The sequence below is a fragment of the Tachypleus tridentatus genome, chromosome 10 (assembly GCF_004210375.1).
Source record: "Tachypleus tridentatus isolate NWPU-2018 chromosome 10, ASM421037v1, whole genome shotgun sequence".
Taxonomy (NCBI): domain Eukaryota; kingdom Metazoa; phylum Arthropoda; class Merostomata; order Xiphosura; family Limulidae; genus Tachypleus; species Tachypleus tridentatus.
Window position 1 is genome coordinate 47791875 of NC_134834.1, and position 144179 is coordinate 47936053.

The window sequence follows — 144179 nt, forward strand, 5'->3', positions numbered from 1 at the left end:
ACAATTGGCATTGGAAAAATCTGAGAGGATTGACAATATATGGTCGTACCGTACAATTCAGATAACAAGCCTTGTTGGTGGCAGGTGAACATAGTGATGTAGACATCAAAATTAGTACATAGGTAGGGAGCATTATTCTGTCCTTCTGAATGGAGATATAGTGTAACACAGAAACGTCTTGGCTAGAGAAACCAGCGAGGATCTCCGACTTGGGAATGTTCTTTAAATCGCTCTCAACAATAACTCCTCGTGACAAATTAAAAGTAGCATAGGGAGTAACCTCAGTTGGTATATCCTTAATGGTCTTCAAATACAAGAGGAGTTAACTGTGTTTAATAGGGAATGTTCCACCGAGATGTCTCCAAAACGTAACTTTTTGACTGACTTAGGAGAGCCAGCAAGACCCTCTAGTTCCTTCTGAATAAAAAAGGAAACATCTGTCCTAAAGATTTGTCTGATAAAGGGTGTAATATCAGAAAATGAGGTACAGGAGTTGAAGAAGTTGAAGACTGCAGCTGTTCAGAATCTTCAAGACGTGGTCGTTTACCTGTGATCTGTTTTATTATTTTATTTTTAATTGGATTTGGGGGATCCATAATAAAGAAAGAATATTTCAGTGCCCACTGTTCCAACGCACCATGGAGCCCATGAAGGGATGCACTACAATACCAAACAAGGACATTGCAGCAATGCCTGGGTTTCGTGAGCATTATACCCAAACACCAGCATCATACACAATGTCCACAACACCTGCTGAGAACAACAAACATTAATATTCGGTATCGTAACCCAAGTGGACCAGCTGATTTAACCTAAAAGGCCACCCCAAGACCGCCCATCTATAGGAATTGAGGGCCAAATTTTTCCTCCCCTTCACGTGTCGTCACGCACGGCAAACATGTAGTGGATGTTCAGATTCCAGAAGAGGTAAACTGAAAGTACACAACCTTCTCTGGGAAGTTCTTTCACCATGTACAGGAATCCACCTTAAGGGAAAATGATCGCAAATGCTGAAAAATATGTCACATTAAAATTTTTACTTCTACTGTGATTTTTGCTGCCACACATCTGATAAACATGTGATAAATATGAGTATAAACTCGCTATTAAAGGCTTTTCCGAAATTTCAGATTTAATAGTCTTTAACATTTATTTATTTTGTGATATTACAAAACTATGTTCTGGAGTTCTTCCAAATAAAATTAATTTATAAAAGTACTGAGAATACATGCGTTTATTTATATTTTGACGTACTGCTCAAAGAAAAGACAGGCACTCATCATCTTCACCAAAGACTATCACTCTTTTAATGCATACATAACCTAGAATGCGAGAATTTTTTTTATCTCATGAATTCAGGCATTGCTTTCCAGCTCCATAAAAACAAAGAACTACCATAGGAACAACCTATGGAAAGATCTTAATGGAAAGATTACAGTGAAGACCCTGATGTCACAGTGTCTTTTTCAAAGATAAAGGCGAATAAAATGAACAGAAGATCAGGTGAAAATATACTGTACGAGCTACAACATGAAATTTAGTCCTTTTGAAACAGTTTTTCAAAAATAATTTTAATATCACTAATAAAACCTTAACACCGTAAAAATAGCCTAACTTCAAATAACCCCACAATGACGTATATAAATCAAAATGCTAGCATTGTAACTTACCAGTGTTGTGTGTGTTGTTGTTAAATTGTTTAAAAGTGCTTAGCCAGTTGTTGCTATTGGGTAAACCCTTTAGTTCAATTGCTAGTCTTCAATTATTGTTTGAGATATCCTGCGATAAGTTCCCAGAAAATGCATAAACTTGAAACTAGTATTTCTCTAGCATTTTTGTCAAGAAATACCTTCTTCGAAAAGTGTGGATTTGTTTACTCCTTTCAGAGAAATATCCCCCAGATGCTCAAGGTTATTCTTGCAGTCTTATACTGCTGATGTTTGAAGTTCCATTCCTGTGGTGGACACAATACAACTAGACCATTGTCAAAAAAGTGGTTTTAAATTGTTTTCTGTTTTCTATCCATTCAGTGTACATCCAAGGTTCTTCCTCTTTTCTTTATCTCAGTTATTCGTTTCAGCTTTCTAGTATTTGATCACAAAACAACTAAAAGCCACATATTTTTAATACGTTTTAATGTAGTAATCTACATTACTAAAGTTTATGGCTCACTTTTTGGGAATACGAACACTTTCCGTGTACAATTTTGTCAACCAAATCTACGTATTCTGATTACTTATAATTCTTTATTTGTATAACAACAAAAGAATAGATATACATGTAAAGCTAAGCAAATATTGCTTGCGCTAGCTACCCTTAATATTGATCTTGTAGACTAGATGGAAGATAGTTAGTCAAACACAGCCAACTAATCGAATAGTGGGATTTGATCGTTCCTCTTTCGACGCACTCACGGCCATAAACTGGGAAATGCAATTTGCAGCAAATGCATGTGGACTATGGACCGTCGGATTCTGTCTGGCACATGAAACACTCGACCACGCCCAGACCTTTCTATTTCATCTCTTTATTGAAAATATACATTTCTTTCACATACTGTTTCGCAATGACCATAAAATGTGATGATGTTATGTAATTAGTTTTCTGATATTATTTTAAAATATATTAATTAAAATTTCAAAAAACATTAAGATTACAATAATTTATATTTTTACACATACTAAGATGCGAAGAGAAGTATGGAACACAATTACACATCTTTAGTATAACACTAGACAACAAAAATTTACTACTGAAGAAAACTCGTGTGCTTTGATGGTACTGATTCGAAAAGTGCAGTCAAAATTTGAACTTCAACTCTAGATCTAGTTATTCTGATACCTCTATATTTATCAGCATTATGTGAATTACCATGCAATCAACTTAGTCCAATAGATTCATGCTGTGAAATTAAGTTTACGAGGACAGTTTAATGGGTAAAAGACATACCGTTTGATAAATTTGAACATTGGACAAATTCAGAATATATTATTTATATCTACTATTTGATCTTCATACAGTGGTAGCAAATTGCACCATTTTTGTTTGATTCCCACGCTACCTTCTCCATTCTCACGTGCCCATTGTGCTACATTTAAGAAGTCCTACGACTGAGCATTAAAGGGGTAGAGTCAGACCCCTCTGTCTCAGTTGCCTCTCACTCACTCAGTTGGTCACTTCATCTCAGTCCGTGTACAATCAAAACAAAGTCCGATCTCCTCCTTTCACCATACCAGCAATGTGGTAACGTTCGAGAAAGCTTAGTTTCTAAATATTCTAAAGTTAGTTCTGTAAACATAAATTATCATGCGTGTTGAACAGTTTGCACATCCGGCTTGACACTGCAGGTGAATAAGAAGAGGACATTTGTAGTTCCAAAGATAATCTAACTGTCTGTTATTTGTGCATGATTAATGTTTCTGGACTATTCAGACAAAACTAAACATTAAATATCCAAAACAAAACATTAAACATCCATATATTACATCTGCAATGAAAACAGGATGCTCTCCCAGTGCCACATCATATTTTGAATAAACTCATCATAACTCGAAAAGTAAAGGTGACCAGTAATTTTCAAAGTATTTTTCTTTTTTTTAAAATCATCAAATTACTCAGCAGTTGCATTTTTCCTAATAGAAAATTGTTTTGTGCCTAGTGTAATCAAAATTTCGAGAGCTTTACAACTAAGAACATCAGTCTTAATTTGTGACAAAAAATGTTAAAAATTCAGGAAATAAACTACTATTACATTGCTGTATATTTTTTAATAAATCAATCCACAAAATGACCTAAAATATTGCGCTTAATTAAATAGTTAGAGTGATGATTATATATCTATCCAATATTCCAAAGCCTATGCTCCATCTTCTATCCCTTCATTAACTACAGGTGACGCATCTAAAACTTGATTAACCTTCAAATTATTAGCTTACTTCTATATCTTTCTCTTCCGGTCCACATATTGCATCATGTTGAGTAATTATATGTTTTCGCTCTTTTTTCACATTCGTTAGTGCATGTTTTCTTGCAATGCTATAACAAGTACTATCTACACATTTCCATCCCTGAGGTAATTCTTTTCAGATCAAATAGTAGAATTTGCAGAACGTGTTTTAATGCCCTGGCTAGTCCTTCTAATGCCATAATCAGATTAATCAACACAACATTTGGCTTTTACGCTACTCGCTGATCCTGTATATTAGCGATGTTTATCGGCTGAGCTGAAATAAACCTCTAAAACCTAAGTAAGTTAGCAGAGACGAGATGAATACTAGAGATCAGTAATCGCATACAAATACTAACATTTCATATCTTTGTGAATGTAACTACAACAAAATACTGTGTATTCATGAATACATTCGTGAATATTTTGACAGGTAATATGCAATAATGATAAAACACTAGATGATAGGATGTAAGTACTTTTATTTTATAAAACAAACTTTTTCGAAAGTGAAACAAACAAGATTTGAACAAATAATATCATTTCAATACTTATACTTTTCAAAATGCAATAACAAAGGTTTAGAACAAAAGAATACATTTTTAAAGGAAACTCGTAGATACTATAATTGTCAACTTTTCTTTATGAACATTGTGAGGCACCATTGATCAGGTCTGAGGGTTTTGCCTCCAATATGAAATAATGCTCAACGAGGAAAGAGAGTGCTGGAATACTCAGGTAGCACTTGGCTAGTAGAGATAGGGTAGGAAGTTTTTCCTTACATTTTCCAATAATCGAAAGAGTTGCTTTCTTCAGAAATGCAAGAACCATCGAAGTAGGTATTGGTCTATATATATCATTTGTAGATGAGGTGGCTGGTTTCTTGGAGTCAGCAAAGAAAATAAACAGGGGTATTTACTGTCATATTTTGGTTTCGTATTTGTGGAGTTACTTGTTGAGGAAAATTTCTTGACTTCTTGCTGCAGGAACATTCTATTGCACATGTCTAGAGAAACACCAGTCAAGTTTAAATCTGGGATCCAATGCCACAACCAATCATATTAAGTCCAAAAGGGCGTGAACACTTTCTTCAGAGAAGATTAAAATTATATCTACACTGAATGCTGTCAATTTCAATTTCATAAGCCCATAAACACGTCATTACATAACTTGATGTAACAATGTTGTGACCGTGGGTGAATTCTGTTGTTTCTTCAAAACGTGTCAATTGTGTCACCAAATCTCTAAGCATAGTTCAATCATGAAAATTAAGTTGCGATGTACCAGTATTTCGACAGTCCTATTTTTCCTACACAATCTTCAGTAGATTGAATTATATTAATTTCTAAGTTTTATCGGGTTACTCTTACCAACTAAACTCTGGCCTCTCCTTTAAGTAGATCACTTGCTTGTATTAATTTTCGAATATGGGACATGAAGCTGATGCTTTGGAAATTACTCTAAGCAGTGGTTTAGTTTTTCATTCCAACTCTAACTACAAGTTTTACCACGTGGGCATACTAAGGATGATGTTCATGAGAGAAATTCGGATAAATTGTCTGGTGATTTAGATTCATCCAAAAGTCCATATTCTGAATCACTATCTATAGATGAGTTACCGTCATCTCTCACACTAGGTATTGTTTGCAGTCTAAATTCAGGCAAGCAGAAAGCCTTACTCATGTTGGATGCATTACGAATTATCACTTATGGCACCTTGTTGTTGATGTTAAAGAGATTTATGATTTTATCATATTAGGCTGTAATATTATCAACTATGTGACGGTCCTTAAAACACGTCAGCATGACTGTTTGCATTTTCCAGCCAAGTATAAAATGTCCAATGACTCAAAAAATTTTAGTTTACTACTCCATATATGCACAGTGACATGATATTGGGTATAAAAAGCATTAGAGAGATGCCCTATTGTTGGATTTCATCAAAACTACTCTTGATCAACATTGTGGACAAATGTTTGTGACAGTAAATAATATACTGTGAATCCATGGTTGCCATTAAATTTTGAAAATTATTTAACTCCACCAATGAGAAGGATTGCAGTGTACCAGCAATAAAATAGACGAGTTTCGTAGGGATGTGCTTCTTTAAAGGGTGTGTAGAATTATATTTAGTTGATTCTGTATAGTACGCTGTTATTGTAGGCTGGTGAACCTTGGTGAAGGTACTAGAGCCAGATGTAGACTGCTGTAGCCTTGCCTCATGATTACACTAGAAATACAAAAGCGTATCTCAGTCATATAATATAAAATATAGTTTATAATAAGAACACATAATAGTAAATAAATATATGAATATAGTTCAAAACACGAGAATTTAGTTTAACTATATAAAATAGTTTATTTTAATAAAAATTATATGATAATAAATAAATATCTGTTATATAATACGAAATAAAGTTTATAATAAAAAATTAAAATATATAGTATCAAATAAATGAAAATAGCAAAAAATTCAATTTATCATGCATGAAAAATTTAGTTTACCTATGTTATAGTGTATAATTTAATTAAAATATAGTTTATGTGAACAAAAATAATTAAAAGGTTTACCTTCAGATATGTCAGTATGTTAGAAGTGATTTTTCCTGAAATAGAAATACTTCACTCACTATATTTGCACTTTACCTTGATGCGACCACATTTAGAAGTAAGAAGTATGAAGCATTCATGTACCACTGAATGCAGTTTGATAGCCATCTTACATTCTCTCAAATGACTTAATTGGATTAATACCTTTTAACTGGAGAGCTTCAACTTGATTTAACTCTTTCGCCATAGGCATCCTTTACTGCACAGGTCACAATGATTTTCAATAAGTTACATTTAAAAGTTAAGTAAACTACATTTAATTCATGTTATACCAATTAGTACAGCATAATATCGTAGCTAATAATCAATTTTAATAGTATATAAGTATTGTGTTCTTATTTTGATAAGTCAGTATTATCAAAATCCCAAATTCCCCCTGGTCTAAGAAATGTAACTTTTTCTTCAGGCACCCCACCAAGTACAACATTTAACGTAAATTATTCATTATAATGTTGTTACTACTCAGGCAAAGCATAATATTTATAGCCTTCGACTGTGTTTGGTTACATAGCCATCAAACAGAAAATAATACCCTTTTTGACACATCCACCTGTCTCATCCTCTTTTTCAGGATTTATCAAGTTTTCTCTGGCGTTCAATACTATATCGGTCGTAGCCAATAGAAAGCCACGGTTTTCGTCTATGAGATGACGTATTATATTATATTGTTTATTACTGAAAAAGAAATTAACATGCTACAGATGTAATAATGACAATATAGAAATTTGACGAGTACAAAACTTGACATTTATTTTTACAAAATTAAGTAATAACTAAATAATTCAATATATGTGAATACTGTGTCATCGAATTCAAAAACGAATTCTTTAATTTTCTGTATCCAAGTATGCGAATGTAAGTACAAATACTCCTAAAGCCGTATTAAATATGAATATCTTGTGTCTGTAAATTAAGTGTTTATAAAAGTCTCTTAGATTATTATAAAAGATATTTTCCGGCTCATCCCTAAATACTGAGTAGGGCCACTTTTAGTTTATTTTGGACAGCATTTTGTCACAAGAACCTAATACCATTTTTCTTGAAAAATAGTTGCCAGTCCTAAAAAGAGATACAAACAATAGGCCTAAAATGTGATAAAAATTGTGTAAAATACAAAATTCGACATATGTAAGTTACTTATTTTTAATCGCAAATTTTAGGCATACTGATTTCTAATGCTTCTCCAACTTTCACAATTCACAAACTGTAAATTGGCGAGGTGTTAGTTTCTCATATATTAACTAGTTACTATTTTATAACAACGTGTATGACCAATGTGTTATTTTTTTTTCAGTCACAAGTGTTAAACAGTTAGTGAGGAAAACTGAATTTATCTTAATATTTGTAAATTGTCTGGAATTATTTCAGATCTTAAGACAAGAAAAAATGAATTCACAAAACAATTTAAAAAATGACTGAAGGAGTTTGGTAAGACTAATCTCTTAAAATAGAAACTGATATAACTGTGAAAATCACCCTCTTTTAAATAAATACTGTTGAGAAAATCAACTTTTTAAAACAAATACCCCAAAACCGTATTACTGCAGCAAATTAGTATTTTATAGTTTACAGCAGTGTGTAAGCACACGAAGTAAACAGTTTGGCCATCAACTTTTAGAGTTCAAACCAGCACAACAACATTCATCATCGCTGGGCTTTGTCCATCTCTTTGAACTGAACGAGATAAGTGATTGTTATTTTTATAATGCACCATAACTGAAAATGCAGAGCATGTTCAGTAGCATAATGACTCGGTACTCGAGAAGACAAGGGGGAAGTTCACAACTGAGGATAATGAGTCCAAAGAAAGGTTCCACTGAACTCACAAAGTCCAGTGGAGAAGGCAAATACGTGCATCCCAAAGAAATGAATGGCTTTAGAAAAGACAGAGTTCTCAAAATTAGAAGAATCTCTTACATAGGACGAGAAGAAATACAGATCTTGATGACCAGATACTCCATATCTTGTAGGCCAGGGGGAGAATTTTGAGCTTGGTCCAGATGAGAGTTGAAAAAAACGCCTAGGTGTACCAAACATTGAACAGATGTGACAAAGGATATGAATACTTTAACAATGCATCATAACTGAGCAACCTCCTGTACAAATATAGAGGGGAAGAAAAAAACTAATTTAAGACAACTGTTCACGTAGAAGTGCTATATCAGATCCAGACCATGAATGTGGTAAACTAATGTCCTAATAACATGGTTGAACATGTAATGCTAAATGATAAAGATGCGATTCTGATAAAAAAAAAAAAACAACGCAGAAAACATCTGGAAGATGTGGCAATCGTGATTTAGACGAAGGTAACTGAAACGTTGAATTTGGTTATCTACAGCCCAGGTAAAAAGGAATTTTCCATCTGGAATTGGGAAATGACTAGAAAGCAAATAAGTGACGAAAGGTAAATTACTGGATGCCAAGCCCCAGTCTTTTGGAGGGTTACAATTAGACCAGAGTAAAAACGCAGAGAAGAAGCATATATCTTTTTATACCATGTTTGATCAAAAGATTTAATACTCATCCTCGAGATGCTAATGGTCAAAACGATCAGAATGGAAAGAAAGGAAACAGAAAAGAAAAAAGGCATGGAAGTGTAGAGACAGACCATGGATGACGACTTGAAGAACCCACCTTTAGGTAGAAAGCTCTGATACAATGTTTCTGAAATGAGATAGATAGGCACCCGTAGGGCCCAAACTAACATGATTCTCACTGATGAAACATGTGATAGACTTGATAGTGGGCAGTGAGGGAGGAAGGAGTGTCTGGAAGTTGGAATGGGAAGGTAAGAAATAGACTGAACCAGTCAAGGAACAGAATTTGAAGAAACCAAAGGAAATAATAAAACTGGTATCAGTCCACTTTAGCTCCAGTCTGGACAAATAAACTGAGCCTGAATAAAATCATGAAGATAGGAAGTAGACAGTTGTACATTAGCAAGTAATGTATTCCTACCTAACAAAGTATCACCTGTAGAGGAACCAAGCAAGCAGAGATAAGGTTAAAGCAGTACAGGCCATAATGGTAAAAAGAAGGAAAAATGTCCTTTGAAAATTCATCTACAGTATAGTAAAATAAAGCACATCAGACATAAGATGGAGGAAGGAGATGTTATAAAGAAGGGTGACGAGGAAAACGTGAAAATTGAGAACTGGGAAATCAAACAGAAGACATTAGATTCACTCCCCAAACAGGCAAGAAATATTCCAAAATACTGGAAAACAAGAAAGGAAAAATAATAATAAAGTAGATGGTTAATGGTAGTAAGTGTTCAAGAAAAAGCTTACTATGAATTGAAATGTCAGGTAAGAGAGGAAAGAGACTAAATATGCACAAGAAGCAAAGAACATGTAAATTCGTGAGACATGGGTGAAAATCTAGTTTGGTTTAATTGCAGTTTGGCACAAAGCTACCTGAGTGCTATGCGTTCTATTTGTACATAATTTAACAGTAATAAACAAGAGAAAAGACATCTAATCGACACCACCCACTGCCATCTCTTGGGCTACTCTTTTACCAATGAATAGTGAGATTGGTCATCACATTATAAAGACCCTATGGCTTAAAGGGTATATTTGGAGGGACCTCAATGTACAGATTGAGAGCCCTAACAACCAGGCAATGCAAAGCTGCACATGTGAAAAAGAAAGAATATACTTCAGAAATAAAACACTGAAACTTTCCTCAGTCAGAAAAGAAGTACTCAAAGTAAATCCATGAGAAACAAGCAGTCATCAAATTAATCTCTTCTGTTCAAGCTCAGAATGAAGGGCTATCGTAAACAAGAACAGAAGGCAAAACTTGCATCATGGACCCTACAATATGCTGTACAATTAACTTAGTGTCTTCCTCAGTGAACACACACCCCCGCTCAAAAGCCAGATAGGGCATGTGCGTGTAAGTTCTTCACTAGTACAGGACAAAGTTTACGTCTACATCATCTCAGAATTAATTATAATGAAATAGAACTGTTAAGACAAAAATCAAAGTTTCATTAACCATTTTACAATGGGCTAGAATAAAATCCATCAGTCCATTTAAACAATGATATGCGTGAAACTATACATACTATAATTTTGAACTATAATCATGAAAGTTTGTATAATTTTATTAAATATTAAAATTATTTTGTACAAAAAATACATTATTTTTCTAAATACTTGTTTTTTTAAATTTACTTCAATCGCTAGTCCTAGTACCCTGAATAGTATGAGCACAAGGTGATTTTATGTTAAGATTTCAATTATCCTTCCAGATTTTATCTTCATAAACTCTAGAACCTCCCACATGAATATCAAATATTTCAAAATAAATGTTAATTTTCTCGACTTTTTACTAATTGTTGTCACCATCAACAATTATACCTTTTTAAAACTAAGAACTACATGAATACCTTTTAATTATTCCTCAAATAAACTTCAAATATTTTCTTATGATTATATTCATAACTTCCACTCTACATTTTTATATATTGTAATTTTAACATTTCTTTCAACACTGAAAAATGTATTTCTGATAGTGTATATATGCAAAAACGACTCGTTTGGGTTGAGAAAATATTTTACATAGAAGAGCGAAGAACGTTTCGACCTTCTTCGCTCTTCTATGTAAAATATTTTCTCAACCCAAACGAGCCGTTTTTGCATATATATTTCTCTACCAGTGGGTTTTCTCGACATCACTGATTATTATTTCTGATAGTACGTACCTTCTCTCACATATTATCTCCTCTCTATATTGTGCTGCCCTCTATAAGAGCAATGTTTCTTTTGCGACTAGCCTAGAGGTTTTTAATGTGTTGTAGCATGCGCAACCACCCACCAATAACGCAGGTGACAACTTCTGTACTTGTTGTTCAATCATCACTTCTCGGTTTGGCAAAGCCTGATGAAATTTGATAACATCTGTATTGTTCCTCGTCGACGAAAAGTATGAAGTTATCACGAGCGCAAATACATTGGGATACAGCACGTGGAGGTTATGAAGCACTTGTAACGGATGACGTCATCAAGCACAGCCAAGCTCATGTAAAACACGTGAAGTTTGGAGGATTGTTTGTTTGTTTTGGAATTTCGCACAAAGCTACTCGAGGGCTATCTGTGCTAGCCGTCCCTAATTTAGCAGTGTAAGACTAGAGGGAAGGCAGCTAGTCATCACCACTCACCGCCAACTCTTGGGCTACTCTTTTATCAACGAATAGTGGGATTGACCGTCACATTATAACGCCCCCACGGCTGGGAGGGCGAGCATGTTTGGCGCGACTCGGGCGCGAACCCGCGACCCTCAGATTATGAAGTGCACGCCTTAACGCGCTAGGCCTTGCCGGGCCCTAAGTTTGGAGGATGTTAGTTAAAGAATAGTGTCATGCAAATATCTAAGGCAGAATCGCAAGGAAGGGAGCATTTCTGCGTAAGAAGGCGAGTTATCGTTTCAGGAATTACATTTAATTATATTTATATGAGAGTTGAGCAGCTAACGTAACTTGATAAATCGATTATCTGGCTCGTAATTATATTCAGTTAATTGAGACTTGGATAGTTGTAATAAAAAAATTAGTAGTAACTGAAAACACATGTTTTCGCAAAGTCAATAAATTTAATCACAATTTTGATTAACTGGTTACTTTACACAACACTAATCGATGTTCCTTAGTCAAATTATATTGATTAATCTCCTGGCACTTACAAATTTTCCACCGCATCAACCTAACAGTTTCTGACAATACACAGTTTGTTACGCAATCATGGGTGTTTAGAGTGCAACAGCTATTAGTTCATAACGAAACTAATAACAGTATTTAATATCGTAATATATAATTATATATATATATATACATTTAGCCTCAAAACCGTATAATTCTGCTCATATTCAAGTTGAAATGGATTTACCACAAAACATACAGCTGGTTGAAATTAACATTCAACGTAAAAATATGTACAAAGAGCTAGCTGTACACAACTTTAATTTCAGTTCAGTCACAATACGAAATAAAACCAATGTGTTTTGTTTTTTTCGGCACTGTAGAAATTAGCTCTGATTATGGTTACTCTTATCGAAACTAGTCGGCTGTAAGTAATAACAAATAGTTTACCTTTCATTGTGCCAAAACAAGTTTTTTAATCTTAAAAATAACCCTGAAAAGCACTGATTTAACATCTTGACATGTAGAATGGTGTTGCACGTTTTTCAGGCTCATTTAAAGAACTATTAATATGAGCAATATCAGGATGCATAATACACGAGCAATACAAAAACAATGTTTTCAAAACGTATTATCAAAATGATACTTTAGAATACTCAGATGATTAGAATTAACATAACACATGCTGTCATAATAGTTTTATTACACAACATATACCGTGTATGTGTGTCTTCACGACTTTCCAAATTAACACAGTTATAAGCACATCCAACAAAAGACATTTAAAATATTAACAAGCACCTGAAATAACTAGTTAGCGCATTGCCGTTCATGATACTAGTTACTATTAAATGTACAAAACCAAAACTACATTACGCTATCTGTAGTTTCCATCACAAGGGATCGAGCCCTGAATTTTAGTGATTTAGGCCTTTAAAATCGGCATTGTCCCACCAGGGTCCATTTTTGATCAGAGTAGAGGGTATTTTTGCGAGGAACGTGGGAACTAAAAACAAACCTTTAGCACACAAAATGAGAAAAATATATATATGTGTAAATAAAAAGGTTGTAATACTGTTTAGCTCTCTTGCTATCAGTATGTCAAGTGTGCGCAACATTTTTGAGCAAAATTCAAAATTATACTATTTTATAATCATTGTATACAAATAAACTTTACATCAAAATGTAGTCATTAAATCATATTTTTTATGTTATTTATATAAGCTTTAACTGCTTCATTTGATAATGAAATATTAAAACTATTACACAATCTCTTCTAGTATGAAAACATTTGATCTCTTTTCTAACTTATTTACCAACCTTCTGAAAAGTACAGATTTTAATGTACATTACTCATAATAATATTGATATTACTAGTGTAAAGTAATTTTATAATCATTAATCTTTATTGTTTACTATCATAAACTAGAAAATAAAAACCGCTTGTTACTTCCACCTGTTATATCCTCTCTTCATAAATTGTCAATAGCTTTTACATTTCATACTGGATACTACTATATTATATTATAACCAATACAAAACCAAAGTTCTAATACATCAGATGACATATTATATTAGATAAATTTCATTAAAAAGTAGTACCTATTTCATCTTCAGTTTGAAAATTTCTCCTGATGTGCCCACAAAAACAGGCGTAAGAAAATATTTAGAGGCTCTTAATGACATATTTAGAAAGCCAGAAAAGTTCATGTTATAGAACATTACCTGCTTTGTACGTGTTATTCTATGTTATGAGATGCATTATTTAAGTAATGAAAAATAATTAATCAAGAGCGTATGTCCTTGAACAACTCGTACATTACTTCATTCAATAAGGTAACATGAATTACAACTTGTGTGGCAAAATTATTAATTAGACTTAGTTCAAAGAGCAAAAACCAAAACTTAGATACAAGTGCATACTGTTACAAGCTTTAAGCCACTTAAGATAAACACTAGTAGTTTCTTCTTACACTCTACAGTCAAGAAAAAGAAAGACAATTTAGATTTATTTCATATTTTTATAGTGGTTACAAGGTTGGTTAAACTGCTCGAATGCTTAAAGTTATGGTAGAAAAAATAGCATAAAATATAGTCTTAGTTTCATCAAAATAGTATCATATTTACTTTGAATTCTTTTTAGAGAATACATAAGTGAAATTCGAAAATTTTCAGATTAACATACAAAATACTTTTCTTTAAATTATTTTGCAATGTTCAATAATCTCAACTGAAAGTTGTTACATTGCCTGAAGAAACACAAAACATTAAAAGTTACAGTATGAAATTTTGAATAGTTAAAAGGTTGATCACATTTATCAAGACCATATAAAGTGCTAATATAATAAAAGGTTTATCTAACTTTTTGAGTTACTTATTCATAATATTTTATCACAAAAACAATAATCTGCATAATCAACAAAATTTAGGCACTGTTACAGTTTTTCAGAGATTTTGTATAAATGTTATTTTATAAAAAGATCAAAAAAAGCTTTTTATCTATGTCTGTCTATAATAATGCACTTTTGGAAATAATTCACATTCCTGATATTAATATCACATCCTGCTACCATACATATTTCTTCCAACTTCTTTACAGCAGCAGCCAATAAATCTTTGTTACAAAATTTAAAAAGAATAGAAAAATAATTCTCTTACAATTACATTTAATACATGATGCAATATATGCTGAAAACTCTGACAAAGATTTGAAACTTACAAATGCCTTTCTAAAAGCTTTAGAATTATACCATTAACAAATGTATGTAAATCTTTTTTTTGTCAAATTTTATTTGACATTTATTAACTTTTGCTGAAGTTAGTGTCAAGACATATAAAATGAAGTTTATGTTACAGACTATTTTAATTCAAATATGCAGAAGACATAATCACAATAAAATAATTCAAGCATTAAAACTTTATATAATAGTATTTTTAATTTTTTTTATAAAATATTGAAAAAGTATAATGAGCTTCAGGTACAAAAACACACAAAAATGATATACCTTATTCATGAGTACAACTCTCGACAAAAAGGCGTTGAAATGTCTTAACCTTTAGTACCATAAAGATATTATCCACAATTAATTACACCTGTATTAACCTGAGAGAACCAAAATTCTTCCATAAAATTAACTTACCTTACTAAAGCTGGTGAAGTCATAACATTGAAGAGAACAAGGGATGACTTGGTTACTCATAGCTGTCCCTATATACTCACTTGTTAGAAAAAGTAAACATTCAAATTCACCCTTTATCTTTTACCTATATCCTTCTTAAACCTTTATAAGATGTTACCCTCTACAACTTCTAATAGTAACTCATTCCATAAGCTATTCACTCTGCAAGAAAAAATAAATGTATCTTAACTGAAAACTAACTTGTCTTTTCCAAATCTTAAACTTGCATCCTTTCATCCTATTATCTTAAGAATTCAGTACACAGAAATCACAAGCCTTCATACTACTGATCCACCAGACAATCTTGCAAACTAAGGCTTATGTCTTACACTATTTTTCTCAAATGAAAAAAAAAGAACCTATCCCTGTAAGTCAACCCTTCCATTCCAAGAATCATCCTAACAGCCCTCCTCTGAACCTTCTTCACTGAGGCAAAATTATTTTATAGATAAGAAATTCAAAACCAAAGCTGCATACTTTATTCAAAGTGAGACCTAACTAGTGATGAGGAGAGAAATTACTGTCTTATTTAATTTGTAGGCAATGTTTTTGAATACGTACTAAAATTATATTCATTTTTTTATTACCAATAGTGCACTGCTTCTATGACTTTAATGAAATACCTACAATTATGCCACAATCCTTCACTTCAGTGTTTTCCCATCTATATTAAATTGTGGCACAAATTATTAAGATGGGTCATTCCATGTCAAATCATCCAGGGGGCTGCAGGTGACCCCCACAGAATGCCTTGAAAAAATTCACGTGCTCATCTACCCATATAATGAAAATTTGCCAAATATTAGATCAATATCTAATAGTTTCTGATATACAGCCCTGTAAAATTTAGTTAATTTTTTTTTTTATTTTTGGCAAATTCATTTCCAGGCAATGTTGGCTGCTTAAAGCTGCAAGAGTAGTGGTGGTAGAAGGCTGAAATTTACTACACTGACTGAATTAATCTTGCAGAATTCAAACATGATCTCAAACCAAGTTTATCTCTCATAGGGTTTGCATAGTGAGGCTGTAAAATCACTTGAAAACCCAAAATCGTAAAAAACATTGGTTTATTTAATAAGCCATAGCTCTAAGACTTAATTTGATACAAAGCTAAAGTTTGTTTTCAAATTTCCTATAACATATCAGTTGATAAATCAGCAGTTGTTGTAAGTAAAAGTCTGTTAGATCTCCTGTAAAAAAATTTAGTTGCATGCACCTTTTTATGACACAGCTAAAAATAGCCTTACTTCAGGCCACAGTTTGACCATGTCACCAGTTATTCAGCCTTTTCAGATTTTTACCATATATTCTTACATCTCTGAATATGATCTACAAAAAAAATTAGGATAGTGTTCAAACTACTTTTTGAGTTATAATTTTTTAAAGTATCCTCTGATCATACGTTTTTATTTAAAAACAAATTCAGTTCAGGTGTGTTACTGTGTGCAAATATATTCATACAATTTTTAAAAATACCTGTCAGAATTTTATGAATCCCACTGAAATATTCTAACCAGCTTTTCACAATGTTAAATAATGACGTTGTAAGAAACAAGAAAGAATTAATTTATTTCTGAACAAGAGTACTGGCATAACTAGTTAATTCACATGGCAATGCAAATATATTGTATATGCATTACAGTTACACAGATATGGCTGAGTTTAAGATTCATAATATAATAAATACAAAGGTAAATCAGACACAAAGAGCACAGTGCTACAACAGGGGATAACTGAGAAAGATTATAGTCACACCAAACTGCAATAATTGTGACAATGAAATGTTTCAAAAACTGTTTTGGTAACAAATTAGCTTCAACAACATCAAATAAACATTGCTTTGTTCAGACAGCTTGAATAAATTTCTGAAATTCGAGTTCAATTATGTTGAGATCACTTTGACTTAGAACATAGTGGCGAGCGCTACTGCCTTGCATAGTAGGTGCACTTATCAGACAAAGAATATGTTGGAAAGGAATCCAGCTTTCATCTTTACATGACCTTGCAGGCCATGAGAACAGTTCATTTCTTGATTTCTTCATAAATGACACCAACACATCAGAATGTTCATCTGATGTATCTTTTACGTTTCCCACATACAATTCATGATCGTATAACTTCTTTAAATGATGAAGCTCACACCATTAATCCATTCCACAGAGTTTCAATGTATCTAACAGTAAGTTAAAGGGGAGAAATCTAAGTAATATAAGAATAGTTACAGCACCTGATACACAATACACAAAATAAATAAATATTCTTATCTTTTACCAGACAGAAGAGTATTAAATAAGAACAAAGAAAACTAATGAAATATTTTAACCTGAACCAATAAATAACCATGTTTGTAACAGAACATCAACAAATTCAATCATAAAAAAACCAGAAGTTTGGTTTTTCAATGTTTATTTGAAAGAGAGTAGTAACATTTCAAGATTGTACGAGATGCAAGTACCAATAAAACTACAAATAATACATAACAAATACAAATGTTCTTTTATCAAAGAAAAATTTAATTTTTTCCACATAAAATCCAAAGCAATGTTGAATAAGTTTCTTGTATTGTTTGTTATTTATAAACTAACTTCAGTGTTGTACATTTTGAGAGAAATATTTTGTAAAATCTAAGTTCTGATTAACAAAAGTAAATAAATAAAGTTTGCTGTGTAGCTTGAGAACACAAGTCACAGTATTCCAAAAGATTATCACTATACAAAGATAAGTAAATAGAGAAATTTGCTAATTAATGAATTGTGACACTAAGTTCAAAGCTGAGCAGTTGTGGATAATAGCCAATTAATTGATCAACAGCTCCATAAACTGATTACATTTCATTAAACTAATTCTGTTCATGAGCTATGATACTGCAAGCCAAAAATGATGGTTTTGTCATCCATCTACCTTCCCTCTAGTCTGTAGTTCAAGAAAGGTAAAAAAACAAATCACCTATTCAAAAACCAGCAACAGTAGCAAATAGCATTAGTAGCTTCACAGAAAAAAAAAACAGGACAAGGAAGTTCTTACTATTTTTCAAACATATTAATAAAACCTTACATATCAATTGCAAAGGTTTGACTGATAATTTTTATTTTTGTTTAATATAGTTCAGATTTTTGTTCCCAACAATGAAAACTATATATTTACTCAAGTGAAATATAAAAGCTTACAGGTGAAAATACTCATTTTGTAAAGGATATAATTTTGAGATTTTTATAGGGTGGTAGAGTTTATTCACTTTGTATAAAAACTGCTCCTCACTGACACAATGGTATGTCTTCAGACTTAAAATGTTAAAAATCAGGTTTTGATACCTCAGGCAGGCACAGCACAGATAGCCAATTGTGTTGCTTTGTGCTTGATCAAAAAACATTATATAAAACATTTTAAATGTCAAGTATCCTTATGAGAACACTACATTGTTCAAATAATATTGTACTTATCATACATATTATAAAAAACAGAAATATAGCATAGTTAGGTTACTATTAGGTAAAGGAGAGCACAGGTTACATGTATTAAAAGGTTAAAACTGAAAAAAATTTGTGTATGTATTTAAAATATTAAAATTCACAAACAAGCAAGATTACATAAAACCACGTTGAAATACACAGTGACTTTCACAGCCATCGATCAGTTTAAATAAAGATTTTAATTGTGTATTATGAAAACTTATCAGTTAGTAGATTTTAATATTTTAAGTTATATGTACTTTGTTTTTGGATTGGCATTTACAACTGTATACAAGAATAATTTAGGTGAATCTTTATTGTACAAGTGTTAATAAACTAAACAGCTACTCATATGTAGAGACAGAGGAGAATAGAATTACAGAGGGCTGCAATGGTTTTATTGTCTTAACATTTTACATGTTTTATGTTAATTCCTCTATGCTGAATCTGTAAATGATATCCATTTTTCTCCATTATGTACAGATTTTTCACAAATCATATGTACTTCTACACAAGTAAATCATTTTTATTGAAACTGGGTCAAATTTTCTGTGATGACGAGAAAACCTATTGTAGAGAAAATTCTATATTAAAAATGGTTGGTATGGGTAGAGGAGGCACTAGTAGAGGAGCGAACAACGTTTTGACCTTCTTCAATCATTGTTAGGTTCACAGAGAAATGGTTGCTGACCAGTAACTGACCACATGTTTGAAGGTGGTTGTGTAGTTGAGTGAAGGAATGTAGGGAGCATGCTTAGATATTGGATACGTTTATTAATATAGGTATAAAGGTGTTCCTTTGCATTGGTTTATTTTGAGCTTGAGTTGTTGTATAAGTAAGGCTTCTTTAATTTTGCATTTGTTTATGTTTGTTTCTTTATTTAGTATTCGGGTGTTTTCTATGGTTATGTTGTGTTTATTTAATTTGCAGTGTTCGAAAACGTGTGAAGATGACTTTTTGTGTTTTTTTAATCTGGTTTCCATTTTTCTACTTGTTTCTCTAATATGGAAGTTGTGGCAGTTATCACATTGTATTTTATAAATAATGTTAGTATTGTGTTTGTCAGTGTAGTTTTTACATAGTATAGACCTCAGTTTTGTGCCTGGTTTTTGAATAAATTTGGTATTAACTGGAATATCATATTTTGTTGCTAGTTTTTGCCAAATGTTGGTTATTTTTCTGCTGATGTTGGGAATATTTGGTATGCAGCCGTGTATGGTTTCGTGATTTTTTTAAATCGTGGGGTATATTTACTTTTGTCAGTCAATATTGCTTTTTGTCTAGGTGTGTGCGTATGTTTTCTATGGTTTGTGGAGAAAATTTGTTGATGTTGATGAAGTATTGTTTTATTTTGTCTAATTCATCATTAATTTTATCTGGTGAGCATAGTTTTATGGCTGTGTTTATTTGGTTTCTTATTATGTTGAGGTTTTGTTTTGTTTCATGTGCTGAGTCCCATGAAAGGTATAGTTCAGTACGAGTGATTTATTGGTAGATTCCTGTTTTAAATTGTGTATCGGTTCTTGTAATTTTGAGGTTAAGAAAGGATATTTGATTGCTTTCTTCCTGTTCACATGTGAAGTTAATGTTGGGATGTATAACGTTAATGTGATTGAAATAATTAAGTGTATGTTCTGTAGATGTGAATCGCGCAATCGTGTCGTCTACCAATCTGTACCAATATAGTAGTGGCTAAGAGAAGAAGGAAGCAAGACTTATGTGATAAGTATAAAACAAAGGACAAGGGCAGCAAGTCAAATGGAGGCAAAGTAAGGCAGTGAAAAACTACATTAACATATTAATCTCGAAGAACAGCACTCTGAGATGGATGACTAATCTGAAAGGAACACAACAAAAAGGAAAAAGTAGGAAAAGTAAAAACTTTACAGTACTGGAAGAAATATCAAATATGGGAAAAGACAGTTCAATAACAGGATTGAGGAGACAGCAGACCCTGATAAAAGACCCAAGAGAAAACATTCATAATACAAGGAACTGTGGGCTTAGCAGCAAAAAAAAACCCGACTTAAAGACCAAAAGCAAAAAATGCTCCACTTGTGTTGATAATCTTCCCTAGAGGATGTGCAGATGGAACAAGCTAAAAAATAAGCTATCCTTCAAAATAAACCTGATCTCCTTACCACAGGCTGGATAAAACCAAGCAAGAACACAAAAGATAAGAAGGTCTATAATAAAACACCAGTGACTGAGGTTGACAAAGAAGGGATGGTGCAAGAGGAAGAGATAATGGAGGGCACATTGGAGCTGGAGCTGGAGCAGCTGCAGGAACCATTGTTGTGCTAGTCAGTAAGGAGCAGTCAGTGTCATGGATGGGAGGATAAACAAACAGCCATTTGTTGCTCCAATATTGCCTGAAAGCAACAACACCCAGAGAAAAAGAATGAGAAACAGGAGACCACAACAGAGGTATTTTGGTATTTAGAAGGTAAGGAGTACCCAAATGAAGACATATCCACTGGAAAAACAAGACAATCAAGAGACTACTTCATTAGATGAAGTTTTTTTGGATGGGAAAGTCAATTTGCAAAAGGATTGAATGCACCCAGAATTTCACATGCATTGATATAAGTACCAAGCTTGTGAGCCCTAAAAAGATAATCAAGGTCTGACCACAAAAGGAATGATAATGGATGCCACCTTGGTGATTGAGATAAGCTTATACCATAGAATGTTTCAGAGTGGACCAGCACCTGATGGTTCCTTTAAAATGAAGAAAAGGATCCAAGGCACAACGTACAGTCAGAAGCTCCAGAATGTTGATATGGCAAAATCTTTCAGTCTGAGACCACTCACCTAAAGCTTCCTGCTGACTGACTCATGCCACCCAGCCTTGAAGGGAAACATTTGTGAAGGTATTTAAATCCAGACAGGTGACCCTTGTCCAACCACCAATGCAGATCATCTACAATGGAAGGAGGAAGAGAAATAGGAATCTTCAATGGATCCCATGCAAGATTCCATTGGTCATGCAGAGGCCACTAAGAAAGCCACACATGTGCTTGACCCAAGGAGATTAGGTCTTCCATGGAAGACCATATCTCCAAAAGTTATGGAAATTTTCAAGCTGTAAAAGAGTGAGCAGTAAGGATGTGGAGAACTAAGAGGTCCATCAAACAAAGTCAAAGAACAGAAGATTGGGACTCACTAAGATAAGTACTGAAATGAACACCCAAATGGTCAAGCTACTGGATAGGGTATAAGGAATGACTTCTTCAATTTGATTAACCAGGCTACATAAGCTTCCTACAGGAGCAGCAAATGATTGTGATGGGCAGGTTCTTGTCCAAAACAAATTAACAGAAACTAGTAACAGAAAAATTATGTAACCACAGCCCTTGATCATGTAAATGTCAGCAAAATGCCTTGACCACCTGACAAAAGACATGAGGCTGAAGTAAGACCAAAGGATAGGGCATGAAATTGATATATTACCCTGTGATAAACAAACTAAAGACAGTATCTCAACCAATGAGATATTAGGATATGAGTTTGGTTGGTTTGGTGTCTTATGGCACAAAGCAACTACGCTATCTGTGCCAAACATCCAGTAAAAAGTTAAAATTAAAGTAAATTTAGTAAAATTCAAAAAAGAAAATTAAGGCAAAACAAAACAAAGTTTAAAAAACATAAATAGCATTAAAACCAATGTTTACATCCAGTCTACAGTGGTAAGAGAAAAACTACAGTAATACAAGTTGTAAAGGACTCTCTGCAACATAATTGTAATTATCATAACTCACCAGGAAGACTAATGGGTAAGTTCAAAAACCCCCGTTAGTCACCTGAAGTTGGCTTTTCCAGTTCTGGTTCCAAGTGTTTTGATGTTATGGCCATTTTCAGAAAGTAAACTAATAAAAGTTTTAAAAGCCTTAAAAATTTTAATTATAACTTGCCAGGATTACTAAGGGATAATTCAAACAGCAGCATTAGTTACCTAAAGTTGGCCTTTCCAATCCTGGTTTCAAGTTATTTAACATTATGGCCATTTTCTAATTTCAAATTGAACTAGATGGACTTTGATTCTTAAAAGTGAATCACATTAAAAAAGTCCTAATGTATAAATTAAAAACTTAAATAGCATTAAAAATATTAGAGGCCTTTAAAAAACTAAAAACATTTCCAAGGTGGACAGGTGTACAGTGTCACCATCACCAGTAACACTGTTTAAGGTTATCAATAAACTGTGGGACAGAACATGTTTAAAATCATGCCATCGTTGAGAATCAAAATGATGGCAAAACAGTATAATGTGACTTATTGTGACCTGAGTGTTACACAAGCAACATGTTGGTGCATCAATCCCAGATAAAAGAAAATGATGAGTTAAAAAATTGTAACCATTGCATAGGCTAGTTAGAACAACTTCCTCTTTCCAATCCTTAAGCAAGCAAGAAGTCCAATGTAGGGTTATATTTGGAAAAGCTTGTTTTCATGTTGCTCACTCCAAGTCGACAGCCAACTGGCACAGAGCCAAGCCTTGAATATAGAACCATAGCCCATGTATGAAACAGGCACAGCAGTGATAGTGCCAGAGAGGATAGATTTAGCTGCGATGTTCGTAAGCTCGTTCCTGCAAATACAAACATGTCCCAGAATCCAGAAAAACTGGAGAGAAGTAGATGTTAAAGACAAATGAGCCAGTTGGTTTTGAATATCGGCGAGAACAGGGTGAGAACTAACGTGAAGCAATTCCAGGGCCAGTAGAGAACTAAGTGAGTCAGTATAAATAGTGCAGTTTGAGTACTGCTTAGCTTCTATGTGATCCAGGGCAAGAGAAATGGTGTATAGTTCAGAAGTGAACACAGAAGCTGTAGAGGGGATTCTGCACACAACCACTGAACCACAACAAACTATGGCAGAACCCACACACTCACATCATTTCGAACCATCTGTATAAATAGGAATGGAAGGATGGTTCGAAAGATGTTCAGCAAATAACAGACAGTATTTCCAATCAGGAGTGTCTGCTTTTCTCAGGTGACTTAAAGATAGGTCACATTTGGGGACTGTAATAAGCCATGTTATCCAAGGACAGACCCAATACATCAAACTGCACCTGGATATGAAGGCCAAAAGAAGCAATGTCAGATCATTTGTTCAGAAAAAATATGGCCCACTGAGGAAGGAAAATACAACCCTAGGTGGGATGCTTTGGTGAGGAATGAAGTTTTGAAGCACAAAGTAAAGATAGTTGCAAATGCAAAGGTGCAAAGAAGGTTCATGAAGCTTCATGTATAAGCTCTGAACACGGGAAGTGCAGAAAGCCCCATTGCAGAGCCGAAGTCCTTGATGATGAATGAGGTCCTGGCAAGGCTATAGACCAGTGATTCATAGCCCAGTTTTGATCAAATAAGAGCACAGTATATTTTAGCATAGAACATCAATCTGCTCACCAAATGGTGGAAGACAGGACACGAAGAATGTTCAGTGCTATTGTACATTTGACCCATAGCTGCTTGATGTGTAGTATAAAGATCAGCTTATGGTCAAAGATAAGTCTCAAGAATTTATTCTCAGGGACCACAGGCAGCACAACTTCACCAATACTGAGTTAAGGATCATGGTGAATACCCTGTTGGAGGCAAAAGTGCATGCGAATGGTTTTAAAGAGAGAGAAGTTAAAGCCATTTTCTGTGGTTCACTTTAGTAAACGATTGAGGGCAGTCTGTAGCTGCTGCTCAATATACCTCATGTTTGACAAATGACATGAGATATGAAAGTCATCAACATAGAGCCCATTTGCTACAGTAAGAGAGAGTTGTTCAGTGATGGCATTAATATTACACTGAAAAGTGTGACACTCAAAACACAGCCATGAGGGGCTCAAAGTTCCTGTGGAAAAGAATGTGAGAGTGTCAATCCCCATATACAAAAACTTTGAATATCCTGTCCATTAAAAAAATTTTAATATAAATGGGCAAATGGCCACATAACCCACAAATATGAAGGTCTTGCAAAATTCCATACCTCCATGTTGTATCATAAGCCTTCTCAGTGTCAAAGAATATTGATACAAGATGTTGTCATTTGAGAAAGGCTTCCTGAGTGACATTTCAAGTTGAATCAGACGGTCCAAGGTGGAGCACTGTCATCGGAACCCACACTGGGTGGGCGAGAGGAGGTTGTTTGATTCGAGAAACCAAACAAGGCAAGCATGTGCACGGGCCTACTGGAAAGCAATGCAGTGCGAGAGTGTAGGATACCTACGAAAAAGTATCCCAGGCCCGTTTTTTAGCCTTCTGTGCTATGTGGCAAACAGGATACCACCACAAACAAGGATATTGTGGAAAATGTGTTGAGGTTTTAGGAACACATTCAGTATCTGTTTGTATAATACAGTCACCTATTGAAGGCTTACAAATGATGGCAGGATCAAGTTCTGCGAGAGCAGTGAAAGAGGGCCAGTTTGCTCGATCCAGCTTCCACCTGGGCATGTGGGTCAGGTGGCATCGACCACAGCCAGTCTCTCTGAAAATTATAAAAAAATTATCACTACCTAATGGATTATTGTCAACCCTCCATGAAAAATGGGAGAATTGTGAAGTGAAGCATATTGAGAGATCAATAGCAGTAAAGGACTGACTAGGTACATGAAAATAAGTAGAAGAACCTGTACTGAAAAGAGAAAGGTTGTGATCAGAGTGCACATGCTCCATGGAGCAACCTTTTCTATCAATATCAGCACTTCCCCAGAAGGGATGATGTCCATTAAAGTCCTCCAGGATTAGAACTCAGATGGCAACTGTTCAATGAGAGCATCAAGGTCTGATTATAGGTCTCTCCAAGTGATATGTAGAGAGAACAAACAGTGATGGTACAACCCAAAGAAACACAGATGGCTACAGCCTTCAAGGGTGTGTCAAGTGGTAAAGACAGGGTGGGCACATGCTGATCAACGAATAGTGCCACCTCTCCATGCACTCATCCATCACACAGCCTGTCATTTCTGTATAAAGAAAATTGCCAAAAGGTGACTGTATTAGTAGGTTTCAGAAATGTTTCCTGTAAGGAAAGACATACAGGATGGTAGGAAGCAATCAATGTTTTGATGTCATCCAGCTTACAACGTAAACCTTGACAGTTCCATTGTATTTTTTCTTTACTATTTTTATTTGAGGAAGGTATATCGACCACCATGGATCCTGCCCTGAGTGGTTTGGGCAGATTTCTGCTGTTGGAAGAGGATTCCAATGACTGAGGACATGAATGAATGATCGTTTTGCATCTTAGAGTGGGAGAAGATGTACACAAGGAAATGCCAGTATTAGGAACCAAAGGAAGTGGATCATGAGATTTGCTGGAATGTATATATGGACAAAGATTGGTGTTGAAGTTGATTCATCAACTTTTTTAACCATGGAGGTTAAAAGACTTTTCATTTCAATTGAGAACAATTCTTTTGGAGGCACATAGAGATTTGTCTGTACTCCCACTGCAGTAGTGGAACAAAGTGCAGCGATATATGTCCAAGATGAAGTGGTGGATAGTAACTTTCGAGCCTCAGGGCAAGCAATGTTATGAATCGTTTTCAAATACTGCACCTCTTTTTCTTCCAACCATTTAGGGCAAGAACGAAAGTAGGATGGGTGAGAGCCATTGCAATTGATGCAATGCGGGTCCATTTCACACTCATAAGCATTGTGGTCCTTGTCACTGCAATTAGCACATGCCAAGAAACCACGACATGACGTCTTTGAGTGACCAAACCTCTGACACTGGAAACATCTGAGAGGGTTTAGAATGTGTGGCAATACCCTGCAATTAAGTTAACTTGCCTTGATGGTGGCAGGTGAACAAGATGATGTAAATGTCAGAATGAGAACACTGGTTGGCATCGTAATTCCATCTTTGCAAGTGGAGATACGCCTCACTGCAGAAACTCCTTGGGTGGAGAAACCAGTGAGAATCTGCGATTCTGGGATGTTCTTCAAAGCCCTCTTAACAATAACTCCTTGTGATGAATTCAAAGTAGTATGAGGTGTAGTAACCTCAATAGGTATATCCCCAATTGCTCTGAATGCAAGAGGAGTTCACTGTGTTGAGATGTGGATGTTTCCACCATTGTCACCAGATCAAAGCTTCTTTACTGACTTTAGAGAGCCAGCAAGTCCTCCTAGTCCCTTCTGAATAAAAATGGGAGACATTTGCCCTAAAGGTTTGTCTGAAAGAGAATGCAGTGTAAGAAAATGAGGTAAACAGATGTTGAAGGTTGCTGCTCAGAATCTTTAAGATGTGGTCATTTACCTATGGACTGTTTTTCACTAATTTATTTAAGTTTTTTATTTGGAGAATCCAATAATAAAAAAGGAATATTTCAGTGCCCACTGACCTCACCAACCATGGAGCCCTTCAAGGGGACACACTATAATGCCAAACAAGGACACTGCAGCAATGCCAGGGTTTCATAAGCACTATACCCAAACACAAGCATCAGATACAAAGTCCACAACACCTGTTGAGAACATCCAACACTGGTACTTGGTTGACCCCAGTTCAAGTGGACCAACCGACTGACCAAAGAAAGGCCACCCCAAGGCTCCCGTCTACAAGAATTCAAGGTCAAAGTGGTATGTTAGCATTGGTCTCTTAACCACAAGGATCCTCTCCTCCTCTTCACAGGTCACCAGGCACGGCAAACACATGGGTGGACATTTAGATCCCAGAGGAGGTAAACTGAAAGAACAGAACTTACCCTTAGAGGTCTCCTCACCATGTACAGGAATCCACACCAAGGGATATGAGGTAAGCATTGATGGCATCCACCTTGGTTATCCACAAACTAGGAAGAAAGCCAACCTGAGAGTAAAAAACAAAAGACTACAGAGAATCAGAATAGAACTCTAAATGAATAAAGTGGGAAAAATTTATCACAGGCTGCTAGTCTTCATCTTCTAGGGTATCACAATCAATCTTTAATATAAAACTTGAAGAAGGATGATTTGACAGTTTCAATGGCCTGCTAATAGAAAATATCTTGTGCCATCTTGGACAGATGATGACTGGTGGTGGGATCACAAAACAATGGAAAGAAAATAGGTACCTGAAATAATAAATGAGGGGAAAGGAATTATATGACAAGTCCCTCAGATAAAACCTTAATAACTCACAGATTTGTGATGAATGGTCACCAAAGTGGAACAAAATCAGATATATGAACCCCTTCTGGATCATAACTCACCATGAAAATGACATGTCCATCTGCATCACTTAAAATGAGATGATGAATCTCTGAATGGAGGAACAGGCAAAAGCTGAGAAGGATGAAAAACAGTAATATGGACATTTCTCGGCTCAGAATGTCATAAATGATCTATCAAAGAAGAAAATGTTGTGTGCTGTCCCAACAACCCCACATGGAATCTCAAAGTATCAAAAATATTGCTAAAACACGTGTAAGGCTAGAGCTGAAGAAGACAAATATTCCAAAGTAGAGGTAATGCCTTGCAAACCCTTAGGATCTCTGTGGATTGCCTTGGAAAGAAGGGGGATTGTAAACCAGTACCAAAGAAGTGTTGATAGGGTAAGATGAAGGTGGAAAATTGGCTATGAAATAAAGGAACAGGATGATCAGGGTCCATCCCCAAATGAGCAAAAATCAATTCTAACTGATGAAAGCCAGGAAATGGACATTCAGTCTGATGGCAAGCCAAGACAAACTAACCTGAAGCCCATGGAGGGTGAGACATGCTGAAAAACAAAATGCTTGGGGGGGGGGAATACTGTGAGGAAGAAATACTATGCAACAAAGAAAGATGAGACTTGTACAAAATAGGGGAAATTAATAAAATACAACAGAATGACTGAAATAGACATATCAGACCTAGCTAACTCTACAGCTGTGGCAGAGGAAGACATGACAAAAGTAGATGCTGGAAAAAGGCTGTCAAAATCCTCATTGACCTGAACAAGTTCACCATGTTCAGAAGAGACAGGAAGAGATCAAAAGCAAGTTGACTCATATAATGATCAGTCTCATGATGAATGATAGCCAATAAATCCAAAGACAAGTCACCACTACCACCATCCTGTGTGAATGTGCTAGTAGAAGGTATGATATATGAAGTTGTAACTTGAACTTCAGAATTCATTGTGTAAAACTGAAAATGAAACACAAGTGTTTAATGAATAAAAAATATTGGTTAAATAATTTGTCAGAATAATAAGTAAAAAGAAAACACTAAGTTGATTAAACTCAGAGAGCACATGCAAAAAAACCATCTTAACAACAAGTACTAACAAATGAGAAATGATCATCTCACAAAATACGTACATAAGAGAAGAAAGCATAAGTAAGTAAATAGTTTCAAAATAATGGAGCAGTGGATGGGACTACCTTCATTGGGTTGGAAAATATTTTAATATCTCAGCAAATAAAAAGGTTGTGCATTTAATCCATTTACCTATTAAAATAAAAAAGGTTCAGAAACAAATAGCATACAAACAGCAAAAAGAAGCAAAATGATCCAAAAACCAATAATTTTTAACTAAGAAATAATGCTGATAACAAAAACAAATTCAATTATGGTCATCCTAGGCTTATGACTTTTTATTACATTTCAAACCCTTTCAATCTAACATTCAAACCTACCACCCATATCCAGATTATTAAAACCCAAATAAGCTTTAAACATCTAAATCAAGTTAATTTTTCCTATATTCCACTGAAAGAAATTTTTATTGACTCATTTTCTCAGCTATAATGATTTAAACCACTAATTTAAATATATTTAAACTACATAATACTTCACCCTTAAATGTTGGCCACTATCAATTGATGCTGCTATCTACAATATTCCCACTGTTTAAGGGTTAATTGAAATATGCTCAAACTTCCAATCAATTTTGAGTAACAGCCAAAATCAATTCAGTGTTTTTTCAAATAATATCTTCCACAAACTAAGTTGAACCATTTCATTTGGTTTTTAGAAAAAAATACTTATCAGACTTTTTGAGGACTTCTGAGTAGATCCTGAAATTTTCTAAAACCAGGTGAAAGAAGAAGTCCCCCTTAAAAAAATGCAGTCCATAGGTTAAACATGCTATCTATACCTACTTCCAAAGAATAACTCAGTGTTTTTTAGATTTAAACATATTCTTTTTTCACTTTAATATGGCTCAAACAAAACAATTCTAAAAGCTGTAAATTAAGTACTTCTTTACAAGATTATTTACCACTACTTTGGTTAAAAAGTAGCTTTCTTTTGTTTTAAATTTGTAGATGCATGGTAAATGAAACTTGTAACAGCATAAATTCAATCTCAAAATTTATATTTGTGTATCGTTTCTTTTGCTCCTAGTATCAAAAAAATTATCTTCATGCTGGTCCCAAGTGCAAAGTGAGAAAAACAGCTCAAACAAACATGAGACACAGATGTCAATGTTTGGTTTTCATCCATCAAATACCAATAAAGACTGAAGCCAGTCATTGTTAAAGCAGGTTCAATAACAAAGATAAAATTCAATCTAAAATACCACATTTTCCCATAATGTTAATGCAAGAAACACACTACCAAATCATTACTAATGTCAAACAAATATGTTCCTAGACAACATAAAAAAAATACACAGTCAAACATTGTAAATCTGGGGTTGCCATCCAATGATGTAGTACCAGGTGTTTCTGATGAAATAGGATTACTTTGTGTACAAGAAACTCCACTACCCCCATTAAGGTCATTTCAGCACTTTCCATTTTAAGGTCATTTTCAACACAATCTTGACAACTCTGGAGATGAGTAATCTTTACTCAGCTAATATTTTAAATTAAAACCTTTAACAAGAAACTGATGCTACATGCAAATAAAACAGATAGTAGTTTAACTTTTTTTTTGTTTACCAAAAGCACAAATTTTACAATCCATTGACCAAGTATGAAGTTATAAAAGGCTCTTGGTGATGTTTTTTAGTTTCTTTTGTGAACACCAACTGCATAAAAAGCCTATAAAATAAAATTAAATACAAGTTTTACTATATATCACTCAATTCACTGCATGAACAAATGAAGTAGTAAATATCAAAGAGAAAACTTGATTTAGATATGAAATGACGAAATTACATTTTATAGTAGGAGTTTCATTAACTGTATACAATAAATAATTTATAACTGTAGCCTAAAAGCTGTTTATAAAAACTTTATAAAATTTTAAAGAGACAAAAAGGAACTTATTAGCCTATCAGCGATGTTCCCACCAGCTCCCGGCTATAACCACTCCATATTAATGTATTCTTGAACTTAATTAACTTTTCTGCTTTAATCACCCTTGATGGTAGCTCATTCCAAAAGCCAACCACCCTGTTCAAAAAACATTACTGTCTAAACTACAGAAAACTCCTATGTTGCCAAAATTTAAACTTATGACCTATTGTCCTATTGTTTTCACTGCTAAACAAAAAAAAAGTTGATGGATCTATATTATCAATAATCTTGAATATCTCAATCAAATCCCTTATTTTTTCAGAGAAAACAGATTTAGAGACTTGTCTCTTGTCACAGAAGAATCTCACCTTACCAAGTTATCATTCAAGTGGCTCTTCTTTGAACGTTCCCTAGAGAAAGTGGCCCCAAAACTACAGAGTACTCTAAGTGAGGCCTTACATTTATTAAACAGTGAAACAACAATATTCGTTATCTTGTGTTCAATATTTCCACAGATGCAATCCAAAATCCTATTAATCCTATTGCTAGCTACAATACACTGTTTAGATTACTAAAGTGATTTTTCAATCACAACATCAAGATCCTTTTCTTCAACCACAGTATTTAATGTATTCCCATTATTTTGTTACAGTAATCTGAATTGCAAAACCCTTCGTGCATCACCTTACATCTGCCATGTATGGCTCAATACATCAAATAATCTAAATCTCATTGTAAGTCTGCAACATCACTGATACAGTTAGCCACTCGAAAATTCTTTTTGTCTCCAAACTTCAAAATTTTGTGAGTCATTCCACAGTCAATATTATTAATATAAATCACAAACAGCAGAGGATTCAGCATAGAACACTGAGGCACATTGCTTGTAACTGTGATCCAGTCAGATATAATTCTATTCATTACTATTCTTCAGCCAGTTTTCTATCCAATTTAATAACATTTAACTCAATCCACAGATTTAATATCTGTAATAAGTCCTTTCTAAGTCATCACATACTTCTGAAAATCAAGGTAAATCAAATCCACAGTATATCCATCAACTCTTGCAGCAAAATCCTCAAACAATTTCAAAAGATTTTTAACAAGACTTTCCCCTTGTGAAACTATGCTGTCTTTTTGACATAATATCAAATTGCTTTAAGTGATTGTGCAATGCATATTTAATCACATTCTGCAAAATCTTTCCAACTACTGATGTAAGACTAACTGGCCTTAAACTGCCTGGATAATGTTTATCACCTTCTTTAAATATAAGACTAACATTACCCAACTTTCAATCTTCTAATACTCTTCCATTACTCAATGACTATCAAAAATATTAGCTAGCAGTTCACAAAAATAATCTTTAAAATTCCTTTACAAATGTAAGATAAATTGTATAGTATAAGGTATTTATCAATTTACAGGCTTCTCAACTTTTCTCTTACAATTTCATAACTTATAATGATATCTTTTACATCAATATTTTCCAACGTATTAAATGCTCTGTTTGAAGTATAACATTTGTATCTTCCTTTGCAAAACTATAAAAAACTTATGATTTAATAGGTTTACCATATCATAATATTCCATGATCAGCACATCACTATCATTTTCAAGAGGCTCAATTCTCAACTTAAATTCTGCATAACCATCATATATCTATATAATTCCTTATTTTTTGATTTAATAACACTCTTTAGCAAACCCTCTTTCATACGAGGGCTGTTCCACTGTGTCGGTATTTGGGTATTGATGTTAAATACCCAGGAGGGTCAGGTACATTTGACCTCTTCCTCCCTCCCGAACGATTATAGCGTCTGTCTTTAGGGTTTTTTTTTTTAAAGCTACGGGCCAGAGTAAAAGTATAACATCATACTCATGCCCATTTCTGGGCACAGTCCATGCATGGACGAACAAGTTTTTGTTTTTGTTTTTCCCTTTTATTATTTCTCTAGTGTTTTTTTTTTCTTCATTTTTTTTTTTTTTTTGTATTTTCATATATATATATTTTTTTTTGTATTTTTCTCCTTTTTCTTCATAGAGAGAATGCTACTACTACTTGCAGTAACACACACACAAAAAAAGAAAGTAATAATAATAATTATTATTCAATACTTGAATAATAATTCAATAAGAGAGAGAAAAAAATACGAGGACTGTTCAAAAAATACGCGGACTGTTTGAATTGCGCGGCTCCAGTTGGTTCCAGGGGAATCCGCTTGGTGTCGCTAGGATCGCACAGATCAGCTGATTACGACGCCATTTCCCGATTGCAGATATCTTCATTTGTGTATCAGCTACGCGGTTTTAAGTGAAGTGCGATTTTTTTCGTTTGGCGGATTTCAGAATGAATGACCTGAAGGAGCAACGAATTGCTGTGACATTTTGTGTTAAACTTGGGAAATCTGCGACTGAAACATTTGCTATGCTTAACACGGCTTACGGTGATGTTGCTATGAATCGTACGGCATGTTTCAAGTGGCATGAACGTTTTAAGGATGGTTGACAGTCCATTGAAGATGATGAGCGTCTTGGATGTCCTTCCACGTCACCTGACGACCCACACGTCGACAAAATCAACACCCTGGTGCAAGCAAATCGACGTCTGACTGTCAGGGAGCTTGCTGAAGAGTGTGGGATATCAGTTGGATCTTGTTACAAGATTTTGACCGAAAAATTGAAGATGCACCGCGTTGCTGCGAAATTCGGCCCTCAGAACTCGTGAGTTTTTGGCCAAACACTCGATCACTGTTCTTCCCCACCCCCTACTCACCTGACCTTGCTCCTTGCGACCTTTCCTTGTTCCCCAAACTCAAAAGACCCTTGAAAGGAAGAAGATTTCAGACGATTCCCGAGATTAAGGCAAATGCGACGAAGGAGCTGGAGGACATTACAAAAGAAGCATACCAGGACTGTTTCAACAAGTGGAAACGCCGTTGGGATACGTGTGTGCGTTGGGGAGGAGAGTACTTTGAAGGGGTCCCAGACCTGTAACTTCTAAATAAAGTACATTTTGTTTTATGACGTCAGTCCGCGTATTTTTTGAACAGACCTCGTATATCCTCTTTTAACTTCCTTTTTAACCACCTCTCTTGATTTCCTACAGTACTCCAAGCCCTTACTATTTCCACTAAGTTTAAATTTATTGAGTTTATTATGTTTATCCTTAATATCTATTAAACATTTACTAAACCAAACTAGCTTATTCTGTTCTATTACCTCTTTTTTTCCTATGGGGAATATATGTTCTGTATGTACATAAGTTTTTCCCTAAATGCTTCCCTCATCTGTTCAAGATTCCCTCCCAACTCTTCAATCCAATCTACAGAAGCTAGCTCATGTCTCATTCTGACAAAAATGGCTTTCTTGAAATTTTGAATCAGAATATTCTTATTCTTCAGTTCTACATGCAGTAAAATCCCACACCTAATAATAGTGCAATGGTCGCCTGTATGATACATGATTACTAACCACTTGTAGGTTCCATCACCAGTTGGTGGATAAAAGTATCCTAAACAATTTCTAAAAACATTCCTTTCACTATCAGACTCAAAATTTTTCCCAATCAGTATCTCTGATTTTAACCTCTAATAATAACTTTTTTTTCACTATCATTCTTATCTCATTATACAGTTTCTCATTAACTTTTTTTATTTTCACCCAGTGGGCTATAACAAACCCAATTAAAAGACTTTTCCTTTTATATTCATTGATTCAACTTCAGTGCTATTTTCTTTAATATGCTCGACCTCAACTGAATGCAATTCACTCCTCAACTTTTCTTTCCAACACTGTCTCTATTGAATGATCTGTAGCGTGGTATTTAAATATATATTTCTTTCATCAAAACTGTTCAAATCCAACCAAACTCAGTGACAGCCATAATATCAAAATACTCAGTTTTAATAACCGTCTTGAACTCATTAATTTTAATTCTAGTAGTAACAATAATACTCTTAACATTACAACAGCAACAATTAATCATATACAATGGTACCTCGGTTCTCTAACGACTCCCTTCTCGAACAATTCGGTTTCCGAACATATGGTTTGAGAAAAAAAGGTCTCGGTTATTGAACATAAACTTGGTTCCCGAACCAAGCTGTCGTGGCTGGAACCCCCGAAATAACCCGACTGATGACCCGAACGACCCTTCGACCATTTTCAGCCCATGTCAAACTTGCCCAAAACATTTTACCCACACCTGTCGCTCAGTCCACACCCCCGCTAAAATCTGCTATGAACGTTTTCGTTTTCCTTCTTGTTTTTTTCTTGCTGTTTTTCTAAATATTTTGTTTAAATAAGCCACCATGGGGTCAAAGAAGAATAATGAAAGCAGCAAACCAAAAAGGAAAGTTGTTAGAGCCACAATAGAGGTGAAAAAAAATCTCATAGCGAAGTATGAGAATGATGTTTGCGTGTCTGACTTTGCTACACAGTTTGGTATGGCAAAGTCTACAGTCTGCACCATACTGAAAAATAAAGAAGTCATCAAAGGAGCTAATGTTGCAAAAGAAGTGACAGTGCTTACGAAACAAAGATCACAAACAATGGAAGAGGTAGAAAAACTGTTGTTGATTTGGGTAAACAAAATTCAGTAAACTGGTGATAGCATTACTGAGACCATCATTTGTGAGAAAGCAAAGCAGTTGCATGCTGACCTCTTGAAAAACACCCCTGGAACGAGTGCTGATACAAGTGATGCCTTTAAGGCTAGTAGGGGTGGTTTGAAAAATTTAGGAAGAGAAGTGGCATACATAGTGTGGTGAGACATGGGGAGGGTGCCAGGCAGAAACAAATCTCATTAGACAAGTATTTAGTGAGAAATAGGTCCAGTGAGTCTCAAGCAAGTTGTCGCGGTGCAAAGAGACAGAAAAGAGAAAGAACCCCAGAAAGAGAGTTACCTGACGTTTTTATGGAAGGTAACTCCCCTTCCAAACAGTAATAACCCTCTTACTCTCCACATTCCTCACCACCTTTCACTTACGCCATCAGCTTTCCTCAGCACAGGTAAAGTGCAGTTAAATTTTCATTTATTGTGTTTATAGTTTTTGTGGTTGACTTTATGTATGTAAGTGTTATTATACAGATATAAATAAGCAATATTTTTACTTAAAATGCTTCATAATGCGTAATTTTTGGAGGTCTGTAATGGATTAATTTAATCTACAGTATTTCTTATGGGAAAAATTGATTCGGTTTTCGAACAGCCTTCTGGAACGGATTAAGGTCGATAACCGAGGTACCGCTGTATTTTAATTAAAATATGTTTGTTTCATGCCTGTTGTAGATGTTTTCCTGTTACTGTATTAAGTGTATTTCCTATACTTGGAGAGAGGAACCGAAGAAGGAGAATGTTAAAAAGATAACCTGTTCAGATTTCTGAAAGTTATTTAATATATATATTATAATTTGTAGTAATGTGGATTAATAACACAATAATAACTACATATGAGTAGCTTTGCACGAAATTCAAAACAAACAAGCGGCCAAAGATATCATTAAAAATGTCTTAAAACAAAGGAAATGCCTTTAAATATAAATATTTTTCAGGTGAATATTTTTTAAAATTTTCCAATAGATTACATCATAGAAATCTTAAGTAGCTTAAATAAACTGACACTAGAATTACAAAATATATATAACTATTAAATTTGTTTTTGAATTTCGCGCAAACCTACACGAGGACTATCTGCGCTAGTCGTCCCTAATTTAACAGTTTAAGACCAGAGGGAGTGTGTGTTTTTCTTATAGCAAAGCCACAAAGCGCTATCTGCTCAGCCGACCGAGGGGAATCGAACCCCTGATTTTAGCGTTGTAATTCCGGAGACATACCGCTGTACTAGCGGGAGGCGACCAAAAGGAAGGCAGCTGGCTTGTCATCACCACCCACCACCAACTCTTAGGCTACTGTAATTCGAACCTGCGACCCTCAAATTACAAGTGGATTGCCTTTACCAAACCGGCATGGCCAAGTGTGTTAAGGCATTCGATTCGTAGTCCGAGAGTCGTGGGTCCGAATCCCGGTCGCACCAAACATGCTCGCCCTCCCAGCCGTGGGGGCGTTATAATGTTCGGTCAATCCCACTATTCGTTGGTAAAAGAGTAGCCCAAGAGTTAACGTTAGGTAGTGATGACTAGCTGCCTTCCTTCTAGTCTTACACTGCTAAACTAGGGACGGCTAGCGCAGATAGCCCTCGAGTAGCTTTGCACGAAATTAAAAAAAAACAACAACAAAAAACAAGCCTTAACCACTTGGCCATGCCCGGTCGTCAAATCCCTCTACGCTAAATTTCTTCCATGTGTTAACTAATGAAAATTAATAAAGGTTTATCATGTTGATATAATCATCCTTATAACAAACATTCCAAAAACTAAAATTTACTACTCCTTAAGTTTAAGAGACTATTTGGCATAACTGATGAAGAATAATGTAGATTCGATAAAGCTGTATCATTTATAATCTGTATATGAGAATTAGAAGTATTTTGAATCGGTGATTCTCAACCGCTGGTCCTCTGAATGTTTTATGTTCGCATGTCATTTTTTCAGGGGTCTGCGAGGTGTAACTAGCATTATATTAGATATATATTTATATACATATACATATATCAAATGATTCAACATCCTGTAAAATCTATCACACATTTTTAGGGGATCTGTGAAGATTTAAAAACTAAGCTTTAGACTGTGTCGATGAAAATGACTAAACTCAGCTTCACGTGCAGACCATTGTTTAATATATTTATGACAGTATTAATTGTTAAAGTACACCATACTAAAGATTACAGAGCTCGGTAAGTCTAAATGTGTGTAATGATAAAAAACAAGAGTCGGGTTTCGATATCAGGAGTGGGCATAGGAAATTGTGCAGCTTTGTGCTTAATAACTAACAACTTATGGTGGAGCTCTAAACTTCATACTTGGAGAAGGTTCGAATCCATGCAATACCTTTAATCTGTGGCATGGATGGTTGGCGGTAAGGCACTTATGACTGGTTGCCTTTCTCTACTCGAATGATTACATAATAGCCTTGATATTTCTGACACAAATACTACCACTTACTAGCACCGTAAACATTTTATATCATTTTGTAGACCACTCATCTAGTGTACAAGCAGTGCAGGATTTATCCCAGTCGAGAGATGTAGAAAACTGTATTATTACACTTTTAAAATGGAATTAGTTATGCAAACGTTTTACTAAAATAAGGAAACCAGTTTTCACAAGTTCGACACCAAACAACCAGTTTTTATAAGGTTGGGTTTGTTTTGAATTTCACGCAAAGCTATACGAGGGCTATATGCACTAGCCCTCTGTAATTTAGCTGTATAAGACTAGAGGGAAGGCAGCTAGTCATGATCACCCACCGCCAACTCTTGGGCTACTCTTTTACCAACGAATAGTGGGATTGACTGATACATTATAACGTCCTCACGGCTGAAAGGGCGACCATGTTTGTTGTGACGGGGATTCGAACCCGCGATCCTCGGATTACGAGTCGAGTACCTCAACCAACTGGTCATGCGGGGCCAATTAGGGACTACTAGCGCAGATAGCCCTAGAATAGCTTTGCGTGAAATTCCAAACAAACCAAATCGAAAAATCCTTAAAACATTTCCGAACGACGAGGTAAATATGTACGCACTTTTTGGTCATCAGTATTTAGTTTGAAGCCAGTGAAAAGTCTTAGAATACTTTCTACAATTTTTAAACGTTGGTGATGCTGCAGAACAACTCGTTCTAAATGTTATAGCTGAGATCTGGGAATTTTAGCAAAAGTTTGTTTGCTTTTTGAATTTAGTAAAGGAAGCCATCTATGAGCAGAAACCTCAACAAGTTTTTACTGACATTAAATACAATATCTAAGATATAGCTATTAGGAAAATATCAGTATTTACTAGCTTCTTCAATACTTATTCTTGACCAAAACATACATACACATATATAAAAGTCAGTGTATTTTGTGGTAAGGCTACTGTTGTTGCTAGGCGACAACATAACGCAAAACCCGTTGTTAGAATGCAGCGACAAGGTTCGTTTCATTTTGCAAGCTTTGTTTGTTTGTTTTGAATTTCGCGCAAAGCTACTCGAGGGCTATCTGCGCTAGCCGCCCCTAATTTAGCAGTGTAAGACTAGAGGGAAGGCAGCTAGTCATCACCATCCACCACCAACTTTTGTGTCTACTCTTTTCCAACGAATAGTGGGATTGACCGTGACATTATAACGCACCCACGGCTGTTTGGTGCGACCGAGATTCGAACCCGCGACCCTCAGATTACGAGTCGAACATTTTGCAAGCAGCCAAATACTAGGGCTCGCTTTATTAATGGTCTATGTCTAAGCAATAACAGTATATTAATTTCACTCAACATAATATATAAATTTAAATAAACTGGTAAGGATTACGTTTCCATGAAGATTATACAGCTTGAGTATGGAATACCCTAGAATTGAAAATAAATCACCTGTGATTATGTAGCCATGAGTGGAGAGTAAATACAGTTATGATTTTTCGAGTACAATTAATCAAAACGTTAATCAGTTGTACACAACATAAAGTTATACATGATATGAAATCTATAATTGCTATGAATAGCATCTACGATTTGCAAACAAAATTATTATGTGAAAAATAAACACAGCAATTACTTCAGAAATTAACTTTTTAAATCTATATTTAGTTTATCACAGACAATAAATAATAAATTAACGAGTAATAAATTCTATAATGCAACTCATCTGAATTACAAGTACAAAACTTTTTGGTAATACTATTTCTATGCTTATTATTACATATAATTTCATGAATATGAAAAACAAATACATTTGTTACTTTTTGCAAACCGTTTGTAAACATTCAGTATTTTAGTTTAGTCTATGTTTACATAAATTTCAAAACCTATTTTCTACGTTTCACACTAATATGAGACGTAATCAAAGCTTCATCATCTACATATCGTTGTTGTACTATTTAGAAGTATACTTCACAAATAATTAATATACACGTTTCAAATGAAACCCTGTAAGACCTCAAATCTTATATCTATCTGACCTCTGTTTATATTTCTACATCTCGTTATTACAAACCTTTTAATAAAGTAACCAATAACTTTTTATAATTCATCTATTATATCATCAAGTATAACGGCAAATTGGTATTATATGATTATTACGATTTAAATGTTTATAATTTTGCGCAACCAAAATTATGATATTATTATTCTTAACACAAGTATCATGTTATTACAGAATTATCACTGGCAAGCACTGAAATACAAAATTGTTAGTGACAATATCAAACCTCAATGAATAGTTCTGTTTGTCTATTAATGCCAGTTAGTAACAAGTCTTAATTTTTTTTTAACTCTGAAATTTTATTAATATTTAATAAATTCCTGGAGATTTGGTTCATTATATATATATATATAAATTTAGTCTTTTCTATCGTTATATCTTGTAATTTCATAATATTTTCTACCTACATTATACTTATGATTTTTCAATACCTTACTATTTCCACTGTAATTGGAAATTTTAAATGTATAAAGAAATCACACAACAAACAACCGATTTTTTTTTTATAAGTCATCATGCTTTATGCTAGTAGAAGCAACACTGTGTATAATGACTTTAATAACACCATATTAATTTTCACCATCACAACCATCTGTATGTGACATATACATATATAAAAGCCAAGTTTTACAAAACTATTTTTTTGGCACACCTGGTAAAGCTAGTATATACATTTATATGTATTTAAAATAATGTAGGGCACAACAGACATTTGTACCAGCTGTTTCTTTTTTCTAATGATCAAGTAATAGTTATTCACAAGATATTTTTTAAAATAGAAAAAAACATTTCTATTATAATTGTGTTTAGTTCATGAATTAATATATGCTAAAAGCTTTAAGAATTTTAGCTTTACTATCATATGTGAATTGTTTTTTCTGTTTATATTAGACCTGAGTTTCTTTGTGAGTGTCTTGTTCTAAAATTCATCTTGTCTCAGTCTGCAGAGGATTATTTTGAGAAGACAATTCTTGGATGACGACCTCATTTTCTTCCAAGAGCACATTCAAGTTTTTGTTCTCAGGAATAAACTGTTCATCAGTGGCATTCTTTTTCTTATGGTATTCTAAAACTTCTGACATTTGATGAGAAGGATTAAGATCTTCCTGTTTTTCCATAGAATATAGACTTTCTGAGTTTTGTTAAAGTGGATAATATCTGAAGTAGTATATTACCTGCAACATGAAGAAATACATGAATTTAAAAATGTACTTATACTAAAGCATCTTATAATGTAACAGTTACAAACTATTACAGTGTAACAATTACAAACTGTACATAACTGATTTAAGTTTAATAAAACAACAGAAAACATGCACAATACTTTACTGAGTTTATGGTGAAAAAACAAACTTGAAGTTAATATTTTTTTTACACTGAAATTTGTTTTCAATAAGTACTTATCTCCTCTCACCCACTCTCTACCCTTCCTCTCCACTGATATGCCAGTATTTGTGGTTTCTACCTGCTATTGTGTTAATATTTTCTTTCACTGAAACTGTATTTCTGAGAGGTACATACTTCCTCTCACCCAAAGCTTCTTCAATTGTGGAATGTCCACAAAGATGGCTTAAACATCTTGCTAATAACATGCTATTCTGTTATACCTCATCAGTTTTCTGCCATCTCAAAACGTGCTGATCATGGGACTACTAATCAATCTGTGCCCTTTATGTTAGTGCAGCTAACTCCTTCTACTATGTTGGAGTAATTCTCACGTTGAGAATTGGGAGGTACAAACCACAAACACTGGCATATCAGTTGGGAGGAAGGGTGGAAAATAGGTGAGAAAAGATAAGCACTTATCAAAAATACATTTTCAATATATAAAAATATGTTAACTTCCAAAACGTTCTTACTTCCTTTTACCCCAAGCTAGAATCCCACATTCCAAAGGTAGAGATATCAAATAAGGTGGAAAGTAACCACACTAAAAGAAGAAATGTGCAAGTATATGAATGAAAAGCACACTAGTGGAGTATAAAGCTAGTTCTGGAACAGATATGTTCTTTACTTAGTAATTAACACAGGAACAAAAGGAGGATGGAACTAAATTGGCAGGCATCAAAGCATTCAGAAAAAAAAGAAGTACAGCCTTGAATCAGTGAAGAAATGCTGTAGAACCATGATTTGAAACAAGACAGAGTGAATAAATGTGGAACGCCTGGTGTGGAAATGACAAAGGGCTTCTATAAGCAAATGCCTTAGGTTACAGAGTTATCAAGTGCAATCCAATTGGGCAATACATTTTATGGAAATGTCTTATATAAGATATTGAGAACAACAAGGTCACTGTCCCCCTCAGGTAAAAAAGATCCAGGGAGAGCACCTTTGATACATAAAATGAAAAAACAAAATTACATATTTGAGTGTAGTCTTCAAGGTTTTGATAACTGGCTCATTGTTAACAGATATGTCATTCTTCATGCACATATGTAGCAGGCTGTAGTACCAATTGTAGTGATAGAAAGCCATGGTGTAGTGCCAGAGAAAATGAAATAACTAAATGTGGTGAAGGGCTGCAGGACCATGAAATATATATGAATAGGACAAGTGCAGTCTACCTGGGGAGAAAAAACTTCCAAAGGAAGTACTTTGGTATGTATCACATTATGCTAAGTGAGATTCATCTGTTCAAAAACATCCAGTGGAAGCACTTTGCATACATTTGTGAGATCAACAAGTGTAGAGTGCATGGATAGAAAACATCTACCTGGGTAAGCACCTTGGGATATGTGGATTATACCAAGTACTGTCTCCCAGGCAAAAACATTTAGTGGAAGCGTATTTTATAAGATGTAGCAGTCTACCCAGGTAACATGCTGGTGGAAGCACCTTGGATATGTATGATAAAACTAAGTACAGTCTTCTTGTGCAAAAAAAATGTCCAGGGGAAGTGCCTTTGGATCTTGAATATTGTGTTATTGTACAATCATTGTTCTGTAATAAATAGAATGATGAAAGCCCTCTTCTTACTGAGTGAGTGCATGTGATATATAAAGTCCTACTTTGTCTGGTACACAAAACCCACTCAGAAGGAAACCAGAAGAAGCAAGGACTCCTGTGCTCCACTAGAAGAGAAGGGGGACAATATGTGTTGAGGAATCCACACGAATGACATTCTAGAGACAGTGAAATGAGTGTCTGCAATTTCTTATTTCGAAAAAACAGAAAGATCCCAACTGGAAGAATTACAGGTTGGTAGGGATGGCTAGAAATCTCCATCTGGTTTACTCATGAAGTCCAAGAGTGACAGTTCTTTGTATATTAAACAGTGATATATATATATATATATATACATACATACATACTTACATACACACCACCAGATAACTGGTTTGTGGTCTTACAAAACCACCTAATCAGAACAGTGCATTTGGGATCCTGAAAATATTATGTAGATCAACTAAATGAGATGTAAATATGTCAGCTTACCCCTGTTAAAGGTGAACAGATGTGTGTGTAATCACCACAAGAATAAGGCTATACTTGCTTGATGAAGAAGACACATTTAGATCATACAGAGAATACACAACAAAGATACTGGAAATTGCTCACATATCAGCCTGAATGATCTCCTCCAAAGGACAGCAAATTCAAGCATTAAAGCCATAATCAGAAGACAAATGTGGTGTGAAGAAACATTATTTAAACAATGACCTTACCTAGACAAGTCAGAATATACCAGTCATATGAGTTGACAAATCCAACCAGTAAATGCAATAAGTGACAGATCACTAGAAATAGAGGAATTTCATGGAATAGACAGGAATATGATCTGTGAAAGGAGGTAGAATGAGCTACATAGCATAGCAAGAAACAAGTTGGACAAATTATCCAATCTGGATTTGAAAGGGAGTACAGATGAGAAATGAAAGATAAGAAAAGGCTAAACAACCTTCCCAAGCAACCAATGTCATGGGAAGGAAGCCCCAATCTAGATAGAGAAAACACAGGAAGAATGGTAAAGGATGCAGAAAATATTAATGGCATAAATAACCCATGCTAGGAGGAGGAGGAAATACAACCAAAGGTAAAGATGGTACAAGTAACATGCTGCAATGGATTCAGAGAAAAACTGAACAGGATATAAGGACAATACTGAGATCGAAATCAGATGAAAGGAATGGAAAAGGAGAGAAGTAACCAATGAAGATAAGGTATTCCAGAAGTTGGAGAATGGAAGTTGTTTGACATAGTAGTCTTATAACTAGCAGCAGTTGACACAGACAAATCCTGATCAAACAACCAAGTGAAAAACTGGGATTAATGACGAATAGAAAGATAGGATGGGTGGAAGATACAGAGAATGGACCAAAGACTGAAAAAAAGACCACTGTTATTGGTACACATACAAGGAGAAAGGTACAAGCAAGGAAAGATGTTACACTAGGGGTGAGTACTTAAGCTAAGAAAAAGGACTAATCTAAAGCCACATGTGCAAATTGAAAGTTGATAACATCAGACTGCAGTTGTTGAAGGAGAGACTGGGACAGATGTGAGGGCAATGGCTGTTGCTTCACCAGGGGATCTACATCTATTTAGGCCAATATGAAACAACTAGTAGTATACAACAAAGAATGGTCTGGAAAAGGGAAAACCTCTGGAGAGGAGTCTGATTGAAAGGTAGATATATAAGTGAAGACTGCTCCAAACCTGAATGAATTTATTTGTTTCAAGAGCTGAAGTGTGTAGAATCACAGACCAAAAGAAATGAATTTTGATATTCCAGTGAGTGGCAAATACATTTATATATGTGGTGTTTCTAGTTAAGAAACCCACAAAAATATTCATGAAAGAAGGCACACTCTGTGGGGAGCACCTGATTGGGTTATCTTAAGTAGTCAGCCACCATATTTATGACACCAGGAATGTGACACACCAAAATCACTATATTGTAGTCATGGCCCCAGTAAAGAAGTTCCAACAACTGAAATAACAGAGATCTGGATTTGATTTCTCCTTGCATTGTGATATAGCCAACAACTGTAGAATAGTGAGAATGAACCATTACCACCCACCATCTCAGAAGTGGAAGGAAACGATACAAAGTCTGAGAAAATGCCAAAATGTCTAGGATGTTGAAATGGAGAGTGAAACTGCATATCTTTGACTGTATATATCTTAGGAGTTAATAAAATTCCCTCAAACTACCAAGAAAGCATTGGGAAACACATGAAACTCCAGAAAAAGTGAAAAATGGGAAACTCTACTATGCTCAGTTTCTTGTTAAGCCACCAAGCAAGGTTGGCTTTGATTCCAAGAAGAAGAAGGACACTGAGATGGTCCAAATAATTGTGGGGAAAGTTCTATTGGTTGTGAAGCATCCACTGAAAGGAACACATGAGCTCAATGCGAAGAAATGAGAGCTTCAAAGGAAGCCCACATCCCCTCAGAAAGGAAAAGAATCCCTCTCACAGTAAGAAAAGTGAAGGTAGGTAATCAAAATTGTAAACAACATATCCTTAAGCCAACCAACAGCCTCTTTGTGTAGAAGATCTTGAACAGACTAGGGAAGATGACTAGAAGGAGTATGGATTGGGGAAGAGCAAAACTTAAGGCAGAAACCTTCAGCTAGAACCCATATGACCCACAGAAATGTTGTGATGTCAAAATGACATATAAATTAAACATAAACAGATAAAGTACTCATGACTAATGAAGAAACTAAACCTATAAATTTGTAGATTCAGCAAAATACATAAAAATAATGAACTAACAAAACTGTGAAATTTGTCCTAAAACATAAATCAATAAGCAACACCTAAGTAGAAAACCACTAGGGGAATTTAGAAGATAAAAGACATAAATATAAAACTGCTTTGTAAGTCCACTAAAAAAATCAATAAAATGAAAAACCATAAAGAATTATAAAAATCAAATTCATCAAATACTGAGCATGAAAGACCAAATTTATAGTGTGTGGGAATTAGTGCCATTGAAAGAAATTTCCATTCAGTAGTTATATCCAACCTCAGAAAAAATTGTAACAGGAAATGAAAAAAAATTGTTGGTCAAATGTAAGAGAAGAACTCAAAAACCAAAGTCTGTGCTTCCATAGCAGACATTGTTAACCCCGAGATGTGGGAACTAGTGCCAAAACCACTGTCTACAGTCACAGAAAGTACATCATTCACCATGTTACATCTTCAATTCATAGGAACACATTAGAATATGGAAAACAGAAATACTTCTAAAACAAACAAAGAGGAACAATGGAAATCAAACACAAGACCTCAAATTTCTTGATATTAATATAAAGTTGTGATCAATCACAATCAAAATTTTGTTGCCAACTAAAGAAGGAGTTAAAACACATGTCTACACACTATAATACCAATTGATAAAGTGAAGATTATTACAAAATAGTAGAGGGAGCTAGCTGCACTAGTATCAAGAGTGAAATATGTTTGCTAGAGCATACTCACATGATGAGCACATATTTTGAAACTGATAGATTATAAAAGTCAAGTCCCTTAATTCCACAAAATAAAAAGATGTATTGATGTTGGTAATTTTTGAAATAAATATCAGCGTTGCTCATTTCTTAAATATTGGCCAATACTGAAACAATAACATAATATCATATTTATTTGTGATATCAGCAGAAGTGTAATAAAACAAAACTTTCCTTGTGTGACAACAAAAATATAGTTTTCACTGAAACAACAGAGCTTTGAAAGCATTCTAAAAATTGAGTTTAAGACAAAAAAAAAAACAGAAAACTCTCATTAAAAGTTCAATGCATAATCTTTTCCAAGAACATGAAGCTAAAGTTTCTTTGGGCAAAGTTGAAAGAAATTTAATTTTGACAGATAAAATAAAACAGTTGGAAGTTATCATGGATGAACAGGAGCTGCTCAGTGTGTTATGAGGTAACTTTGTTACTGCTTGCTACAATGACATACCTCCTGAAATAAAGAGATGCTCACTTAATGGTGAGTTCAGGTATTTACAAGCACATTTCACCACCTGCTGGCATTAAACCGTGCAAATGAATATTCATTCTTTTCTATTTTTTCAAGGTTGAGACAGTTAACAACCAGCTAAATTCTGAGGAAAAAGAAAGATAAGGTCACTGAATTTCACTGGCCTTTTCTGCATAAAGGTTATAAATCATAGCATACTGTGTTTTTTACAGTTTGAAAAAAATGTCATCATAGGGTATTCTACTAAAATTCATCTCATTTTTTCTTCTGCCTTCTTCAGCATGAAGATTTTTTTGGAGCAGTAGGGCTCAATCCTTTCACTTCAGACTCATGTAACTTGATAGAAATTTGTCGTGATTTCCACTTGTGCTACAATTTATACACTAACTCTACAGTTTCTTAATGTATTCTCTCAAAAACTGGTAGATTTTGTTAGAGATAATAAATATCTTCTATACAAAGAATAGCATTTCTTCAATCAAGTTGATTTACTAAAAATGTTATTTATCTACTGTAGTTACTTGTACTCACACTCTTATCAAATCGAATGCAAGGTGATTTTCATTTTAAGTGAAAAATACTATTCTATATCTTACAGTTTTCACATTTCATTTGCATAATTTCTAAAGGATTATCAAAAGTTCTTTAAGGTAAATGTTTATATGATATTTTTCATATTTTATACAATATCACTCACTGTAGTTATTACCATAAATATACACTGCAATGAAATAGTTAAAACCACGAAATAGAATAAAAATATATACTTTTATTTTTTTGTATAATATTGTTAAAGATTTTTCTTTTGTTAAGTTTGTAATTTCAGGTCTTTTCCTTTTCACATACAGTTAATTTTGAATGCTTTACTTTCATTTCTTGTTCTTTCGTTATCACTTATTATTGATCGTGACACAAGTCAATGGTGTCTTCAAGGTTTACTACAGCTTTTTTTTTAGACATGCATAACGCTTTAGCCAAACTTTCATTCTGTGCATAATATTGTAAGCTTTGAGAATGTACACAAAGTATGGTGTATTTTTAAAATATTTAAACCTTTTAATTCTAGACTTTAAAACATAACTAATACATAATTAACTAAACTATAACAGTAAGAGATAAATACAATTTAAATTGTATTTCTAACTATAACATATTCAGGTGAGAAACAGTTGCAAGTGCTATCATCAATCAAGCAGCCAAAAATACTATAGTCAGTTACATATGATGACTACTGCATGCCAGTTTCAAAATAACTATTGTTAGGTTTTGGTGTAAATTGATATTTTTTCTAATTACTATACACATGTGTATGTAACATCTAGGTACAGGCTATAAAGTTCAAACAAATCTGTTCAAGATGGGTATGGCACCTGTTAGGGGGTGAAACCATTCATTACTTGTTTCAACTGTATTCATTCACAACTCTGTGAAATGTATGAATCAAAAGTTAACTTAGTATCTTATAGTATATCTGTGCAACTGCCATTTTATTATTAAAGATACAGAGTATCAAAGGAGAGAATTTTTATAGCTTATCAGTCAGCTGGCAATACATTTGAAATTTTAAGTAGCTTTTTAAAGATTTCTTTTGAAATAAAGGACTTAACACTAATGTAACATAAAACTTTGAACCACAACATATGATATTAATTTTATTCAGAAATATTGTGACCAAAGATGTTCAATTAAATTTCAAAAGTAGCATGGTGACTTGCACAAAAAACTGGTTAAAGCATTAAGTTGTTGAAAATTGTATGTGAAAGTAACCACACATGTATGCAACACAGTTATACAATGACACACATAATGACTAATTTGTATTCAGTTTTGTTTCTGACTAGAATTGTTCTGGAAACATGTGGCGAAAAACAACATATACCTTACATCACTTAAAAACAAAGCATTTTTATGAACTTTTATAAATTCTATATCCACAAATAAAAAGTATTAATATAACTTTGTTGCATAAACATGATAAATTTATAGTGTTTGCTCTTGTGAGGTTCCATTAAAACTTAATTCAGGAATTTATATAAATTTTTGTTCCAAGCAATCAAAACTAGTTTGTAATAAACTAGTTCTCTGATTTTAACCTTTATATGCAAAAACGGCCCGTCTGGGTTGAGAAAATATTTTACATATTTACATATATTAAATATTTTTAAATATTTTTACATATTTTCTCGACATCACTGATTTTAACCTTGATGACTCAATGAAAGTATAATTCAGAATCTCAAAACTGAGTCATCAGCTTTGTCCAAAGTTCAGATATAACTTACATGTAACAAGCCAGGAATAAATGTATACTAAACTAAGGGGAAAAATTAACATTTTTTAACACTCAAGTATCTTTGTAATCAAGTCATGTTAAAGGAATTATCATTATACTTCCTTTATTTCAAAGAAAACCTTAAAATAGAAATCTTAAACTTAAGTCATGTTGTCATGTGATGCACGAACTTCAGAATCTTAACTTTTAATCCCTATAATATGAATGCTTCCTCCTATACACCATACTTCTAAGTATAGACAGAAACTAGATTACCTGCTATATGTACATATACTTTTTCATACTACTTAAGGCCAATTCTTCCTTACTATAAGAAATAATTTTTCCTAACTCCTGACAGATGCTACACTTAACTTCCACATTTAAAGCATGAATTTTGAAGCAATATCACATTTATTTGACAAACTTGTTTATACAGTGCTCATTTTGAACTATATAATACTGTCAACTTTCCTAAATTAGTGGTACAAGGAAAGCCATTAAACAATTAGAATTTGAAGTGTTATGATCATAGGCCAAACAGAAACAAACTCTTTTGAACCTTCACACAGTTTAGTTGGAAAGCTAGATAAATTAATGCTTTTTGTGGTATTAATCTAGTAACTTATATTTTTCTAGTATTTCAAAATGAATACATGTAATTTACAAAATTTAATTTGTCTACCCTTTTCATGTACAAAATTCAACAAGTGTTAGCAAGTATAATATACAGATGACAAGACTACTATTAACACAACCAATTATTAAAATAAAATATAGATTCTTATCAGATGTGCACAGGTATCAAAATCATCCCTATGACAACAAAAACAACAGCAAATGAGGATTTACACAAAATTCCTATCTCTACATTTAATAGACTGTAATAAATATTTTTATTCAGAATACTATTAAATTACCTATGTCAGAAGACAGAGAACACAATATTATTTCAGTAACAGTGGCACTATGACACTTTGCAGAGCATAAACAATCAATAGTCAAAACTTGCTATGAAGTTTCCTTTACATGTAGTTCGAATCAGTGTACTGAAGAGAATTAATAGCAAAAGAGGCCTAATGTATGTTCTCTGAAAGTAAATGTTTTGACATTAGTTACAGATAACATTTACATCATCAGGTATCAGCTGTAATAAGATTTTGAATAATTCATCTGAAAATGAAAGTATTATTAGTTTATGCATTTTCACTTTCTTTTGTAATCCTTGGTTTCTTCCTTCAAAAAAGCATTAATATCCCCATATTTTAACTTTTTAAGTAAATTTAAATTCTTATGGAAAATTCTTTTCCATACTAAATGTTTTTTTTAACAATGCATAACACACAGCTCACATAAGAATACTAAATTAACTATTAATCTTACCATAAACATTATTCCAATTGGATTTGTTTGTTTGTTTTTTAATTTCGCACAAAGCTACTCGAGGGCTATCTGTGCTAGCCATCCCTAATTTAGCAGCGTAAGACTAAAGGGAAGGCAGCTAGTCATCACCACCCACCACCAACTCTTGGGCTACTCTTTTACCAACGAATAGTGGAATTGACCGTAACATTATAATGCCCCCACTGCTGAAAGGGCGAGCATGTTTGGCGAGATGGGGATGCAAACCCACGACCCTCAGATTACGAGTCGCACGTCTTAATACACTTGGCCATTCCGGGCCCTCCAATTGGAAAACTGGTGAAATGGAAACATATAGTAAGCATATGATACCAAACTTCAGGATCTGAGTTTGCATATCAAATGAACATGAAGGTGGTGTTTTCCACAAATATTGCAATGTAATATATTGTTTACTTGTATTGAGTAGGTCTCTTCTCTGGGTTGAAATAGCAAAATATAAACTGAGCTCCACGTACAGCATCATACATCCACTGTTCACACATAAAACATACAGAAAATGGTACAATTTTTGAATGGCATTCATGAAATTATTCACTTTTTTTTAGAAAATAGTGAATATTAGTCATGATGGTTTGAAAATATCTCAACCTTAAATCTTATGTTTTATGTTTAAATTGTGTCAGACGTATTGACCATCAATCAAAAATAATCTAATAATTTTATGCTCATAGAAAATACCAATACATCTACATCTCAAAGAAAAAGTAATCTTGTCCTTGTTTTCAACTTGAAGAACCTTATTTGATTTCAAGCAAAATTAACAAATGGGGTTTAAATTAGATTCTTTTTTCATACCAAAATACTGTGAAACCTTCCTCGTGGTACAATAAACACATACTCAGTCACTAAAACATAAATAAATGCCACTACAAAGGAATGTAGTATGAACAGCTTTCCTTAATGCTTTGTAAAAATGACCACTAATTTCTTTTTTTCTTGAGAAAAGCTAGAATTTACTACGTTTTTTTGCCATTACCAAATCACCAAATAAATTAAAAAATAGTAATCAATATTTTATAAACTTTTTGGTGAATTAATAAATACAGGACCATATATGTGGAATCATTCTCAATAATTATTACACTTGTCATTACACTTTTAATAAAACTGTGTGAAGTAGTGGTTTTACATTTTTTTTGCATTTTGAATTCTTTGAACTCAAACAAAAAATAAATACATACTCACTTATTATTATTTACATGGTCTGTCTCCATTGAAATTATCCACAAGGTCACAGTAAACCAGTGTATTACACAGAAAATAAAAAAAGCTGTTGGACTGTAAGAAGCAAAAAGAGATAGAGCAATTGCACATGAAGTAATAAAAAAAATCTCCAGAAAAACATTGTTACTTTTCCTATCCATGATAAAGCATCTCGACAAAAAATGTCAGATAATTAGAGAAGTTGCTAATGAAATCAGAATGGAAACCCAAGAAAGAATTGCTATACAAAAAAGGAAAAAGGCATGATTAGAGCTATGGTCAAACAATAAAACCATAAAAAATCAGATAGAAAATGAAAGAACAAAAAAAAGGCTGTAATGTTTAACTTAAACTTCAAACAAAATATATATACATCACAATGTTTAAATGCAAATTATGTAGAAAACACAGAATAAAAGGACAACTTAAACACTGACAATTTAAACAACAATATTTTCTTTTAAACTTTCAAATATTCAAACACATAAAATGTGACTGATAATGTGTCTAGATTATCACCTCTTTTCACCTGTAGTTTAATACTTTTAAATAAATTTTAAGATATTAGTTTTTGTATCAACAATACAGCACTGTTTCTATGGCTTGTGTAACTTATCATTGTACCTATATTCCTTTTTAATAAGTTCAGACTTACAACTACAGAAGATCTGGAAAACATTTTATTTGCTAATAATGAGAACTTGGAAATCATTGTCTCTTTGTGATCGAATGGAAACTAACAATGATATAATTTTGTGTACCAATAATTTGAACATGTTATTAATTATGTTTCAAAAACTGCTTGAAGTCATTTTGTAGTATCTGAACATCTTCAATACAATTACAAATACAAGAGATTTTACTGTCATCAGCAAATTTTACTAATTGGGCCCTATCAATATAATCAACGTAAATAACACTAATAACAAAGGTCTCTTTGAGTTTTATTCCTCTAATGACGTTTGTTCCCTCTCTGTCAGCCTACCTACAATCCAAATAACTTTTTTAAATTCCCCTTAACATGAATTTCTTAGCTAAATAGTTCTTTGAAAGCTCATCTATCTCGTACAATGGCATCGCTGGAACTGTAAAAGTGAACCTATATCGTACATTTAATAACTAGCTTGCAAAATATACATATATTTTGTGAATAAATTAAACATTTATTATGATAAGGAATAACAAAATCTAGAATATAAGCTTACCTCTCCAATCTCCATTAAGAGGGTATGGACTCTTAGCCTGAATGTACAACTGTAGCAATAGTTGTGGAGCAGATTCCATAAAGCTCTCAAACACTCGTAACCTGTATGCTTTTGAATCTTCAGAAAGCATTTTAAGGAAGAAATAATTTGCCATTGCAACTGGAGCTCCTTTTTTGTGTAAAGCTCGCAACTTGAATCCAATTGACATAGTTTCAATATATCTACAGTAGGTTAATAGGAATAATTATAATTCATATATACACAATTACAGCATCTAATGAACTCTACATACCATATACTTTAATTTTTTACCTCACAGAAGAGTATTTAAAAAGCTTGCAAAATAGTTTCAAATCTGAACTAATAAACAGACATATTTGTACTAAAACAAATCAATCTTAAGATAACCTGGGGGGGGGGGTGCTGGAAGATGTTGTAGCATTTGTCGTCTCTCAATCCACCAATTCAAAAGTAGAGAATGGCATGTAGCATTAGTAACTTTGACAAGATAACCAAGTTCTAAGCACATTAACAAAAATATTAACATATATTAATTGTAATAAATATTTGACCATTAATCAATTCTTTGGGTTAACTTAAAGAATATTTTCTTTCCAATAATGAAAAATGTATTCATTTAACAACACCTGATGTAGACCTATACCTAAAATTAGTTGTTGCATTGTAGCATACTGTTAAAAAGAATGTTTTCTGTGCATCCTATCAAACCAACAATTAAGTTTCATTCAGTTTTTTAAGTATATGTCTCTTCTTTTAGCAACTATGCATTGTTTATCTTCATATGACATATTTACTTCCCATAAGGCCTATGGGTTATAGACCAAGATCCTTTTTTTCAATACACAATTGATCAAATATACTTTCAATTAAAATACACTAGGGAAAAAGTAATTATAGCCATGATGTATGTACCACATCAAATCGTCTTTTGAATAATGTGTAATAGCTCTTTAGAGAAATATCATTAAAATTGTAATAAAAAACTACATTATTATATCATATAGTTGTTTATGTAATTACTTGCCCCCCAGTGGCACAGTGGTATGTCTGCGGACTTACGTACTAAAATCCGGGTTTTGATACCTGTGGTAGGCAGAGCACTGATAGCCCATTGTGTAGCTTTGTGCTTAATTCTAAACAAACAAACAAACAATATAATTACTTTGGATACGTTAATATTAATACGATTAGTATGAGTTTGAAACATGCCATTGCCTGTACGAATATATAAACACAAATTCAAAGAAATAAGGCATGGTGTTATAAATATAACATAAGCATAATGTACTTAAAAGTAGGTTTGTAGTTTGGTACTAAAAATACATTTACACGTGTTATATATTCAACGTAAAACTATGTAAACATTTTCATTATTACACCTTATTCAAGAACAAACGCCATGCAATTATAAAGTTTACACTCATAGCATAATGCATAAAAAACAAAGTTATGGTACATAACAATAAAGTAGCCTTAGAATTCGCAGTGGATGCTGCTGGCTAGTGCCTTCCATCTGGTCATTTATTCAAAATCAGAGATGACAGCAAAAAACTGAGAAACTTTGCCATTACAAAAAAAAACAAATGAAAAAATACAATATTCCATTGCCAAAACAACAATCATCCTCAGTGGTAATTGGAATATACTAAAGGCTGACCCCAATAATCAGCAAGCCATGACATTCAAAAACTTATAAACTTGAATTAATCAAGATAGTAAAATAATTTGATAAATCACAATGATAATATTTCAATTATTTGGATTATTTGAGTATTTTAAAACAGTTACAACTTGGAACCCCAAAATTTTCATTCTGTTAACTGTGTTTAAAAAAATGTGTAACAATAAAGAAAAAGTAAAAAAAAAAGTAGTTGAACATTTACTTCAGCTTGAAGCAAACGTATTTGGATGTCATGTTTCAATAACTTTACAAATTTCTATGTCCAAAAAACAATTCACACAGCTTTGAAATGTGTATTTTAAATACAATGAAATATATCAGGCACTAGGATTTCCTGAAACTACAATTTATCTGGCTTTGTAACTAAGTTATAAAAGGGTTAATATTCTACTACTGCTTGAAGCAGCAGTTTTCTCTAATATATGTCAAGCTTTTCTAGTGAACTATCTTAGACAACCAAAACTAAACAAGTTAAATAAAAATTCCAGTACATTAAAATATGCTATTTCTATTATATATAAATATATATACAGACTAGTGGGCAGGAGAAAATAACTGGCTTGAAATTCATGTAAACATGGGCAGACCTTTCCTGATGAGTTTTACAAAGTCACTGATACTTCAGAAAAATAAGAATGTTAGAGATTCAAATTTCATAACATTCTCTCTGAATATGTGTAGTTTGAGTTAAACTGATTAAGAAATATAGCAGCTGTATTATTAAAGTTATACAGGAGAGAATGTAGCTATGTCATATGACAAAAGTCATAACTAAATATATAGATACTTCCTATTAAAATTGAAATTTAGATAATATTAGAGCTTGAATTACAAACCACACTATGATGCCAAGTTTAGTGATAGTCTTTTAAATGCATTTTAAATGTTACTCTTTAAAAATATTGTGATGTGCACTTTGGCTCATCCCTCTGCATTGAATGAAATTGTTTAAATATTTTATGGCAATATTCTTTTCAGTTTTTATCACTGTACTCTGTATCACTAAACAACAAGTCTCTATTCAAAGTAATAAAGCACAGAAAGATATAATTACCAACTTCCCATGGAGCTGACATAAATAACACAAATTGTATCATATTTCACACTTAGGTTCAAATTTTAGACATTTTATATTATTAAAGTTTCTGGTGGGATTAGCTGAAGATCTGTAATTTTTATGTCAGTTACTATTTTAAAAAAAGCCTAACAATACATTAAAAACATACATAAACGTATTTTTTTAGTATTCACTGCCTTATTGAGTTTTATGCATTCCATAAAAATTCAGACATTCTGCTAAACCTTCCAGAAACTCACAAATTTAGTTATCTTTACACAATTTTTAAAAAATTGTGGCTCTCAAATATGCATTTTGGAACATGAAATCCAGCAATGGAACAGAATTTCACAAAAATATTATAATGTATCCAGCTCTCTAAGTAAACTATACGTAGGTTTAAAAAATCTGTTCAGAACACTTTAAAGAAATGAAGAAACCCTTCCTGACTAAAGGAAAATAGCAGGAACAATGAATGCTAATTGTAAAACTTGCATAAAGAAACTGCTCTTATGACTGATTGTAAAAATGACCACAAACTATGTAAGTTCATTAGTACAGGGTGGCCTGTAAGTCCCTACCCATCCATATATCTTATGTATCCAGTGTATTTGTGTGCTGTCCCTCATTCTTGCTGCAAAATATTATGTAACAATATGCTCTTCAAGTGTAAATGGGTTTATATGGGCCATATTTCTCTGAAAATAAGAAACAAATGTATAATGCATGCATAATTGAATATAACATAATAATATATGGATGGGTAGGGACTTATAGACCACCCTGTATATAATTTCAAAAATTGGAGAGAGAAAAATGGAAACCTTCTCTGGTAATTTTGAAAATTTTATTGATATCTCAGCAAAGAAGTTATAGAGTTCAAATTTCAGATTTAGCCTGTGCATGTGTAGATTCTGGTGCATCTGCTTCTTTTAGAAGGCAGGAAATTTTAAACAACTGCAACTAGAACTCAAAGGCAAAATTTGACAAAAAAAAAGCTTAAATATGCTACATAGTTCTATTTGCAATTAAGAAGTTAAAAACCTAGATAACATAAAAATGTGAATTATCAGCTATGTTTTCCTGCCAAATAAGTAAGTGTACATTAATGCTAAAGTTATTTATTTGAATTTCAAATGTAGATCTTTGACCCAGTAATATGGAAAGAACTAAGCATAACAACTTGAATTAAAAATAATAATGTGAAATCATGATAACAATATTTTGATCATTTGGATACAAAATATTTGAAAAGTAAGAGAGATTAACTTTGCTTAGCTGATTTTTTGTTAGTTATGTCACTGAGTAGCTGAATAAACTTGACTTAATCAAAAATGAATATGAGAAATAATAATGGCAATAGTTCTATTACTTAGACAATATTAAACCAAAAATAGGAGTAAATAGAAACACAAATTTTGAATAGTTGATATTCATGATATTAAGTGATTTAATTAAATTATTACTTTATTTGACACTAATCAATGTTATACTCACTCTTAAGTAATTGTCTATACTGATTAAATGAGCTAATTGTCCAACTCTACATACACCTCAGTCAGTCACATAATAAAGTTTAAATGTGGACTTTCAAAACTAGTTATCTTTAAGTTTCTCCCTAAAATGTTGTTGTTCTAAAACACACACAAATCTTCCAAAAATATGTTCTTTTTAGCTTTTAACGATTTTAAACATTTTAAACAAATCAACTCTAGTTAATAATATTAAATGACAAAAAGTCAGCTGGTTTATTGAGGTCATCTACCAATCAGAAATGCAAACTTAAAACAACTATAATCTACTTACCTATAAAAAGAGAAAAAGGTTCAAAAACAAACTGATAGTATACCTACAGCCGTAAAAGACAGAACATTCCATAAGATTCTATAACTTTAACAAAGAAACGATGTTTATATAGAACAAATTATGGGCTTCCAAACCTTAAACTTTTACTCTTATTATTGAAGTTTACATTTCTAACCCTTTCAATATAGCATTCAAACATATCTTACATATGCATATTATTCAAGCTCCTATGAATTTTAAACATCTGAATCGAGTTAATTTACCTTACATTTCATAAGAAAAAAATGTTTGCTTATTTTCTCAACTCAAATGATTTAAACCAAGAAATTAAATTTAGTTTCAAGGTGTATGATAATTAATAGTAAAATATGCTAAAGTTTACAACCAATTTTGAGTAATAGCCTATTCAGTTCAGTGCTAGTCAAGTCTTCTCCACAGACTAGGTTCCTTTATTCGATTTGATGTTATGAAAAGATATTTATCACACCTTCTGAAAGAATAAAAATGGATCCTAAAATGTCTCAATACCAGAATAAAAGGAAAAACGTTCACAGAAATAAAAAGTTTTTCCACTTACTAAACGTACTGCCTAAGTCTACTTTCAAAGAATAATTCAATGTCAAAATCATTTTTCAATTGCTTAAAAAAAATTTGTAAAGCCTATATATTAAATGCCTTTTTTTTTAAACTTGCAGTTACTTAGTTTAAACATTAGGTTTCTTACTATTCTATAATTGTACATCCAAGTTTAACTAAACTTACAAAAACATACAACTTCATTCAAAATTTACTTTTGCATCACTTCTTTTTTCTTATAGTATCAAAAATTACCTTAATGCTGGTCCCAACTGCAGAATGAGTAAAATTACTCGAACAGCCCATTGGACATGAGACTCAGGTGCCAAATATTTGTCATAATCCACATAATGAAAAGGACTTGAGAAGCCTTCATCATCATTAAACACATAGCAATGAATGCTGAAATTGTCATTATTAGTGCAGGTAAATTAACAAATAAGAGTTAATCCAAAGTACTACAGATTTCCATTATAGTAATGCCAATAACACATTGCCCAATCACTACCTGTGTCAAACAAGAATAGTCCAAGACGAAATAAGAGACACATAAAGTTGTTTGCTGTAAACAAGAGGTCATCCTCACTTGGTGTACAATAAATTCCATAGCCCTTATTGGTCATTTCAGTACTTTCCAGTTTCTTATTACTTTCAACACTATCTTAACAATCATGAGTACGCTGGATATACATCACCTTTACTCAGCCAAAACATTGCATTAAAATCTTGGGAAATAAATATTAAATCTACGTGAAAGTAAACTATGTAGCAGCTTTTTTTTTTCCAAAATCACAACTTGTTACGATTCGTTGACCAACTACAAAGTTATAAAAGTTTCTCAGTGGTGTCTTCTAGTATCTACTTTGAACCCCAACTACAGAAATACTTGTAAAATAAATAAAAGCTTACTGATTAATCGAAATTATGATTAAACTAATAAATCTCAAGAAAACAATAAATTAATAAAATCAGTTTCAGTTTATTATTGTTTCCAATTATTACATTTAGCCAAGAAATCAAAATAATGCCATTATTTTCAGTTGATTTAATGCTGTTTAATTTAAATCTTCTGCTGGTGTAATTTCTATAAGCAAACTTGTAGTGAACCATATTTGCATTTGGCAGGGGAAGATGGATTTCACAAAGTCTATACTCTCTTGCTTCATATGGTTTTTTGGTAAGTATTCCCTATAATGCAACAATGGATTCTAAGCAGGTTCCAATAACTTCAAACACAATAAAGGTAGTGAGTGTGTATTGTCTCTTCCTGGTTGTTGTTTTTTTAACATACAATAAAGTTATGTACACACAATGTGTGAGACACCTGGAGATCAACCTAGATTAGTAAAGAAGTTGGAAGAGGAAATTAACAGGTAAAACTCACCACACTAGAGCTTCTATGTAGGTTACAATGGTAACTTGAGGGAGGTCAATGCCAGAGATAAATGAAATTGCCCAATGAAATATATAAAATTGAAGTAAAATGTTGTTGATGTTTTTCTGCCAGTCTGTAAGATATGCAAAGGTCAACATTAAAAGGAGGTAAGAGAGGTTGTATTAAGCCTAATTAGACAGTATGTGACATTAGAAAGTTGTCAATGTGACTCACTCAAAAAGGAATGCACCAGACAGATAAGCTGACTAATACAACCGGTTAAAGGGGATAAGTACCAAGAACAGGAAGTAAGCTATGGGGAAAATAATCAATGATCATGCCCATGAAAGGGGGTGGTTTTAGAAGGATAATAACAGACAATCTTAACTAGACATAAAATACTATAAGAAATAGAAATATTGCAAAAAGCAAAAGTATAAGAAAGAGAAATGAGATAAAAACAACTGATCACTTTCCCAAGCAGTCAAAGTCTTTGGGTGAAATGAATGGTTAGGAAAAAAGCAACAGGCAAGAAAAGAATGTCTGAACAAAACAATCACAAGCAAGTAGAAGGAGCAAACAGTCAAAAGAAAAATTGTGCTGGACAAGAGTCAAAAGCTTTGGATAACACTGCTTGAGAATTCACAGGTGGGGCTAGGACAATAGAAAATGGGTAAAACATGGGTACTGAAAGTTGATGTAATGTAAGATGTGACCACAGAAGTTTCAAAATGAAATAGTAAGAGATGACCCAAAAACAACAAACAATAATTCTGACAAGCCAAAATGACAGGTAACTCTAGTATTTTTATATGCTTCACTTGATACTTGAAACCAGAGAGTGAGAATGCATTGAGAATTACTTTCCTAGGAAAGGATGCTATCAATGTAATGATGCAAAATGGAGGGAAGAAGGTAGGATGGAATACTCCAGACAACATTGAAATAATCAAGCACTCATAATAGGTAGGGAGAAGAAAATAAATGGAAAGGCAGAAGAGCATAAGAGGTACTGGAGGATAATGTGCTCCAGATCTTACAGAGTTCTTTGTGTGCAGGAAGAAATGGCAAATTAAAAATCTATACACCATGAATTCCATGGTGTGAAGACTCAAAAGGGGTCGTTGAGCTCACCTAGTATAAGATGGAAGAAAAACCTCAGGAAGATTTCAAAGATACACAAATCACAGAGAAGAGAATAGTAATAGGATGAGAAGAAAGAGCAGCTGGAATATCAAAAGTAACACAAGGGTTTTCAGTGAGGTGAAATAATAAGAGTGCAAAACAAAGACAAAGGAATCAGTGTCAAGAATGGACTCTGAGGAGAATTTACCACTAAATGTTCTGATGGCTTGAGTAGTGGAAAGGAGAATTGCAAGTAGAAATGATGAAGAACATGAAAAGGTAAGCCCCGCAGAACTCTTTAGATCAAGTAGGCAATGAATATATATATATATTTGTGATCTAGTGGGTCTGAGAAATTGTAAAAATCTGCAAACAGTAGTGCAGTGAGAAAAAAATGAGGCAAGACTTAGGTCAAGGAGAAAAAAAGGAAGGGACCTGACATCTGAAAGAAAATCATCATGAATGAGGAAACTTCATGAAACAAAAATACAAGACAAACAGTGATAGTAAATAAAGAAATAAAAGCCAAAGGGTTAAACAAAACTGATTAGGTAAAAAGATTAAAAAAAAATTGGCATAATAATGAAAAGCCACAGTAACAATGGAGAGATAGAGAAGGAGTAAAGATAAGGCAAAGAAAATCAGATCATAAGAAAGAAAGAAGGAAAAATAGAACTACCTAAAGCAGAAATAATAAACACATAAGAGTGGAGTACAATAATATGGAAAAGTTGTAACCTTAAGCTATAGCAAACAAGTCATGAAGATGTAATCAAGGACGATTCTAATCAAAACCAGATTTTCTGGAAACCAATATACAAGCAGCAGTAAGATGATGGGTCCCATTCAGAGGGATAAACTACCATTATTGGTGGATCATCTCCAATACATGATCAGGCAGCAATGGGAAAAAATAATTCATTCTGTGGTAGGAGGAGGGTTCTATACCATCAACATCTGCAGAACGACAACACCCTACTCTCAACCAAGTGGAAGAGAATGAACTCAGGAAAAAACCTCCATGGTTCACCAATCCAGCTGCTAGAATATGGGAAGTGGTAATGATTTCTATTCTCCACTAGAAGAGGGGGGTGTATTGGACAGGCTTACCCACTCATAAAGTTTACTCTCAATATACATTCATCTATCAGCTCATCAATTTTCTGCAGTGAAAACCTCTGCTCACTCTTGCTGCATAAATCATTTGGCCACACCTCTTAAAGTATTAAACTTATGTTAGTAAATATATTCCAGTTGTTGAATGTAAATGTAGTATATTTGAAGTACTATACTTTATAATGTAAATTAATACAAGAACAAGACTAGATAAAAACTAAATGGCTACTAGTGCATAGCATTGCACTGGCAATAAACATCAATATTATTTTACATAAAAATTTATATATTTTACTATAATACTGTAAAATTGTTCTAAACATGCACTGTAAGAAACAAAGTTCTGACAAAGTCTCAATATAATCATGAACCACTGAGCCTTAACAGTTCATAAATGGTCATGACCAGTCTTTTTTTTCTGCATGACTGGATAATTATCATTATTGTTCTCTTCTGGGACTGGCAAGAAAAAAACAACAACATTGGTTTGCTTTCTTAAGACCTTGCTTTTTTTTTAAACCTGGATTTACCCTACTTAGATTTCTCTAATTGGATAAATTATCTCTTTAGTGTCTCAAAAAAAAAGTTTCCACATAAAATATAAATAACTTTGGCACATGCGGGATGCCGATTTTACATCAACAATTTAGTATGAACATATAACAAAGACAAACAGGAAAATAAACCATAGAAATATTAAAAATGTGGTGACAATTCATCGGCTAGCTTTAGTAATACATATTTGTTTACGTGGGTGAATTTGTATTCTCAATGAAGACAACAAACACCCTTCTGATAAAAGTTAATTGATTCAACCCAGCATTTCGGCTTACACCTTTATCAAGGGCCAACGAATATCACAGATAACAAATGGAGTAGAATGGAATAGAATACAGTGAAGCGTGCTGTAAAATATTGTTAAATGGGTTAGAGTCGCTGATCATAATGGTAGCCCGACATGTCCAGATGGTTAAGGTACTCAATTCGTAATCCGAGAGTCACGGGTTCGAATTCCCGTCGCGCCAAACATGCTCTCCCTTTCAGCCGTGGCGGCGTTATAATGTTACGGTCAATCCCACTATTCGTTTGTAAAATAGTAGCCCAAGAGTTGGTGGTGGGTGATGATGATTAGCTGCCTTCTCTCTAGTAGCTTTGTGCGAAATTCAAATCAAATCATAAAGGTAAAAAAAATAAAATTAGAAAAAAGTATAAAAGAGGCCAGGCATTGTACCTATGGAAGGGCTCCCGTACTGAATCAAAAGAGATATCTTAAATTTGTTTCGCAGAAAAGATTCACAAGTTTAAAATTTTCATTCGATAAAGTTTCTCATTGGATGCACCATGTATTTCGATGCAATTTTCAGTGGTGATTTCTTTATTGTCAAGATTGCTTTAAACGTTAATAATAAATTTATATTCAATTTTGTACAAATTAAAGGTGATATAGGCTTCCCAGTGGCACAGAAATATGTCTGCAGAATCGCACTACTAGAGTTTTGTTTGGGAATTTCGCACAAAGCTACTCGAGGGCTATCTGTGCTAGCCGTCCCTAATTTAGCAGTGTAAGACTAGAGGGAAGGCAGCTAGTCATCACCACCCACCGCCAACTCTTGGGCTACTCTTTTACCAACGAATAGTGGGATTGACCGTCACATTATACACCCCCACGGCTGGGAGGGCGAGCATGTTTAGCGCGACGCGGGCGCGAACCGCACTACTAGAAAGTGAGTTTCAATAGCTGTGGTTAGGAGAGATTTTAATTATTTATTTATTTTTTTTGCTGTTTACTGTTGACGACACTTAACCCCTGCTATATTGTTTAGGCAGAGTATTCATAATGAAACTTTGTAGAATGGACGGCAACTGCCTATTGTGGAGGCACAAGTATAGGGGTCAACGTTTCGAAAGTCTTCCGCCTTTCGTTTTCAGAAGGCAGAAGACTTTCGAAACGTTGTCCTCTACACTTGTGTCTCCACAACAGGCAGTTGCCGACACTTAACCCTACCTTTTTTATACTAATGGTAGTATTGTACTAAATAATTTTTAGTTAATTAAATAATTAACCAAAGAACACAGAAAATTATAGGCAAAAACATACAATTGTTCTGGCTTTCTAATTATTAAATAAAGTAATCACAGGTTCATTTAAGCTAGTCGATATGTTTCCTGTGGTAATGGAGCTTGAACTGAAAGTGAAATATGAAATTGACAATTTTCCGTGCAAAAAGCAATGTAATACAATACATAAATTGATGTATGAAAACCTTGGCATTCTATTTATTTTAAATAATGTATTATTAAGTGTCAGAGAGAACTATCGGCGATATTTATGAAGAAGAATATGCGACAGGTGAGCGTGGCATCCATCTTATTTTACATTTAATGAGTCTGTAACCAAATTAGACTGAAAGCTACAAAATTCACGCTTCACTTGAGGTACTATGACATTATAATAAGTAATTTATATCCAGTTTTGTACTCCTTGGACTTATGGTAAGTTAGAGAAGAGAAGATGCCTAGAGAGAAAATTTTACTATTCACACTCTAGGAGATATTCAGGATTTTTTAAATGTTACCTTATAAAATTGAGAACTTGAAAATGAGGCAGATCTGATTTTGAAGTCTTTATGAATGCAGCACCAGAAACATTGCACTAGATGATCACAAACCCTATTTTGAATAACAGACTGATCCTTATTTCTTAAGTCTAAGGATCAGTAAAAATGGGAAACGATCCTTTTATTGCTTTGTGCCTGCTAGGCCGTGACTGTGTAATCTAGAACAAAACATCTATGTGATGTAAAACACCATGCTATAAACTTTAAAAGGCCATTCTGTGAAGATATGAGACTAAGTATACCTGGAGAGACAACACTTGCCACTGAGTGGGATCAAGTAGGAAGCAAATAAAAAGGACCTTAAAAAGAAGGTAAAGTATATAAATAAAAGTAACTTCCCCATTCATAGTTGTACTGTGCGTTGTGCAAGATAGCATCAAGAGACAGATGAAAACTAATGGAGGAAGAAATTATTAAATGATAGAGATAGTGTGCCACAAACTTGTGTAGAAGGGCCAACATGTCAGCCTGGATGATCACCTCTAAAGGATGATGAAAATGATCAGCCAGAGACATGGTGAGAGGAAATATCAAAGAAGTGATGATAACTAATTATTTAACAAAACAAATCTTTAAAGTAATAGAGAAAAAGTATCTGGAAATGGGAGAATTTCAGTGGATAAAGAATGAGTAACAGGAACCATGAAAGGAAGTCTTGTGTACCGCTTAACATTGCAAAGTATAGACTAGACACAGTGGGCAATTTTAATTGGAACAGGTATACAAGTGTAAAATGGAGGGCAGGGAAATGTGAGTGAAAGCGAAATTACCCCCAAAAACACCAAAAATCTTAGGAAGGAAAGCTCTATCCAAGTGAAGAATGACACAAATGCTGTGTCCAAGAATACATAAGACATCAATGGTGAACACATCTTACTCTTGACGTCCTGGAGCTAAAAGGAGAAGAAAATAGGTTTTAAGGTAAAGTAGTACAAAGAACAAGATGCAAAATGTTCAAAAGGGAACGAAGGACAACAATAACATTCCAAACTGGAAAGAGAAAGGATTGAAGGGAACAAAGGATCCCATAATAATATAAACAAAAGGATATAACTGGAAAGGAGAATATATGGTGCAACTTAGAAAAACAGAAGGTAAAAGATAAAGCAGTCTGATAATCTGCAATGGTCAACACAGAGAAATTGTTGTTAAACAACTAAAAAAAAAAGTCTGAAAATGAGGGACAGTAGGGCGATAAGAAAAGAGGTCACAACATACTGACAAATGCCAAAAACACATTCCATTTATTCGTTATAACTTTTATTAAAATAAAGTAAAGAACAACATTTCAGCTTTCTTTTGTCATCTTCAGGTTAACAAAGAGTTTTAATACCCATACCAGCCGTCTTGAGAATTTTCTTAACTCAAACAAAAAATAGTATGTTCATATTTATGTTATCTAGTTAATAAAAACCAAACTTAGTTTAATGGTTAGTGTACTCGTTTATAAATCCAAGAGCTCATAATTTACGTTCCATTATAGTAAAATCGCATTTAACACTGAAGTTTTGTTTTTGTTATAAAAGCGATGGCCAAACTCTACCATTTATTTAAAGTGGCCCTAGGATTAATAGTGAGTGGTGACTTTGAAAAAATGCTATTAGCCAGCACCACCTTCCGACCGTACAAATTGTGGCCTGTTTCGGTATACGATCGTCAGATTGACCGTGTCTTATTGTTTATTACGTATGTGAGTAATACGCCTGTATAAGACCTGCATTATGGTTACGCGTCACAATTTGCGGACGATGTAGCGGTCTGGAAAACTGCCCCGACCCAATCAACAGCAGTGACTAATCTTTAACCAGTACTAAATAACCTGGAATAATACTGCTAAAAATATAGAAAAAACATAAATGCACCCAAAAACCAAATAATGAGTTGGCGGTAGGTGGTGATGATTAGCTGCCTTCCCCTGCTAAATTAGGGACGGCTAGCGCAGATAGCCCTCGTGCAGCTTTGCACGAAAGTTCAAAACAACCGACCACACAGTTCTACGTCAGTATTGCCTAACGAATACAATGAGATACCTTATATTATTTTGGTATGTTTTCTTATAGCAGAGCCACATTGGGCTATCTGCTGAGTCCTTCGAGGGGAACACAATCCCTGATTTTAGAATTGTAAATCCGTAGACCTACCTCTGTACCAGCGTGGGACATTATTTTAGTAGCTAACCACTGGTACTTATTATAATCCGCAGAAAATGTGCAACATTTATTTTAAAAAAATAGTTCTTTTCCTATAAGTTTCTACCCACAAATAAAATAAAATTTGAAATATTAAGAATTAAGTATTTTTTGATGTAAGTATTGTTAACATTCGGTTTAGATTAAATAAATAGAGAGTATTTAACCTAATTGTATATTTTTAACGACTTTTTGAAATTATAGATGATATGATTATAGACTTTCCCCCCTCTAGAAGAAAATGTGTCAATAATATAGACCAATGAAACTTTGAACTATTTGACCAATGAACTATTTTCTTTCGCGTAATTTATTTCCGTTGTTCTAGAGTTATTTTACCGTTTTTTAAAGCTGAGTTGAAAAATTTTGGAGGGAATTTTTCGATAATACTAATGAAATTGGCCCGGCATGGCCAAGCGTGTTAAGGCGTGCGACTCGTAATTTGAGGGTCGCGGGTTCGCATTCCCGTCGCGCCAAACATGCTCGCCCTTTCAGCCGTGGGACGTTATAATGTGCGGTCAATCCCACTATTCGTTGGTAAAAGAGTAGCCCAAGAGTTGGCGGTGGGCGGTGATGACTAGCTGCCTTTCCTCTAGTCTTACACTGCTAAATTAGGGGCAGTTAGCACAGATCGCCCTCGAGTAGCTTTGTGCGAAATTCAAAAACAAACACACTAATGAAATTAGGTAAGTTATGATTTTTTACTGTAATAATGTTCTGTTGTTTTTAATATACGAAAAATTAGTGAATTAACTTACTATATTTTTGCATCTTTATCTTATTGAAATTTTTTCTTCAAATTAATTATTTATATTCTATTTCTTTAGTTTCGTAATTCGATCGTTAGGTAAAAACAACAATGAACTCCGAGTTTGATTGATCGTCATACTTTGCTTGTTTGTTTTGTTTTTTGGAATTTCGCACAAAATTTACATTGAAAACAACAGGGAAGATAAAAATTGTTTTTAACCCACCTGAATAGAATACAATGATGTTATAAAACTAAAAGTGATAAGATATTTTGTTGGGTATGGGTATAATGTGGAGGGACAGTGGATTCGCGGAATACTCGAGAATGATCATGTACACAAAAAAAACTTTAAGCAATTATATTCGCTTTGTACTGAGATATTTGTTCCGCAAAAATAAGTAAAAAAATCACAGTATCTTATGGTATTGCATGTAAAACGAAATGTACATTGAAATTATAGACTACCGGTATTACAAATAAATAAATTTTCATTAACTGCGCTGAAACTAGAAATACAAAAATCAGCGTGAAGCATAAAAAATACAGGTCTGTCCTACACACACACACATATAAAATGACTGATGCAAGGAAACGTTATGGCGAGCTCTTAAAATTTCTTTGCTCCTCAGAAGAACGTGTATTAAAGATGCAAAACAGGTAAATTCAAAGACACCAATATTAGTATGCAGCAAAGAAAATAAAAGGATAAAATATACACGTATATCCAAAACAACTGAAATACTTGAAACGCTTTGGGAGCTCTGAAAAATTATTTGCCATTAAAGAATTATGTCAGGCAAATTCAACATTAAAGTTTGTAGAGAAAAGAAGATAAGGAACTATAATATACTAATATAAATGCAGTTACACTGCATACGTGTAATAATATACAAACAATGTCTAAGCTACGGAAAATGTCCGGAAACTCTGAGAATTTCTTTGCTCCATAACAGAACTTAATACGATTGAGGAAGAAAATCCAATGAGAAAAAAAAAAAAAAGTTTTGTGAGGAACAAAGAGAGCAATAGGCTATAATACACGAATATATATGAAGTTATATTACATACATTTAGTATAACCTAAACGATTAAAGTTCAGAAAACGCCATAGACTAATAATTTCATTGTTCCTTGAGAAAACTTAAATATTTCACTGGACAACAAAACAAATTTGCCAATAGAAACAACTTAAGCAGTCAGGGATACTTCGATGATGCTAATTTCAAAAATGTATTCAGAATGTATCCCTCACCTCTAGATCTTAAGTTATTGTAATATTTCAATATTTTATCATCACTATGTAAGCTGCTATGCGATTAACTGAATACATTAATTTTTTTATGCTAGAAAATTAAATTTAATCGACATTATAATAGGTTTGGTTTGCTTGGAATTTCGCGCAAAACTACACGAGGGCTATCTGTGCTAACCGTCCCTAATTTTGCAGTGTAACACTAGAAGAAAGACAGCGGGTTCGAATCCCGGTCGCACCAAACATGCTCGATGTTTCAGTCGTGGGGACGTTATAATGTGACGGCCAATCCCACTGTTCGTTGATAAAAGAGTAACCCACAAGTTGGCGGTGAATGGTGATGACTAGCTGCCTTCCCTCTAGTCTTACACTGCTAAATTAGGGACGGCTAGCGCAGATAGCCCTCGAGTAGCTTTGCGCGAAATTCAAAAACAAACAAACAATACCCATTGCCATGCGTTAACTATCGAAAATTTAGTTACACAGAATCAATAAATGGCCACTATATTCTTAAACAAAACTCCATGCTAGTCTTCAGCTCAGCTTAATATTTTACAAATCAAACTAATGTTATCAAATAGTTAATAGCTATAGTAAATCATCATGTACAGTATCAGCTGACTACTGTGTTTATTATCATTGCGATGTGTAAAGTTAACTACCATATCAAGTAATTCTTAGTACATAATTGAGCATTAAAAGCCAGCAAACAAAATAAGAAAAATTGGATATTTAAAATTATGTAAATACAGATCGTAAAAAGGTAATGAAACAAGGATGGAGATACTGTAGACTTCATAATATTACCTGTAATTATTTTTGATGGAATCAAAATAGGGGTTGATAATAGTGAGTAAGTAATACTTACAATATCACCAGCTTCTTTTTTCTTACTGTTTTCGATCCCTATTTGCAAGTTTTCAAATTCTTAACTTTTTAATTATCATGTCAGTATATGACTGGAAAGGCGTAATGTACGAAGTTGAAGGATACACGCAACAAAGTGACAATAGTTTAAATTCTCAGTGTGTAGCACCTATTAAAAACAGATCCTGTTGTTCTTAGTTGTAAAGCTTTTTTAATAAAATTTTAGGACACAAAGAAATAATAATTATGTTCCTTACTTCTCATATTAATATGTGTGAAAGATATAAATTATTTATTTGTGCCCATAGGTACGTTGTAAAAGAAATGGTCAAAATCACAGTATTTGATTACAATAGACGTTGATTAGCTGCATTCTTTTTAGTTTATCAATCCAAAATTAGAGGTAACACGCACAAATTGTCTTTTTGTAGCTTTCAGTGAATATCCAACATTTATTGTAGTCCAGTTAAATAATACAAATAACAAAAATTAGTAGATAACTAAGACCTATGGATTTGCCTGGAAATATTATATATGGAAAGCGTTCGTGTATCCAGAAAGAGACATATAAAGTTTACTAATACCGATAATTGTATTAAAAAACATGGTTTGTAATTTCTGTGAAATCAAATACAGTAAAACTGAAATGAAGAGAGTTTATAGTGTTGTAAAGAAAAAAGAGAAAACTTACGTACGCGGTGGTTGAAGAGAAAGAAAAGCTCTCACTATAAAACCACGGCCTGGCATGGCCTAGCGCGTTAAGGCGTGCGCTTCGTAATCTTAGGGTCGCGGGTTCGCATCCCCATCGCACCAAACATGCTCGCCCTCCCAGCCGTGGGGGCGTTATAATGTGACGGTCAATCCTACTATTCGTTGGTAAAAGAGTAGCCCAAGAGTTGGCGGTGGGTGGTGACGACTAGCTGCCTTCCCTCTAGTCTTACACTGCTAAATTAGGGACGGCTAGCACAGATAGCCCTCGAGTAGCTTTGTGCGAAATTCCAAAACAAACACTATAAAACCACTTTTCTTGCTAGTTATTTCCACTGTAGGAATAAAACCTCGTATGTCAATGTTATACTGCCAAAAGTATTGGAAACACAGATTTTTTTTAAACAAAATGATTATTCGTGTAACTTTTTCACCTTTTCTTGCACTTTCTGGTCTCGGAATCGAATCCAGATATTTTACACAACAGATGAGTACTAACAATTAAACTAAACTGATAAAGATCTATCATTTTACAATTTCTAATTAAATGCTTTTTAACAATGTAATAACATACAAGACGTAGTTTTTCACAGGTCTTGCATGATACAATATAAACATTCTGCTTTCTATGTTTGTTGAAAGAACAGAGTATGTAACGGTGATTCGAATCCGCAGCTCTTAGAGATGAGCATTTTAGCCACCAGGAAGTTTTATGTTTTAAATCATTGATAAATATTTACTACTTTCTGGGGTGTGTTATGTGCTTTGTACTCAGCAAAGTAAACTATCAAAATAAATACATTAGTAAACTTTATAAGGTTGAAACTGCTCCGATATTTAAAACTAAACTTGGTAACTAATATTAACAAATTTAAATCCTAAAATGAAAGGAGAAATTTTAATATTTTTCAAAACTAAATTTTGAAAATTTTAAAGCATAAACGTTTTCAGAAAACTAAATCAAATTATTCGAATTTTTTAAGAAGGCGAAACTGAATACTACTTAATGAGTTTGTTCTAAGCTTCATTCATGTTGTAAATATATATGTTGTGAACTTGTGGGTATACTACACTTTACCGCTTGTTAAATATTTGTCCCTATGAGAAAAAAAAATCAAAGAATATCAGTGTTCCGAAAGTTTATATTTCCTCATGCATGTCTTAAAACTTAATCAATAATTCCAAATATTTTATTCAAAAGCAAATAATATCAATTTGTTGTCATAAGCCTTTTCATCGATATGCAAATAAATGTCAAAATTTGAAACAAATATACTAATTTAAAGGTAATGGAATACTATTACTTGTAGAATAAAAGTCAAAATAATAGATTTGTTACTTCATATTACTGCACTTGTGCACAAAGGGTTAACAAATGTAATAAAAATATCTAGTAGTATGTATTTCTGCAACGCCCCCCCGCTAGTACAGCGGTATGTCTCCGGATTTACAACGCTAAAATCAGGGGTTCGATTCCCCTCCGTGGGCTGAGCAGATAGCCTTTGTGCCTTTGCTAAAAGAAAACACACACACATTTCTGCAACATGTATTAAAAAAAACAAACTATGATGGGTTGATTTAAATGCTTTATGACATTAATTGCAAATACATCTATTGAAGATCTGAATTTGATATGAATAGTGTTGAAATCCTCAGTAAGTGGGTGGTATGTTTTCAGACGTATAATGCTAAAATTACAAGGTTAATTACCGTGCGATGGACATAGTACCGATTCCCTATGTGTATTGTTTGATTGTTGTTAAATTTTTGCGCGAAGTTACTCGAGGGCTATCTGTGCTTGCTATCCCTAATTTAGCAGTCTAAGACTAGAGGGAAGACAGCTTGTCACCACCAAATCTTAGGCTACTCTTACCAACGAATAGTGTGATTGACCGTCACATTATAACGCCTCAAGGCTGAAAGGACAAGCATGTGTGGTGTGACGAGGATGCGAACCACCGACCCTCAGATTACGGGTCAAGTGCCCAAACCACCTGGCCATGCCAAGCCCCCTTCTTGTAGCTTTGCACTAAAATAACAACTACAACCTAATATTGAAACTAATTATTTCAAATTATTCACTATAATCTTCAAATACCTGTAGAAAGTTGTCTTAAATTCTGAAATCATATGCTATTCAGTTGTACAATTCTTCACGTAAAATAATTCTTGACACGCATGTCAACGATTATTAGAAGAACACATCTGAGCATTTAGCTAAAAGCTTCACACGTTTTAAAGTTGCAAAGTTATATCCTTTTAATTCAAACTGGAATTAAAACTGGAACTGGGCTACTATTTTACCAAAAGTTTTTTTATTTTCCCTTTTCTTATTTTCATCTTTCGAAGCTCCACTCAAATAAGTGGTTGAGACTAACAACGCAAAATGCATATTTTTTTCTTAATTTTCATTGGCCTTAAGATTTTGGTCAGCAGTATGTACACTACATGGTCCAAAGTATGTGGATATCCCTTCTAATTAGTGGGTTCGACTATTTTAGCCACACCCATTGCATTAAATCAAGCGTACAGCCGTGCAATCTCCACAGACAAACACTGGCAGTTGAATAGGTCGTACTGAAGAGCCCAGTGACTTTCAACGTGGCACAGTCATAGGATGCCACCTTTCGAACAAGTCAGTTTGTCAAATTTCTGTCCTGCTGGAGCTGCTCAAGTCAACTGTATGTGCTGTTATTGTAAAGTGGAAACATCTAGGAGGAACAACAGCTCAGCGACGAAGCAGTTGGCCACACAAGCTCACAGAATGGGACTGTTGAGTGCTGAAGCGCGTAAAAATCGTCTGTCCACAGCTGCAACACTCACTATCGAGTTTCAAACTGTTTCTGGAAGTAACGTCAGTACAAGAACTGTTCGTCGGGAGTTTCATAAAATGGGTTTCCATGGCTGAGCAGCCGCACACAAGTCTAAGATCACATGCACAATGTCAAGCATTGGCTGGAGTGGTGAACAGTATACCGCCATATTGGACTCTGAAGCAGTGGAAACGCGTTCACTGGAGTGATGAATCACGTTTTACTATATGGCAATCTTACGAAAGAATATGGGTTTGGCGGATGCCAGGAGAATGCTGCCTGCCTGAATGCATAGTGCCAGCTGTAAATTTTATGGAGGAGGAATAATGGTCTGGGGCTGTTTTTTTCATTGTTTGGAATAAGCTCTTTAGTTCCAGTGAAGGGAAATATTAAAGTTACAGCATACAATGAATAGAATTGTGTGATTCCAACTTTGTGGCAACAATTTGGGAAAGCCCTCTTTTGATTCAGCATGATAATGCCCTCGTACACAAAGCGAGGTCCATAAAGTCATGGTTTGCCGAGGTTGGTGTGAAAGAACTTAGACTGGTCTGCACGGAGCTCTGAACCTCAACTCCATCGAACACTTTTGAGATGAATTGGAACATCAACTGCGAGCCAGGCCTTTTTGCCAGATCCCACTAATGCTCTTGTGGCTGAATAGGAGCGAATTCATGCAGCCAAGTTCCAAAATCTAGTGAAAAGCCTTATAGCAGCAAAGGGGGTCCAACTTCATATTAATGTCCATGGTTTTGGAATGAGATGTTCAACTAGCACATATGGGTGTGATGGTCGAGTGTCCACATACTTTTGGCCATATATGCCTATACTAAAACACAACCGCCATTAAGCGCATATAAAATGTTACCAGCTTTTATAAATAATATGTTTTTGGTTTTAATTTTGCTCAAAGCTACTCGAGGGCTATCTGCGCTAGCCGTTCCTAATTTCGCAGTGTAAGACTAGAGGAAAGGCAGCTAGTTATCACTACCCACCGTCAACTCTTTTACCAACAAATAGTGGGACTGTCAAATTATAATGCCCTCACGGTTTAAAGGGCGAGCATGTTTGGTGCGACGGGGATTCGAACCCGCGACCATCAGATTACGAGTCGAACGCCTCAACCCATTTGGCCATGGTGGGTTTAATAATACATTTATTTTGTCTAAAACATCACTTCAAATACATTTTCGTGTATATTAATTAGTTCTCGATTTACGCGAATTCGCTGTGTTTTTGGATGACACGATCGACGGAATAACACAATTTCTCGATATACGCACCCACAAATTCGGATTAACGCGTTCTGTGTATTGTAACGTCACATATAGAAGCATTTGCTTACCGTGGGTTTGAGAATTTAACCGATGTAGACGCTTTATTTAGAATTTCTCAAAATTCTGGAAAATCTATAAAACAAATACAGGTTTTTTAAAAATCATGGTAATAAACATATGAACTACAAAACCAGGAAAAACATTTTTCACAAAAGCTATTTAATCAGACATTTACAGGTAAAAAAGTTAACTTTTTAAAATAAACATACCTAATATTTGTACTGAAACACCATAAAAACATTAATAATAATATTATTTATACTGAAAACACTGATAATGTTTCCTGAGAAATACTTTAAGGCCTACACATACGTTGACTTTTGGAAACTCATCGTTCATTCATAAGGCGTGACTGAATAACAAATAAATTGTTTCCTTTACCTTATATGCACACAATCTTGTAAACTGAGTGAAGTCTATTAACTCCTTAAATTTGAAATTTTGAACACATTTTAAAGTTGTTCTAACATCACTTTTAGAACACCTTCAGTGAAACAAGACATCTTATTATAAAAAATCTTCATGTAATCATAAAGATATAATTATTTTCATTATTATGTAATGCATTCATACATAAAGATTTAGTAACACAACACAATTCTTCAGGAAATTTTATTTCCTCAAAACTGTCAGTATGATATAGTTTTACTTTATAACAGATATTATAAGACAAGCGTATCACAGCATTTCAACTAATTCTTAACCTACTGTATGTTATTGCAGCATGCCATTTGGTCCTTTTACTAAATGCTGGAACTCACTGTAACTAATACTTTGTTTTATATGGTACTCGTTATGGAAAGCGATATTAAGCTAATAAAAGAAAAATAGAATATAAATCCAATAACAACATTGTTAGCTCTATTATTAAAGTATTAGTTTCTTTAATATCACATACACAAAAGGACACACTCTCTGGCTCTGTCAGCTTAAGCATTCTACACCAAAGTTATTAGAAAATGTTATTTTTAAATAGCAAAGTATTTCACATGCCCAAAAGGCAATCTTATAAAAATAGTTAAAAATTAATGTCACAGTTAACCCTTTCAACACCGTATTTGTTCAAACTTAGTCTGTAACAGCTTTAAATTAGGTATAGTGAAAAATAAATTTCAATGCAAACTTTAAACATTTAAGAGTGCAATACATAATTAATTAAAATAAAACTTATTAACCAAAAAACATCTTTCAGAAGTACTAACTATCAAGATATTGAAAACTTGTAGCAATATTTGTTCTTTCTTACACCTTGAGGTAATACCTGAAGTGACGATACAGAACTATGCATATTGTTTTGATATCAAAAGGTTCTTTCATTAGAAGATGCAAGCGCAAAAAACTAATATTTGAACACTTATGTCTTATAACTCATGACCTGTTATGTAAGAAAAACAATGCATTACCACTAACCTTTTCATACAAGGACAGGTATACTTGTATACATTTAGCAATGTCTTTATAATGGTTTGGAAGACAAAGTACTTCTGCATTTGTAGAAATGCTTTTTTCAGAAGTTGGTCAACTTAAATGTGATACTTTCAATGTATGACAGGCCTAAGGCTATAGTGTGTATTTTACGAAATTAATTGTAATTTTTTGTTTCATTGAAAGTGCATCATGAGTTCTTTTAATATTTTTAATAATGGAGATAAGAGAATAATAATTTACTAAGTATGTGCCTCACATTGGAATTTTCTTTTTTAATGATCTATGAATTAGATAAAAACTCCCAGCTAAATTGTGAATTTCTTATTGATTAAAATAAACACAAAAGGTTATATATGTTAAATACATGCTACGAAGCAGATATAAGATACAAAAATAATAATATAGAGAGCACATAAAAGCAGAACAGCAAGTAAACCATTTTAACTTGTACCATCTTAACAAACGATTTTTTTTTTTTTAATATTTTTGTTGGATTCTTTGTGCAAAGTTACATTGTGGCTATCTCTATGAACCATCCTTAACTTTGATGTGACTGACTAGAGAGAAAACAGGTAGTCAATGCTAACTTTTGACACACTAAATAATGGGATTTATCATTTATGCATGAACAGCCGCAATGATGAAAGATTGTATTTTGGCAGTAATGGGATTCAAATTACAGAACCACAGCTCTACGGTATGGCATGCTAAACATTGAACCATCCTTGGCTACATGAAAAACTAGCTATGTTATCAATTCCAGCTTCAGAATCAAACAATACACAAGAATTTTCCTCCTTTACTACTTTCATGTACATTATTATGACCAAACTTCTTGTCAGTAGATTTTAGAACTAAAATATCTAATTAATGAATATCACTGAAAATTTTTGCCATTTTAATTCTTTCATTTAAAAAATAATTCTATTTCAAGTTGTTCTTATGGGTTGTGTTTCAAAGTAAATGCTCAAGGTGCTAACTTCCATGTCAATCCAGGATCTTTTGAAATGGTGTATGTTTGTAAAAAACTTCAGAAAAACAAAATGGTAGTCAGCAAAGGTATATAACTTCACTTTATCAACTGTATTTTTAATATCAAAAGATAGATCAGTGACTTTTATTGTGCAGGATTAACTACACTGAAATGGTTGACAACAGACACTGTCCAGAAACTCATTAAATGATGATATTCAATTACTCTACCATGAGATTTGGGTAGTTGGAATAAATAAAAATAGTTAATCAAAAACACCAATTTTGATAATTTAAATTATTTTTCCAAAATTAATTAACTGAATGACAATTTTGATTATCTGATTATTCTAAGTGACACTAAACAATGTTGTTAATACTCATAAGCATTCAGTTATATTGACTATATGGTCAGCTCTTACACACACACACACATATATATATATATATATACCATTGCAATAACCAAGCAGTTTCTAACAATTTACTGTTTGTTTTATGTATTAAGTAAAAATTATACCATAGAGGCTTCAGTTACAGATCTGACATGCAATCAAGATTATCCAGAGTGCTAAAGTTCCTTGTTTGTGACAAAACTTATCATAACATCACTTAATTTCATTATAATAATAATTTTAAAAAAGATAATTAGTTTCAGAATCTTATTTATACCCAAGCTGAAAAGGATTTATCAATCACAGTTCTTATTTGGGTTAAATTGGCATTTAAACCTAAAAGTACTTCTAAACTGAGACTTGTACACATTATATATTAAAAAGAAATGCACTATAACAATGTTTATTATCAACCCCGAAAAGCACAGATTTAACACATTAACATTTACAATATAGTCACAAACTTTTAATTGATTCATTCACAAAATAATAACAATAGAACAGGGTGAACAACACACAAGTAACACATACGAGGGCTGTTCAAAAAATATGCGGACTGACGTCATAAAACAAAATGTACTTTATTTAGAAGTTACAGGTCTCGGACCCCTTCAAAGTACTCTCCTCCCCAATGCACACACTTATCCCAACGGTGTTTCCACTTGTTGAAACAATCCTGGTACTCTTCTTTTGTAATGTCCTCCAGCTCCTTCGTCGCATTTGCCTTAATCTCGGAATCGTCTCAAATCTTCTTCCTTTCAAGGGTCTTTTGAGTTTGGAGAACAAGAAAAAATCGCAAGGAGCAAGGTCAGGTGAGTAGGGGGGGTGGGGAAGAACAGTGATCGAGTGTTTGGCCAAAAACTCACGAGTTCTGAGGCACAAATTTCGCAGCAACGCGGTGCATCTTCAATTTTTCGGTCAAAATCTTGTAACAAAATCCAACTGATATCCCACACTCTTCAGCAAGCTCCCTGACAGTCAGACGTCGATTTTCCCGCACCAGGGTGTTGATTTTGTCGACGTGTGGGTCATCAGTTGACCGGGAAGGATGTCCAGGATGCTCATCATCTTCAATGGACTGTCGACCATCCTTAAAACGTTCATACCACTTGGAACATGCCGTACGCTTCATAGCAACATCACCGTAAGCCGTGTTAAGCATAGCAAAAGTTTCAGTCGCAGATTTTCCAAGTTTAACACAAAATTTCACAGCAAGTCGTTGCTCCTTCAGTTCATTCATTCTGAAATCCGCCAAACAAAAAAATTGCACTTCACTTAAAACTGCGTAGTTAATACACAAATGAAGATATCTGCAATCGAGAAATGGCGTCGTAATTAGCTGATCTGTGCAAACCTAGCGACACCAAGCGGATTCCCCTGGAACCAACTGGAGCTGTGCAATTCAAACAGTCCGCGTATTTTTTGAACAGACCTCGTATAGAACATATTATCAAAGCAATATTAAAAAAAAAAACTAAAATGAATTAACAGAAAGCATCTAGTTACAATACATTTAGTACACAACATATAAACATGCCTGTGTCAAAGTATGAAGAAAATCTAGTAACTATATAAAAATGCTAACAGCACCTGAAATAACTGGCTAGTATAATAATGTTCACAATGCTAATTATTATTTAAATGTACAAAAAGTAATTTGGTTTGCTTTCATCAGAGCAGAGGATTTTGTTTGCAATAAAAACAGGAACTAAAAGCATACTTCTGGCACACACACACAAAATATATATGTTTGAAAAAAAAGTTTAATACTGTTTAACATGAGGAAAATAAAGATTTGTTTAACCTCTAAAGTCACTTATTCCTAAGTTACTGATACAAAGCCTACTTATGGCTTAAAAACCAAAATTCAGGCATTATAAGTATATTAAAAATATTTGTTATCATGTAAGATATAGTACAACTACTACTATTACTAGCCACAGAAATAAATGCATGATGAACATGTTAAACAGGGTTACTAAAAATCTTTTACATGTATAAATAATAATGCATGTCCCATTTCTGAAAATAATTTACATTCTTGTTATTATTATTACATCATGCTATGATAAAAATTTCTTCCAACTACTACTTCTTTCTTGTAGCAATTAGTTAATTTTGTTTTTTATGAAATTTAAAAAGAATATAAAAATAATTTTGTTAGAATTAAATTTAGTCCATGATTAAACATATACTGAAAGTACTGACAAATATAAGTTGAAACCCACAACTTGCTTTCTGAAAACTTTAGAACTAAACCATTACTAAATTAAGGTAAAATGTGAATTTAGTTTTTATGTTTACATCAGACTTGAGTTGTTTTGTGAGTGCCTTGTTCTAAAATAGGTCTTATCTCAGTCTGTGGTAGATTATTTTGAGAAGGCAGTTCCTGGATGACAACATCATTTCCTTTCAAAGGCACATTCAAGTTTTCCTTTTGTGGAACAAACTGTTCTTCAGTGTTATTTTTTTTCTCATAGTCTTCTAAAACTTCTTGATTTTGATTAGAAGGATTAAGGTTTTCCTGCTCTTCCAGAGAATGTGGACTTTGTAATGGATTTGGTTGAAGTGGACACCTTTTTTCCTTTGATCTCCAGACTTCTATTCTTCCAGTGGGATGACACTTGAGGTAGTATATCAACTGCAACATGAAGAAATATATGTAAATGTAAAATGGTACATACATTAAAGGATTTTATAATGCAAGTTATAAACTGAACAAGACTGATTTTAGTTTAGCCAAGCAAAATGCTTAATACAAATTATTTTAATCAGCTGCCCACCCTGTACTTATGTGTACTGATCTTCAAATTAGGCTATAGAACTTTAAAAGAAAGTTAACTAAAGTTTCATAATACATTTTAAATCTGGCCCCAATGAATCAAAAGAGCTGTTACAATCTAAAGTGCTTCAAAAATATTGATATATGGATTATAAAGTCTCTTTTAACTGCTATTATATGATTGACTGCCCTCTATGCTGCCAAATCATTTTCAACACATAACTGTAACATAAGAAGATTAAATTAAACATTTTTGTCTATTACTGATTGAAACTAGAGGATTTTTTCATGATATAAATAAATATTTTAGGCCTGGAAAATCTCATCAACTACAGCTCCTATCTTAGCTGCTAGCAAAACCATTATTTTTAGTATATTCAGCACACACACCTTCAATATTAATTACTCCAATGGACATTAGAAGAGATGACCAGATACACCACTGGTTATGTTGCCTTCTTATATAAAAATAGGACTATCTCAAAAACATCTACAAGTAAATAACAAGTAAAGTGGTTCCAGCAATATTTAAATGGCATCCAATGAAAATGTCTAGATATATTTGCCCCTCTACATACTTTACACTGTTTAGGAACTTCGAGAACATTGACTAATTCACAGAAAATGATAAGAAACTTGATTTTATTATTATTATATACAATTACATAATAACAATGGTAAGTAATTTCCAGAATAGCTTTGAAAACATTGTGAACATTGAATACAAACAATGAATATGTGAAATAACATGCAAATATATAATCATATGTATAATGTTAGAAAAATGTACGTTCAAGAAGTCTTAACAGAAATGAAATAAAAACCTTATAACCTGAGTGCTTTTGAAAGGTGGACTTTTCTTCTTCAGGGACACATAATGTTTGTTTTGTTCTGATATAGGCATCTTTCATTTTCATATATTATCATTTAAATACATAGATACTTATATATCTATTGAAGATGTAGTAACAAGAAATTAGCTTATTGTTTCATAAAACACAGATAAGCATTAGACTTTGACCTCTATACTATGAAATCACTGAAATGTCATATATTAGCATTTAGCATGTTATAATTGTCAGACCAATATGAAATGAGTTTTTATTTTGGAATATGTGCTGAATGTCCATAACATTTTTGACAATTTAATTTTAACTCTGGAACGTCTCGACATTTTGCAGCTTACATCAGTCTATATACAGTTATTACTGTAACATTTCACTTATAGACACATATCATTATATCAAAATCTTTAACAAAACTTCATATGATAATCCTGTTACATAATTTTCATGTATAAGTTAATTATAACTGTGGAAAATATAATTGTTCATTGTATACAACTGATAAAATTATTAATTTTCCTACTGTAGCTTCCAAAAAGATTATCCTCAAATGAGAATTATAATGATTAGATAGTGTGCATTTTTCATGAATGTCATTCTTTCCTATTGCATGTATACAAAACACATTCCAGATTTGTTAAAGAAACCAATAACTGCTGAAAAGTACAATAATAAAACGTTATTCACATACATACACACACAGTGAGCTCTACTGAACAGGTACAACCACAGAATGAAGTCACAGGAGAATTACATATGCTAACTTCAATTTCAATTGACAGTTGCAGGCTGTAGGAGGAGGGCATATTATGGTATTATTTTACTTAAAAATCATTAAATTTATGATCCAGTCATTGAAATATGTCTTCCACAGAAACTCTGCTTCAAGGGGCATGAGTATTTAAGTCAAAGATAGTTGCAAATGACAAAAAAATCTAAAATTTGTGTAGTTCTTAACCTGTATTCCTTAATAATGGAGTTATCTCTACTAACATTACCATTTCATTTGTTAATGTCAGCACAAAATAAAATAACACATCATCAATACTGAAGAACTTATCTTAATTCAAGTTTAAAACTGAACCCTATAATGTCTTCATAAAATTAGTCAAGAACCTCCATGAAGTATTTTTCACGTGCTGAACACAAAGCTGAAACATCATAGTTTCTGCACTTTGAAAGGCACCCAACATAGTTATTTAATTCATCACAGCACAGAAGATTAAATGTAAATGAGATTTTTTTCTCCATATTGAATTTTTGAATCATTCTTGTTTTTCTACTTTTTCTATCTTTTGTCAGTGATTTCTATTTTCACCTAAAGTTTATTACAAGTTATTTGTACTCTCACTTTGGAGTCATGTCTCACCTGTATAATATCTAAATGTTTATTGTGCATTTACTAAAAATAAACATCCATCTTCATAACAAATATTTATCAATAAAGGACAAAACATTGTGGCAAACTGTGAATCAACAACTAATCACAATTCTTTACATTGTCAATAAATGGGGTTCCAACCAAACAGTTAGATAGTTTACAAATAAGGATTTTAGAAATCTTATGAATGAAAAGTGTCCTTATGTATCACATTAGTAATTCAACTATTAACAACCTACGCAAAAACCAAATGATCAACCACAACTTCCTTTAAGCACAATTTAAACAAAACAGTAAAAACATTTTTTTTACCAATTGAACATTTAATGAAACTGGTAGCTGCTTAACAGTAGAACCTTGAAAACTTAAGCTAGCCCTTATATAATTTAATATGATGTAACAGAATGGACAATTAACAAGACTTCTATGGCTTTACTATTTTTGATAGTGATTTAGCCCATTCAAATAAAACAGGTTTGATGTTAAATACCATTTATTTTTCACTTGTTAACACCTAAAGACCACCCCTTCTGTCACACATGATCTGTCTCACTTAAGTGTTGCTCACTTTTGATTTCTATCATTTGAATTAATTTTTAGACTATTGTTTGCAAGTGTTAATACTGAATAATAACACTGATGTATCAATTGATGGAGGTGTATGTTCATTTCCATTTTCACATTTTTTAAAATACTTTTTATTCTTGATATGACCTTTGAGATCTATATTTATATTCACCTTCACAAAAAAATGCCTGTTTATGGCTATGTTTTGTGTTTTCCACCCTGAGTTACCTTCTTATAAGTAATAAAAATTTGAGGAATTTCAGTATAGTAAAAATTTCTTTCCTTATTAGACTAACTATACCTAATCAGAAATTCCATGCAAGAATTTTTAATAAGTAATACTAGTTATTAATTAAATATTAATTTAAAAATAAAGTTAACTGGAGCAAGCATAAAGTGCTGGAGTTAAATCCTAAACAGCCCCTTTACTCATACTGATAACTTATCTGACAAAAATACACATCAAATTCTCAAGAAAGATAAAAATGGAAGTTCTAACAAACAGTGTCATTACCTTTAGCAAAACATTAAGTTTACATGATATGACTTGTCAATACCAAGACATTCAATGAATAATATAAAATCCTTGTAATAAATAAGAAGGCTTGTAATAAAATTAGTCATTAAACTTGAGGTTAATGGGAGGAATGTCTTATTATAAAAGAGCAATGGTGTGGCCATCTATATATCTATGTAAATGACTGAAATAACAAATATAACAGTGCCAGCTCTTGTACTTAAATACAACAAGATTTCAATGCCAGAAGTGATGACTAAGTCTCATGGAATGTAGAGCCATCTATTGAACAGTACCACATGCATAAAGAAAAAGTTTGTGTATAATCACTGAATGGTAATAGCTAATCTTCTGATAGGGAGTAAGTACCTATCAGAAATGCATTTTCAGTATAGGAGGATTATGACATTCATATCTCATTGTTAAAAAAGTAAATATTTTCTAAAAAAAAACATTTTATGGTAAGTACTGCAAGGAAAAATTGGATTGTGCTCTTTTGTCATGTTCAACTCTTTGCATAAAATGATTCAACGTAAGTATGTTCATACATTTTACTGAAAGAAACTAACATTTTTATATATTAAAAGTGCTACCACTTATTTAAAAACTTTTTAAGAACTCCAGTTTTGTAGTATTATGTTCAAACATTACATCAATAATGATATAATAAAATCCTCACTTACAGTCCTAGGAGAGTAATTTTATTTAAAATTGTGTTCTGTTTTAAAGAAATGGGTGTTATACATACCATAGTTATTTTTATAATTGTGTGAATCTTGAATACCCAATGTGTGAAAGTTGTTTATGGACTATATATTCCAACATGACTGTTATGCAAACCATCATGCATCATCTCTTAACCAATAGTAACATGTGATTTCCTCTACTGAACCTTCACTTCAAAACTTGGCAGGTAACAGCACCAGAATAGTATAATTTCTGGTATGATACCTACCTCCTCTCTCAAGATCAGCTACAATTCCACATTGAGAAGGCAGAGGCACCAGAGCAAAAAAGTAAAAGAATTACTCCTGAAAACATCTGAAGGAAAAACCCCAACAATGAGAGGTATAGATCCGAAGATCAGAGGCAGGAATCTGCACCACTCTGAGCTTATGAAGCAAATTATCGCAAGGTAATTATCTATCAAGCAATCTTGTGAAACACCCTGTCTTTATGTTGAGTGTGCAAAACCATGAATGAAAGAGCTTGAGTTAACATGGCTGACAGTGCAGATTTAAAGAAAATCTAGTCAGGCACCACTTGCCATGGAGAGAGATCCATGTGATTAAAAGGGAAAGAAGAGCCCCTGAAAAGGAATGGAAAACTTACCAGTTAAATGTCACACCAAAGTCTAGAGAATGGTCCCAGGTGGCAAAGGAACATACTTGGAAACCCATATGCTAGATCGTAGAATCTCCTCCATCAGGTGAAAAATACAAGAGGCAAGGGAAAAGGTGAGGCGTCAGAGCTAATGAGAGAAAACCAGGTGTGGGAAGAAGAAGGCAGAGAAGAGTAGGCCAAATGAATCAAAAGGCAGACACAATTTGTATGGGTAGAAGGTAAGAAATTGTGAAGTAAGGAGGATTGCCATGGAATAAAAAGTCAGTTGTGTACACCATGAAAATTAGCATGTGCTCTGAAAGGGCACATATCTGGACCAGGTCTAGGGTAAAGATGGGATATAGAAGGAAAGGAAACAGGAGAGAAAGATGAATAATTCTCCAGAACTACAAAGGTATCAGGATGAAGGAATGACTGGAAATACCAGAGAAGATAGGTAGAGTGATAAAGGGTACGGGAAACATCAATGGCAAACAAATCAGACCTTCCATATCCACAGGTCAAAAGAACAAAAAAATACTTTTTAAGGTAGAGTAGAAACAAGAAGTACAAGGAACTGGTTTAAATTGAGATAAGTTAGAACATGAAAGACCACATTAATGTCCCAATCCTCAAGGGCAGGACATTTCTAACAAGGAAGTAGCTTGACATATGAAACCAGATTGTGAAGATGCAGGACGAGGAGATTGAAATGTGGGATCCAAGCTGATGAAGAAAGAAGGGAGAAAGGGGAAGAGGGACAGATTATGATAGGAGCAGATATTGTAATTTGGGAAACAAAGGTTGCTTTGGCTAATAGGGTGCAAGTAGAAGGACTCAACAATAGCGATCACAATAAGAACCAATCAGATGGATGGGTACACATAAAAGTATTTGTGTGACCAATTCTGGCTAAAGACATTTACTTCCAAAGCCTGTGGATGCAGTACAGGTGACCAAATAAGAGGCAAATTGGTACTGAGGACCACGATAAAAGCATTTAATTGGGGAGAACCTGTCAATGGCAAAAGTACCTGAAAACAAGAAGTTCTAATGACCACTCCATTGGATAGAACCTGTCTTGGCATAAAAGGTGATCTACAACTAGACTGAAAGCAATTTATATGTAAAAATGGCTCGTTTGGGTTGAGAAAATATTTTACATAGAAGAGCAAACAACGTTTCGACAATGTAGAAAGGAACAACTAACCCCTAATTTTGTAAAGGTAAAACTTTCAAAAAATTTTAATACATACACAAACATTATCCAAAATTTACAGAAAAAACTACTTAAAGTCATGTTGAACACAAAATACAAAGAACTACATGACTTACAAAAACAAAAAATGAACCTAGACCATCAACTGGCATGCTGCATTAAACCAGAGATTTATGGACTTATACAACGAAACATAAACCAAATCAATACTAAAAACGACAGAGACAAAAAGATTTGCCACAACAAAAAACTATAAAAACTAAGGTGCAAACAACAGAAAAGACACCAAAACGACAAACGGTTGACTAACCTCATAATTAACAGATCCGACCGACAATAAAACACAGACGAGATACATCTACTTAACAAAGGACTCAACTTCGCAATAGGACCTAGGTACATTCTAACCATAGAAATCAAAACATGTTTAGAAGACCTAGCCAGGAGACTTGTGATACTTTCTACAGAGAACAAAAACAAGGAAACAACCAAAAACAACCAACAGAAAGAAGACAACTTAGATAATTTTAGTGACATCCAACAGCCAAACTTCCCAGGTAAAATTACAAATTTATATTTTCCAGAAACACTTAAAAACAACATCTTAAACGATTTTTTCAAAGAATTTTCTCACAAAACCATCAACACAATTTCACAAAACAGAAAACGAAAAAACAATCTTACAAAAAGAAACATTAATTCCATTAAAAACCTAAAACAAGACAAAAATATAAAAATTCTGAAAGCAGATAAAGGTAACGCTATAGTCATAATGAACACGAATGAATACATCCAAAAAATGAAGAACATCCTATCAGACACGAACAAATTTAAACCAATACACACAAATCCAACAAAGACCCACGAGACACAACTGAACAAATTACTACTACAAATGAAAAAGCCAACACAATTTCACAAACACTTTATTCCTACCTACGTAAAACCGACTCCCGCACACCACAAATATACGGCATCCCCAAACCTCATAAACCAGATTGTCCATTACGACCAATAATGTCCACATATGAATCGTTTAATTACAATCTTGGTAAACACATAGCATGGGCATTCTCCAAATATGTAACATCAGCCAGCTCATTCATCAAAGACTCTTTTAATTTCAAGTCTAATCTTAATCAACTTAATCATAAAGCCTTAATGGCCAATTTCGATGTTATATCCCTCTTTACAGAAGTTCCAACCACTGAAGCCTGCAAGATAGCCTTAGAACTCTATATCCGAGACCCTAACCCAACTATAGAAATTCCCAGTAACTAGTTAGCAACCCTCATAGAATTCACCACGATAAAGACAAACTTCATGTTCAACAACCAAAACTATATACAAACAAATGGCCTAAGCATGGGCAACCCAGTATCACCAGTTCTAGCCAATATTTTTATGACGCAAGTTGAAACACAAGCAATTAACACAGCATTACATCCACCACTATACTGGTACAGATCGTAGATGACACGGTTATGGATTCAAATCTACAGAACACATACTTAATTTTTTCAATCACATTAACTCTATACATCCCAACATTAACTTCACATGTGAACAGGAAGAAAGCAATCAAATATCATTTCTGAACCTCAAAATTACAAGAACCGATACACAATTTAAAACAGGAATCTACCAATAAATCACTCGTACTGAATTATACCTTTCATGGGACTCAGCACATGAAACAAAACAAAACCTCAACATACTAAGAAACCAAATAAACACAGCCATAAAACTATGCTCACCAGATAAAATTAACGATGAATTAGACAAAATAAAACAATACTTCATCAACATCAATAAGTTTCCTCCACAAACCGTAGAAAACATTATACGCACACACCTAGACAGAAAGCAAAATCAACCAGCTAAAGTAAATATATCTCACGAATCAAAAAATCACGAAACCATATACTGCTGTATACCATATATTCCTGACATCAGCAAACAAATAACCAACATTTTGCAAAAATTAGTAACAAAATATGACATTCCAGTTAATACCAAATTTATTCAAAAACCAGGCACAAAACTGAGGTCTATACTATGTAAAAACTACACTGACAAACACCACACCAACATTATTTACAAAATACAATGTGATAACTGCCACGACTTCTATATTGGAGAAACAAGTAGAAAAATGGAAGCCAGATTCAAAGAACATAAAAAGTCACCTTCACACGTTTTCGAACGCTGCAAGTCAAATAAACACAACATAACCATAGAAAACGCTCAAATACTAAATAAAGAAACAAACATAAACAAACCCAAAATTAAAGAAGCCTTACTTATACAACAACTTAAACCCAAAATAAACCAATATAAAGGAACACCTTTATACCTATATTAATATAATAAAATAAATAAAATTATATATTCAAATATCTAACACCGCCCTCTACATTCCGACACTCAGTTACACAACCCCTTTCAAACATGTGGTCAGCTTCCGGTCAGTTACCTCTTTTTTTGTGAACCTGACGATGACCGAAGAAGGTCGAAACGTTGTTTGCTCTTCTATGTAAAATATTTTCTCAACCCAAACGAGCCATTTTTACATATAAATTTCTCAACAAGTGGGTTTCTCTACATCACTGATTATAGACTGAAAGCAGCTGACACCATAGATGCAAAAAGATGAATGTATGTGCATTTTCCCAGTATATTAAATCCAACATTCAAAAACATAGGTCTCAGGATTAGGTGTCATCTTGGTGGTTGATACATGCCACCACCATAGAGCTTTCTGAATGAATCATCACCAGACAAATATGGGTGGAGAAGGAAGTGATGTAGTGCCAAATGTACTATTAAAAGTTCAAGAACACTGAAATGCAAGATGGTTTGATCTGCAGACCAACGGCTGAAAGCTTCTTGGTGGTTAACCCACATTCCCCAACTGTGAAGAGATGAGCCTGTGGGAAGACTGAGATATCTATGGAAGTGGCATGCCTGCCAATGTATGTGATTCGCCCAGCCACAATTGCAGATCATCTTCCAGGGAAGAAAGAAGGGAAATGGTGGTGGAAAGAGAATCCTGAGCAAAGTTCCATCATTCAGGAAGTTCCCACAGCAGAGATATCATAGGGGTATGGCCAAAAGAAACCAGTGCAGTCATGGAGAACAACATCCCCAAAATGACAGAACATTGCGAGCAGTAAGTAAATGGACTGAGAGAATATGGTGAACTGAAATTTACATGGAATGAAGACATAAAGGAAAAGGCAGAGTATCAAACAAGTCCTCCAACTAGACAAAATATTGAGTGGGTCAAAGGAATGACCTTTTCAATTTAATCAACCAGCCTACCATAGATGCTACAGTAAGGAGTTGACGAGTATGAGAAACCAATTCTTGCTTAGCATGAGCCAGTTCCATGTAATAATGAGATTGCATTCCCAGAGCATGAATATGATAACCAAAGATCCAGACTATGAGACAAAACATATAGGGAGCTGAGACAAGTCTAAAGAGGAGGGCTCCAAATTGGTAAACCATCCCGAGATAGACTGATTGAAAATAATGCCGAGACTGGTGGTTTGCTGTCAGAATGTGGAAGTAACCATTGAAGACATTCATTTTTCTTGCTTATAAACTTATAAATCTGGGAAAAACATCCATCTCAAGGTGAGAAAAGACTTCAGGGTAAAGTTGGAAAGAGCGATGAAGCAGAACAAATAATCCACACTATGGCAAGAAATGGCATACTGACCAGAAATCTTCAGGAGAAGTGGCATGTTGATCCCCTCACTTAATTGTGAGACATATTGATCTGCATAGACTTTGATATTAGGGGAGGGAAAAAATGACAAAAATGGCTAAGACATTGGCTCAAGTAATAAGGAAGAATGAGCAGAATAAAAGTAAGGAGAAGGGGATAGAACATCACAAACATGAAAGATAAAACCTGTGAAGATCAAATTATACCTAGGTGATTCCTCTAAAGTTTAATAACTTAAATGTTACTGTATATTATAAACTACTAGTCCACTAAAAAACACAGTCAGGACAGGGTAACTTTGTAAAAACTAAAGGTGTTTTATATTGGATTACATTGTGACATCACAAGCTATGTAATGTTAGCTAGGCATGACTAAAAGGTCAATATAATAGAAAATACTAAATATATAACATTATGAGACTTAAGCTACTTAGACCAAACATTTGCACTTTTGTATTATATATTTAGTCATTGCAGCACAAAGAAAAAAACAACACAATTTATATTTATTTCCTAATTATTTTATTATGGTTAAAAGTTTGGTTAATTAACAGATCCAGCATAGTTAGGACACAAAAAATAACATTAAACATAAAGTCTTACTCAAATCAAATGTTTGAAATGCATTTAAGAGGTTTCAGAGATTACACAGATTATATCCAAGGTTATGGGGATAAAGAATATTTTTCTTAATCATAGCATGAAATTACTTTGCACTTGGACTTGTAATCAACAGATTGAACATTTAAAAACAAATCTTTAGTAAAAATATTTCATAGAAAAATATGATTCGTTTGTGTAAAAACTTGTAATTTTGACTGAAAGTCTGAAAAACATTTTGTGAATACACGTACTGTATCAACAATTAAAGTGTAAATACTTAACAAATATATATGTGAATACAAACTCATGAATATTATACCACAGGTCATTGTGATAGGACTAAACTGAGCTTTAAAGTGCTATAACTTACAAAGATAAATGAACTGGCACATGTGAAAAGAGCAGTGAAGACTGTTTAATGAACTTTAATAGTGATTATAAATCATTAAAAAATGACATTACTCTTTTTCTAGCTTTTACAACATTTAAAGACATTTTGAAAAATAAATTTTAAGTTTTAATTTAAATATTGCATACATGTCACCTTAATAAGTCTAGTTATTTGATCCAACTTGTGTCAGTACACACACACACACACACACAATGAGTACAGCTGTACAGCAACACACACACATGGCAAGCATATTGATTAGTTTACAATGAATTTTGTTTGTGACAAGAGATTGTATACAAACACTTTAGACAAACGTTATATAATTTAAATCTGTCTAAAATGAGATATTTTTGCAAACTTTTCTAAATTCTATATGTGTAAATAAAAAGTTTATTAATTAAATTATATTTGCCATATAAATATTATAAACTTATTTCTTTCTTATGACCTTTTATTGAAATATAAATAACTAATTTATTTATAAGTTCCGAGTTTTTAAAATCAGTTTCAAATAAACAAGTGCTTCAATGATAATATTGAGGCTTTAAAGTATGGGAACTGATCTTCAGAGATAGAATACTGAGGTAACATTAACTTTCCCAATTAAGATTCTAAGAGCCTTGGTGTGCCATCTTACACTCAAAATGAGATTTTTAAAAGTTACTTTTTCATTTTTTTCTAAATTACAACAAACCACCCACGAATATATTGTCAAAAACAGAACTTACGCCATAGAAGCATGTAATTAATAAATAACAGTTACAGCTTCACAACATATGATGAAGTACATTTATTTAATATCTTTATTGGAAATGTTGGTTCTAAAACATGCAGATTACAATCCATGACAATATCAAATTAACAAATAATAGCTATGGTTTCAAGTATATTATGTAGTATATTTAGCTAATACTATTTATAAAAGCTTTTTATAATAAAACATAGATTACAGTTAGAGCCTACTTACATATGTTGAAATAAAAGAGTAATGTTTGTGTGACACTTCTACAAAGCAGTAGAATGTTATAACTCACAAGAATGTATAACACAGAATTTCAAAACTGAATATCAGTTTTGGTCTTTGGCAAAATTTTCAGAAATGAATACAAAGAAATAATGTTGCTCACACATAACAAGTCTGGAATAAACCTACATTAAACTAAGCAAATCAAAGATAAACACAAGGGTGGAACATTTTTGGTGCATGGCTGTTTTCCAATGAAAAAACAAAACAAAACAAAAGGTAACATTAACTTTAGGTTTAAATACATGTTAAAGCCGAGAATATGCTTTGGAGTTATATTGTACATCCTCAAGCATTAGGCAATTTGACTCTGCAAAGGTAGAAATTAAGAGGTACGAGATAGACCAAGTTAGCTTTAAGTGTTTAAACTAACTGGTTTTACAGTATTGAGATACTGTATCATTCTTTACTGGCAACTTTCTATGCATCAAAATCTTAAACAAATGTCAACTCTCAAGTTTTTCATATCTGTGTAACATCAGTTAAATGTTCATTCCTTAATATAAGATGGTGAACAATTTGTGTAGTAGGACATGCAAACTTACAGTTCTTACACTGATTTGAAACTAAAGATTTAAGCTTTAATGTCTCTTTTGGGTAAGTGTAAGAAACTATCGTAGATATAGAAAATAACAACAAGAATTTAGCAGAAGCTTATCAATATCTCATTCAAATAGGAACTAACTATCAAAAGATAGGGTAATTTTTAATTAGTTGTTATAGGTTTTCAGCATCTGTAAGATATGTAATAATAATAATAATAATAAAAAATGACCAATTAATATAAAGCCTTTAGTCTTAGTAACAATATGAGCAACATTTTACAATTCCCAATTACCAAGTGGCAGATAACACAATGGACATCTGTGCTCATCCATTCTTATATTATCTGTATCAAAACCCAAATGTTTAACAACCATCTGATTATGGAAGAAAATGGACATAGCTGTTACAGATAAAATTAGTATTCTAAGCCCGATAAGCTAATGCAACAATTATGTATCTATCAAGCATTGGGAGTAGCCACAATTAATACAGCTGTTATAAATGACATCACAGTTTGTTCTTAACATGCAAATTAAAATTCTTGCTCATTTTAAGCAGATGCACATTTTGTGCTTTTCAAAAATTTATATTTAACTCATGGTTATCACTAATCATGATGTTTACAATGTAGTTGTAACCACTGCTTATCACAAAGTAACTTAATATAATTAGATAACTGCAGCTAGCCTTCTTCTGGCTGGTTATTTCATACTGAGAACTAATATTTGTGTGTGTGTGTGTGTGTGTCAGAAAGAAGAGGCTTAGTGAGACAGTAGATGATGTAAGGTGGATAATTTTTCCTGCAGTAATTGAGTTAGTCTAGTGTTAAATAATTTCCACAAAACCTTACTATTAGTTTTATGCACACAATTTATTTAATCACAAAAATATCTTCATCAGATAGTGCACAGAACTCAAGATTATTATTTCTATGACAACATAAACAGCAGAAAACTTGTGATTTGTAGAAAATTCATATCTATATGTTTGATGGACTGTAATAAAAGTATTTCTATTCAAATTTCATTGTTTCTATTTTAAATTACTAAAATCAGTGGATTGGTGACACTTCATAAGGAATATAACTAATCAGTCAAAATTTACCACGAAAGTTTCCTTCACACATGGTTTGAATTAGTGTACTAAGCAAAATTAATATTTAAGTAGGGGCCTAAGATAGGTTTTCCTTAATGTTTTAGCATTAGTTAGTAATAGAATTATATTATTACATACCAGGTGTGGTAAGATACTGTCTGTACACAAATTTATCTGAAAGTGAGCATAATATTAGTTTAGGCATTTTCACAAACATTTTTTTTAAACAAAATTGAAATTCTCTTCCAAACCAAATTATATTTAACTTTACATGATATTTAACTAATACAAGAATATTAAGCTTACAACCAATCTCACCATAAACATTATTCCAACTGGAAAACTGGTGAATTGCAAATATAGAGCAGCTACACGATACCAAACTTCAGGATCTGAGTGTGCATACCAAATAAACATGAGGGTGGTGTTTTCCACAAATGCTACAAAGTAATATATTGTGTATCTATATCGAGTAGGTCTGTCTACTGGGTTGAAATAGCAAAATATGAACTGAACTCCAAGTACAGCATCATACATCCACTCTTCACACCTAAGACACACAGAAAATGGTACAATGTTTGAATAGTATTCACAAAATTTTTTTAGAAAGTGATGAATATTCTTCATGATGTTTTGCAAATGGACAACTACATTCTCTTTAATCTTTTTTATTCACATTTTACAATATCTAAACTTGAAATCTTATGCTTTTTGTTTAAATTATATCAGACATATTGACTATTACTTGCAAATGATCCAAAGTTTTATTTGAGTCAAAACTGTAAATATTAGATTAAATGTTTAGAAATTTTATGCTATAAAAAAATAAGAAAACACCTTTCAACTTAAGAAAAGGTAATCTTGTGACTGATTTCAACTTTCACAACCCTATTTGATTTCAAGCAAAATTTACAAATGCAAATCAAACTTACATTTTTATCATATTAAAGCCATTGCCAAATATTCCTCATAGTATAATAAGAAATTGTTAGTGACTGAATTTATTCATGTGATATTACTTGTAAATCACACTACTACTAATTGTACTGATATCTCCCAGTTTTTCAACAATTCAGTTTAACTAAATACACACCAATGAAAGTACTGAGCAAATAAAATAAGAAATAATAAGCAATGCTTATTTTTTTTTTTTTTTGGGGGGGGGGTACATATATTACTGCAAAACTATAAATATCTATATATGCACCATAAATTCTAGATTTCAAGTTATGGGAGTCTGTCCTCAATATTAAGTATAAGTTGTAATGGTGTATTTAATACAACTGTATAGTGCAAAGTACATTGCATTTTCAACATTTTGAATTCTTGCAGCTCAGACAAAAAAAATAGTAAATACATTTAAAATATATACTCACTTATTATCATAAAAGTTGGTCTTCATTGAGATTATCCATGCAGTCATAACAAACCAGTGTATAACACAGAAAATAGCTAAGGCCACTGGACTATAGGATGCAAACAGAGACAGAGCAACTACACGTGAAGCAATAACAAAGAATCTCCAAAAGAACATCCCTACTTTTCCAATTCTTGATAAATCACATTTATCAGGAAGAGAACGACGTAGTGCAGACTGGTATGAAACAAGAGAAGTTGCTAATGAAATCAGGGAAAACAGAATGGAAAACCAAGGAACAATAGCTATAAAAGAAAAAAAATTTTGATTAGAGCTAAAGTCAACTAATAAATCCATAAACAAACTGATGGAAAGAGGAGAACACAAATATATATTTTAATGTTTAACATAAGCTTCAAATAAAATATATCCACATGGTAGACTGATTTAATACAAATTATGTAGAAGACACCTTCCTAATTAAAAATAATTAATTCAAACATTAACTTTTTAAATAACAGTATTTTTCAAAGTTTTAATAAAATATTGAAAAAGTAAAATCAATTTCAAAAAATGATATATCTCATTGACAAGTGAAATTTTGAACATAATAACATAGAACATATCTTAACATTTTGTGTACTGGAAAGACATTATACACTGTTTCTATGGCTTAAATTAATTATTTTGCTTTATTTCTGCAAATCTTCCTACAATCTGATTAAATAGTGTTTTTGAAACTCCCACAAACATAACTTTCTTCACTGAGTAGTTCTTTAACAGTCCATACAACTGGCACAATATCACCCACAAACTGTAAGACTGTATCAGAGTCCTAAATGAAGCAACCAGTTTTCAAAACATACACACATTTTTGTGAATATATGAAACATTTATGATGATAAAGGCTAATAAAGGCTTAACACAATACACAGTGAAGCAATACAAGCTTACTCTTCCAATTCAACTGAAGAGGGTATGGACTCTTAGCCTGAATAAACAACTGAAGAACCAGTTGTGGAGCAGATTCCATGTAGCATTCAAACAATCGTAGCATGGCTGCATCTGAATCTTCATAGACCATTTTACAGTAATAATCTCTTACTTCTTTCAAAGCTTCTTTTCTGGATGATGCTCGAACCTTGAATCCATACCATAGAGTATCAACATATCTAAGAGTAGGTTAAAGGAGAGAATTCTAATATAAGCACAACTACAGAATCTAATATACTATACACACACAACAAATATTCTAGTCTATTGCTTGAAAGAAGAGTATTAAACAAGAACAAATAAAACTAACAAATTCAATCTTAGGAAAAACTAAATATGCATTCTTCAACAAAAGGAAAAATAAGTTTCCAAGGTTCATTTGAAAAAGAATAAAGATTTCAAGCTGGAATAAAAGTTTTCAAGAAATGTAGTTTTCATGCTGAGACTTCTTTGATCTTACAGCTGTCTTACTATCCTAATATTAACTGTAATTAAACAATCAATGTAAAGTAAAATGAAAATTTGTTGAAAATATTAAATAAAATCAGTACCTCTTTTAAATAATGATTTCAGATTGTAACACGTAATTATATTTATTTATTTTATCAGCTTTAGCTTCTAACCATTTAACATCTGCATTCTTTTAAGTTTTATGTATTTATTTCTGTAACTGCACTTGCACTCTGCATGAAAAGCAAGAAATCATAGCAAGATGTTTCTGGTACAGGTTCAGATAAATGGTCAATCAGGTCAGAAACACAGGTAGACATCACAAAATGAGACAATGACTGGTCTCAGAAAATTTAAATTTTTCATTCAAGTTTTCTTACCAAAGTAGACCTTAATTAGTACATTCTACTTTTGTTAAAAATATATAATAACAAAGTAAAAATATAAACAAAAAAATAAAATGTAGCACTTCTTTCAGCTTAAAGCATTTGTATTTGAAAACTATGCTCCAGAAACTTTTTTTTAATAAGATAGTTGTTCAAAACATAATCCATATAGCTCTGAAATGTGTGTTTTGGGATACAAATAATTCATCATACACTAATAAAAGAATTCCCTAAACTTACAACAAGTTATTTGTATTTTTAATTAAGTTAGAAATAGGTTAAAAACCTCCATTACTGCTTGGAGCAATGACTTTACCTAACATGCCAAGTTTTTCTTGCAAATTATCATCTTTGATCATAAAACTAAACAAATTAACTTATGACACCTCTACACAAAAATATGTTGTGTCTGTCATATAAGTTAACAAGTGAATAAAAGAAATAAATGAATAGCTCCATTGGATAAACCCAGTCTGGTTAAAACAGACAATCCACCACAAAGTTGAAAGCACCTGGTACACAATACATCATCAAATGAATCTGATGATTATGGACTCAAGCCAGAAGATATAAGACGAGAAAACACAGGGATCTCAACCAGGTCCCTCCTGGTGATCGACATCAGCCAGCAATGTTGAATTGTTAGAGTGGATCATGACCAACCAACCCCTGAAGATAGAACACTGATGTGAAGATAAATTTCCTTTCCAAATTAACCTAAAGCTACTCAGTGGCTGATACATGCAACCCAGTCAGGAAAGGATGCATTCATAAACAGATGTAAATATGGATGTGCAAGATTAAGTGTGATGCCCACCAAAGTATGAACTCTGTCCATCCACTTGTGGCAAGTGTTATAAGAAAGTCTGCATATAGAGGGCAGCAAAAAACAGAACAAGCTAATCTTGTGAGAGGAGGGGAGCACCATATCAGAAATAGAGGTTCAAATTTTATATTATTTCTTATCAATATGTATAGTTTGTGTTCCTGATTCGTTAGGCCCTATAAAAGTTGTGTTATTGAACTTAAATGGGAGAGATGAGAGAGCATATGTATCAAAAACAAATGACTGAAAACTGAGAATTTTTTAAAACATTTTGAAATTAAAATTTGGATAATATTAAAGCTTGAATACTGCTTTGTTTCAACGTCAGTTATAAATATAGTTTTTAAATTAGTTTTAAATTTAACTCTGTAAATAAAATCATGATGTGTACTTTGACCTGCTCCCAAGTACAAGTTGAAACTGATAATGCTTTTCACATCTATTTTCTTTTAATGTTGTGGTTTTATTACTATACTTTATATCATTGAAATAGTAAGCCTCTGTATGTTGCAAAACACTACAGCAATGGTCTATTAGCTGTTTCCTAGAACTAATGTAAACAGCACATGATCTGTATTATATTTTGCAGGGTTTTATTTCACTGAAATTATGGTAGGGTCATTTGAAGATATTTTTTTATTTTACATTTTAGTTACTATTTCTTTAAAAAAATGTGGAAAAATAATCAAAAATATACATAAAAACAAAGATTTCCATAATTTCATTGTATTTATGAGCTGTATGCAACTCCAGTAAAAATATTACACATTCTGACCTGAACATTCCTCACAAATTTAGACATACAAAAAGAAAAATTTTAGTTCTCAAATACACAATTTAGAATACAAAAAGAATAATTTTAATTCTCAAATACACAATTTAGAATACAAAATCACCTGTTGGAATAAAATTTCTGAAAACTATTATATTTTACCCAGCCTTTTAAATAAACTATAAGTGAGTTTACAAAATTCTGTTTCTTTTCAGAACACCATATCTGATCAAAACACAAGGCAATTCTTGGTGACTAGAGGATAATGGAAAGAATATTGAAGGTTCTCTACATGGGTTTTACACTATTTACTATTGGCTATAAGCATGTCCATAAGCTATATACATTAAATAGTAAACAACTGCAAAAGTTACAGAGATAGAGGAATGTGGGTTTAAAGATTTTATTGATACCTTAGCACAAAAGTTATAATTTCAGACTCAGCTTATACTTATGTAGTTTCTAATCCACATGCCTCTTTTATAAGCTAAAGAATTTTGAACAAGTGGTATTGGAGCTCAAATGCATCATTTGACACAAGAAAATGAAGTTTGAGATATGTACTTCTTTTTTTAAACTAAGAAGTTAAAGCTCAGGGGATATAAAAATATGAATTATAAGCTTTTGTTTTCATGACAAGATTACTGACATAAAATTGATACTAAAGTTACATACATAAATTTTGAATATAACACTTTGCTCCAGTTATATGGATAAAATTAAACTGAACAATCAAAAATTTAAAAAAAGTAAACATTTCACTCACTTGAATTCAAAATATTTGGAATAATTGAAAACAAATTTTAACAAGAAGATTATTTTTGTTAGTTATGACATTGATTTAGTTGTACAAACTTCAGGTGATCAAAGATAATAATGAAAAGCTGTAATAATAACATTTTTGTTTACTTGAACAATTGGAAATCAAAAACAGTATTAACTGGAAGTTATAACTTTCCCATACTGAAAATATAGTTCCAATAGGTACTTACTTCCACTAATATAAATAGATATTATTGTTCAATGCTGTACTCTATATGCAAAATTTTTTTTAAAAGCACATGCCACAAGCCTTGAAGCTCCCACTCATCTGGAATCAACTGATTCCAAAGCGTCTTGCATGCTAATCATCATGTGACACATCTGAACCAATAAGAGTGTGACAAGTTCTCTTGACACATGTGACTCCCTCTATTCAATTCTCCCAAGCTATCATTTTGAGTTTTGGCAGAGAAAGGAAGCATCAGTTTTCAAAAGTGTCCAAAGAACACTCCCAAAGAGATTGTTGGAGTAGATGATCATACAATGGAGATTACACCACTTCTGAAACAGGTTTACTCATTGCCAGCTGTGGAAATATGTGCAGTTATGGGTAGAAATATGGAAAAGCATATCCAATAGGGAGAGAACTATGACTGGACAGAGATTTGAACTATATATAAATTTCAATCCCAAAAAAATAAATGTGAGTAAGAGTAAAAGGATGTGTCCCCAGGTGTAGAGTGGCTAAGGTGCAATGGATCATACACAGCAAGTCCACTACATCCAAAAGCAAAGGCCATTGAGAACCAGTATCTGTATGGAGGTCAGAGAAGGGTGACACTGTCAATAAGTCAACTATAATATAAAACTTTGCCACTGGGAATCAACATCCATGTGGGGGGGAGACAGTAAAAAGGATCATACTGTCTTTACCTCATCTCTCCCCTAACCAATAAACAGGACACATGACAACAAACTGAGAAATCAACTGATTAATCTGGAAGCCCAGCATCTCGTACTGAAAAGATGCGTGAACACAGTAAACTGACTCACTTAATCAATATGACAGGAACCATCCCAAATGCAAAAACATCCTTAGGATAATAAGAACATCAAGGGATAGAGAAAGAGGAAGAAATGTATTAAACCTACATCATGACCCACAATACCGATGGAGTAACTATAGCATGATTGAATGAGTGAAAGTGACATTTTTAATACATGTGTGATGACTTATGTTGATTGATTCAATTCTAAATTCTAAATACAGTTTCAAATTCAAATCTGGCATTCACACAGGAAAGTAGGATGAAGGGGTGAACTGCAATTTTGACAGCTCACTCTAATGACATATAAAATGAAGAACAACTTGTTGTCTACACTAATAAAACATCATCACCCTATTTTCAACTAAATGGTTTTGTTTGTGTATATTGTTTCTCATTATTACATTCAGAAGGATGCCTCCATGGTTCACCACCTCAGTGGCTTGGATATGGAAGGTGGTAAGGACTTCCATACACTACTAGAAGCAAAAGGGGGGAGAAAGCACAGTGGAGAATCCAGAGTAGTGACAACACTGAGACTGCAATAGGTGATTATTAAACCCTATTTTGAAAAATCAGACCATATCTGATTTATTCAGTCCAAAGCACAGCAAGAATGGGAAGATATTCCCTTCTGCTTTAGCCATGTGGCTATGGATGATTATGGTTTAAAAAGATATAAAAAAAATATAAAAGATAAATTATCAAATTATAGTATCACTGAGGTCTGAAGAAATGAGTATAGGAAGAAGACAATAACCTAGAGATGAAGATACAGCAACTTGATGCAAATAGTGAGATATGAATGTATGCAGAGTATTCCATACATCTGAGTGAAGAATTTTCTCCAAGGGATGACAAAGACTATATCCCAGGGAAAAAGTAAGGTCTCTCATTTGATAAATGAACATGCAGAACAAAGTACAGGCAGGAAAATATGATGAAGAATATGTCAATCAAATTTATAGCTGAAACAAACTGGTGAGGGTGGAAGGAGAAATATCACAAACAAAGGATACCTCTCAAGTAATAAATGGGAGTGGGAGCACTATAGAAGAAATTCATTTGAGCAACATAACAGCAAAGAGCACGTAACAAGATATAGAAGCCTATCCCAATTTGTCAGAGGATAAAAGTGAGAATTGGAAGGAAGGAAATTGGTGAAAGAGAAAAGTCACCAAAGATTTGGGAAGGAAATGTGTGTGAAATGTTAATGGCACGCAAATCTGACCTCCAGCATCCACAGCCTAAGAGGAGAAGAAAATAAATCTTGAGGGAAAGGATAAACATTCAACATGATGACAGCATTAACATCCTGATCCAAAGGAGAGCCTGCCAATGCAGACAATGAATCCCTCAGGAATGCATTAAGAAGGTAAGAGTAGGAGAGGTAAGCATGCTGCAGTGTCAGAAAAAGGAAAAGTGTGGAAAAGGTAGCATGATAATTGGATCTCCTAGCCAAGGACCAGATAAAAACCAGGTATGATGATGGAAGACAGAAGAGCTGGATGAAACACCAGTGACTAAGGTTGATACAAAAGTGCAAATGTATCCAGATGATGAATACTCTACTAAAGACAAAGCCACCAAAAAACATGAAAATTGACTGACTAATCTATCAGAAAGAGTTTGCCTAGAAGGAAAAGTCTATCTTCAAGAAGACTAAATGCACCCTTAACATGAATATCAAGCAAGTGGGCCCAGAAAGGAAGATCCAAAGTATAAAAATGAAAGGACTGAGAAAACCAACCACTGTAGATTTGTTGAAAGAGATCATTACCAGATTATTTATAGCAAGATGAAGAAAATGAACCAAACTACAATGTACAGTCAGAAGCTGCAGGATGTTGATAAGATAAGATCTTGCAGCCAAAGACCACCATCCTGAAGCTTTCTGTTGATCGACCCACGACCCACAGCCCTGAAAAAAAGCATCCATGAAAATGTGTAAATCCATATGAGGAAAAGGAAACTGGAAGTCTGTTAACATGTGATGTCTTGCCCAACCTCCAATGCATATCACCAACAAAGAAAACGGAAGTTAGAAAGGATCCTGCACAAGATTCTACTGGTCATGTACAGCCCACTAAAGAGATCACACATATGCATGACCCAAGGGGATCAGAGCTTCCATGGAAGACTATATTCCCTAAAGCAATAGTACCTTGCAAGCTATAAGTGAGGAAGCACTAAGGGCATGGAGAACTGAAAGTTCCATTGGATTAAATGAAAGAGAACAACTAAAATGGGTGTTGTGTTAAGAAAACTTCCATATGGGCAAGAAATTGTGTAGGTAAAAGGAACAACTTCTCACTTTGATTAACCAGCCCACACAAGCAACCTCCAGTAGCAGTCAATAATTGTGGTTGGTGGGCTCCTGTTCAGAACAACAAATGTCAGACGTCTGTGTAATGATGGAAGTACAACCTTTGAGCACGTAAGTGTCAGGCAAATACTTTGACCACCCTACAAAAAGCACAGAAGGCCAAAGCCAGCACAAAGGACAGGAAGCAAAACTGATAAACTATCCTATGATGAACAAACTGTAGATAGTATTATACCATCTCAGATGGACTGACTGGTAATAGCACCCTGAAGCAATGCAAAGGAAATGGGTACTTGAGACAACAGAGAGGGACAAAGAAATTGAATGACCTACAGATCTGAAATGAAAGGTTGCCACAGGGGAACACAATCAGATAAGATTGGACAAGAGCCTACCAAGCAGTCACCATCACTGTTGGTGACTGTTTAGGTCAAATAAAATTGAGATGATGAACTGATAATAGCTGAGAAAGGTTATGATGGGTGATAGTAATAGGGGCATTTCTAGGCTCAGACAGAAAAAGAAACATTTTTTAAAAAATAGGATAGTATGGATGCACTGATTCCACATGTGATTCCTAAGTCTCAAGAACATCAACAAAAACATACTGCTGAAGAAAGATAAACTTGACAAAAGACAGCACCTCAACCCATGAGATATTAACAACTGTGAAATCATGTGTGCAAAGCAAAAGCTTAAGAGGACAAATGTGCTAACATGGAGTTAATTAGGGAGATGCTTCTTCTCAAAAAACTCTCAAGCTTGCTGTGGATTGCCTTGGAAAGAGAAATAGAATAAACAAATAACAGGAGAATAAATAAGGCAAGAAGAAGTACAAATTATTCACAATAAAATCATCATTACTAAAAAAAAACAATTTTTACAGTCTTCAAATTTGTTTGGTTACAGAGTTATCAAATAGAAAGTCAGAACCCTTTGCTGCACCCACCTTCAACATGCCCTCTTTCATGATTTGTTAATAGTTCTCTTTAACATTTAATTCTTGATTATCTATAACCAGAAGATAGCCAATGTTTTCATCTAACAAATGACACATTATGTAACACTGTTTTCTAAATGGAGAATTGTCAATTTCACTATCAGTACAAGCTTCATTCTCACAGGAAAGTTAATGACTAGATTGTATGAATTTGTAACAGCTCTTGCTACATAGTAAAAAAGCCAGAAAAACTTTAAGAGTTAGAGAAAATTGTCTACTTTTTGCATGCTATATGTTCTTTGGTCCATTGTTTATTTAAAAAAAATTACTTAGTGCATATCTACCACAAGTATAAAAAGATATGTTTAAGATCAACAATCGACAGCAAGAAAAAGAAGAATCAGTTTAGTACTTTATTCCATATTTTTCGTATTTATTTCTTATTATAAAAATAACTAAAATGTCAAAATTGAAATTTCTTTAGGTTAGTTAACATAAGATTAGGTAAAATAAAAGTACACTTTTATGAGCTTAAAACTACTTAAATGAATGTAGTTTCATGTTACAATTTGAAGTCACTTTCAAAAGAAAAAAAAGGATAATTTAAATTTATTTCAATGATTTTTTGGTGGTTACAAGGTCAGTGAAATTGACCAACCTCATTCTGACTTAAGGTAGAGAAAATAACAGATACAGCATAAAGATTTACTGAAAACTATTTATTAAAATATATTTAGAAGCTTTTAGGGATTACAAAAAGTACATTTGAGATGAAGAAAAGTATTTTTAATCTTAACATGAAAATCACTTTGCATACAGACTATTCAAAACAAATACTCAATATATTTATGGAAAAACTTTTATTTTCGTTTATTAAAAATACTTCACTGAAAATAATGATTTATTTTTGTATGTGTAAGACTTATAATGTTAACTGAAAGACTGCCAAATTTTGTAAAGATATGTGAAAATTTAGTTGTGTTAAATCTGTAAAGAGTTGAAATGAGTACAAAGTAGTCAGTTGGTTGGTCAATTTTACAAAACATATGTTGAGAGAATTATAAAGAAATTCAATTTTGGGAATTTAACAAAATAAATTCATAAAGTTGAACAATATGAAAAGCACAAAAGAAAATGTCTTGGCATGAGTACTCCAAAATCAGAAGTGTTGGTTCAGTATAATTTAATAGAGGAAGTTACATGCATCTTTTATGTGTGTGTGCCTGTAGCACTCTTGTTGGTGAAGAGTTGTCACATGATTATTTGAATATGGCACAACTTGAAATCAGTCAATTCCACAAGGGTGGGAGCTTCAAGGCTTGTGGCATGCAAAAACATTTTACATATAAAAGGAAGCACTAAAAGAGACTGGTTTTTACATGAGGAAGAGTGATGTACCATGTCAAAAACATTTATTTTGATTTATTATACTTGTGATTATTTATTTAATTATGATTAATATTAAATTATTGCTTTACATGGCACTAATCAATATTATATACACTCTTAAGTAATTGTTTGTACTGATTAACTGAGATAATCACCAGACTCTAAATATATAATAGTTACATAAAAACAAGGCTTGGCTATATATTTCCAAAATGTGAATTATCTTTAATATTTAAGCTTCTTCCCATAAATTTATATTTTTATAACAATCATACACATCTTCCACAAATTTGTTTTTAGTCCTTAAGAATTCTAAACACTTGAATCAAATCAACTCTAGTTAACATAGAGGTAATTTGAAAATGATAGAAAGCCATTTGATTCATCAAAATATCAAAACATACAAATGTAATTAATTTACCTATGGGAGAACAAACAAAGAAGCTCCTAACATACATACAGCACTAAAAAGCAAAACATTCTAAAAACCTATAATTTTAACTAAGAAATAATGTTAATGAAGATCAAATCAAATAAAGGGTTTTCAACTTAAATTTATGAACCTTATTATTACAGCTCACATTTCAAACTCTTTCAACCCAAAATTCAAACATATGAACCATATGCAAATTGTCCAAGCTCTTATGAATTATAAACACCTGAATCAAGTTAAATTCCCTTACATTCCACAGTAAAAAAATTTTTTTACTTATTTTTCTCACCTTAAATGACTAACCAGGAATTTAGATACAGATTAAGGATGTACGATAATTAACATTAAACTGTTTACACTTACTTTTAAGTAATAACATAATCAGTACCTGTCAAATAATATTTTCCACATACCAAGTTCTGTCATTTCATTTGTTTTTGTTTTTTTTAAAGATACAGATTAGACTTTCTAAATAACTCAGAATGGATCTTGAAATGTTTTAACAACAGGCAGAATTATGCAAAAAATAACAACATAGTCCACGTGTTAAATATGCCATATGAACCTATTTTCAAAGAACAATTCAAATTCTTTATATTACAAAACAATTCTAAAACCTGCAAATTAATTGTTTTTTTCTATAATCTTTTACAATTACCTGGTTTAAAAAATTAAGATTCCTATACTCTGAAAATGTATTTTCAAATAGTTACATCTCTCATAAGTAGCTTTTCTTCTCTTATACTGCCCTCTTTAATAGATTTACTATTATTTATTTATTTTAATGTCTAGGTTTCACTTTAACATATGTAACATATATTGTTAAATGTGTATTGTGCAAGTCCCACCTGTTCTTTAAATTTGTAGAAGATTCTCAAGAGTAAGAATCAACAATATATATTTTACAAAAGCACTAGTGTATCTTGGAATATTGTTGGGCCAAATGAGATTTCTAGAATTTCACCAAAAGATTACAAATTGACACACCAAAAAACATTTAAAGAATTATTTTTGGTCACTACAGTCAAAATACGATCAACCTTGGAAACTATAAATGTGACAAACATTTATTAATTGGAAAACTACAGATATTCAACCAGGAATGTTTATACATCTTGAACACCACTAACTTTGTTAAATTAACTTTGGACATTAGTATTTCTATAAGGACATTAGATATTTTCATCGTGAGAAAAACAAACGTGTGAAGTACAAAGCTAGCTAGCATTCCTGTCAAGTGAAGTGTATCTGTGTATCAAAAGTGTAATTTAAATTTATTTTAATTTTTTTTATGGTTAAAAGGTCAGTCAAATTGACCAGCTTCGTATGAAGTTAGAATAGAGAAAATAACAGATTAGATATAAATTTTTACCAAATAAAAACATTTAAATTCATGAGGTTTTAAGAGATTATTCAAATAAAATTTGAGATCTCTTCAGATGAAGGTGAAGAAAAGTATTTTTAATATTAACATGAAAATCATTTGACACTCAGACTAGTAATACAGTACTATAGAGAAATATCTATTATTCATGGAGAGCTCTTTTGTAAAAAAAACATTATAATATTTTATTTTTTGTGTAGTAAAGGCTTTGTAATGCTTACTTAAGGTCTACCAATGTTTCTGAAGATATACCACGTGTTAAAAATTATTTTATGAAAACTATAATGAGTACAAAAGTGTTTACAAGACTGGTCAATTTGTCCGAACCCATTAGAAAAGAGGTACTTTGAAATAACATTGCAGACTGAAATACTAGCCATGAGTACCATGCTGGACAGTATGTCCAGTATTGACACAACTCTTCCAGGCAAATGCCACTTTTTTTGCCAGATGCTGTCCTTATCAGGTTGCTTATTTTCAAACTTGGCATGGTAAACTAAATATGAAGATTTTACAGGTTCAGTCACAAAATTTAGACTTTAATATAATTCATTTTGTTCATAATAATAAAAAAATTACCTTATTATTGGTCCCAACTGCAGAATGAGAAAAACAACACGAACAACCCACTGAACACGAGACACGGGTGCCATTTCTTGGTTGTTTTCATCCAACAAATACCAACGTAGACTGAAGCCTGTCATTGTCAAAGCAGGTACAACAACAAAGGTAACAGTTAATCCAAAATACCACATGTTCCCATTATGGTAATGCAAGAAACACATTACCAAATCACTACCAGTGTCAAATATGAAACTTCCAAGACACCATAAAAGTAATATACAATCAAATACAGTAAACTTGAGATTGTCATCTGATGGTATAGCATCAAGTGTTTCTGATGAGGCAACATCACTTTGTGTCGGAGGTGCTCCATTGCCCTCATCGGTCATTTCATTACTTTCTCTTTTCAGATGATTTTCAACACTATCTTGACAACTATTAGCACTGTTGAGATGAGCCATCTTTACTCAGTTGAAGTATTGCATTAACATCATGAAAAGTAAATACTAAGACTACATACAAGTAAAATACATAGTAGTTTAACTACTTTTGTTACAATTCATTGGCAAATATGAAATTACAAAGGACTCTCAGTGATGTCTTCTCGTTTCTTCCTTGAACACCAATTAGAGAAAATGCCTGTAAACCAAAAAAAAAACACAAAAAAAAACAACTTAGACATCACCACATTTATTGCACAAAATAATCAAAAGTCCTAGCTATCAAAGAAAAAATTTAAATCTGATATAAAAAGAGTTTACATCTTTTAGTACATGATTCATTAATTATATACAATAAACATTTTATAACTGTAACCTGAAAATATTTCTAGGGAACAAATGATTAGTTTAGTATTCAACATGTAGAGAAATCATGGTAATTTCAAAAAAATAAAAAAAGGAGTAGAAATCATGAAGTACACATTTAGAACTGGAGTTTGCTGACTAATTAATCATTGGACATGTTACATTCAACGAATTGATTATTCTAATGAGATAGCTAAAAAGAAACTTTTACAGCTATAAATAAAGTTTTGATACTCATGGTGAGAAGAGAACAGATAGCCCATTGTCCAGCTTTGAGCTCAAGGACAAGCAAAATGGATTTATTTCAATTATTTTAATAACTGGAATGCTGTAAAATGGTAATATTCAAAAGATGACATCTCCCTTCTCTAAAAATGTATTTCTGGTAAATACTTTTCTCCACACACAAAACAGAATAGTTTCTTTTCTCTAAGAGTTCATGAGTTTAGCTTTAGAGACTTGAGAGCTACTAATCTTGTGAAAATTATCACCTGATTTTAAATGAAACCACATTATTCTATAGCAGAACCCTCTACAAACAAGAGTACAATACACCTCCTTGCACAATGAATCCCTCTACTTTCATACTCATATTCTAATTTTTGTGTGTGGAGGTGGATATCTATTAGAAATTCATTTTCAGGTAAGAAATGTGGTAACGTGCAAAAGGAATACTGATCTTCACACATAGAATGGGTAGAATCCCACGTTGAGACAGTCGAGGAACAAATAAAAAAAATTACTTATGTGTGCTAACTTTAGAAAACACTGAAAGAAAGTTTGTGCGATGCCTAGTGGCAGAGGCTCCTCAGGGGCACATGGGAGACTGCATGTAGTCTTAACCAGGGTATACTCTTAGCCTGTTTAGGAGAATATAAGAGACAAACTGTGTTGTAAGAATGGGTGGAATAAGTACATAGCTGTTCATATGATTGCATACAGGCAACATGTGTAATGAGGTTGAAGCTTGTAAAGAAGGTGAGAAAAGAAACTATGGTTTGGACAAGCTTCAACCTTAGCTGGTTTTGACACAGTGAGTTTCAAAAGAGCACTTGTGATAAGCATATCTACTTACCTTCCCTAGTGTCAGTCATTAAGGCCCCATGCCAGCTGCAGAAAAAAGGCACTTCATGAAAGTCTGCAACATAAGTGAAATATAAGATCTATGCATCCAAGATTGACTGATATCAGGGCTGGATTTTGAAAATCTGCATTTGTGCATTCTAGATGTCACTAATGTGTGTGTATATATATTCTAATGGTGTGCATCAAGCTACTAAGCTAATCTTGAAATAAACCATATACTTATCAGACTGCAACAAAAACACATTGTCACCAGTTATTTGGTTTGCTGTTTTGTATTTACTGGTGAAAAACAACTAGGTTATCTGTACCAAACGACTGGCAAAAATCTCAACTAAAATATAATCAAATGTAAAAAAAAAAAAAATTAAGAGTGAAACAATGTCCAAAAAGTAGGTGAAAAACTAAATAGAAATAAAAAGGCCAATAGCCTGCAAAAAGCTAAAAACACAATCAAGCTGACACCCTTCAACATAATGGGTAAACCCTTAGAAAATACATGTCTAAACTGGTGCCATCACTCTTGCTCATAATTGTGTTATGAAAGTAAAATATGAACAACTGGGATCTGAGTGTTACAATGGGTTAAAAACTGTGACCAATGGGAATCCTGGAGAAGACAACTTCTTTCCATCAATCCTTATTGAAGCTAAATAGTGAAATGAGAACAGTAGACTTGTTCTGGAAAAGCTTGTTGTGAAGTTGTTCACCAAAAACTGACTGCCAACTGGCAAAAAGCAAGGCACAACTGTGACAGGACATGAGCAGAGAGACCTAGTTGCAGTGTCTGCAAGCTTGTTCCCTAGTATACTGATATGGCCAGGTATCCCAAAAAATTGGATAGAAATCAATGGTGGAGAAAACCAAGCCAATCACTTCATAATGTCTATAAGAACAAGATGAAAACTAATGTTAAGTGATTCCAGGATCAGTAGGGAGCAAACAATCAGTACAAAGAGTAGAGTTAGTATACCACTTAGCTTCTATGTGATCCAAGGCAAGAGTGATGGCATAAAATGTGGTAGTGATCACAAAAAATGTATAGAGGATGCTGTAAGCAACCACTAAGCCACAACAAACCATGACAAAGACAACAAAATTATTTCATTTCAAACCATCTGTAAAAATGGGAAAAGAAAAATGGTTCATAAGATTTTTGGCAATAAGAAGATGGTACGTCCATTCAGAACATATCTTCTACAGAAGAAAAGTCACAGGTAGGGATGGCAATAAGCCATGGTGAGATGAACTAATTACTTGATTCTGCAGCATTATCCAATGACAGACCCAATTCAGCCAACTGTGTTTTGATATGAAGGCCAAAAGAAGGATCTACAAACAATGCCCTTTTACACTTGACATGAAACTGCTTAATGAAAAAAATGAATATAAGCTTATGGTCCAAGACAAAGCTCAAAATCAGGGTTTACATCCAACCAGTGGCAAAAATGAATGCAAATGATTTCAGAGAAGGAGAGTGTAAAACTGTTTGCTGTGGTTCACTTTTTAATAAGCAAGTGATGGCAGTTCAAAACTGCCATTCAATAAACCTTGTGTTTGATGACCAACAAGAAATGTGGAAGTCATTGACATAGAGGCCATTTGCAATAATGAAAGAAGTTTTTAGTAATATGATAGAGAAAAGGAGGTGACCCTCAAAACACAACCTTGAGGGATTCCAAATTCCTGTGTGAAAGATCAGGTAAGGGTCAAATCCACTTGGACTTGGAACTAACTGTTAAGTAAAAAGTTACGAATGAAAATGGGTAAATGGCCATGTAACTCGTGCAATAGAGGTCCCACAAAAAAGCAAACTTCCATGTAGTGCCATAAGCCTTTGAGATTAAATAAAACAGAAACAAGAAGTTCTCTCTTGAGGAAGACTTCAATGATTGAGGTTGCAAGATAAATAAAGTGGTCCATAGTGGAGAAATGTCAATGAAGACCAATTGGGTAGATGAGAGAAGGTTGTTTGATTCAAGGAATTAAACAAGATGTGCATTAAACATCCTTTCTGATACCTTACAGAGACAGACAGTTGAAGCATTTGGATGATAATTAGAAGGAGTCTTGAGATCCTTCCTTGGCTTCAAGAAAAGAACAATAAATTTACACCAAGCCTCTGGAAAACAACCAGAAGAGCAAGAGATATAGATGAGAAAAGATATGGCATCTCACAGTGAATATCATCAGGTCCAATTGTTGTACTGCCAGATCGACGAAGAGCAAACTTACACTGACCAGTGTAAATGGGCAATTATAATCATACAGACAATCAGACCAAAAGAAAAGGGTCATTTATTCACCCTGAGAAGTTAGGAGAAGAGATAGAAATGTTGGAAAGATGATAAAAACTCTCCAAAAGAGTATATACCACTGGAGAACAAGATGGGAAGAATATTTCCTACTGACCTTCTGAATCTTGTGCCAGATGATTTTGGAACTGGTGGTAGAAGAGATGCTGGTGGCAAACTTAATCCATGATTTCTTCTCACTTTGGCATTTGAACTGCTGAGCATAACATTGGCCCATTGGAAAGCAACAGTTGGAAAGAGTGGGATACCTGCAAAATGTATCCCAGGTACATTTCTGGGTCTTCTATACTGTTTTACAGGCAGAAGACCACCATCATCATGGACAAGAATAAAGTGGGAACAGTATCATGGTTTTAATGACTGATTGAACAGCTGTTTAAATTATATAATCAATTACTGTCTCCACACTGTCAATAACAGATCGAAGACTAATCACAGCAACATCAAGTTCCAAGAAATAAGTGAAGAACTGCCAGTTTTCATACTTACTGTAAAGAGAAGCACAAGAGATGATAGGAATCAATCAAGGCCTTAGTGTAATACAAATTGGGATAAAAAGTTCCACTGCATCAAAGTGGTCATTTTTATTTAGGTGGAGGAGAACTGGAAAGATAATTTTTTTATGTTTGTGACCACTTCATTTGTTTTATGAAGAAAGGAGTCTGCAACCTACCTCCATGGTACTCGGCTGGAGATGATTGGGCAGATCTCTGACTAAAGATGGAAACTCCAGCGACTGAGAGTATGACCAATTAAAGGCTCTACATCTCAGGGGTAAAAAAAATGGACCTGAGCAGTCACTGGATGCAACAGTGAGGACAGATAGGAGTAGGTATCAACTTGTCAATTCTTGCAACCATGGAAGACAAAAGACTCTTTATATGATGAAAGACTGATGGAGGCATGGAAAGATCTTTTTGCACTCTTACTGTTACAGTAGTATATGTCTGAGATGGAACAGAGGACAACAATTTTCAAGCCTCTGGATAAAGGAGGCAAATATTGGATGCCACACCTTGATCTATTGGGGAACAACAAAAAAGTGGAAGTAAAAATTCAGAGAAAGTTTGCAAACCCTTTCAATGGCCTGTAGGTAGGTATTTCATGTTTATTGGCACAAAGCTACTAGGCTATCCATGCCAAACAAGATGTAGTATACTATAATCGTATAGGAAAATTAAGGTAAAAATATGTAAAATTAAGACACGCCAGGAAGACAAGTTCAATCTTGCTCTCAGTCACCTAAAGTTGGCCTTTCCGGTCATGGGTTCAGATCAAAATTAAAATTAAAATGTGTAAAAGAAATCATGCTAAAACAATATATAGTCCAATAAAAACCTTAAATTAAGTTAAAAAGACCAAAGGCTCTTAAAAAAAGTAAAAACATGAGTGAGGTGGCCAGTATCACCTCCGACATTGGCTAATGTGAAGGGCAAACCTGCCTTAAAAATATGTATAAAAGGGTGTCGTCGTTCTTGGTTTAAGAATAGAGAGTACAATAGCTGGGCACCAAGCATCAGGAAAGACATTCTCTTGCCAAATATGTTAAAGACAGCCAGGAGAATAGTAAGAAAAGTGGCATAGCATCTCATAATGTATATTATCAGGTCCAACTGATGTATAGCCAGACTGATGAAGCTCAAGTTTGAGTTCCACCAGTGTAAGAAGGCAATTGTAGTCATAGGGATGATCAGTTGAGAAAGAAAGAGGCAGATGCTCAACTTGGGTTTTAGCAGCTAAGAAAGAAGGGGATGATGTTGAAGAGCTAGATACATCAGAGAAACATTCACCAAAAGTATTGGCAATGCTCTGAGCATCAGCATTGCTGAATGGCCATTGAACATTAAAATATAGAGGGAGGCAGAAGTATATTGTCCACTCACCTACTGGATCTTGTCCCATATGACTTTTGAACTGGTGGTTGAAGAAATGCTAGTATTTAATCCAAGATTCCTTCTGGCTTTGACGTCTAACTTGCTGAGCATGTGTACGGGCTTGCTTAAATGCAATGCGGTTTGAAAGCATGGGATATCTATGAAATTTATCCCAAGCATGTTTCTGAGCTTTTTGTGTTATAATACAATTTCCCTCTCTTTATTATGGATACTCCAATTAAAAACCTTAATAAAATAGTGAAAAAACAGTCTATAGGTAAATGACCACATCTTGAAGACTCTGAGCAGCAATCCTCACCATCCGTACCACCAGTTGTACTTCATTTTCTTATATTGCATTCACTTTCAGTCAAACCTCTAGAGCAAATGTCTCCCTTTTTCATTCAGAAGAGACTAGAGGGACTTGTTGGATCTCCAAAGTCAGTAAAGAAGCTTCGATCTGGTGGCATATTGGTGTAAGCATCCACATCTCAACACAGTGAACTCCTCTTGCATTCAAAGGCAATTGGGGATATACCTATTGAGGTTACACCTCATGCTACTTTGAATTCATCATGAAGAGTTACTGTTAAGAGGGATTTGAAGAACATCCCAGAGTTGGAGGTTCTCGCTGGTTTCTCCACCCAAGGAGTTTCTGCAGTGAGGCATATCTCCATTTGCAAAGATGAAATTATGGTGCCAAGAAATGTCCTCATTCTCACATTTACATCATCTTGTTCATCTACCACCATCAAGGCAAGTTAACTTAATTGCAGAGTATTCCCACACATTCTAAACCCTCTCACATGTTTCCAGTGTCAGAGGTTTGGTCACTCAAAGACGTCATGTCGTGGTTTCTTGGCATGTGCTAATTGCAGTGACAAGGACCACAATGCTTATGAGTGTGAAATGGAGCCTCATTGCATCAATTGCAATGGCTCTCACCTGTCCTACTTTCTGTCTTGCCCTAAGTGGTTGAAAAAAAAAAGAGGTGCAGAGTTTGAAGTAAAATAAGAAGGATGTGGACCATTACAGTTAATGCAATGCAGTTCTAGTTGACAATCAAAAGCATCATGGTCTTTACCAATACAACAGGCACATGTCAAGGAACCACGTCAAGATGCTTTCAAATGACCAAATCATTGACAATGAAAACATCTAACAGGGTTAGGAATATAAGGCCATACCTTACAATTCAGATATCCTTCCTTGATTGTTGTAGGAGAATGTGATGTTGTAAATGTTAATATGATAACATTTGTTGGCTCCATAATCCCATCTTTACAACTAAAAATTCAGTGCACGGCTGTAACACCTTGGCTGGTGAAACATGCAAGGATCTCTGACTCAGCAATGGTCTTTAAATCCCTCTCAACTACAACTCCTCTGGAAGAATTCAAAGTAGAATGAGAAGTAATCTTAATGGGTATATCCCCAATGGCCTTTGATTCCAAGAGGAGTTTGAAATTTATATGCAAAAACGGCTCGTTTGGGTTGAGAAAATATTGTACATAGAAGAGCGAACAACGTTTCGACCTTCTTCGGTCATCGTCAGGTTCACAAAGGAGTTTGAGGAGTTTGAAATGTTGTGATGTAGATGTTTTCACAAAAATGTCCCCAGTCAGTAATTTTTTTACCAATTTGGAAGAGCCAGCAAGCGCTTCTAAACCCATCTGAATAAGAAATGGAAACACATCTGCCCTAAGGGTTTTTCAGTTAAAGAATGTAAAATTAAAAATTGCAGGACAGATTCAAGTTGTGGGTTTGACCCTACACAGTCATCAATGCATGGTCGTTTGCCAGTAGCTGAATTTTTCTCTATGCTGTCATGCTTGTTTATTTTTTTATTTGAGAGGTATCCATATTTTAAAAAAAAGAATATTTTAGTGCCCACTGACCCCACCCACCATAGAGCCTTATGAGGGGACACACTACAGTGCCATATGAGGTCACTGCAGGGATGCCAGGGTTTCGTGAGCACTATACCCAAACTACAGTATCAGACAATGTCCACTACACCCATTGAGGATGTCCTACAATGGTACTCAGTTGACCCTGGCCCAAATGGACTAGCCAATTGATCTTGGGGGGCCACCCCTTGACTGCCCTTCTTCAGGAATTCAAGGCCAAAGTGGTGTGTTGGAGTTGGACCCCTCAACCACCAGGATCCTCTCCTACCCTTCACAGGTCACCATGCAAGGCAAACATGCAGGTGGATGTTTAGATCCCAGAGGAGGTAAAATGAAAGTACAGAACCTTCTCTGGGAGGTCCCCTCACCACATACAGGAATCCACATCATGGGGTCAATGACTTGTTTCTCCAGTCACATGAATATTGCTTCCTAAAGGTGTTTGAAGGTGTACAGTATCATATGGGAGGTGAAACTGATAATGAGCAGCTGAAACTTTTTATATCAGGGAATCAAGCAACTACCAAAAGCCTCCAGACAAAACAAGGATAAAAGCAAAGGTCCTAGAGAAACAGGGAAAGGAGGAATACTTGCAATATGAGTGTAACTCTTTTCAAAATATTTCAATGACAGAGGAACTCAGTAAGATAAGAAATGAAAGAGCAAGTGTAATTAGTCCTGATAGTAAAAAAAAGGAGAGATTTAGATTCTCAATAAAGGAGATAAGGAGAATCAAGAAGGGCTACCAACATGAGGAACGACAGAAGGAAGTCGCAAAATGGAAAAACTGAGCACTAGAAATGAAAATAGCAGATAATGAATCTGACTCACAAATTGTCAAAGATGACTTCAAAGACTAGAAGTCAAAGAACAGTAAATTCAACTGATTAAAAAGATGAATATGGGAGCCAGTTAAGCTTGAAAGATAAGGCATAAAGCCATGAAAGCAAAAATAAACCAGGTAGAGATATAATGAGGAAAGATTAGTTGGATGGTTGATTTGGTGTTTTATGGCACAAAGCGTGAAACATCCGGTAAAAAGTTAAAATTAAATTTAGTAAAATTCATAAAAGGAAATCAAGGTAAAACAAAAAGTTTAAAAAAAAACATAAATAGCATAAAACTAATGTTTATATCTAGTCTACAACATTAAGAGAAAAACTACAGTAATACAAGTTGTAAAGGACTTTCTGTAGCATAATTGTAACTATCATAACTTGCCAGGAAGACTAACAGGCAAGTACAAAATCACCATCAGTCACCTGAAGTTGGCCTTTCCAGTCCTGGTTCTGAGTTATTTAACATTATGGCAATTTTCAAAAAGTAAAGTAATAAAAGTTTTAAATGACTTGTAGCAAAATGTTAATTATAACTCATCAGAATAACTAACGGGTAGTTCAAACAGCAGTGTTAGTCACCTGAAGTTGGCCTTTCCAGTCCTGATTTTGAGTTATTTAGCGTTACGGCCATTTTCTAATTTCATATCAAACTAGATGGGTTTTGATTCTTAAAAGGGAATCACATTAAAAAAGGTCTAAAGCGTAAATTAAAAAACAAAAAATGGGATTAAAAAGATTAATGGCCTTAAAAAAACTAAAAACATTACCAAGGTGGACAGTGTCACCATCACCAATAACACTTTCTAATGTTATGGACAAACCTTGGGACAGAACATGTTTATACACTGGTGCATCAGTTCCAGATAAAAGAAAACAATGAGTTAAAACCTGTGACCAATGCGTAGTCTAGTTAGAACAACTTCCTCTTTCCAATCCTTATGGAAGCAAGATGGCCAAAGTCCAATAACAGGTTTTATTTGGAAAAGCTTGTTTTCGTGTTGCTCACTCGAATACTGGCACGGAGCTGAGCCTTGAATACAGGAACATAGTCCATGTATGGAACAGGCACAGCAGTGACAGTGCCAGAGCAGATATATTTAGCTGCAAATAAGGAAGAGAGAGACTACAAAGTTGTGAAAAGTTAAAAGACAATAGAGTAAGATAAGTAACTACATGTACCTGAGAAATAAGGTGAAACACATCAGCAGAAGCCTGACAATGTAATTCAACAGATAAAGTAGTTCTCAATGTAAAACTGGAGGTAGAAAATGGTTCTTGAATTTATTTTCAGTTGAAAGAAAGGAATGGGAGCTCAGAATCCCAGTTGCATGATAGACTCAACCATGTGATAGAAGATACATATTCCACAGCTAAAGAACTTCCGTTAAAAATAGTGGCAATTTGTTCTCTGTTACAAGATTCTTCAGTTACATCAGCATTAAAAGTAGTCAAATTAAAATGTGAATTCATGTTGAATATAATAAACTCAAGCGAAAACTGAAAATTTCACATAAGTCAGCAAACTTAACTCACAACAATGCTCTGAACTGCTGATGAAAACGACGAGAATAAACAAGTGCAAAAGTAGAGGGACTCAATGCATAAGGCATGTTGCACTCTATAATGCAGCAATATCACATGATTTCATGTAAGATTATGTGAAAATTTTCAGAAAGCTTGTGACTTGCAAGTCTCTTTGGCAGAATGTACACATTCAAAAGGAAAGAACTTATAGCTATCCTACATGCACATGCAAAGGAAAGCATTTGTCACAGAAACTCCATTTTTTATTAATTTATTAATTGTATTAAATGATGACAATGATTAAGTTGAACAAATCTGATTTAATCAAAGATAATGAGAAATCATAATGGCAGTATATTGATTACTTGTACAGGTGGAATAATCAAAACAGTAATAAAGGAAACACTAATTTCAATGAGTTGATTATTTTCGTGAAATTAATTTAATAATAACTTTAATTACCGCACTGTTGGTATAACCAAAAGAGTAATAATCAGAAAGACTAGTTAATTAGTTTCATGTCATTTGTCATAATGACAATTAATCAGTTATTTTATGTGACATTAACTGATTAATTGAAATTATTATTAAACTTTTGCTGTTTTCTACTATATCCAAGTAATCAAAACACCATTATTTTCCATTAATTTAAAGTTTGACTTAAACAATTAATGCTAAGACACAAAAAAATATTTAATTAAACTCAGTGTATCCAATGTTAACAGTTTTCTTACCTAAATACTTACCTCCCTACACTACTAATGGGTATTAATTTGCAAGCAACTGCTGTGGAATTTCCTGAACAGACCACAAGCATAAACAAATTCCCACTCCTAAAAAAACATGTCCATATGTAACGTACCAGCCTTTGACATAATCCATCATAATACTGTAGCCCTTCACCAGTAGGAGGGAAACACATCTTCCATGCACATTAATTACAATAAACACAAGCAAATGTTCATTAGCTCTTTCTTGACAAGGCAAACAAAATGCACTGGAAGTTTGGAAAAAGGTTGAAAAGTGGTACAATGAGGTAAGTATCTAATTGAAATACATATTTAAAAAACAAAACTTCTAATTTCAGAAATATTACTTAATTATTTGCATTACTATGAGCTAAATTCCAACACTGACTAAAGATGGAGAAGAAGCATTCATTTATCAATGAGAAAGATGAGCTCCTGTCTGCAGTAGTAAAATAAATGGAAAATCCATTATGTGTGACAGGAGTCACATATTGGAACAACACACAATATCACATTCTTCTCAAGCAGGGAATATTTTTCACTCAATATTTTTTTTGAAGTGAGATAGTAAACCAAAGGATATTAGAAAAATTCAGTGCTGGTTCAAATATGTACCAAGGCAAGGACTTTAGACTATTCTATCATAATCAAATGAGATACACAGCAACAGATGGAGGGAAAATGAGCCCTCAACTGTATCCTGAGGCAAATCCAACTTCATCCAACTAGAAATATCTACTGGGAACTGCTTGATAATATTATTAAAGAATGTCCTGTACTACATTTACATGTAACACCCTAGCCCTACTACTTTCCTTACTATATTGCTTAATGAGGATTTGGGGGAAGGTAATACTGGCTACAAAACAAAGATCCAGTGATATGAAACATAATAAATTTTATGTTTACTTGCACAAATTTTTAGTTCTTTTTGTATATGTGTGTGTTTTTTGTCTCCTCTTCTTTTGTTGTTGTTGTTGGATGTCTTTGAAAGGAATGGTACGTAAATGTGGAAGGGACATGGAGATCAAAAATTAGATCATTGAATGAGTTGGAAAAGAAAATTAACATACAAAACTCACCATACTAGAAAAGTGACCTGAAAGAGACAAAAATAAGAAACATATGAAATTCCCCAATAAAATAAGTAAGGAGAGAAGAACGTGTTAGTGTGCAAGATCACCACCATTGAGAAAAGAGGCAAAACAGGCTATGCTATGCCTAATTTGACAGGTGACATGATAGTGTTCAATGTAAGTTAACCAAATATGAATATGCCAAATAGGTAAGTTAACAAACTTAACTGGTTAACTCTATTGAAACAGGTTTTTCCAATGGTTGTGAGTCAAAAGCCATCCTTGCATTTGTTGTCTTGCATTCATAATTTAACTGAATGACTATTTTATGCATTTAGGTTTATAAAGTTGGTGTCAAATTGTAGATTATAATTCAACTTTTATTATTACACATTAGACAATTTCTTAATTTACAAGTAGATATTAAAAAATACACCTACATACTGATTTTTGTATGTCATGTGGTGTGTTAAATGCAGTACTAGTTTGTCAAAATATAAATTCTATAATTTCATACAAATTAGGTATGTTGAATGCAGCACTGATTCAAATTAGATGTTTGTGACATCAAAATATAGTCTATAGCTCCATACAAATTAGGAACCCAAAATACCAATACTGATAAGTTAGAATATAAAATAATAACCTGTTATCTTTTCTATTTGCTGATACATTGTTCATTTACTAAATGAAGCACAGTGGCCCCACTCACCTCTTTTTATATACACTTAATTCTTTCTATGATATGGAAAGAACCAATCAAAAGCTCAGCACATACCTCTAGTGGCTTACTCAGCCAATTTCAACTAGTATGATGTCATTTCCTTCTTTCATAAAAAGATTTCAAGAAAGTAGGTTGAGTCTTTAATCTGCTTAAAATTTCACTTCTTTAGATTCAAATACAGCTTAGTTGCTGAGCTTGGTAAATTATAGTGGAATTACATGGTATCAATATAATAGTTATTTATGACTTTTTGATTATTTAAATGTATATTTAAGACCTAAAAAGTTTTGTTTCACATCCTCCACATGCAAAATTCTAATACTTAGCAGCTCACAGCTAGCAGCAAATAAGTACAAAGGTTGTTGTAACTAGAAGATACAACTGTTTGCTATAGTTATTTACTTACAGTTCTACAATTTTAGAAAAGTTTAAAACTTATTTGAAAACAGTAATAATGTATATACATGTATAATGAATTATAACTGAAATGTGACTGTATTTTACAAAATATTTATCTACTAACACACAGCCAAGACAGGTCACTTTGAGGACCGGCATGGCCAGGTGGGTTAAGGCAGTTGATTCGTAATCTGAGAGTCACGAGTTCAAATCCTGTCACACCAAACGTGCTCACCCTTTCAGCCATGGGGGCTTCATAATGTGACAATCAATCCCACTATTCATTGATAAAAGAGTAGCCCAAGTGTTGGTGGTGGGTGCTGATGACTAGCTGTCTTCTCTCTAGTCTCACACTGTAAAATTAGGGACAGCTAGCACATATAGCCCTTGTGTAGCTTTGCGTGAAATTCAAAAACCAAAAATTCAATACCAGGTCACTTTGTAATGGCCAGTCCGATATTCTTAATTATGGTAACCAGAATGCATGTGCACCTTGTCATTGTAACTTCTGTGATGTTAGCTAGCAATGGCTGACAGTTGTTCAAATAAATGAGACTAGGACAAAAAAAAAAAAAAGAGAGTAAAGAACAGGTTTTGAAAGTGGATACCTCCCTGACATGCAATGTTAGATACAGAACATTGAAAGATGACCTGAAAACTGTAACCAAAGGTTTTAGCAAGCCTAAGACCTGCAGCTATCTCCAGAATGTCAACAAGTAGAAATTGTTTCCTTGGAGACTAGAACTCCAAGAGGATGGAAGATCTGATAACTTCTCCCCTTGGGAAAAATGGCATCACTGTAACAATGAAAGTTGAAGAAGAAAAGTAAAGAGCCTACAATAAGAAAACCATTATTGTATGAAGACTAAAAAGAAAGAATTGAGCCCACCTGGTAAAGGAAGCAAGAAATCTTCCAGGAAGATTTTGCAGAGACATTGAGGATCAGAAGAAAGAGGGTAAGTCAAAGGAAAGAGAGGGTGGAATATCAAAAGTAGAGACAGAGCTGAAGAAGAATTCACACAATCTAAGGATTGACGGTGAAAGGAAACAATAGTCATGAAAAAAGGGATAGTAGGCAAACACAGACATTGTCAAGAAAAGAGTGAACCTATGGTTATTTGCTAGTGTTCTTGGGAATTACTACACAAGGAGTGTGTTTCTCCCTGCTACTGATGAAGAGCTAAATCATTATGATGAAAACATCACAGGCTGGCACAACACACGTAGAAATGTGTAAACTTATGACATGTGCAGAAACTTGTATGTGTGCAAGATAACAACAGTAAGTTGTCTAGAGGTGAATAATATTTTCAAACATTAACATTTTTCTATGATTTCAACTATTCAAGGGTCATGTGCAAATAACTGATGTGTGGAATGTAGTTAATTATTGAGCCCAACAATTAATCAATTAGCAAATTTCACTAATAACACTGTTTAGCACCTAATAAATTAAAAGAATATAATAAAAATCAAATACACCTAAAAGTATTGTAAAAATCATAAAAATTGCCATACTGATAAATTATTCATGTACAAAAAAATTTGTGTGACACTTAGGTATAATTTTTGTATTATAAAAATGTAACCCTCAAACATACAGAAAAATGTAATTTTGAAAGCACAAGAAAACATTAAGTATCATGACATTTTTCTTTGAACTAAAACAAAATTTACACCCAATACAGCTTGTGGGTCCATTACTTTGTTGCCTATATTTTCCTTAATGACATAATCTTTCACACAAACATATTTAACAAATATATATTTTGGTGAAAAACTTCATATATTATCTAGTTTTAAAGTTGTATATATCCATATCATTACATGCACAAATAATAAATGTAGATTTCTTTGTATTTATTGCATTTTTGTAAGCTGTTACTGGATTGTTTTTTCCAGTTTTGTTGTTTATACATTTTATTTTATATGTTCAATGCCTAGACTAACAACAATACAATGTATACTGTTGTCGCAAAACAACATGACATGAAAGCCACTGCTGAAAGGTCGTGTCACCAAAATGCACTGGCTTTTCCATATATTAGAAGTTGTTAATATACCTAATTTTACCAATATGTTTTATATGAATACACCACAAATTAATTTCATAAACGATCTTAATTTTGACTGGCTCACAAAAGAATTTACCAACATTTGACTGTACTTTTATGCTTCTTTGGTTAAGTTGATTTTGCAAAATTTATTTATTTTAGTTATCTGTGAAATGTAAGGTTAGAGTATACTGTGGGATGGGTAGGAATTTTCTCAGTCATTTTTGATGGGTCATACCCTGGTGTACTGTACGTTTATAAAAGTGTTACAACTTTAATAGCCATTACAAACTTTAGGATCATAGCATACAAGAATTATGTTTGTTTCCTATACACCTTATAAGGCTCTACCACTGTCAATGTATCAGAGTACTAGACTGAGAAAGATTACAACTTACAAAGTACACCAGTTGGTACTAGACTCTTAAATCTAATTATCATGACTCACTTGATTCTACATTAAATTATGAACCTTGTTACTATTGTTAGCATGCTGTTCATCATTTCATAACCACTAGTGTAGTATTTGTACTATTGCTAGTAACAGTTTTCACGAACAACCACGTCAATTAATACTAATAAATCCTAGCAACACTCTACCTGTAAGAAACTCGTAAGGAAAATTTTGATATGTACATATTTAATAATTTAAATTTTAGAAATATTTACAAAAACATTTAACAACTTGTTTTGTTACTTAAAGTTTACATAACTATTAAGTTAAAAGTAAAACAACGAAATGTAAGCTTTATCGAAGTTTATGGTGCGTAGCGAGTATGTTTTTGTGCATAATACCTACATTATTTCTCTGCGATTAAGTCTGGAGTTTGGGAAAGCTCGCTTTAATTCACTTTAAACTAATACTAGTAAAATCAATACTACTTTAATACTAATACTGGTAATTAATCTTAATCATGGTTAATGTTTTCTTGTTTAGTACTTCAGTTCTCAGTTCAAATTTCAAAGGATGTAGGCCTAAACCAAAAAACGCATGACACAATATATTAACTAAATATTTTTATTTTAAATACAGTTTAACACAATAAGTTATATCCAATTGTACACCATTTTAATTGAATACTTTACCTGATACAATCAATTCGAAGTTCCCTTATTATTTTTATGAAAATTTCTTAATGAAAAAAAAACACCCAAAACATCACAGTTCCCGAACTAATTTACCAATGCACCACTTCAGCAGTAAAACAGAGCTGAAGTTAGCTTTCCTTTCATCTCCGAGGGCTAATAGAAATGACAAGTGGAACAACAGTTAATCAACACTACTCACCGCCAACACTTGGGCTTAATCATCACATTATGACGATTCCATGGCTGAGAACGTGACATGTTTGACGACGAGATTCGAACCAACGACACGCAAATTAGAAATCGAGTGCTCTGACAACCAGCCTTGCTAAGCTTTCAAACAAATAACCACACAATAAAAATCGAAAACGAAATAACAGGAACTGCACACGTTTGTAACACTCCATGTTTTAATTTCTCTATTGCGTATTCGAAATCAGACACATATAAAAGCAGCATTTCAGAAATACATTTTGTCTACACAACTTACCGTCCAATACGTCAGTTGGGGTGGGCAGTGAGGCAAGTGATTTTTTAAAAAAAGGAAAAAAAGAAGACGTATCTAAAATGGTGTTTTGTTTTTTCAGGTTGAAAATCAGACTGAGACATAACTAAAACATAGCAGTTTACGTAATTTGTAAAACAAATTTTTAGGTTTATTGATATGTAATAAATCGCTAACTTTCTATGTTTTAAAATATGAGCCAAACTGTTTCATCAAAAGAAAAGCCTAGAAAACAGTGATAAAATTTAAGTATCTATATTTTGTATTTATGTCAAAGCTACATGGACTATCTGCCACCGTCAAAAATGTTGGAGTATTGATCCTACAGACCAGAAGAAAGGTAGCCAGTCATGTTGCATTACTCTACTACCTTTTAGGCATGCCAATTGATTAACTGCCATTGTTGCAATACAGCCACGTCTTAAAGTGTGTTAAATATTTTGTGGTATAGCATAGATTCGAACGTAGTTTGCCAGTTCTGAAATATCATGATTTACCACAGGTTCAACCTGCATCAATTAACATTTTCTTAAATCTTAAGCACAAATTAATAGATCTTCTAACACGCCTCACACACAATAATTACTGTAAAAGCAATGAATTGTCCAATACATTTCAAATACTGCACATGAAAAGCATCAAATAACATAACAAAAAAAATCAAGAGAAAACTGAATATGTAAATATTGAATAAGAACGAAACTTTTCCGTAACAGTTGTGAATATTACAATAGCAGCCAAATCCAGTAAACAAAGCCTATATTTAAGTTCTTTTTTTAAAACTGCGTCCAGCGTATTCAAAATGAATAATTCACTGTAACAACCACATACTTGTGGTGGTTATAAAAATTTCACTTATACTATAATCACCTTAAATACTAATTGTATTGAACGTAAAAAATGCCACTTAAAGTTAATTTGTTTGTGTGAATAGGTATAGATATACGATGCGTTAACTGCTTGTGCCCACCACGAGTATCGCAACAAAATATCAACTATTATAAGCCACCATATTTACTTTTGAGTCACCAGAACTATTTCTTAAACCAGGGGCTCCCAAACTTTTCAGACCTGCGGAGCTTCACATCAGAAAGGAAAAAAAAAATATTCCTGAGCTTTAATAAAAAAAATACACTAAGAATAGGAACAATCGGTCACTAGCACTAGGTAAAGTTTACTTCAAGCTTTTAAAATATAAATTAATTAAAAATATCAATATTAAAAAAATTTAATTCTACTTACTTGTTCAAAATTTTCTGCTTGCAAAATTTATATCAGTAAAAGTACAGTGTACTTATTTGTTTATTAGTGGCTCGGATAGGCTTACTTTTGTTCACAAAGTAGTTCAATATTTGGAGTTATGGTTGTTACCTGTAAGAACAAATCATCTTCAATATTTAAACTGTTTCTAAATTTGGTCTTTGAAGCTGTATACAGTGAAAATGTTTGTTCACAAAGATATGTTGTTGGAAAACGCATCAAAATTTTCAAAGTTCTGTTACTTATTTTAGGGTATTCCATAGCCATGTGAATCCAAAACTGTGTAATTTCTTCCTGCTGAAATTTTGTTTTAGGGTGTAATCAGTTGAAATTTCTATAAGATGTTCTTTCTCTTTCAAAGGCAAATCGTTGGTATTTGCAGAGTCAACAAAGAGATTTTGAATCTACAGTAATTTTTCTAAATGAGGAGGGAAGTACTCCCTAGTAGTTGTACTCAAATTAGATAGGTGCTGCAGGACTTAAACGTTTGCATCTTCACTTAAGAAAATTTCATTCATAAGTAAAAAACCACTGAGATTTTTGCAGCAACTAAGTTTTCCATAAGTATACATTCACCCCAAAGATTTAGCTTACGTTGAAGTGCTTTCATTTAACTCTGAGCTTTGAAGTACGTTACCCTAGTACCCTGCATTGTAGCATTCTCTTCATTTAGATAGGCAAATACGTTTGAAAAGCAAGCCTCTTTCTGTATCAAGCATTTGTCCCTTAATTTGTATGCAAGCTCAAATTGGCGTTCAGATAAAAAGAAACCTGTCTCCTCACGCAGTTCGTAAACTGAGCAAGCGCTTTTCCCCAAGAAAGCCATCAAACTTCAGTGTGAAGCAGCAAATTTTTATGCACATTTCCCATATCTTCGCAGAGTAAACTGAAGATCCTCGCATTGAGCGGTCTTGATTTTATAAAATTACCTATTTTTATGACATCACCCAAATAACTCTTTTAAGTCTTCTGGCATCCATTTCATTGCAAGTGCATGACGATGAAGATTGCCGTAGATACTCTCGATATCCGAGTTTTTCTTTTTATGTGTGCCACTGCGCCTAAAAATTTTCCAATCACAGCTGCAGCCCCATCAATGCAAATACCTGAGCAAAGCTGCCATTAGATATCATGTTTTTTAATAAAGAAATCGATCAGTTTAAATATTTTTTCGCCTCTTGTTTGAGTAGGCAAAGGTTTGCAAATTAGCATGTCTTCTTCAAAACTAGCTTCGTGAATACACTGAACAAATACAAGCAACATCGCATAGCCTGCGACACCTGTTGATTCATCCATTTGAAGTGAAAAATTTGGACTCGCTTTTGCTCGCTTTATTAACCTCGTTAAACAATTTGCTGACCTATCTTTGATTCTTCGAGAAACCAAAGAGACAACCTCATCTAATGATAGAAAATGTTATAAATATGTATTATTTAGTTGCCCTATTTCACTTTGTCAATAGAAATTTACATAATCATGAAAATACAGTCATCTGATCATTTTGTGTTGTAGAGATAATTCATTACATATTATTATTAATATAAACACCAGCTTCCATAACTTCAGCATAAAATGATATAAAATTATTGTGATAAAAGATGCCAATTTTATTTTACACATTAGCACCATACAGTAATATGGTGTATAGTTTTATAGATCAGTTACTTTAAGATAACTGTGAAAAGATACATAAAGATTATTTACATTAAAAATGTTATTTATATCTCAGAGAGAGAGCAGCAACATATCAGTAGTACCCACTACCACCTCTTAGGTTAATCTAAATGAGTTGTGAGATTTGGGCTATCACTTTTATAACACACCCAAGACCCGAAAGTGTGGAGCACGAAGTTTTGTATTTATGGCGTGCAAACCATGGGCTTTAGGATTCACAATGTGGCAATTACTCACTAGAGGATGCCTGATTTTTATCGATACAAGTAAGCAAATTTGAAAATAAAGTGTTTAATTTGAACCATGATAAACTAGCAAAATATATATTTGTGACTTTAAAAACAAAAGGCCTTTATATGAGTGCTGAGATGTGTTGTTATATTAATATTTTATATGCCTATAAGGATTCACTTTGTCTGAAACATTGAATATCTAAATAGCAAAAGATGTCAGAGGCTTATAAAATTTGTTATAGGTAATCAATTTGAATGGTAGAGCGAAAATTTTGGAAATATGGGTTTAAAAGTTTTACTGAAAGACATTAAGACTACTCAAGAATCTCTTTGCTTTGTGAAAGCAAATTTCGGCGAGGCAGTCATCTGGTTATAAGGGCGCTTAACTTGCAAGCTGTGGGATGTAGAAACCATGCCTCTAATATGCTTCACTTTCAGCTTTGGTGTGATAAATAGTATTCTAAGAGATGATAGATACTTTTAATAAATACGGATGCTTGCTGTTCTAGTTATAATTCCTTCCATAGTTAAAGATAGAGGCCCGGCATGGCCAGGTGGGTTAAGGCATTCGAGTCGTAATCCAAGAGTCGCGGGTTCGTACCTCCGTCGCACCAAACATGTTAGCCCTTTCAGCCGTGGGAGCGTTATAATGTACGGTCAATTCCACTATTCGTTGGTAAAAGAGTAGCCCCAGAGTTGGCAGTGGGTGGTGTGGACTAACTGCTTTCCCTCTAGTCTTACACTGCTAAATTAGGGATGGCTTGCGCCGATATCCCTCGAGTAGCATTGCGCGAAATTCAAAAACAAACGAACAAAAGCTAAAGATAGTATAATGTGCTCAGCAGTTCGAACCTTCAACTCTTAGACTTGCTGGCTGGCTCATCTTTAGACTATGTTCCACTTTGTTTATTTTAAGTAAAGTAGAACTGTACGAAATTGTAGACGTAACGTTAACGACGATAGTTTGTTATAACGTAACCAGGAACGACACAGTAGAGTAGCTATAAAATAAAATAGCATGTTTTTCAGCACATATAGTAATACGAAATATCCAATCTATTATGTTGAGTTTTATTCTACAGATAGTAGAAACTATATTATCTTTAAATTGGCATATTTGTCTCACATTTTGACTTTTTGCATATAGACGGTACCCCCAAGTGGCACAGCGGTATATTTGCGAACTCACACCAGTAGTGGGAAAAGCACAGATAGCCCGTTGTGTAGTTTAATGATTAATTCCAAAAACTCAACCAATTAAGCACATGGTCGACATTTTGTGACAGCATATTAAGTATTACCCAATACCAGTACAGCACTGATAATTTTACCCAATCCCAACCTGTCACCAATAATTGTGACATTGATTTTCTTGACAAGATAATTGTTTAGTACTAATCCATACATACGAGTTGGTTTGGATGGTAGAGCAAACTTATAGGAAGGCCATCTTTGCTAGCCGTTATTAGTCAACAGCATCTGCTGTCAACTCTTGGGTTACTATAATCTAATAATGATCTGACAGTTACTTTTACGTAGCCACAGCTTTAAAATGTGGAAGCAGTTTCTTGGTAACAGGACACGAAAGTTAGACCATCAGATTTTCAGTCTCTTCAAAGACTAGCCTCCAAGTGAAAGACGTCCAAATAGCTGGACCTCCCCCACCCTCACAGTCCGGCATGACAACAACTAGGTAATCTCGGACCCTAATACAGGAAACCAAACAAAAGTGTAAACAACAACAAAAAATGGCCGTGTTTTATGTATCACAAACTGTAGTTTCAGTTAGGCTTTTCTACCATGCGAAGAAATAATGATAGTGTTGATCATTTAATGAAGTTTTCACTTGCAATATTATTAAACGAAGTTCTGTATTTTTATGAAATAATAAACTTTTAAAGTAGTTGTTTAACTTTTTGCTTCAGTTTTCACGAATTTTAAATAATGTGAAGTATAGAAGCTTTATAAGAAGGTAGATCTTTACTATTTTACTTTAGCACTGACTTATTATAAATAATTTTGACGTTATAGACACCATTTTACGTGTTATTTAAAACATTTAATTTATCACTATGACAACCAGCTAGAGCGTATTGATATTACTCTAGAGTTAAACAGGACAGATGATAAAACAGCAACTTCATACGAGCACTAGCTGAGCTTCGATATAAAATTACTGAAAAAGACATCACATGGAAATTAGGTAAAGAAACATACAATGCAGAACATGAAGGCTTCTATCTAATTAGTCAAAATATGCTTCACTTATACTGCCTCCTGAGATTTATTGTAGAATTGTTATGTCAGTTATATATAAATTAAAGAATAATTTTTAGATATGCAATGAAACTACTTAATATTTCAATAATTCAAGTTGCGGAAAATCACTTATTATTGTTTTTTTTTGCCTTTCAAAATGGACATATAATTTAAGAATTTACCGCTATTGCGTGAGACTGCTGGTTTAATACTGATTGTTCATGAATAACCAAATGCTTTCTTAATAATTTTAAAATTCTTTCTTTAGAAGCTTTTATAAAGATATTAAAATCCGTTGAACGTATTGGTCAGTCATAGTTTTTAATGAATTACTTAGAATATTCGATGCAGTGTTCTGGATTTATATTAGGATACTATTTAAGCTACTAACAGAGATACGTTTAATGCTTAAGTTAATTTATCCCTGGTGGTACAAAATTGAAAACGATCTCTTTTATTTTAATTACAGAGACAACATACAAACTGAGAATAACAACAATAATAATGAAGATAAAAAAAATACAGCTAGCTTTCGGAAATAAATGTTTGATGTTATTTGCTTTTGAATAAAATAATTGGAATTCTTCCTCAATTTTTAAGACATGCGTGAGGAAATTTAAACTTTGGAAATAAAACAGTTACTGGGGAGTTATGACAAGATTGTTTGTTTGTTTTTGAATTTCGTACAAAGCTACTTGAGGGCTATCTGTGCTAGTCGTCCCTAATTTAGCAGTGTAAGACTAGAGGGAAGACAGCTGGTCATCACCACCCACCGCCAACTCTTGGGCTACTCTTTTACCAACGAATAGTGAGATTGACCGTCACAGTACAACGCCCCCGGGGCTGAAAGAGCGAGCATGTTTGGTGCGACCGGGATTCGATCTCGCGACCCTCGGATTACGAGTTGAACGCCTTAACACGCTTGGCCATGCCGGGCCCGTTATGATAAGAAAGCTCTTTTCAAATGATTAATTAATTAATTAATTTAAGTGAGAATTGCAGTAACTTAAACAAATAACAACATGAGTCCCAATACATAATTACAAATAAAACATTTAATCGTAAATTCGTAATGTTTTTCATGGACAAATTCAAACAATTTCCAAGGCTCTTTTCCTCCTTATGTTATTAGGCAACAGAATGGTCAAACTCATTTATCAATTAATGTTTGCAGGGCAAACCCAATCTTACAATATACACTCACGTGCATATTAATAGATTACGTTTAGTTAGTAGGTTTTGCATTTCACCAAAATATCATTCATAAAGTGAAATGAAATATAAACTTATTTTATGTTGTTAGCGATTGGTTAGTCGCAGATATCCATTTTCTTTCCTGCTAGTTGAATTTCGCTTAGAAAAACTTGGTGATTATCTACTAGTCAATATCATCCATCACAAACTGTTGAGTTTAAATGTCAAGCATATTCAGTGACAAGATTTGAACCTGGGAATCGTAGGTTTTGATTAATGGGTCCCAGTCATCAGACCTTGATCAATTTAGCATCGGACGAAGCCGGAGAAAAACAAATATTAATTACTTTTTATGCTGGTTTAACCTATCTGTCCCTTAATGACTCAGCGATACGTCTACAGATTTAAAACGACAAAAATCAGATTTTGATATCAGTGTTGAGCACAGCACAGATAATCCATTGTGTAACTTTGTGTTTAAATACAAAAAAACAACAAAGAGAAATGACCTATCTAAACAAATCTTGGTATTCCTATTTAACTACTTAAATCAAAGCAAATATTAAATTATTGTTTGCCATCACATTCGAATACTACCAAAAAAAAACCGTATCAAGATGTTATTCCAAACACTATGGATGCTTTTAGCCTGATTTTATAAGAATAAATATCAGCATGTTAATATTCAAAATTTTATTTATAAACCTTACTAATTTTTAACCGATAAGTTTGCAGAAAAATCGCCGAAGAATTTTTTTTTTTGTAAATTATATGAATGTTGCTGTGAGAATGATCAAAATACGATATACATATGTGTGTAAACCAAGACCATCTGTAGAAACATTTATGATTCTCAATTTGGAATATCTATCCAGGTATAGAAACTGACATTACACAGCCTAGCTGCACCTATTTACAACTATATCATATGCTGTCATAAGCAAAAAGGAATCAGGTAAAATGGTGACATGAAGTCTCAAAACATTTTTCTGCCAGTTTTGAAAAAGATAATGAGTGGCTCTACAAAACTGATTTATATTTCAAACTTTTCAGCTTATTGTAATAGAGAAATTGCCAATGACAACTTTAAATTTCTGTGTTTTTTATCAAGAATAAAAATGAAACCATTTAAGAAATGGTTTTAGCTTATTTGATTGGCTGAGGAAGGTGGACAAAGGAAAAATATACGATTAATTTTTACTAAAGTTTATATAATGTATCTTTTTTTACTAAATTAAATGATGCTAACCACTGAGTTTTTTAGAAAAAAACAATGTTTAAGAACAACAAACATTTACGACTACAGTAAAAGCAAATATTTCAGAAGCAAGAAGTTAAGAAAGATAAAACTAAAACACAAGAAACTATTAAAACATTTTTTAGAGATAAATTTCACATGAACATAATAAAGAGTTTGTAATAGGTTTAAATTTGTTGTTGTTTTGAATTAAGCACAAAGCTACACAATGGGTTATTTGTGCGCTGCTCACCACGACTATCGAAACCGGGATTTTCGCGTGTAAGTCCGCAGACATACCGCTGAGCCACTGAGGGGTATAGGGTTAAATAATCACTAAAGAAGCTTAATTCTATTTTTCAGAATCTTCTCTGTAACACTTTGCCTGGGAAATATAATCTTCTACAATTTAGAAACAATTATCTTTAAAAATATATCTTTTGTAGTTGGCGGAATATGGCCAGGTGGCTAACGTGTCGGACTGTGAATATGTGTACCAGTTTGCCTCACGTTAAGGAAAAAAAAAACGTGGGAGTGTTATAAAGGTGACGGTCGCATCTCACTATTCTATCAGAGAATAAAAGTCCAAGAGTTGGCGGCTGTTGTTGTTGCCCAATTACCTTCTTTCTAGTATATCATTTCTAAACTAGGTACGACAGTCGCATATTGTCCTCGTGTGGCTTCGCACAAACACCCCAAAATAGACAAACATATAACTGTGGAACAAAAAAAAATTGCTGAAATGTGATCGTATTGTTGGGTTATTTCAACGAAAATTAATTAACTAATAAACCATAAAAGACAGTAATTAGACAAAGATTTGTCAATTATATATTTAAAAATATATGATGAACCTGACGATGACCAAAGAAGGTCGAAACGTTGTTCGCTCCTCTATTAGTGCTTGCTCTACCCATACCAACCGTTTATAAATATATAATTTTCTCTACAAGTGGGTTTTCTCGTAATCACGAAAGATTTGTCAACTTCTACAAATATTTGTGCTCTTCAGTGGTTCGTTATCCGTAGTGGGCAGAGTACAGACAGCCCAATGTGCAGCTTTGTACTTAATTTCAAACAAACAAAGAAACAAGTACGTGTATTAATTGAAATGAAAAATGTGACACTTTAAATTGATCGTGCCATATTGCAAGGCACCCTTCAATAAAGTGATAATGTTAGATTCAGCTGGAACGTTATAGTTTTTTTATTATTGTACAACAGTTTACACATTTATTCTTTTTAAAGATTTTATTTTTGAAATTTTAGCAGGTCGATATCATTGGTGGCAGTACTATTTGCAAGTGTTGAATTGCAGTGTGTATCTGTGAGAAAGAGACAGCATAACGACACATAATCACGTGAAGAACATTTCAGCATTAACTTAGTATCTAAAACAATTATATGTTAAATATACTATTTCGCAAGAAATCTACAAATTAAATTCCCTTGTTTATCCAACTACGAATAAACATAAGTAGAAGAAAAACGTGTAAATTTCACTCATGATATGGCAATATGTTGGTTTGAAACATTTTATAATGTTGTTTACAGCTTGAAAGGTTTTAAAGCTATAATATTATCTTAGCCTTACTACATGTTGCTCTCCTGAAAATGAAAAACATAATTCTTTATTTCTTTATTTAGCATATGTATATGAAGTTACGAGTATTTTATTTATTTCAGAATTTCACACTGCTTATTACATTTAACTTTTATTTCTAAAAAAACGCCGCCAGATTTGTTAGTTGCTTTATTTAAAATATCTAGGCACCTACCCTGTAGCTAAATATTGTAAAACGTCGCTACACGGCGACCTCTTGAAAAGCGGACATTGAAATTCATACTCACATCATCAAAGAGCTTTTCTGCTTTATCTGATAACAGCGCATTAAACGTCATACTACAGAGGGTATGTTGTGACCCAAGAGCCACCCAACACTAAACTAATCTACCGCCCTCTGTTGGGACAACGGTAACTCTACGGATTTACAACACTAAAATTAAGGGTTCGATTTTCCTCGGTGGATATACCAGATAACCTGATGTGGCTTTGCTGTAAGAAATAACATAAAAACACACCTCATATAGCCTTTTGTATAATTTTGCGTTGCAATTTTGAAACCGACAAATCCCCACAAATTTCTCACGCTTTGTATACTCTCCAAAAAAAGAAACGCAAAAGGGATATTTTTTTTATTTGAAAGAGAAATATATGTAATAACGTTACAAGCTCAGAGTATGTGATGTTACACGTGTTAAGGCACTGATTGTCAGACCAAAATGACAATAAACGTTGTGCACTTTGAAAACGGAGGAAAACAACGGATTTTTTGCCAAAACGCATTCTTGTCCAATAAATTTCTTTGAGAGATCTGCATGTTCTGCAAGTGCAACATGTGCAAAATCCATATAAAAGTAACGGGTTCTCGGTTTCCATAGCTCAGTGTTAAACACCGACACGCAATACAGTTACGCCAAAACTGACTGAAGCACAACGCAACAACGCCATTGGTCGCTTGGAAGCAGGCGAATCTCAATCAGATGTTGCCAGAGCTGTGAATGTCCACCCAAGCACCATCACAAGCCTATGGAATCGTCACCAACAACATGGATCAACTCGTGACCGTCCACGATCTGGCAGACCTCGTATGACCACGCCTGCACAAGATCGCTACATCCGGTTACGTCACCTTCGGGATAGGACCACCACTGCGACGTCTACTGCCTCAACCATACCAGGCCAGAGCTGCGTAGGATTTCTGATCAGACTGTACGCAACCGTCGACGAGATTCTAAGGCCCCATGTGCAACCCATCATGGTGAACGTCAACGACGTTTTTCAACATGACAACGTCCGTCCTCACACAGCCCGACTCACCACTGTCTTCTTGAGATACTACAACATCAACGTTCTTCCCTGGCCCTCTAGATCATCAGATTTAAACCCCATCGAACACCTTTGGGACGAGTTGGACCGACGTCTGTGACGGCGACAACCTCAACCGCGGACTCTACCTCAGCTTGCAGCAGCTTTGCAGGCTGAGTAGACAGCCATTCCACAGGATGTGATTCGTCATCTCATCGCTTCCATGTGCAGGAGATGCCAAGGAGGTATTGATGCTCACGGGGGGCATACTCGTTATTGACGTTGAGTGACGTTAAATTTCAACTAGTGAGTGTGGACTTCGCCTTTGCAGACTTTGGATGTTAAGCAGTGAATGTGCAAAATTTCACACTAGTCATACAGAACTACCCGGAATAAACTTGTTGACAATTTGTCTCAAATTTTGCCTTTTGCGTTTCTTTTTTTGAAGAGTATATTTGCGAATGAAAAAAAATAGATCTATCATGAGATTAATAAGAATCATAAATATCATAATGAAAATAAGTTATAAATTATAAACCTATTCCGTATAACAAACTGAATAGAAATACACAATTTAGTAGACCATTTAGACCATTTAGCGCCAAAAAACAAATGCCTATAATGATTAGACTGCATAAATCACTTGTTAGGTATCCTAACTTTTAACGACATTTTCAGCCCTATCAAATAAATTTCATACGCGATTCAGCCAGCTAAGGATATTTAGTTTAGTTTTAAATCAATTTAATAAATTAGTAAAGTTAAATAATCTTTTGGAACTTTGAAACATAATTAAGTAAATTATTCTACGCTGTAAACTTTGAGATTTAGTTAAATTAAGTGTAAAGATGATAATTTTACTTCAGTCACACACACACACACAGATTACAAATACTGAAAAGAGTTCTTGTTGTTATATACATCAATCGATAAAAATTGATTATGTGGAAGATACCAAAAATACAAAATTCGAAGGAAAATTTACAATTGCGTACAGCCCTAAGAATTATGTTTCAGGTTAATGATTGATCCTGTAAATGTAAAGATGCGTCACTGTTAATAGTCTGTAAGAAAGTGTTTAAAATAAGTGTTGAAGCCACGGAACAACAGTTTATAGAACGACTCAGAGTGGAAGAAAAACTTTTAGCTCATTGCTCAGTCTTTCTTGAACGATTTGACATCTAATTACAATTTTGGACTCAGGAAGTCAAACGCTTTTGATTAGTGTATTTGACCATGTTCAAGGTGTCAGATTAATTTACTCTTATCCTGCTTTAAATAATTTGAATTTGAGGGTAGAATGGAAGAGATCCTGATTAGTAAGAAAACTGAATCGGGTAGAAGCGCACCTTACGCTTGGTATTGCCGACGCCCTAAAATATAGCTAACAAAAAGGATAAAAAACTTTCATAAATTAATTAATTTTAATCTTGCCTAAGATAATTTTAAAATATTGCGGCTATTGAAGATTTACTTTCGTTTTTATTTGAACGAGACACGAGATTTGGTGACTATTTAGCAAATGCGTTGTTATTAAAAATCGTTTCTTTGACGTCAACCGGAAGGATTGGATCTGGTAATTTTTAGAGTAGAAATTAGACAACGATCACATGTGATGTGATCCAATGTGTTTCGTTGTTCTACTCTTTTAACGAGAGTAGAATAAAAATATAAATAAACCAGAATAAATAATGTGATATTGTTTTTATTGCATAAACAATGATAGTATAAAAGTTCTTGTGATAGTGATCTGATCCTTAGAAAAAGTTTGAAGGGAGAATAAAATTTATAGAATACCTATCATTGTGAAAAACATCTCAACCTTAAAAGATCTTTTTCAAGATCATAATGCAACAGCCTGTATACTCATGCAACTCATGTAACACTGTTTTCAGCCATCCCTCATTTATATTTATATTTAGTATAATCACCAGTTATCAGTTCACTAGAGTATTTTGGGCGTGAATTTCAAAGTCGTGTGTATTACCATACTCCTCTGTTGAGGTCTGTGAGTTAATTAGAGACCACAAGTCTCTATTAATAGTCCGCGAAAAATAATACAAACCAATATTAGGTGGGAGTCGTCATAATGTGACTGAATACGCTTAACAATTATATTTAAATAACTTGTTTTCACCTCTTTTTATTTTTTACCTTTGTTTAGCAATAGGGTGTAATAAAGGTCATTGTGCAATTCAATATATTAAGTTCACAAGAATTATCGTACTAATATATTCCTATCGAACTTTCTTGTTTCCAAAATACCACTGAGTAAGATGTTTTGTAGATATGAATGATAACTATTCTTTACATAAGTATGGGATACTTATTGTGTTTGTCTTTTGATATGTACAAATCAGACTTTTTCATTTCCCAGGTTTTATATGTATCCCGATGGTACAACTGTAAGTCGACGAACATACAACGCTAAAGGCCCGGCACGACCAGGTACGTTAAGGCGTTCGACTCGTAACCGCAGGGTCGAGGGTTCGAATCCCTTTCGCTCCAAACATGCTCGTCAATTCAGCCGTGGGGCGTTATAATGTAACGATCAATCCCACTATTCATTAGTAAAAGAGTAGCTTAAGAGATGGCGGTGAGTGGTGATGACTAGCTGCCTTCCCTCTAGTCTTACACTGCTAAATTAGGGACGACTAGCGCAGATAGTTCTCGTGTAGCTTTGTGCGAAATTAAAAAAACAAACAAAAAACAATACAACGCTAAAATTTAAAGTATTCCCTTCAATGGACACAGAGAGTATCTCGAGGTGGCTTTGTTTTAAAATTAACAAATAAGCAAAGACTTGAATGAATACCTGAAACAGATATTAGAGATTTTATTGTTCTCTTTCTATTGACAGGAAAAATGACTTTGTCGTTGTTATGATAACGTAGTTTTGTAATATTTTTACAAAAAACAATAGAGAGGTGCTGCAGATGTATTGCCTGATTATTTTTTAGTACGCCCGCCCTCTGTCAGGACTTTTTGGAGTTTTATGTGAAAAGCTTCAAGTTTTTGTTGGAGATACGTACAGAGAGAAGTGTTTTTTGAGAAGTTTGGTTTTGTTTAATATAAGTGGCTATTTCAGAAATATTTTTTTGTATGGAACTGGAAAGTGTTTTTGATTCTAGATATTAATCATAGTTTTTGTTATAAGCTACTTATTAATATTAGCTCTTTGTTTATAACTCTAAAGAGTTAGTAAGTTTAAGGTTAATAATTAGTCTTAACTTTTTTAAGCCTCGTACTTTTTAAGAGCTGTTGAAAGCCGTTTTGAAAATATCGACAATTTTTGGTGTAAACGAACTTTTGTAACTGTACGCCTAGCGTGAATCTCAACATACTACTATTTAAGTGATTAAGTTGAATTGGATGGACAGTCCATACGTGGATCTAACAAGATAGAGTGATTTTTTTGTATTGTATATGTTGTATCGTGTTACTGAACCTACGTGTTTTCCTGATATTTATGAATATATTAGGACTTTTGATTATGCTAAGTAGATGTAAATGTCGGATTTCTTGTTCACTATACGTGTGTATGGTTAACATGCACCTTCCTTATATATCTTTAATGATTTGATAATTATTTACTTGTTGACGATGACTTTTGTTGCATCATATTGTCTGCATAAAGTCTTTTGTCATTACCTAGATAAGAATAATTGTTTTTATTGTTCTCTAGATACAGAAAATGAACGTTGTTGTTCTAAAGACATATTTAATAGAGTTTGCCATTCCGTAGATATATAGACTTTTTGTTGTCCTCTGGAAATAAAAAATGAGTTTTGTAATTTGTATATGTATATATTAAAGCTGAGTTTTGATGTTTCGTGTGTGTGATTATTAGTTCATTTCATTTTCTTGGAAAGGATAACAGTTTTTACTGTCTTCTATACATGAATAATGTTTCCAGTTGTTTTTTAACGTATGACGCTTTTTATTTTATTTTGTGAAAGTTAGCTATATGATATATCTTGTGGCTATCGTAACAGTAATTATATCTGTGACAAGTTTGATTATTTATTTTGATATATTTGTTACAGGTCTTTATGTATTTTGAGGAACAAGTAATATATTACAACAATTAAATTTACAGTTTAAATTTGAAGTTTGCTTTCCATTTACCGACAAATAAAGTTTTTGAGGTTGTCCAACCCTTTAACACACTACATGCCATTGACCACGAGAAAACATGGCTGTTTGAAAATCAACCCAGAAACTTTCATACTTTGACCTTGAATTCCTTTAGAACATTGTATCGAGCGTCGATCTGCCAAGATTGTTGGAGACTGATTCAATAGGCTGGTAGCAAGTAACCTGGTCCGGCATGGCCAAGCGGGTTAAGACGTTCGACTCGTAATCTGCGGGTCGCAGGTTCGAATCTCGGTCGAACCAAACATGTTCGCCCTTTCAGCCATGGGGGCTTTATAATGTGACGGTCAGTGGGATTGACCGTCAATCCCACTATTCGTTGGTAAAAGAGTAGTCCAAGAGTGGGCGGTGGGTGGTGATGAGTAGCTGCCTTCCCTCTAGTCTTACACTACTAAATTAAGAACGGCTAGCGCAGATAGCCCTCGAGTAGTTTTGTGCCAAATTCAAAAACAAAACAAACAAGCAATTAACCAACAGGCTTTACAAAATAGAAATACGGGTAAGTTCAGTTTTCACCCCTTAAGGACACCCCCCATAATTTGTAGTATTTACATACAAAATTTTGTGAGTTGACCCAACAGGCCCGAAGCAGTTACGATTCAAACAAACATACTTTTCGCCTTTAGATATATAATGCAATTTTATTGATAGCGCCATCTATTGTTGTTCAACTTTATATAATGTTAAATTAATGCATCTCTGTTTTGACGAACTTTAACAACATGATAATTTGAACAATTAAAGAAAACCATAGGCTACAGATCTTTCACAAAGTAATTTATGGCTTCTTTATGACATTTGGATGGGCCTTATTACTTAGTGAGTTCATTTAATCGGGGATCTTGTTGAGTATTCTAATTTCTGAAGGTTTTCTTAAGGTCACGAGTAATTGTGGAAACCTTACAATTACCATATCGTAGAAAAGTTTATTATCAAGCATATAAATTCGGGACAGTAATGTATTTTCATATAACGTTAAACAATTAAGGATAGTCTTTCAGAAAAGTCGATTTGCTTTCCATCTTCGCACTTTTACCGTTTCGCTTGATAAATTATATTATCTTTGTGCAGTTGTGAGGACGAAACTTTAGGAATAAAATTATTTGTTTCTGTACCACGAGGTTTAACATTTACTTGTTATATCATAATAATGTCTAAAAATTTGCAATGCGCTCTCTGGTGAACACTATTTTAAAATTCATTTTTCGTAAATTATGAAAATTCTTAGATCCACATCTTTGTTGCCTGAACGTCAGGCTATCATTTACATTATTATTAGTCTTTCATGAAAGTAGACAAAAGCCAATAAAAGTGATACGATGACGTTAAAAGTGATTGTTGGAGTTTGTTGAAATTTAGGTTTCAGTACTGAATTTAGTTTTTGATGTGTTTAATAACACATTAGTTTTTGAAGCAATAAACTTAGAAAACAGGATGAATGCGCATGTGTGATAAAATGTGGTTTCGTTTGTAGCGTGAAAGTGATTTATGACCTGTTTATTTTTCACGCGAGTTTTGGTTTGTTTGGAATAAAGACGAGGCAGCACAATTGTTATCTGTGCTCTGCCCACTACAAGTATCGAAATCCGGTTTCTAGCAGTGTGAATAAACAAACATACCTCTGGGCCACTGGGGGCGATTACACGTGAGGAATTGTTTTTTTTTTTTTTTTAAATAGAGCTTTGAGGTTTGTTTTGCCTACGACGAATATTATAAATTCAGAAATTTTAAAACATTATTATAGTCTTTATAAAGAACAATAGTTTAACACAAAGACTGAATTTTTATAATAAAATATTACTTTGTCAACCTTTGTTCAACGTTTAATTATAATACTTGGCCCGGCATGGCCAAGCGCGTAAGGCGTGCGACTCGTAATCCGAGGGTCGCGGGTTCGCGCCCGCGTCGCGCTAAACATGCTCGCCCTCCCAGCCGTGGGGGCGCATAATGTGACGGTCAATCCCACTTTTCGTTGGTAAAAGAGTAGCCCAAGAGTTGGCGGTGGGTGGTGATGACTAGCTGCCTTCCCTCTAGTCTTACACTGCTAAATTAGGGACGGCTAGCACAGATAGCCCTCGAGTAGCTTTGTGCGAAATTCCAAACAAACAAATAATTATAATACTTTCGAGGACTAATCCCTACCCTATCTGCCAAGTGGTAAATTTTACGTACTCATAATTTAAAATTCGGAATTCAGATGCCCGTAGTGGACAGAGCACAGATATATGATTGCCTAGCCCTACCCTAAAGCAAACGAGTATTGATAATTCATAGAATTAGTTTTGCTGAGATTAAAGTTTTTGTCTTTATTGTTTCAATTAATGCACACGATGCTTATTCAATAAACACTTCATTTTTACTTTTCTGTATAATGTATAGGATGTGTAACTCTTTAAAAATAAATAAATTTAAAATGATTACGGTTTTGTTTTTTCTAAGGAAGATTATTTATACAACAATATTTATTAATCAGAATATGAATGAAACTACTATAACATAGGCGCATATGAAATACGGTTTATTTCATTGAGCACGAAATGTAGAATACACGAAACACTGCAGAGTGTCCAGAAACTCATATAACTGGAGTACTCTTAAATCCCCGATGTTGGTTTTTTTGTTACGTATCACAAAAGAAATTGGAACCAACATACCACAAGCTTCATGGTAAAAATTCTGAAGCATAATAAAAATCAACTAGCTTTGAACAGAACTTTTACATAAAGACAAAACTTTCTTTGTAATTGTGAAAGATGTATTATTTTTAAACACAAACCTACACAATGGATTTTCTGCGTTTTGGTCACCACGGGACTAGAACCCCGGATTTTAGCGTTTAAGTCTGTAAGCTTACTGCTGACCTGCCAAAGGACACATGAAAAGTAGAAGGTGAAGCATATGCAAGAATAATAATAATTTTGATCACATACACAATCACACTTGGAGAAATTAAAATAAATTATTACTTCTTTAGTCTGAAATAAGTTGGTACCAATACATATACGAAACATAATTTTAACTATTAAAGTTACTTTTCTGTTTTCAAACTCTATTAAACAGTACTGCTACTTATAGGATTGTATATTATGGTGCATTTATACTGTATTATCCATCCTTATAAGCTAATGCATACCTTACAGTCTATTTTATACATCACGAGAAATACAAATGTGTTATCTTGCACTAAATGATTAGTTATGTTCCACTGTAAAATCCTAGAGTATAGGATGTAACAACCAGTGTATTAATCTATACTATAAGATGAGTTGGATGTATCAAGCAGTCTACTTTATATACCGATGTACGGTGTAATACTGATTTTGTAAGAGTAGTGTATTGACCTATATCACAACATTATGTAGTTTGGTATGTAGCACCTTATAATCCACTCTCTTATTGAATATGTGTTTAATATGACGATAGTAGCTTAAATTGTTTTTAGAGTTCCTGTTCTCTACCTTATAAACGTGAATTCAACTGTTGAATTAGCATTAGATGTTACTCTCGGCTTGGGTGCGATACTATTTTGTGACATGACTGTTACATGAAGTGGAATGTACCATCAAATCCATAGAATTTCGCTGTTTGATTGGTAGCTATAGAAACAATATGAATTATGACATTTTTAAAGATATTCTTTTAAATTCTGAAAGAAATAAGGTTTGCTTGTGAAATTTTTTCCAGTAAGTCTTGTTGGTTAGTGATTATTCATGAATTATTTTTTAGACGTTTGTGTTAAATTAAAGAATAAATAGCTCGAGTCCGATCAAATTACATCTGGTTTTCATTAGCTTTCAATAAATTACTATTAAATCAACTGCACTTTTATCAACCTCGATTATAGTTCATATACGTTTTCTTTGAATTTCCCAGTAAAATGTTTGTTTTTATTAATTCTCTACACCAGTCCTTGTCTCCTACACTTTTCTTCCTATACAATAGTTTCTCGAATCATAGCTGTTGCTGTTATCAAGTGAATGTGTACATATTTTTACTGAACGAAGTTTATTTTGGTGTTCAGCGTGTGATACTATATATTGAATGGTTTAAGGTTCGACCCGTGATTCCGCTGAAAAAGCCCCGTACTCTGAACAGTTGACAGCTAATAAAAGTGACAGTTAGTCCCATTATTCGCTACAAACAGTGTGACAAAGTTTTTGGGGCGGCGGGTGCTGCTGACTGGGTATCCTTTGTTTAGATAGTAATCCAGAATTAGAGTACTTTATATTTTAACCCACGTGTTGTATAAAGTTGCATTCAGATTGAAAACTTTCATTCTTTTTTTTTGCAATTATTTTTTCCAGTTCCTTAATATCAAAATAAGAAAGGCCACGCAACAGAGGAGCATCTTAAAACAAGGAGTTATTATCATGTGAGGATGTATGTATATTTCAAACCTTCAATAAAGTATTATACATGATGTAGAAGAATGTATTTTGCTGCAGTTACGGTGATAACACTTGTAAAATTAATAGGAACGTGGCGCGGACGCGTGCAACTGGAACTTGTACGAGCAGTTACAAATACGTGAAGATGTGTTATGCTTTAGTGGTTTTATACTTTAACCGTCAGAATAAGTATGATATATTTAAGAGTATTATAAACAATAAGATGAAGAGTTTTCGTGCATGTAGCAGAGAAACGCCTAACAACATGAGGTGACGTAGTATATTCCCCTTTGGCACAACGGTAAATATGCACACTTCTAACACTAGAAACTAGGTTCTAATTTTCGTGGTGAGAACAACTTGACTTAACACAAAATGAACGAAAAATATACGTAATATAAGGTGTATACTGGTGTAATGTATTTTCTACATAATAGGTTAAATAGCTAGTTTATCATTTATTATGAACCTTTATGAAAAATGGTTGGGTTTAGGAATGTGTTAGGAGATTATTGAAACCATACGAATTAAATTTTGTACTTTCTACAATAGAATAGGTAAACAATGATCTATTCGATTTCCACAGAGGAACGAGAACACAGGCTCATATTGCAGGGTTCTTTATTTGACCACCTATACAAAGAAAGCTGTCTTCAATATCTCATTAGTAAAAATCGATAGGAGATACAACTATTGCTAGTAAAACTGTGGCTTCTATTCTCTGGTGATTGTCCAACGGAATTAGCATTACACAGGCTTGTAAACTGATTCGAACATTAAACCATGATCTAACTGACAAATTTGTTCAACAAGAGTAAGATTCACCTATCTCTAACAGTATCACGAAAACAGCATTAAAACAACTGTCATATGACAACTAACAACTACTTCGAAACTCGCTTACCTACGACTAAAAACGAAAACGTTAAACATTGGAAGTGTCTGTTATAGCGTTATAGGACACGTTTTACCCGTTTTTTGTACTGATTATAGAGTGGAAATTTGTAGACGAAGACATAAGGTAGTTAATTATTCCTTCTCTGTTTCGATTAATATAAATCTCTGGGACGGTGATGATGGTGTAACAGGGAGAACTTTTTTTGAGAAGGTGGATA

General features: G+C 33.5%; 2 protein-coding genes and 1 long non-coding RNA gene across 15 annotated transcripts; all 3 read right to left on the minus strand.

Moving 5' to 3' along the window:
• Positions 1-4323: 4323 nt before the first annotated feature.
• LOC143229210 (uncharacterized) lies at positions 4324-32891 on the minus strand. 6 transcript variants are annotated; one of them, XR_013015740.1, is made up of 4 exons: positions 32565-32891; positions 29602-29860; positions 6518-6552; positions 4396-6176 (listed from the first exon to the last, which is right to left on the minus strand). XR_013015740.1 is itself a non-coding variant. In XM_076461204.1 (2 exons), the coding sequence occupies exons 1-2, from the start codon at positions 15401-15403 to the stop codon at positions 5871-5873; spliced, it is 366 nt and encodes a 121-aa protein (XP_076317319.1). In that variant the 5' UTR covers positions 15404-17767; the 3' UTR covers positions 4397-5870. The 6 variants fall into 6 exon arrangements, 1 of the variants encoding a protein (XP_076317319.1); XR_013015742.1 differs by lacking the exon at positions 29602-29860 and having other exon boundaries at positions 4397-6176; XR_013015741.1 differs by lacking the exons at positions 29602-29860; positions 32565-32891 and adding an exon at positions 11271-14363 and having other exon boundaries at positions 4397-6176.
• A 6317-nt stretch (positions 32892-39208) lies between these two features.
• LOC143229211 (uncharacterized) lies at positions 39209-62472 on the minus strand. Of its 6 annotated transcripts, XR_013015749.1 has the most exons (5): positions 58501-59621; positions 57670-58159; positions 53105-53325; positions 51882-51974; positions 39209-41245 (listed from the first exon to the last, which is right to left on the minus strand). It is a non-coding gene; the product is annotated as an uncharacterized LOC143229211 (long non-coding RNA). The 6 variants fall into 6 exon arrangements; XR_013015746.1 differs by lacking the exon at positions 51882-51974 and having other exon boundaries at positions 39214-41245; positions 58055-58159; XR_013015744.1 differs by lacking the exon at positions 51882-51974 and having other exon boundaries at positions 39215-41245.
• A 12062-nt stretch (positions 62473-74534) lies between these two features.
• On the minus strand, positions 74535-123902 carry LOC143229212 (XK-related protein 6-like). Of its 3 annotated transcripts, none has more exons than XM_076461209.1 (6): positions 123781-123902; positions 106867-107490; positions 95535-95752; positions 94600-94885; positions 93542-93773; positions 74535-79832 (listed from the first exon to the last, which is right to left on the minus strand). In XM_076461209.1, the coding sequence occupies exons 2-6, from the start codon at positions 107310-107312 to the stop codon at positions 79497-79499; spliced, it is 1518 nt and encodes a 505-aa protein (XP_076317324.1). In that variant the 5' UTR covers positions 107313-107490; positions 123781-123902; the 3' UTR covers positions 74535-79496. The 3 variants fall into 3 exon arrangements, with proteins under 3 accessions (XP_076317324.1, XP_076317322.1, XP_076317321.1); XM_076461207.1 differs by lacking the exon at positions 123781-123902 and adding an exon at positions 123493-123773; XM_076461206.1 differs by lacking the exon at positions 123781-123902 and adding an exon at positions 123291-123473.
• Positions 123903-144179: the final 20277 nt, after the last annotated feature.

What these genes read in the sequence shown, in the direction of transcription:
- LOC143229210 (XM_076461204.1), bottom strand. Translation starts at nt 15,403, where the DNA reads ATGAGTAACCAAGTCATCCCTTGTTCTCTTCAATGTTATGACTTCACC. An exon ending in ACTTCACCAGCTTTAGTAAG is followed by an intron (nt 6,177 to 15,343) that starts GTAAGTTAATTT and finishes TTGTATTTCTAG; the next exon opens with TGTAATCATGAGGCAAGGCT.
- LOC143229212 (XM_076461209.1), bottom strand. Translation starts at nt 107,312, where the DNA reads ATGGCTCATCTCAACAGTGCTAATAGTTGTCAAGATAGTGTTGAAAAT. An exon ending in TCTTCAGTTGAATTGGAAGA is followed by an intron (nt 94,886 to 95,534) that starts GTAAGCTTGTAT and finishes TTTCTTTTATAG; the next exon opens with CTATTGTTCCTTGGTTTTCC. An exon ending in ACCAACTTTTATGATAATAA is followed by an intron (nt 93,774 to 94,599) that starts GTGAGTATATAT and finishes TGTGTGTCTTAG; the next exon opens with GTGTGAAGAGTGGATGTATG.